The 139,409-nt window shown below is 49.4% G+C and overlaps 8 protein-coding genes across 10 annotated transcripts in view; 4 read left to right on the forward strand and 4 right to left on the reverse strand.

Annotated features, from left to right (window-relative positions):
- Positions 1-4,004: 4,004 nt before the first annotated feature.
- On the reverse strand, positions 4,005-11,855 carry Phf5a (PHD finger protein 5A). Its single transcript, XM_036207743.1, has 4 exons — positions 11,742-11,855; positions 11,119-11,142; positions 10,407-10,573; positions 4,005-4,596 (listed from the first exon to the last, which is right to left on the reverse strand). Exons 1-4 carry the CDS (start codon positions 11,791-11,793, stop codon positions 4,507-4,509), a joined length of 333 nt encoding a protein of 110 aa, XP_036063636.1. The 5' UTR covers positions 11,794-11,855; the 3' UTR covers positions 4,005-4,506.
- A 262-nt stretch (positions 11,856-12,117) lies between these two features.
- On the forward strand, positions 12,118-49,199 carry Aco2 (aconitase 2). Its single transcript, XM_036207742.1, has 19 exons — positions 12,118-12,130; positions 12,425-12,631; positions 23,600-23,736; positions 29,326-29,584; positions 32,199-32,291; positions 36,838-36,996; positions 37,198-37,348; positions 38,370-38,474; positions 39,393-39,484; positions 40,565-40,670; positions 42,987-43,144; positions 43,338-43,411; positions 43,939-44,050; positions 45,505-45,627; positions 45,811-45,966; positions 46,623-46,814; positions 47,775-47,907; positions 48,280-48,401; positions 48,690-49,199. The coding sequence occupies exons 2-19, from the start codon at positions 12,596-12,598 to the stop codon at positions 48,822-48,824; spliced, it is 2,343 nt and encodes a 780-aa protein (XP_036063635.1). The 5' UTR covers positions 12,118-12,130; positions 12,425-12,595; the 3' UTR covers positions 48,825-49,199.
- A 447-nt stretch (positions 49,200-49,646) lies between these two features.
- On the reverse strand, positions 49,647-60,184 carry Polr3h (RNA polymerase III subunit H). Its single transcript, XM_036207512.1, has 6 exons — positions 59,749-60,184; positions 57,264-57,360; positions 53,213-53,299; positions 52,715-52,778; positions 51,268-51,469; positions 49,647-50,786 (listed from the first exon to the last, which is right to left on the reverse strand). The coding sequence occupies exons 1-6, from the start codon at positions 59,857-59,859 to the stop codon at positions 50,733-50,735; spliced, it is 615 nt and encodes a 204-aa protein (XP_036063405.1). The 5' UTR covers positions 59,860-60,184; the 3' UTR covers positions 49,647-50,732.
- A 6,678-nt stretch (positions 60,185-66,862) lies between these two features.
- Csdc2 (cold shock domain containing C2) lies at positions 66,863-85,923 on the forward strand. The gene is made up of 5 exons (XM_036207598.1): positions 66,863-66,917; positions 72,361-72,545; positions 81,586-81,872; positions 83,534-83,656; positions 84,027-85,923. The coding sequence occupies exons 1-5, from the start codon at positions 66,863-66,865 to the stop codon at positions 84,187-84,189; spliced, it is 813 nt and encodes a 270-aa protein (XP_036063491.1). The 3' UTR covers positions 84,190-85,923.
- A 180-nt stretch (positions 85,924-86,103) lies between these two features.
- Pmm1 (phosphomannomutase 1) lies at positions 86,104-95,124 on the reverse strand. Its single transcript, XM_036208180.1, has 8 exons — positions 94,904-95,124; positions 91,657-91,774; positions 90,903-90,979; positions 90,709-90,800; positions 90,311-90,410; positions 87,747-87,822; positions 86,895-87,010; positions 86,104-86,599 (listed from the first exon to the last, which is right to left on the reverse strand). The coding sequence occupies exons 1-8, from the start codon at positions 94,988-94,990 to the stop codon at positions 86,477-86,479; spliced, it is 789 nt and encodes a 262-aa protein (XP_036064073.1). The 5' UTR covers positions 94,991-95,124; the 3' UTR covers positions 86,104-86,476.
- Positions 95,125-108,439: 13,315 nt separating this feature from the next.
- On the forward strand, positions 108,440-112,648 carry LOC118597246 (cytochrome P450 2D3-like). Of its 3 annotated transcripts, none has more exons than XM_036208642.1 (9): positions 108,440-108,701; positions 109,428-109,599; positions 109,848-110,000; positions 110,079-110,239; positions 110,900-111,076; positions 111,238-111,379; positions 111,599-111,786; positions 112,151-112,301; positions 112,407-112,648. In XM_036208642.1, the coding sequence occupies exons 1-9, from the start codon at positions 108,513-108,515 to the stop codon at positions 112,574-112,576; spliced, it is 1,503 nt and encodes a 500-aa protein (XP_036064535.1). In that variant the 5' UTR covers positions 108,440-108,512; the 3' UTR covers positions 112,577-112,648. The 3 variants fall into 3 exon arrangements, with proteins under 3 accessions (XP_036064535.1, XP_036064534.1, XP_036064536.1); XM_036208641.1 differs by having other exon boundaries at positions 108,513-108,701; positions 112,151-112,292; positions 112,398-112,576; XM_036208643.1 differs by lacking the exon at positions 109,848-110,000 and having other exon boundaries at positions 108,513-108,701; positions 109,428-109,604; positions 110,084-110,239; positions 112,151-112,292; positions 112,398-112,576.
- A 5,339-nt stretch (positions 112,649-117,987) lies between these two features.
- On the forward strand, positions 117,988-118,440 carry LOC118596845 (NADH dehydrogenase [ubiquinone] 1 beta subcomplex subunit 11, mitochondrial-like). Its single transcript, XM_036207767.1, has one exon. It carries the CDS (start codon positions 117,988-117,990, stop codon positions 118,438-118,440), a length of 453 nt encoding a protein of 150 aa, XP_036063660.1.
- A 10,068-nt stretch (positions 118,441-128,508) lies between these two features.
- Positions 128,509-139,409, reverse strand: part of Desi1 (desumoylating isopeptidase 1) — a 19,336-nt gene continuing 8,435 nt past the window's right edge. Inside the window, exons 2-6 of the mRNA XM_036208442.1 lie at positions 138,709-138,730; positions 137,346-137,415; positions 133,575-133,684; positions 132,031-132,153; positions 128,509-128,818 (exon numbers count right to left, since the gene is read on the reverse strand). Coding sequence (XP_036064335.1) covers positions 128,725-128,818; positions 132,031-132,153; positions 133,575-133,684; positions 137,346-137,415; positions 138,709-138,730 — 419 coding nt within the window. The 3' untranslated portion in view covers positions 128,509-128,724. The remainder of the gene's footprint in view (positions 128,819-132,030; positions 132,154-133,574; positions 133,685-137,345; positions 137,416-138,708; positions 138,731-139,409) is intronic.

The following is a 139,409-nucleotide window of genomic DNA, read 5'->3' on the forward strand; positions in this document are numbered from 1 at the left end:
AAAACAAACAAAAAGACACCAAAAGGCGGGATTCAAAGGAACAAACATTTTTAGTTTTGGTGGACACTTAGGGACGGCATTAATAAGGAATCAAGTATCCAGCAATAGATGAAAATAATTTGAGGTTTTTTTGTTTTTTTGTTTTTTTTTTTTTGTTTTTTTTGAGGGTCGCAGGAAAATTACTGGAGGCAAAGAATTCTAAAGCTGTTAAAAAGCTATACATCGCCAGGCAGTGGTGGCACACGCCTTTAATCCTAGCACTCGGGAGGCAGAGGCAGGTGGATCTCTGCAAGTTTGAGGCCAGCCTGGTCTCTACAGACCCAGGAAAGGCGCAAAGCTACACAGAGAAACCCTGTCTTGAAAAACAAAACAAAACAACAACAACAACAAAAAAACAAACAAAAAACAAAAACAAAAAAGCTATACATAAAAACAGTAACACAGTCTGTCTGAAATTTAGCCAATTCAGTTTGATTCCTGGGGAATTTCCTTACTTTACAAGTTGCTAAGTGGGGTGTGGCAGCCTATTTCTGTCATCACAGTGCTCACAATGTAAAGGCAGGATTGCCCCAAGATGTAGGTCAGCCCGGTCTGGTAGTGAGTTCCAGAACCTTTAGGGCTCATGACAAGACTCTGTATCCCACAAAAGCTGCAATATGCTCAAAATATAGTCTATAGGTGTGTGTGAAATTCCCAAAGAATTAAAGTTGCTAATTAGAAGGCCAAGGTCAACATCTGGTGGATGTATTTTCTGATATATAGACATATTGTACTATAGCTGCATGTTGATATTTAACAATAAAAAAGTCTTCCTGTGTCTGAATATACATACATAGGGGTATATTTATACATTATATTACAAATATTTTTGTGTGCACATCTGTCTTTACTTGTCACGGTCCACATGTAGTGATAAGAGAGTAACTTACTGGAGCCTGTCACCTGCCCTGGTCTATTGTTTAATGTGTATGTGTTTTTAAAGATTTACTTATTTTTATGTGTCTTCTTTTGTTCGAACATATGTCCAGGTGTGCCACATGGGTGCAGTGCCCATGGAGGCCAGAAGATATCAGATCCTCTGGGAACTGGATTTACAGGTGGTTGTGAGCCACTATGTGGGTGCCAGGAATAGACCCGATCTGGAGCAGCAGCCAGCAGGTGCCCATGGAGACCAGAAGAGGGAGTGAGTTACTCTGGAACCGGAGTTACAGGAGTTGTGATACAGGTGACAGGAAATGAACTCAGATCTCCAGTAGAGCAAGTACTCCTCGCTTCTCACCCCAAACATGGTTTCTCTTTATAGCCCTGGCTGTCCTCAAACACGCTCTGTAGACCAGGCTGGCCTAGAACTCACAGATAGATCTACCTGCCTCTGTCTCCCAAGTGCTGGGATTCAAGGTGTGTGTCACAACAAAGCTCGGCCTAAAGTGAATTATTCTAATGCCCAAGATGGATAAACCAATTTGGTTTTTCGAGGCAGGGTTTCTCTGTGTAGTTTTGGTGCCTATCCTGGATCTTGCCCTGTAGCCCAGGCTGGCCTTGAACTCACAGAGATCTGCCTGGCTCTGTCTCCCGAGTGCTGGGATTAAAGGCGTGCGCCACCACTGTCCAGCAAAAAAAAAAAAAAGTTTTATCCAGTTGCTAGTTACTTGCTGTACTGGGGGTTGAACCCAGTCACCCTAACTCATTCTCATTTTCTCTCAGTCAGTGATCAACCAGAAGGAAAAAAAGAAAAACAAAACAAAAAACCAACAGTAGGATTAGAATTAGAATATTAGGTGAAAGAGACAGATTCCACAGCTGAGCTGAACTTGCTCACTAACCGATCGTGAAGGGAGCATGCCCTCTGAGAGCCTTCTCAACATGGACGGACGCTCCCCTAAGGCTCTTTTAGCGGCCTTCTACTGAGGCAGAATAGTGCAGCTTAGGGGATATTTCCTTCCAACTAAAGAGAGGCTTCCCAAACACTGGTAGATGTAAGATATAACCACGTGGTCAACAAAGGCTGGGGATATGCTGCAGTGGTAAGAGCACACGTGCACAAGCCCCCAAGTTTGATCCCCAACACCACCAGAAAGAAAAAATAAGCAATGGAACTTCGCTCCCCCGCATTTGTTACATGGCTAAACTAAAGATTTTTGAAGTTACTAAAGAATGAACTACAGGGCTGGAGAGATGGCTCAGAAGTTAAGAGCACTATCTGCTCTTCCAGAGGTCCCGAGTTCAATTCCCAGCAACCACATGGTGGCTCACAACCATCTGTAATGAGATCTGGTGCCCTCTTCTGGCCTGCAGTCATGAATGCTGTATACATAATTTAAAAAAAAAGAGAGAGATACAAGCTGGGCATGGCAGCACATGCCTAATCTCAGTACTTGGGGAAGATGGGGTGAAAGAATTTCCAAGGCCTGGAGGACACAGCCCAGCTTCTATAGCAAGAGTCAGTATCTGAAACAGGCAAACAGCAACAACAACAAAAATCAGTTACAAATCCTAATCTGTAAATGATGCTGTTTTCTGTTTCTCCTGGTACTTTATCACTGCTCCAGACTCCCTGAACACAACCCTAGGTTCCAGACTACCTTTCTGCAGTTTCCCAGCACACACTTGTCCTGCACACACTACCCTCATCTGCCTGCTTCCTTCAAGGCTGTTTGAATTCAACACTGAACATGTCATTTACTGGGAAGAACATGGCTTACAAGGTGATGGGTAATAACCACCAAATGCTTCAGGAACACACAGAAAATGCTACATGGGAGTACAAGGGGAAATTTGATTGCAGGTTGGGAGACATCTGAGGATGTATTTGGTGCAGGTCTGAAGGATGAGTAGGAAGAGTTAGTTAAGCAGGACACTACAGAGGCTCAACAGGTTAAAAAGTAAGTCACAGAGACAGAGATAAAAGCAGAAGCCAAGGCTCTGAGGAAGGGCCCAGTGGCCACAGCACAAGGGTAGAAGGGCCAGGTGACATGGGAACAAAGTACCTGGTAGCCTTCAGGAATAGATTTATCCCTGTGGTCCAGACCCGTCCTGCTTTTGGGAAGTGCTTGCCAAGCTGGCCCAAGGATCCTTCCTTTACGCTTCCTGTGGCTTGTAATAATGTTTTCTCCTTTATGCCATTCTCTCAAGACATAGACTGTCTTAATTGTACTCATTACATCACCTATGACTAAGAGGTTTCTTTCTTTTTTTTCTGTTGACCCAAACCAAAACCCTCAATAAAAAAAGTTATTTCAGGGCTAGAGCTCGGTGGTTAAGAGCACTGGCTGCTCTTCAGAGGACCGGGGTTCAGTTCCCAGTACCATGTGGTAGCTTAACACTGTAACTCCAGTTAGAGGACATACATGCAGTTCCAGAGGACATACATGCAGGCCAAACACCAACGCGCATTAAACAAGTACATAAACAGTTATTTCTTGCCAGTTTTGCTGCTCAGATGCGGCATAAATAAGGCCAAGTACATAGAGTCCTCAGGACCTAAATCTATGGCACTAAAGACCTATTTAAATTCTCACTTCAGGAGGCAGAAATGAATTGATCCAAGTAGATGAATATGGCCGAATTTTCTAGTTTTGAGAAAAGTTTCTAGTTGTCCCTTAAAATATATATGTACAGTTTTTCTAATTTATCAATTTAATTTAATCATGTTTTCTTCACCATTATTGTAGGATATCTCTTTGAAATCAGTATTAGGAAACCCAAGCATGGTTACTCACATATGAAATGCCAGCACTCTGAAGGCTGAGGCAGGAGGATTGCAACAATTTCCAGGCTCGCTTGAGCTAATGAGTGAGACCAACGAAGTTGGATAGGAAGAAAAATAAAGCTAACATGGACTCCTTCCCCCACAGTAAAAGGCACAGATGGCCTCTACGTTTTTTCCGGGGGCAGTAAGGACAAGGCACTTCATCAACCCCACAACAACTCTGTAATAGTTTCATTCACCCAAACCTGGACGTCTACAGAGTAGAATCTCAAAGGTAATGGGGAAGGCAACCAACTACCAGAAAATACACACCGACTTTATTAGAACAACAGAAACTTGCAATTTCTAAGAAGGAAAAAAACATGAAGCCAGCGCCACCCGGGAAGTGTCACATCACATTACTGTTCTGATGGCTCCTGGCCACACTGAGGGTCACAGAAGACCACACAGAGACTGCTGTCACCATAAGCAGTTGTCAAGGCCGCAGACAGAAGACTTGTTTTGAAGCTTTGGGTGCGGAGAGAATCTATCAGAGTAGAGAGCAGGGCCTTGCTTCTCCAACTAGAACAAAACGAACTACGAACTACCTAGCAATGTTTCTTCAGTCTGCTAGAGCGCTGTCAAGACTCCTCTTCCATCCCCACCGGCATGGTGAGGAAAGACGGGTCGGGGTCAGGACACTGGCTCTAGTAGGCTGTTCTGGTGACGCGCTGGCTCCAGTCTCTCTGCTGGTGGTAGTGGGTGTCTTTTCTGGCAGCTGCAACAGCTCGAAGTGGGAGGAAGGAGCCGCCCACCCCTCACCTCTTCTTGAAGCCGTATTTTTTTCGTTCATAGAACAGGTCTGTTTTAGAGCTCCCCAAATTGACAATCTTTGGGCAACCGTCTCTCTGAAAAACAGAACAGCATTGTTAAGTCCCCAGAACTGACTCAAGAGATTGCAAATCAAATTAGGCCAGGAGTAGGAAAAGCCTCACTCTTCATCTCAGCACGCTGAGCTAGCAGACCACTGCCTGTGTCTGATCCCCAACAACTCCCAAAGGAAAAAAGGATTTAAAAAGACCCAAGCACGGGGCAGCAGCATACACCTCCAATCCCAGCAGGAGGCAGAGGTGGGTGGATCTCTGTGAGTCTGAGGCCTGGTCTACAAAGCGATTTCCAGGCCAGCCAGGACTACACAGAGAAACCCTGTATCAAAAACCAAAACCACACAAAAAATGTTTTTGCCCCATAAATGTATCCAAACACCTCCATTTATTAACTCGGGGAGCCTCCCCCAGATCAGTCAGTACTGTCTCTTCTCTAGCTTTATGAGTTTTCAAAGACCATTTCTTAATTAAAAAAAGAATTCATTCGTTCATTCATTTATTTAGTATGTGTATACATATGCATGCCATGGTGTGAACACAGAGCTCAGAGGACAACGGGATTTGGGGATTGGAGTCTGGTTCTCAGGTTTAGCAGTGAAGGCCTGTATTCACCGGGCAAACTTGTCAGCCCTCTAAAAAGACCACTTGATAGCTTTTGGGCTAATGGTCTATTCATCTTTCTGGTCATACTAAACAAAATAAACTAGGTGAGGATGTAGAAAGAGCAAGACAGGAAAGAGATGTTCCTCCACCTGAGAAACACAGTGAAGTGATTGGAGAAAGTGCATGGGCTAGACCAAGCATCTGCGTCAGGACAATTCCAGCTCCAACATTACAATCATCTGCAACTTAAAGTCCACTCCTACCCAACATTTAATTCCTCATTAGAAAAACGAGGTGCTGGGGCTGGAGAGATGGCTCAGCAGTTAAGAGCACTGACTGCTCTCCAAGAAGACCTGGGTTCAATTCCCAGCATCTACATGGCAGCTCACAACTGACTATAACTCTAGTTCCAGGGTACCCAACACCCTCACATAGACATACATGGAGGCAAAACACTAATGCACATAAGATAAAAATATATAAATTATTGAAAAAGAAAAATATGGGTGAAGAGATGGCTCAGTGGACTGGCTGCTATTATAGAGAACCAGTATTGCAAAACTAAATATACATTTTTTGTTGTTGTTGTTGTTGTTATGTTTTTTGTTTTTCAAGACAAGGTTTCCCTTGTAGCTTTGCGCCTTTCCTGGAACTCACTTGGTAGCCCAGGCTGGCCTCGAACTCACAGAGATCCACCTGGCTCTGCCTCCCGAGTGCTGGATTAAAGGTGTGCGCCACCACTGCAGTTTACATTTTAAACTCCACAAATATTACTTATTTTTCATATTCTCTGGCTGGGATCAGGGTCAAGGGGATTTGTTTGCTGTCATATCATGAGAATGTTCAAATTAGTTCTCCAGTACCAAGGTTTCAAGATAGAGGTAAGTCCTGGTAGTCTTTCTGTATTATAAGACAGGGTATCTCAGAATGGTTTTATTTTTGTTTTTGTTTTTTTGAGATAGGGCTTCTTTGTGAACCCCTGGCCATCCGGGAACTCTCTCTATAGACCAGGCTGGACTCAAACTCAAGAGATTCACCTGCTTCTGCCTCCTGAGTGCTGGGGTTAAAGGTGTGTGCACCACTGCCTGGCCCCAGACTGGTTTTAAACTGGCAATTTTCCCGCCTCATCACACCAAATGCTAGGATTACAGGCATGCATCGCCACGCCTAGCTCCTGATTCTGTTATTTTTGAGGTTTTGAAAAACTGCAAATGAGGATACCCAGCTCAGCTTACTGACCTAATTAAATTACCTTATAAATTATAAAAGCTGCAGGAAGATTTCTGCACAGGAAAAAGCCTGGGCCCTGCATCTACGTGATCATCTGTCTGTAAGGGAGAGAGGCTGGATCATGTCACGGGACTGCTTTGTGTTCCTTGGAAACTAGTGCCGAGTAATGGTGAGCTTGAGCTCAAGTGTCCTCAGAACGTTCCTGTATAATGTGAAGTAGGTGAGGTGATGTCTAAAATAATTCTCAGGGGCAGAATGAGGAACAGGGATCCAAAGGTATCAGATCACAGGGCACATGCATTCTCTGGTCCCAAGCTTAAGTCTCTAGCTGAACTGAAATTTCAAGAGTGTTGTATCTACATGGACCCTTTAGCTTAAGAACTGTGTGAACCTCCTCTTTCCATTACATTAAGTACTTCCTAATTCCTAAGTAACAAATGTCTGGAGTGTGAGTGTGTGTCTGTGTGTGTCTGTGTGTGTCTGTGTGTGTCTGTGTGTGTGTGTGTGTGTCCCTTTCTCTCTCCCAGGAATACTTTATAGGTGCAGTACCAAAATTAGAGAATCACCCTAGTATTACAGATTAGGCACTGTTACCAAGACTTGAGAAAAGGAAAGATGGACGACCCAATCCACAGCTGTAGAAGACAGAATGTGATCAATTGAGTTCTAGTTGTCTAAGGAACTGGAAAGAGCATTTAGGGCAGGAGAGTGTTCAAACCACCAACTGAAATTAGGATTTCAGACTTAATCAACAACTTTCTCCTTTTCCCAAACAAAAGTGGATTCAACAGAGTAAACAATATTGTTTGTGGTTGCTCTAAAACTCCATCCTGGTCCAGGTCACCCGTCTGGTTCAGGGACAGGGAAAAACAGCAGGCAGATAAAGATATTACTAAAGCCAGGTGGCAGTGGCGCACGCCTTTAATCCCAGCACTCGGGAGGCAGAGCCAGTCGGATCTCTGTGAGTTCGAGGCCAGCCTGGGCTACAGAGCAAGATCTAGGACAGGCACCAAAACTACACAGAAAAACCCTGCCTCCAAAAAAACCAAAACCAAAACAAACAAAAAAGATATTACTGCAGCAGCTTTGGGCTGTCCTCTTAACCACACACAGACCAACAGACGCAACAAAGATATTAACCAAACCAAACCGAGCACCACAGCCTTGAGAACAGTGAGAAGGCTGTTTCCAACAAAAATCGTTTGTTTATCCTATGGTATAAAAATGCACACAGGGAATAAGAGAAGCCCGAAGCTAAGCCATGGAGAAAGAGCTCTCAATTGGGAACTCTAGCTAAATGCCTAAAAGTGGTTTCCCCAATCAACTTCTGCAGGATGTGGTAAGAGACTCGATTTGATGATGTTTTGCTATCTACCTGCTATATGACAGTTATTCTTACCTTTGCATATTATTTACTTAATAAAGGCATTCAAAACTGAAAGCGCAGCAACCATAGATCATTTTTGGTACCATATGAACAACTTGCCCTCTCTTCAAAGTCCTATCTGGCTTCTGTACCTAGTGGTGGGTGGCATCCAACTGTGGAGTGCTGAGACGGCCAGCCGGGCTGGTTCTCCTCATCATGAGCACACACCAAGGACTTAGAAAAGCACAACATGGTGTGATGTGGACACAAGGTTTAGTCAGCCTGGGACAGAGTATAAAAACGAGGGTGACAATAACCTCAACTTACATGGTCACATGTTGTGAGGAATACTGGAGAGATTACATCTACAAACCACCTACACTTTGCTCATGGGAATATGAAATTACATATTTTGTCTTATTCCAGACTGGTACTCCAGCACCCATTAGTCCAGTGAGACTCTAACCGACTTCCTCTCCTTTTGTTACAAGAGAAACAATGCCTTGTTGCGAGTACCTAATACTAGTCGAAGAATAAGGTTAAACTTGTCTGTAGCCTGACCTATAAGCCACCTCACTGAGCCTTGCTAAGAGAATTGAAGGCTACATTTCTTTGCCACACTAGATACCTTCAAGAAACAAAAATATAAGGAAGACCAGCAATTAATTCGTTACACAACACCATTCTTTTAAAAGCTGGTACCAACTACAACTACCCTTAGTTCAATTTTGCCGTCATAGCCACACAAACTGTCCTTTCTCACAGCAGATCCGAGAGAACTGAGCTGGACATGAAATCCTAGTTTCTAGGAGGCTGAGGCCGAAGGACTGCTGTGAGGTTGAGGCTACATGAGTATCAGACCAGCCTAGGCCACAGAGCAAGACTTCAGCACTCCCCCACCCCTGTCCCCCAAGAGAACTACTAATCTGGGTGTGTTCAAATCTGTAACCTCTGCAGTCAGGAAGCAGAGGCAGCTGAATCTTCAGTTCCAGTCCAGTTTGGGATACACACTTGGCGCCTCTGTCTAGCATGAGAAAGAGGAAGACAGAACTGTTAAGTATCTATTAAACACCACCCATGTGCTTTTCATAATTCACGAACAAGGATGTTATATGCGGATAAGAATAATGATGAGCCGGGCGGTGGTGGTGCACACCTTTAATCCCAGCACTCGGGAGGCAGAGGCAGGTGGATCTCTGTGAGTTCCAGGACAGCCTGGTCTACAGTGAGTTCCAGGACAGCCAGGGCTACACAGAGAAAACCTATCCCAAAAAACAAAACCAAACAAACAAACAAAAAAAATCACCCATGAAAAAGAATAATGAGGGCTGGAGAGATGGCTCAGTGGTTAAGATCACTGACTGCTCTTCCAGAGGTCCTGAGTTCAATTCCCAGCAACCACATGGCGGCTCACAACCATCTGTAATGAGATCTGGTGCCCTCTTCTGGCCTGCAAGCATGCATGCTGTATACATAATAAATAAATATATCTTTAAAAAAAAAGAATAATAAAGCCGGGCGGTGGTGGCGCACACCTTTAATCCCAGCACTCAGGAGGCAGAGGCAGGCAGATCTCTGTGAGTTCGAGGCCAGCCTGGACTACAGAAGGAGTTCCAGGAAAGGTGCACAAGAGAAGCCCTGTCTTGAAAAACAACAACAAAAAAGAATAATGATAAAGCCAGGCAATGGTGGTCCGTGAATTTCATCCTAGCACTTGAGAGGCATAGGCAGGCAGGTTAACCTGAGCTCCAGGCCAGCCTGGTCTACAGAGTGAGTTCCAGGACGGCCAGAGCTACACAGAGAAGCCCTGTCTCAAAAAACAAAAACAAACAAAAATAATAATGAGCTGACAAGACGGCCCAGCAGGGATGCTGGCTGATTTTATGTCAACCTGACTCAGACTAGATTCATTGTGAAAGAGGGAACCTCAACTGAGGAAATCCACTAGATTGACCAGGGGTGCATTTTTCTTGACTGATGATCAATGTGGGAGAGCCTACTGTGGGTAGTGCTACGCATGGGCTGGTGATCTGGGATGCTGTAAGGAAGCAGGCTGAGCGATCCATAAGGGAGCAAGCCAGTAAGCAGTGATCGTCCCTGGTTTCTGCATCAGTTCCTGCCTCCAGGTGCTTGCTTTGAATTCCCTCAACGATGCACTGTTACCTGGAGGGGTAGGAGAAATGAACCCCTTCCTCCTCAGTCTGCTTTTGATCGTGGTGTTTCATCATAGCAATAGAAGCTGGGGCGGCAGGTAAATGCACCTGGCCAGCCCAACATCTGAGCTCAACTCCCGGTCAGAGTGTAAAGGGAGGATTGATTTCCACAGTTGTCCTTTGATCCCTACACACACACATGGCCATTCACCCATGCACAGGAGACATCAAAGAACTGAGAACAGCTTCTCCAGACTGCTGACACTGATAAAGACTTGCTTCTCTTGCATTTTGCCTTTGATACAGAATAACCGCTCTTTATTAGACCACACCCAGTTTGGCTCACAGGCTGGAAGAAATTACCTACTTGACTAGCTGAACATTGCAATCTCCATAGACCAGAAGAGACGGCCATGGATGGCAAAACGGTCCAAAGAAAGAGGAAGAAAGGTCAGGTGGGAAGCGCAGTTTACACTCACATCCTTCTCCTGAATGGTGCACTCTTTACAATAGTAGGCATCTGAGACTCCGGGACCTCCACAGATCACACACCGGCCCTGGTAAGACCCATAGTTACACTCATCACATATACGAACCAGGGTGCATGGTCGCACATAGGAATCACAAATCACACATTTGCCATCACCTGCAAAGAAAGGGAGAATGGAGTTATATTCGCTAGGATTCCTACCTAAAGCTCTTTCTCTGTTCAATGGGGGAAATGCATAGTCTCCTTTTGACAGTGACTTCCTTTGATAGTGACTCTCCTCTATCTTGACAGCATAAGCCTTATCCTGTGTCTACCTCAGTTTCCTTCAACATATACAAATGTCAATTCATATATGGAAAGAGTCTGGAATATTATCTGAGAGGTTGTTAAGTCTATGTAGTTATTGTCAGCAAATTGCATGCCTTCTTGCTCACACTGTGGCCTGGGAAGGTTCACACTACTCTGACAGTGCTTACTGTCCAAAAGTAGACATTTTTTTTTTTTTTAACCTAAGCACGAAATATTAAAAATGTGCTAAAGGGAGGATAGTGGGGGAGTCTTCAGGTGCAGCCGGACATTCGGGGTTCGTTGCAGCCTGGCATATCTAGGCAATGCTTCTTGGCTGTTCCTCTGGAATTAACGGCTTGTTGGCTCTTCAGAGGGCAAAGAAGGCAAGGTGCGAGAGGGCATGTTCCGCTTACATTTTTCACACAGTCTTCCGATAGCTGCAAGATCAAAGATGGTAAAAAATAGAGTTAAAATTAAAATTGCGATTTGGCAGGGAAGTTGTTCCTCAAGCTGGGGGTGAGACGGGCAGGAAGCTGTGCAGGATAGCTGTCTTGGTCTCCTTTTCCTCCCTCTCCACCGCCCCCCGCCCCCACTTTGGGACAGATTCCCGTTGTGGAGCTTGGAACTTCTTATGTACTTCAGGCCAGCCTCGAACGCGCAGCAACCCTCCTGCCTTCAGCCTCCCTGGTGATGGGATTACAGTCGTGACCTAGCACGCCCGGCCTATGCCCCTAAATTTTGCTTTGCACCAAAGCCCTGTCCCGACAGCCGTCCTGAACCCTCCCAAGTCCCGAGCAATCTGGGACGGCTTCTCCAGACCCGGCACCGACGCTCCCGCCGGCTTCAGGCGCAGATGCGCGCTCCTGTCCTCTCATCAGAAGCCACAAACCGGTGCGCGCTCCCAGAATACCCGGGGACGCGAAGGCGCGAAACGTGGAGCCCCCGATCCAAGGCCTTAAAGAGGAGGTGAGCCCCGCAGCCCCCCAGTTTCTAATACCAGCCCACTCAGACGGAAGGGATCGGGGAACCAGCTCACCCACACCAGCCTGCTTGCGGCAGAAAATCAAATCTGGATGATGTTTAGCCATTACTCTTTCCCAAGCCGGCGGCCGGAAGCCTAGAGAACTTCCGCACGACCTCTAACCTGCACCGTCCCTACACCCACTTCTCCATGATTGGCCGTCAAGGTGCCCATCAGCGTTTGCCCTCCCGTGCACCAAATCCCGCTAGTTCTCGCGAGAGTTTCCTCAGCGTGCGCTCGCCCGGCCCTAGCAGGTGCATCAAAAACTTTTTTTTTTTTTTTTCCTTCCCGATTTGAACTCATAACCCGAAATTTGTTCTTGGATAAAGTTTCTACATTTGGCCAGGCGGTGGTGGCGCACGCCTTTAATCCCAGCACTCAGGAGGCAGAGGCAGGCGATCTCTGTGAGTTCGAGGCCAGCCTGGGCTACAGAGCGAGTTCCAGGACAGCCAGCGCTGTCTCGAAAATCAAACAAACAAACAAACAAAAATTATTTTCTACATTTGCTACTTTTTGTGCTCGGGGTTGAGGTTGGGCCTCATGCATGCTTCCGCAAAGTTTGTGGGTTTGGGGCTTTACGCGGAGGATGACCTTGAACTCCTGGCTCCCCTCCAGCTCCCATTCCCAAGTGCAAAAATGACAGGTCTGCTCCGAAAGCCAAGTTGGCAGTCTCTCTACGGCTTTTCCTTTCACGCCAGGGTCCCGTCACGGAAGTCCCGCCCACTGCGCGCTCCGGACTTGGGCTCGGGGGGCGAAGAACCGACCGTCAGCGTGACGCGCCCCTCTGGAGGCCACGCCCCTCCCAAGCCCTTCAAATACGCCGCGTGGGACGTCACTTTCACGCGACCTCATCTTTGTCAGTGCACAAAATGGCGCCCTACAGCCTGCTGGTGACCCGGCTGCAGGTGAGCGAGCTCAGATGTGTGGGTTCACGGGGGCGGGGAGCCTCCCGCTCTGCCTGCGGCGGTAGGCGAGGCCAGGCGAGGCCAGGCGAGGCGGGCTCGACCTGGGACTGACTGTTCGCGTACCTGACCCGGCTGCGGGCCGATCGCCCTTGTCCGCTCCGGCGTTGTCCTAGGTCAAGGCGTCCCTGGCGCCGGCAGTTGAGAGTCCCCGTCCCCGCCCGGCGGGAAGCTTGAGTCTAAGCATCCGCAGCCTGATAAAGGGTGGGGGGCACCCCTTATTTTCTGAGGGCCGAGTTGCCCGCTCCCCTAGGGTGGTTTTTCTGTTCCTCAAGGTGATGACAAGGTGACTGAGGGGCGCGGTGGTTGTGGGTTCATCTAAACCGGGGTGTGCTTGGAGCCCATCATCAGCAGAGACTTGTCAGCTGTCTTGTATGTGTCTGTGGTTGCCGGGCCTGGATTCTGCAGAAGCTGTACCCAATACTACTTTTTGAAAACACTCCGCCGGGTCATAGATGTAAGAAGGGTACAGTGTTCTGGGCCCCAATATAGTAAATAGTCGTGATAACGGTGGTTTCTCACCCTTGCACCAGCTGTCAAGACTGCTGATTAATATAACTTGATTTATATATTCATCAGGCGACTAGATGTCAGATGAATTTTTTCTGACTTGATAGATAATAAAACTGCAAAAAAGTAGCTGAAAGTTCTGGCTTTCACGGTGTCGCTCAAGTGCTGTAGCCTGAGCGGTGACCCTGCACACCTCCTCTGTGCTTCTTGCTCATGACAGCCTAAAGTCACAGAACTCTGAGCCAGGGTGTGGTCGTTTGTATTTGTCAAAGTACAAAGTCAAGTATTTCGAATTCACAGTTAGTTGCTTTTCAGATGCTAGGTGGAAAGATGAGAAGAAGACTCAACCATTTGACCTTGACTCTTACGTTATGAGACATCTAGAAAGTTGACCATGACTGGCAGATGGCTTTTCACTCTTAACTTGATAATCCTAGGAAGGTATAATATTAACTTTACTGTAAAGTATGTATTTTGTCAATACAAATAAAGCAATAAAAATACCTTTAAACATTTTCTGGTAACCTGTTTATGACTACTTTTGTGAATCTGCTTTGTACCAAGTGGCACAACTTTTACCATAGAATTAATTTTTAAAAAGTTATGTGTTGTACTCTCAGGAAGTATTATCATTTGAAGGTTTCCTTTTTATCCCATTGCTTAAAATCAGACTGTAAAATAAAACTCTTCATTTCATTTATCTGAACAAATCATTTGAGTTTTGGCCAAGGCTGGGAATTTGCAGCTAGATTATCTCTTAAGTTAATTTGATTCTGTAGATAGTGTGAGGTGTTTTGTCCTAATCCTGTTGTTTTTGATTAAGCGGAGTAAGGCAAAGATTATTTAGTGGAAAACATTACTTTTGAGTTTGGAAGAAAAGCATAATGTCACATTTGGATCTTGGAAAGCATGAGTGTTAGAAGGGTGTAGAAAGAAATCTGGGCTGCAGTTCATGTCCTCCTCTGATCCCATGACCTTGTAAATGTAACTTTTTATGTTCTTTGGCTGTTGGTTGGGGGTGGTCTTCATTAAATGTTTATCGAGCACTTTGTTATGGGGACCTAGCATGTGTTTACAATGATGTAGTTCAACCTCTCTTACATGTGGCGAACCTAAGACCTTGAGAGCCTAGATGGCCGCTGGAGGCAGGGTTAAAGACCAAAGTCCACATATATGTTCATTTAGCTGAGGTGAATGAGAAGTGTCAGGCCCTTTGCAATATAGCACTGCATATACCACTGCATCCACATAGTGAGGCTGTCTCAAGTATTGCCGCATGACTGTACTCTGAGAACATCTTTCATTTATCTCCTTTATACTTGCATGCATTTGAGAAGTGATGGTTAATACCTTCGTAGCCATGTCTGGTCAATCTCTAGTATGCACTGATTACTTCATAAACATCACTGGCTTTTTCTTTTCCTCTACCTTGTTTTGGTCTTGTTTTTGAGACTGGTTCTTATTGTGTTCCTTGTGCTGGCCTTGGATTTTCAATTCTCCTGCCTTAGCCTCCTGGGTGCTTGGAATACAGGCACATGCCACCATGGCTAGTAGAAAAACTGGTAAGAGAAAACCTCTGTCTTTTTTGTTTTTTTTTTTTCCCCAGTGTATTTAAAGTTATATTATTTTGTGTTATGTGTATGGGTGTTTTGCCTACATGTATGTATATGTACCATGTGCAATGTTTACAGAAGCCAGAAGAGAGAATCAGATCCCTGGGAACTGGAGTTAGAGATGGTTGTGAGCCACCATATGGGTACTGGAAGTCAAACCTGCATCCTCTGGAAGAGCAGCCAATGATCTTAACCACTGATTCATCTTGTTAGTCTCCAGCTCCTGTTCAAACATAGGAATATTTACTATATTCTAATGTACCCATGGAGATATTTCTCAACCTGAATATTTCTTCACCTTCTTGAGCTGGACCAAAAGTGAAGGAAGGTGACAGAAAGGTTGGTGTCAGTCCTGCTGCTAACACGAACATTTACCTTACTGTGTCAGTAATTGCCACTCGGGGAATAAGGCAGATCTATGAGCAGCAGTGTTTCAGGTGAAGAGACAGGGAAGAAATACAGCAGAAAGTTTAATAGCATGAATTCATGCATCAGAATGTCTGCATTTAAATCATGGTGGTAGATGCCTTTAATCCCAGCACTGTCTGTGGTGGGGCAGAGGGAAGTTGATCTCTGAGTTGGAGCCCTCCTGGTCTACATAGTGAATTCCAGGACAGCCAGAGCTATATAATAGAGAGACCTTGTCTTAAGAACAAACAAAAGAGGTTGATTGTTATGAAGAGAAACAGAATAAAGATAAGGTGAAGAAGAATGAGGGGTAACAGAATAGAGAAGTAAGGAGTAGGGGGCGGGAATGTGTCTGAATTTCAACTCTGGGTGCTTTGGGTGACTGCAGAGGAGATGACCTTTGAACTGAAGTTTAGGTGATCATAAGATAGTGATTGAGTGTTTTGGGAGAAGACATGTCAGGTAGTAGCAGTAACAATGTACAGAGTACCAGATAGAGGTTTGAGCTGGTGTGTCGAGGGTAAGACAAAGCAGTGGACTGATGTCATGGGAAGGGAGAGCTGAGAAGGAAATTGGTGGAGGCCATGAAGACTTGTTAAGGAACTTCAGGTTTATGCCCATTGGAGCACCCAAAGGAAAATCCACTGGATGGTTTCCCTCCCTTCCCTTTAACCTCCCTTCCTTCCCTTCCCTTCCTTTCCCCCTTCTCCTTCCCCTTCCCCTCCCCCTCCTTTCAACCCTCCCTCCCCCCTCCCTCCCTCCCTCCCTCCCTCCCTCCCTCCCTCTCTTTTCTTTATGTTTATGTGTAGTTTGTATGTCTGTGCACCACATGCATGCAGTGCCCATGGAGGCCAAAAGAGGGCAACAAACCCCGTGGGACTGGACTTGCCGACAATTGTGAGGTGCTGGGAATTGAACCTGGGTCCTCTGGAAAAGTAGCCAGTGCTCTTAACCACTGAGCCATCTTTTCAACCTTGGCTCTGTACCATTTTAAATCAGGGAATAACATGACTGATACTTGAGGAAAAGAATCTATGAGTTGCTGTGTAAGGTGCTGGACCATCAGAGGTCAAAGAGGAGGCAGGGAGACCTGGGATCATGCTGTGTGTTTGTTCATACATGTGTTTTGCTGTGGATATATATGTGTGCAGGTTTGAGATTAGCTGGGATACATAAGACCCTGACAATGAGGAGTGAAAAGATTTCTGAAGTTTTTTTTTTTTTTTTTTTTTTTTTTTCTTTTGCACACTTACTTTGTGTTGAGGGAGATTTGTGTACATGCCACAATGCATGTGCACAGCAGAGGACAACTTGTGTGAGTCAGTTCTCTATTATCATATGGCTTCTGGAGATTAAACTCAGGTCATCAGGGTTGGCAGCAAGTACCTTTCTTTATCTTCTGAGCCATCTTGTCGACCCCAGTTTCTTGTTTTATGAGTAAGCCCTTCCCAACACTGAAAATAGGCGCAGAATCCTATAGAGGTGTCCCACAGTATACCTATAAAAGCTACCTTGGCGTTCTGGAAGGCATGGGGATTAGCTTTCTTGAGTTCATTTTACAAGGCTTAGTCTGAGCAAGAGGTCACCAGTTTTGGAACAAGGTGTAAAATGATCTAAGCAGTAGTTAAGATCCTCAGATTCCTCGTCTGTAAAATGGGCATATTACTTTCTCCCAAGGTCGTCATGGCATTGTGTGTATCAGATACTTGAGGCAAATAGGTGTGGGATATGGCATCTAGGTATGTTAGTTTCTGGCTCTAACTCCCACCCCCATATACCTCCTTCCCTAGCCAGTTTACAGCAGTTATCGTTAGGTCCTTCATTTAAAAGATAGTGTCTGGGGCTGGTGAGATGGTTTAATGGTATGAGCTAGTCACCAACATGTTAGAAAGAGAAAAAAGATTCCTATAAGTTTTCCCCTGACCTTCACATGTACACACATACATGCAAACATACAATAAATAAATAGGATTACAGGTGTTTACCACCACCTAGACTTTTTTGGGAGCAATTTATTTGTTTTGTTTGATTTAGAGTTGGTTTTGTGTGTATGTGTCTGTCTGTCTGTCTGTGTCTGTCTGTCTGTGTGTGTGTCTATGTGCGTGCGCGCACGTGCGTGTTTTCAAACCCTGGTTTCCCTGTGTAGCCTTGGCTATTCTGGAACTTGCCCTGTAGACCAGGCTGGCCTCAAACTTACAGAGATCCACCTGCCCTTGCTTCCCGAGTCCCAGGATTAAAGGTGTGCACCACCAACCCAGCCACCTCTGTGGCTGCCGCAACCTCCACCACAGATGCCCAGTGTATTTATTTTATTATACGTGTGAATGCTTTGCCTGTAGGTATGTATATACACCAGGTGCGTGCCTGGTGCCCAAGGAGGCTAGAAGAGGGGTTAGATCCCCTAAGACTGGAGTTACATATGGCTGTGAGCCACCATGTAGGTGCTGGGAATCAAATCTGGGTCCTCTGCAAGAGTAACAAGTGCTCTTAACCACTGCTGAACCAACTCCATCCCATAGCTTTGTTGTTGCGTTTTCCTCCAAGACAGGGAGGGTTTCTCTTATAGCCCTGGCTGTACTGGAACTTACTCTGTAGACCCAAGCTGGCCTTGAGCTCAGAGATCTTCCTGTTGGTATAATGATCCTTTGGAACATCACTAAATTCGCCAACTGAGCTGTAAAGGCTGTCTTCAAATAAGGGCCAGAGAATGACCACTCTTGCTACAAGGGAACAGTCATTTAAATACAGTAGTTCAGGGCTGAAGCAAGCTGCAGAAGCATTTGCCTGGGCCTCAAAAGAGACTCAGCCCTCTGGTTGGCACTCAGATTTGGTAATGAATGTTTAGTCTAGCCACAGCTGTTGTTGATGTTGGAGCCACCAGTTCAAGCCTGGGGACCAGGAACCCTGTCAGCTGCCGTATCCTGAGTTCAGGTCTCCCCACCCGTCACAGGCCTAGGTCTTCTTTTTTGTTTGTTTGTTTGTTTTTTTGTTTTTGTTTTTTGAGACAAGATTTCTTTTTGTAGCCTGGCTGTCCTGGAACTAGCTCTGTAGACCAGGCTGGCCTTGAACTGAGAGATCCATCCTAGATTTTCTTTTACCAGGGTTTACCTACTTGTCCTTCACAGCAACCCTAAAATGTCAACATTCCCAGCCTGTTTTTGTGATGATGAAATTGAGGCCCACAAAGGTTAAATAATTCATCTGAGGTCACAGATAGCACACTACAGAGCCAGATGTTTAGAACTTTAGAACTTGGTCTTTTGACCACTTAGCCAACCTTTTCCCCAGAGCCCACCCCTGGGGGTAGGGAATAAATGCCAGCTCTCTGGAGAGTGGGCTGGATATGGGGTACACAGTTCATTTGGCCCCCGCTGGTTTCAGTGTATGTCTCTTGGGGCTGTGATTGCCTCCTGCCCCAGATACCAGTGAGGCGGGGGTGTGGGTCTCACAGGACAGCTTTGTCCTTGGCTGAGCTCACATGCTGCCTGAGGAGCTTTGGAGGATGCCCTCCTCAGAGTGCTGCTGTAGGGCTGCTGCCTAATCTGCAGGCCAGAGCAGGGCTTGGGATTTGTACGCAGCACACCATGCCCACAGTCTCAGCAGCAGATGGAATTAGACGGGTGAGCGAATAAACTGGCCTGTTGCTTAAAAGAACCCCTGCTGCGTTTGGTAGACACTTAGAGGCTGCACTTAGGGAGGCATGGCTCTTCCCCGCACTTTTCCATGTCTCTGGAGAGGACTGCACCACTTTTGTTCCTGCTGGTTGCATAGCAACCGAGCTAGCTGATTGCCTGTTGGCAAGAGGGAAGTGTGTAGCTTTGGATTCTTAGGAAAGATGCCAAGCGTTGCCTATCACCAGGGGGTGGGAATGTTGTTAGAAGCTACAGTGGAGGTGTGGGAAGATGCTTCTACTCCACAAAGTGTTGACTGACAGGCATTCCTGGGTTGCCCACCTAGAAGGAGCTCCCCCTGAGGCTTTCTTATCTCAGGACTGAGCAGGTAGTTGCTGAGAGCAGTGAACCTTGGAACTGTGGAGGCTGTGGTCAGGAATAACCAGGGGTCTGACTCCATCTGTATTTCTGAAGGCATCTTTCATATTTCCTCCTAACAAAGTATGATAGCCCAGGAGTTTTCCACCTCTCTTCCCAGCCCCCACTGACAGTTTGTGGTATCATTCTGGGCCTTTTTCTACATTTTAAAACTGCATTCTTTCCAATCCTGATAATCTTTGCTGTTTTACCTTTATGTTACAGAAGAGGAAATCAAGGCCCAAGAGAGGTCAGGAATCCCAAGGTCCCACAGTTCAGGAGGCTAAAATTCTAAGGGAGAGGATCCAGATCTAGAAGGATGCCATCTCTGTACCTGGTTTTTCTTGGGGGCATCCCACAATGGCATACTGATAGGTACCTGGTGACTTAATCTCTCATTGAAGCAAGACAGGAGACTCCCTAGTGACCAAGGAGTCCAGTCTTTGAGGAGCTCAGCCACCTCCAGGTCCTTGGCTTGCTGAGGGCCCACTGACATGCTGGTAGTTCTGCTATAACCTAAGCTTGGCAGGATGGGGGAGTTTGCCATTGTACCAGCCATGTGGTGGGTTCTGTTCCTCTTGAAAAACCACAATTTAGGTTTAGGGATAGAGAGCCATGTCCTTCACTTTGTCTGGTTGTGTTTTGTTTTGAGACAGACCCTTACGTTAGAGTACCAGTCTGAACTCTCAGTTCTCCTGCCTCAGCCTTCCTGAGTTCTGGGACGAAACTCCACCAGGTTTGGTTCTTGTCTTTCATACGTGCACAGCATACTCTCTTTGTGAGTCCACCCAGGCATTCCAAGCAAAGGTCCTTATTTATTGTTGAGTTGCCCACCCAGAAGGAGTCCTTTACGACCTTTGCAAAGGTTGCTATGGGCTTTGCTGATCTTGACCCAGCAACAGTATGTCATTGTAGGCAGGTCTTTCTTGGCATCTGTTAGGTGTCTTGGCACATAATAGGTGCTCAAGTGTTAAATATAAATGAGTTACATAACTAGGAAAGGTTATGTGAGAAGCTACCAGAAGCCTCGTCAAGCACTTCCTGTGTCTTTGAGTGCATTGTATGCACAGCCACAGTAATTTTTAAAAATTGAACTCTGAGCTGGACGGTGGTGCACACACCTTTGATCCTATCATTTGAGAGGCAACAGCAGGTGGATCTCTTTGGTTCGAGGCCAGCCTGGTCCACAAAGTGAGTTCCAGGACAGCCAGGACTGTTACACAGAGAAACCCTGTCTAGAAAAACCACAAAAAACAAACAAACAAAATCAACTCTGATCTCATGATCTTGTTTAAAGCGTCTGTGGCTCTCTCATTGCTAAAAACCAAATTAAACCTTTAATATTCTGGGTGGTAGTGACACATGCCTTTAGTCCCAATGTTTAGGGGGAAGAGGCAGGTAGATCTCTGAGTTCAAGATCAGCCTGGTCTACAGAAAAAATTCCAGGACAGACAAAGCTACACAGAGAAACCCTGTCTCAAACCAACCAACCAACCAACCAACCAACCATTTAACATGTCTTAGGTAGGGTTCCTGTTGATGTGAAGAGACACCATCACCACAGCAACTCTTATAAAGGAAAACATTTATTTAAGGTGGCAGCTTACAGTTCAGAGGTTCGGTCCATTGTCATCTCATTGTGGTGGGGAGCATGGCAGCCTGCAGGCAACAGGAAGTGGACTATGTGTTACACCAAGCTAAGCTTGAGCAAGAGATATCAAAGCCCGCCACCACAGTGACATATACTTCCTCCAACAAGGCCACACCTACTCCCAACAAAGCCACACCTTCTAATAATCCCCATTGGGGGCCAAACTACCAAAGTCCTACTGTCAAGCTCACACTAGGCAGGTCCACAGACTGTCTGGTGCAGTTACAGCAGTGATTACCTCGTGTTCCGCTTGTTACTCAAAGGGTGAAAACCAGAATCCGCTTCAGGTGCTGTCCCTCTTGAGTCTTTTCCTGCACACTGTAAGGGGCAGGTGACAGCTAAGCAAAAGGGACTGAGGACTGCAGCAGAGGGTGGGTGTGGACCAGCTTGTGAGTCAGATCCAGAAGCTGGGCACGGAGGTCAGCTTTGCTCTGGGTCTGGCGCTGCACTAGAAGTGCACACCACAGTGAACTGTGGTCGAGCAGGAAGTCCTCGCAGCCTCTGGGAGACTGGAGGAAAGTAGGGGAGGCTTCCCTTCCTCTCCTGTTCTGGGGGCAGGGGTCAAAAACATTTACCGGGACTTACATAAGATGTGGTTCACAGTCACTAGGGTGCCATGCTGCGTCTGGGAAGCCCGGCCCTTTCAGTGTGTGCTACAGGGTAAGGCTATCCAAACGTGACCTATCCAGACTGGCAGATGTTGGGTTCGGCCAGTGCTAATCTCTTGGTTAACACTCTTGGGCACTCATGTTCCACCAATGTAACAGCCACCAAACTCACCTGCCACTCTCTCCTGACTTTTGTGCTTATTGTTAAGGACAACCTGACTGATCTGTCAAACGTCCTGAAGAAATCAAATTCACTATTCTCACTAACCTACCTAACTAACTGCGACCAAAGTTGCCTCACGAGTGAGACTTTGGCATTCACAGAGCCCTGCACCTGCTTGCTGCTTAAAGGCAGTATGTGGGAAGTTTCAAACGCATGAATGAAAGTTGGCGGTGGTGGCACATGCCTTTAATTCCAGCACCTGGGAGGCAGAGACGGGGGAATCTCTGAGTTCGAGGTCAGCATGAACTGCAGAGCAAGTTCCAGGACAGCCAGGACTAAACTAAACTAAGCCTTTCTCAAAAAACAAAACAAAGAAAGAAAGCATGAATGCACAGGTGTCATGGTAAACTCCAGCACTTGGGAGGGTGAGGCAGGATTGTGAGTTTGAGGGCAGCTTAGACTACATAGTAAGACCCAGTTCCTATAAGGTCATGAAATGTTCTATTAGTCAGGGTTCTCTAGAGTCATGTAACTTATGGAATGAACCTCTCTACGTAGATATCTATATTTTATATATAGTGGGGATGTATATAATGTATATATGGGATTTATTGGAATGATTTACAGGCTGCAGTCCAGCTAATCCAACAATGTGAATGCAAAGTCCAAGAATCTAGCAGTTGCCCAGTCCCACAAGGCTGGGGTCTCAGCTGGTCTTCTGTATATGCTGGAGTCCCAAAGAAGTGGGCTCCAGTGCCAGTGAAGGGATGACTGTGCTAGCAATGTGAGGGCAAAGCAGGTAAAGAGCAAGAGCTTCTGTCTATCTGATGGATATAGGCTTCCATCAGAAGGTGGCCCAGATTACAGGTGTGTCTTTCCCACTTCAAGATCTGGATCAAAAATGTGTCTTCCTGCCCCAAAACTCTGGACTATAAGTGGATTCACCCACTTCAAACCAAGCAGAAACTCTCACAGATGTGCCCTCCACATCTGGATTGTAGTTCATTCCAGATAGAGTCAACTTGACAACCAAGACTAGCCATCGCAAATGTCATGTAAAATGCAGAGCTAAGACATATTAACATGCTTGAGCTTTAGATTGACAATAATGTAGAGACTGACCAGGACACCGGGATTCCTGTAGACCACAGGACTGGAAATAGACAGAGACTGGCCCTTTAATGGCCTACATTAAAAGTTACTTAGCGCCGGGTGGTGGTGGCACACGCCTTTAGTCCCAGTGCTTGGGAGGCAGAGCCAGGCGGATCTTTGTGAGTTTAAGGCCAGCCTGGGCTACCAAGTGAGTTCCAAGAAAGGTACAAAGCTACACAGAGAAACCCTGTCTCGAAAAACCAAAAAATAAGTTACTTAGCATCACTTACCCTTGCGTAGAAATCAAGAAGTGTACCATATGTGAAAAGGCAGGAGAGTTGTGCAACACCTTTTGAAGGGATGAGGTAATGACCAAAGCTTAGGAGAGCCCTTGCTCACTCATTCTTCTAGCTAGGAAACACATATTGGACACATCTGTGAGGGAGCCTTTCTCCACCCTCAGGGAGCTTCCGGTGTGGACAGTTCTAGCTGTATTGTAGGCATTGCTTCAGAGCTGCTTGGACTTTCACACATGGTACTCCTGAATGGTCCCCAGGACTGTTGCTGGCTCCTCTAGACTAGCCAATGGGGTCTTTTCTTCAGCTATGGTAACTTACGTGGTGGAATTGACTTTGAGCCGGTGATTCTGCTATGACTCTCCCCATTTTCTCCTTTTGGGATAGTTTCTGTGGCTGCTAAGTCACCCATGCTACAGTTAAGGGAACCCAGGCTACAGAGCAGCTCATGACACTTGATTCCTTTTTCACCATGTGGACTTGTCTTTCAGATGTAGACCCTTGAGAAACCCATTGACAGTACTGTTTTCTCTGTTTTGCAGAAGGCCCTGGGTGTTCGACAGTACCATGTAGCCTCTGTCCTGTGCCAACGGGCCAAGGTGGCCATGAGCCACTTTGAGCCCAACGAGTACATCCGCTATGACCTGCTAGAGAAGAACATTAACATTGTCCGCAAACGGTAAGGCTGTGGGGAGTTGGACGTGCCAGCCGAGAGCTGCTTCCCTTTCGGGAGGCATCAGGAGTGCTGGTGGCAGGATCCAGTGTTCAGGAGACGAAGGCCCCACAGAGGAAGGTCTCTGCAGTGGAACTTCTGGCCTTTTCCAAGGAATAATAGGAAGAGGCCTAGAAGGCCAGGAACGATGGTGCATGCCTGCAGCCCCAGCACTTGGGAGGTGGAGGCAGAAGCATCAGGAGTGACAGACTAGAAAACAAACTCCCTTCGAAGGTTCCATGTCTGATGAATGGTAGAGCCTGCACTCAGTCTGACTCCAAGGGTCCCAGCTTTGGTTCTAGTAGTTTTGGTTTGTTTGTTTTGTTTTCGAGACAGGGTTTCTCTGGGTAGTTTTGGTGCCTGTCTTAGATCTTGCTCTGTAGACCAGGCTGGCCTCGAATTCATGGAGATCCACCTGGCTCTGTCTCCCGAGTGCTGGGATTAAAGGCATGAGCCACCACCACCCAGCGCTTCTAGTATTATTTTTAAAGTTACATTTTATTTATTGTGTATATGCCTGTGTGCATATGCTGGGCATGGTGGTCCACGTCTTTAGTCCTAGTATTTGGGAGGCAGCCAAGGCAACACAGAGAAACCTTGTCTCTGGAAACCAAAACAAAAAACAAAACAAACAAAAAACCAGGATCCTCTAGGGACTGATGACATCAAAATGTGGGCAGCACTGGCCAGACTCCCAGTGATTTCTAAAGGGCAACCAGAGTGGAGAACCACTGTCCCCACCAATACAGGACCTTGTCCGGATACTCTTCTCTAGGAGTCAGTTTATTTTTGAGACCCTGACCACTGCCCAGTGGGAAGATAATGGATTTTCCTCTCATCGTCGAGATATGTACTCTGTTCTTCATCATGCTTGGGAGGAGAGCTGGCACAGAAGTGAGCTTCGTGACAACTTGACCAGAAAGTATTACTTGCCATTTAGAGTTTGTTTGTATTTTTGGTTGTTTTTTTTTTTTTAAGGATAAGGTTTCTCTGTGTAGCCCTAGCTGTCCTAGAACTTGCTCTGTAGACCAGGCTGGCCTCAAACTCACAGATCCACTTGTCTCTGCCTCCCAAGTGCTGGGATTAAAAGTGTGTACTACCAGCTGGGCAGTGGTGGTGCACACCTTTAATCCCAGCACTTGGAAGGCAGAGCCAGACAGATATCTGTGAGTTTGAGGCCAGCCTGGTCTACAGAGCAAGATCCAGGGCAGGCACCAAAGCTACACAGAGAAACCCTTATTTCGAAAAACCAAAAAAAAAAAAAAAAAAAAAAAAACAAAAAAAACCCACCAACTTTTTTTTTTCCTTCCTGGCTTTGAACTCTCTCTTTTTTAAAAATTTTTAATAAATTTATTTATTTATTTTACATCCCGGCTGAAGTCCCCCCCCCCCCCGCGCGCGCTCCAAGTCCCTCCCACTACTCCTCTCTCTGTTCCCACACCCCAATCTACTCATCTACTCCTCCATTTCTGTTTCGAAAAGGGCAGGTCTCTCATGAGTATCAACAAAATATGGCATATCGATTTGCAGTAAGACTAAGCACCTCCCCATATATTAAGGCTGGGCAAGGAGACCCAGTTTGAGGAGTAGGGTCCAAAAAGCCAGTAAGAGTCAGAGACAGCCCTGTTCCCAGTGTTAGGAGTCCTACAAGAGGACCAAGCTTTTAAGGCAATGGAAATACTTGAATTTTAACTTTATCAATAAATTAACAAAACAAAAACTTCCACTGATTTTTTTTTTCAACCCTGCATTAACCAGAGAAGTTCAGTGACTATCTGCATGTTCCTGGTAATCAGACATGGGTTGTTCAGTTCTCATTGTAGCCATAAACTAGTGATTCTTACACAGTTGATTTGCCCCCAGGAGAACCCAGCAATGTGCAGAGACATTTTTGATTATCTTTACCTGAGACAGTGAAGGGTTGTTATGTAGTGAGTAGGGACTGATAATACCACTAACCATCCCACAGTGCAGAGAACAACCCCATAGCAGAGTCACCTGGCACCAAGTGTACAGAGTGCCAGGGGTGGAAAACTGTGACAAAGAGGAAAAGTGGAGATGGGCCTATTCCAAAAACAGTTCTATTCTAAAGAATTGTTTTATTTCATTGAGAATTTCAAACATGCATATTATGTTTTGATCAAACATGAATGGCCAGTGGCTGTGACTGCATCCACAAAACCTGAACAAGATCAAGCTAGTCTAAAGAACTTTAAAGAGACAGGCAGTAGTGGTGCATGCCTTTAATCCCAGCACTCGGGAGGCAGAGCCAGGCGGATCTCCGTGAGTTCGAGGCCAACCTGGGCTACCACGTGAGCTCCAGAAAAGGTGCAAAGCTAACACAAAGAAACCCTGTCTTGAAAAACCAAAAAAAAAAAAAAAAAAGAACTTTTAAAAAGGCTAGAACATTGCCAGGGGACTCTTCCTCCACCCTGTGCCTTTGACAGGAACTAGGTCTCTGCCACCCGAAACAACAAAGGGACAGATAAACATAGATAGAGGACCTAGTTCGCCCTCAATCACATGGCTGTAATGATGAATGTTCCCTCATTTGTCAGGCTTTGGGTCTTTTTATCACACTGTATTTAGTGTGTATGTAGTCATTGTGGGTCACACTGAGGTCATCAGGCTTCCAGGCAAGAGCCATAACTTGCTGAGCCATAACCCACCAGCCCAGTGTCGTGTTGTTTTTTGTCTGGTTTGTGTTTTGTTTTTGAAACTAGCATTTCAGACATTTACTTTCAAGGTCTTGGTGCTATTTTTCAGCTCTCTTGCGCCCAGAAAGAGAAGCTCTGTTCCACACAGTGAGTCATTGCCACCCACCAGCCTGGGACATGCTGCTGCAAACTGATGGCCAGCCCCCGGACCTCAGGCTCCTGCTGTTTTTACTGGAGGCTCTCATGACACAGACCTGGAGGTCCTTAGAACTGCTGGCTGAGCCACTGCACTGCACAGCTAGGGTCTTAGAGAAGAGGTCTTAGTTCAAGGGCTTAGAGGACTGAGGTTAGAGCTGGGCGCAGGCAGGCAGGAGAAATGAAAGGGTCTGCACTTGGCGCACGGTCATCCTGGCGATGCCAGTGTTGACCACACAGAGTCAGAATGAAGGCACAGGCGCAGCGCACCTGCTGGCTCCTTGATTCTAGTTTTATACTGTAGCCTGGGGGACTCACTTTTCCTCCCAGTGCCTCAGTTTCCTTATCTGCACTGAGTAGAAAATGAGCTAGACACACAAAGTTCCTAAGAAATCCTAAAGTAGAGGCTAGAGAGATGGCTCATTGCTCTTTTCCAGAGGCCCCAGGTTCAGTTCCTGTCACCTAGGTAGGTTGGGCAGCTTACAACCAACTGCCTACGACTCCAGCTCTAGGGACTCCAGTGCGGTCATCTGGCTTCTGCAGTTACTTGTTTATACATGTCCACACACACATACAAACAATACATCTTTTAAAACATCCCAGAATTAAGTGTCCTAAAGACACTCACCTTCAGTGACAGAGTGCAGATCCATGGTGGACTGGAAATGGCATGGTGTGTGTGTGTGTGTGTGTGTGTGTGTGTGTGTGTGTGTGTGTGTATTGTGTGTGAGTGTGTGTGTGTGTGAATGTGTGTGTGTGTGTGAGTGTGTGTGTGAAGTGTGTGTGTGTATTGTGTGTGAGTGAGTGTGTGTGTGAGTGTATGTGTGTATTGTGTGTGTGTGTGTGTGTGTATTGTGAGTGAGTGTGTGTGAATGTGTGTGTGTGTGCTAAGTGTGTGTGTGTGTGTGTGTGTGTGTGTGCGCGCGCGCGCGCGCGTGTGTGTGGTGGTGGTGGTAAGGACTGAGTACAGGGCCTAGCATCTTCTGCTCTACATCTGAGCTACTTACCCTGTGTGCACTTTGTCAGTGTGATTATACCTCTGTAAAGCTGTTTCTCAGGGATGTCTTTGTTGGTTTGTTTGAGGAGGATAGGGTCTTGCTCTGTAGCCCTGACCAGCTTGGCATTGGCTGTGGAGTTCAGCGTCATCTTATACTGCTGATGGATGGCTGTCATGAGTTTGAGGCCAAGCCTCAAAACAAAGGAAATGCTGTAAGTGTAAGCTTTTGTCTCCAGTCTGGTCCTGTACTTCAAGGTAGGGAGATGAGGGGACTCCATGGGGAAGCCAGTTTGTTCCTTTGGTCCCTTAATAGGTTTAGTAACAGGGTCAGCTATAACCCAGAACTTCTGACTCTGGGTGTCATGTCACACACACCCACGGCCTTTGGGCTCTGGGTGACTCTGATTCTTCCTAGGCGTCATCAGAAGTTTCTAGAATGGTGGGAGGCAGAGTTGGGGTATATATGGCTGCTGTGTTGTATGGCTAGGATGGTAGGTAGAGAATTGACTTTGGTCTGTGGGTGGGATGCTCATGAGGGGGAAGTACTTGAGTCCTGGTAGAGTCTGTGCCTGTTTGAGGGATTGGCTCGATTGCCATGTTCATCTTTGTGTGGAAAGGAGCCATGAACCTCCAAGGGAGTTGGGATCTAGGAAGGAAGCCTAAGTAAGAGGTGGGGCCGAAAGCCACACGTCTCAGGTGCAAGTGAGTCAGACGGGCAGGGAACCTTTGGAATAGAGAAGCAGGCATTGCACATGTGAGGTGGACGTTCATGCACGGTGCTGTCGCAAGTCGAGTGAAGGTAATGTTGATGGTGTTCCCTGTGTCTTAGTGTGGCTAAGGATACAGGAGAAAGGATCCCCAAAAGTAGGGGATCCAAGACAAGACTTAGGCTTTAGCCTCTGAGTTTGAGCTGTTGACATCTCCCGCTGAACCTGCGTCTGTTCGAATGGTTATTAAATAACAAGAATGTAATTAAGAGCTGGAGACATGGCTCAGGGGTTAAGATCAGTGACTGCTCTTCCAGAGGACCTGAGTTTAATTCCCAGCTACCACATGGTGGCTCACAACCATCTACAGTGGGATCTGATATCTGATTCTGGCATAAAGTTATCCATGCAGATAGAGCACTCGTACATATAAAATACAAATATATCTTTAAAAACGAATGTAATTAACATCAGATGAGGATGTGTATGTTGATAACTGCTGGATAATAAAGTAGTGTAGTAGAAAAGCAAATATTCTGTGAAAAAACTAGACCTGTTATCTTCTATGATGTTTATTTTGATTTTTTTTTTTTTTTTTTTTTTGGAAGCAGGACTTCATGTAACCATGGCCTTTAGCATGGCCTTTAGCTTGGTACATAGCCAAGGATGATATTGATGTGACTCCTGAGCCCCATCTCCCAAGTGCTAGGTTGCAACCACACCTGGCCTATCCTGTGATGCTGACATTCACTTGTTCTCCAAGTAAATTTCAAATCACCACAGTAAATGCCAGGCACTTCCCTATGTCCTAGAGATGCCACAGGGAACAGCACTGATTGGATCCTGCCCAAGTGGATCTTGGAATTGGGCACACAGATTCTCCTATGCCTGTTCACTGCCATAAGCATGGAGAGGGAGAGGCTGTGGCAGTTGAGCCGCAAAGCTGCCACCAGGCTACCTTCCTTCTGCTGCCACCAGGCTACCTTCCTTCTGCCCACAGATTGAACCGGCCTCTGACACTCTCAGAGAAGATTGTATACGGACACCTGGATGACCCAGCCAACCAGGAGATCGAGCGAGGGAAGACATACCTGCGTCTACGGCCTGACCGGGTGGCCATGCAGGATGCCACAGCCCAGATGGCTATGCTACAGTTCATTAGCAGTGGGCTGCCCAAGGTGGCTGTGCCATCAACCATCCACTGTGACCATCTGATTGAGGCTCAGGTTGGGGGTGAGAAAGACCTGCGCCGGGCCAAGGTGAGCCCCAGGTGGTGACAGGGACTGGTGGCAGGGTGTGGCGTGGGGGAGGGAGGTAGAGCCATGCTGCAGTCTGCTGGGGCACTGCTGAGTTCCCAAGAGCTGCTTGACTCGGCCTGTCTTCATGGCACTGAGGACCCGAGGGTGGACCCAGAGCCTCTGGTGTGACAGCAAATGCCCCACCAGCCCCAAGGTTTTTCATTTTCGTTCGTCTGTTTTTGTTTTTCCAGACAGGGTTTCTCTGTGTAGCCCTGGCTGTCCTGGAACTGACTCTGTAGACCAGGCTAGCCTTGAACTCACAGAGATCTGCCTGGCTCTGCCCCCCCCCCCCCCCGCCCCAGCTGGGTTTAGCATATTTTTCAGGCTTGCTCTTAATTCTTCCTAATACTAGAAATGAAATCTGGTGTTGTGGAGATGTTAGGAAATAACAGCTGTCTTTGGTCTGGGCACAGAAAACATCTGCTGTTAGAAAGTGCTGCTGCTGGCCTGGGGAGATGCCCAGGCTTAAGAAAGCACACACTGTTCATCAGGGACCCACATCTAGCAGCTCACTATCACCTGCAACTCCAGCTCCGGGGCATCTGATACCTCTGGCCTCTGTTGGCACCTACATTAAAGTACACACACACACACACTTTTATAATAGTAAATACATAAGCAGGGCAGTGGTGGCACACACCTTTAATCCCAGCACGGTGGATCTTTTGAGTTCCAGAACAGCCTGGTTTACAGAGTGAGTTCCAGGACTGCTAGGGAGGGAGGGAGGGAGAGGGAGAGGGAGAGGGAGAGGGAGAGGGAGAGGGAGAGGGAGAGGGAGAGAGAGAGAGAGAGAGAGAGAGAGAGGGAGAGGGAGAGGGAGAGAGATGCTGATACTGGTGCCTGGAGTCAGGGTCCTTTCTGCCCCAGCAGCCCATCTTCCCATGTCTGTATCCATGTGCCTTCTCTCCTGCTCTCTTCTGGCCTCTGAGGATCAGCCAGGGAAAGGATGGTGGTCCCTGTGTGTAGCAGCACCATGAACTGAATCTCAGGGCTGATCTCATGGCTGCAGGAGTGGTGGACTGATCTGGTCCTCACTCTAGAACTGTCATGCTGACAGCCTTCTCCCAGGCCATTTCTTTTGTGAGTTTTTCTCAAAACTCACAATGGCTGTGTACCACTGAAACTGCCCCTCAGAGCTCAGTTTCCCATCTTGTTGTGAAACCTAACCCATGCTCCTTATCCCAAGCCTCCAAACTTATGGTACCTTCCTGAGTGCTATTCCGAGATCTGGCCCTGTCCCTCCCAGCCCTAGGCCCCTGCTCCTGCCGCTGGCAGTGGGAGTGAGTACTCTTTGGGAGGACACTGGCAACAGTTGAAGGCTGGCAGGCCCAAGGCCCAGCTGGCACAGAGCAGACTGTTTTAGCATCACTTTTGAGACATCCACCCTCCCACAAACACACATTTGTACCCCCCTCCTGCCCTGGGTCCCAATTTTGCAATGACTGGTTTGTAAAACAAGGCCAGTGTCTTAATTATTAATTAGCAGGGTTGCTCTGATAACACAACTTGTCTGTGATTCTTTACTTGGAAAGCAAGTGGACTCTCAGGACACACTGGCTGGCAGGAGTTAAATGAAGTTTTTTTCAGGGCGTTTATGAAGTGTGGGACCTGTCCCTCCTCTTCAGCACCTAGAATCTACTATGGCGCTATCCCTTTTGTTACCGGTCAGTCTCACATGTCCGTGACCATGCCTTATCAGATAAAGTTTGCCCTCAGAGCTGTGCTGTAAGGCTTCCCTGCCTCCAGGAAACTGCCTTCAAATGACAGGCTAAATGGGAACAGTGGGTCCCATCCTTTCAGATCAATGGCCCAGCCAGTTAGCAGCCTTTTACCTGGGACCTGTCAAATGTATTACCAAGTACTGTGCACTTATGTGCTGGCACTGGCTAGGTGCTCACAGGTGGAGTCTTATGCCCTTTTCAGAGGCAATAGCCTTGGATTCTCTCAGGATTTCCAGGTCTGTGGTTGGATTGGTCTCACCTGAGCCTCTGGTTTTCCATCTCTAAAGTGGATTTGACAGCAGTCTTGCCACTTTCTAAGTGAGTTGTGGGGCTGTATAGCTTGATGTCATTTGCATTCAGTAAGTGGTAGCTGAGATTCCAGATAGGTACCCACAACTCAAGGGAGAAGCAAAACCAGGTTGTCTACTTGGTCCCCTTGCTTCCTTTAGAAAGTCCCCCTCACTCTGTGTCCACCCTAGTAGACAGATACCATACATGGCACCCCCTTTGCTGCTGGCCCTGGCTAGGGAATCGAGTACCAAAGGAGCCTTTGTCAAGTATCCTGCCCTGTTCCTTCTACAAGGAGACTGAGGCACAGGACAGGGATGTGTTTCCCAGACTGTCCCCCTGGCTAGGTGTCATGGAGATGGAGCTGTCTCTGCCCCCCTGTCTCTCTCCCTGGGCCTACCCGCTGAAACTGCAGGCCAGCAGCCAAGCCCTCTGGAATTATTTTTAGAAGCCCTATGAGAGAAGACTTGTATTCACGATGCCATTATGTCAGCACCACAGGGGAGAGAGTATGGAGTGTGAGGTCATCTCAGATCAAACTAATGCTCTGGTTATTGATTTAATAGGACATAAACCAGGAAGTGTATAATTTCCTGGCAACTGCAGGTGCCAAGTATGGCGTGGGCTTCTGGAGGCCTGGATCTGGAATCATTCACCAGGTAATACATGGCTTAGCCTGTCTTTGCAAAGGCCCCAAGGCCGGGTTTCACTCTGGTAACGAGACAGCATGTTCCAGGCCTGCTGGGGACTTGAGGCTTGAGAGAGTTGAACTGGAGTGCTGGGGCCATATCATCCTGAGTACTGGGATTATAGGTTTGTAACTATAGTTTACAGAAATATAAATGCTTGCTTAGCATGCTTAGAGGAAGGGATAGAAGTTAGATATGTTGGTTCATACCTGTAGTTCAAGTACTGTTCTTTCTATGGTGATGGGGAACCCCAGATGTGCTTTTCAGCTACATTCTCTAATATGTTGTTTTGTGTGTATTGTTTTCCTCATAAGTGTTTAGTCCGGTTGTGTAGGTAGCTGATCCAGGGGGTGTGAAGCCCTATCCTGACTTCACAGGTCCCAGGTGTTCACATGGTGCGTAGACATACATGTGAACAAAACATTCATACACATAAGTGAGTACATCTGAAAGAATTTTAAAAAATAATTACAATTATTTGTAGTGCTGGGGTATAGAATCTAAGGCCCTATAAACACAAGGCAAGTACTATACCAATTGAGCTCTTTTCCCAGGATAAATTTAAAAATAATGAAGATACTAACTTATTAATACTTACCACAACCTTGTGAAGTAACGAATTTTACTGTAACATACTTTACAAAGGAGGAAAGTGAGGCAGAGAGAATAATATCCTCACCTAGTGACAGCCTCCTGGCTAATTGTGTAGTAGGAATCTGGCCCTGAGGAGATGCTCTGCTCCGGCATGATGCTCTGCCACCTGTATGAACAGGGAGCCCTGCTTGGTCCCTTCTGCCAGTTGACTCTGCAGGATGGAAATACTGATGTCATAGGCTATGTTGGCAGGTGCTTTTCCAGAGTCTTCTAAGAATGGTGTTGAATTTGGCAGACATTTTTCCATAGTCAATATGGTAGGCACACCTCTAATCCTAGCACTCAGGAGGTGAAGCAAGAGGTTGTTGTGAGTTTGAGGTCAACCGGGGCTACAAAGCTGAACTCTAAAGAGCCTGTGCTACAATGTGAGACCCTTCTTCAGAATGAATAAATGAATGAACGTTGGCCAGGCAGGGAGGCATACACCTTTAATCTCAATATTGGAAGAGGCAGAGGCTGGTAGATCTTTGTGAGTTCTGGACTACATATTGAGGCCTTGTTTCAAAAAACAAAACAAAAATGTGGGGGGGGGGTACTGCTTTCCTTCTATCAAAGGGGGCTGCTGAGGACTAGCCTAGTGTATGTTCATTAACTACCCATCCTCTGCATTTCAAGGTGACTCTTCTCCCTACCTCCATCCCAGGCCTTGCTACCTGCTCCTTGCAGAGGAGCTGAGTCAGCTTGTCATCTCACCCTGCTTGGGCCCCTGGCTCTGCCCAGCTTTGAGACCAGAGCCAAGAATGGGTTACTGCATTGCCCTTGAGGACAGGGTGACAGGGCTACCATGACACACAGCCTGCAAGGACCAGAGTCTTTCTCTGGAATAGGGCATGAAGGCATATGGACCTACTTTCAGTTGGCCTTTTGCTATGGAAGGCACCCCAATCCAGATACCCCCATTCCATTTTAGCTCAAAGGCCTAGGCCTTTTTGGCAGTTCTTAAGCCTAAGTTGGAGCTGTGAGTGGTGGATGCCCTTGGTCCCTACTAAGCATTCAGCATGATTCTCTTTTTTTTTTTTTTTTGTTTTTTTTTTCTTTGTTTTTCTGGAGCTGAGGACTGAACCCAGGGCCTTGCGCTTGCTAGGCAAGTGCTCTACCACTGAGCTAACTCCCCGACCCCCAGCATGATTCTTAAAATATAACATTTCCAGGAACCATGTGTTTTAGTCTCTGATCTGTTGCTGTGAAGAAACAATCATGACCAAGGCAATTATTATAAAAGAAAAGCTTTAACTGTAGATGGAGTTTCTGTCCCGCCTGGTCCCGCCTATGTTCAGTTCCAAATAAACACACAGAGGCTTCTATTAATTATAAACTGTGTGGCCTGTTGCTCAGGCTTATAACTGACTAGCTCTTCCTCTTAAATTAACCCATAATTCTTGTCTATGTTTAGCCCTGTGGCTTGGTACCTTTTCTCAGTCCAGCATCCTCATCTTTCTTCCTGTCTGTCTGTCTGGCAATTCCATCTCTTCCCAGCTTTCTCCTCATCTGGTCACCCTGCCTACACTGCCTGCCTGCTTACTGGCCAATCAATGTTTTATTAAACCAATAGGAGTGACAGATGTATAGTGTCCACGAGCATTGTCGCACAGCATTTGACTAGGGACTTGTTTACAGTCCATTGTTGTCATGATGGAGGAGCATGGCAGCGTGCAGGCAGACGCTGGAGCAGTAGCTGTGAACTACCTCCTGATCCCTAGGCCGGATCAAGAGTCTGGGCTTGGCTTGGGCTTTTAAAATCAGAGCTCACCCCCAGTGACACCCTTCCTCCAAATCCTTCCAATCTTTTCACCCTGGTGGCTAGCGTTTGAATACATGGGCCTGTGGAGGCCATTCATATTCAAACCACCACACTGTTTGTGTACCATGTGGCTTTACTTTTCTGTCCCTCCTTGTCACAGCCCCTTTCATTCAAACGGAACCCCAGCCTTGTCACCATTGAGCTGGCAGACCCTGCTTTAGCTTTCTAACTTACTGTTAACCTGTTTGACCTCCCTGGCCTTCCTGCCCCCTGCATTCAGGCCCCAGGGGAGCCTCTGTGGCCCTTTAAGTTATGTTCCCAGTGGGTGTCCTGTGCTGTCTCCACTGTGTCGTGTGCTCTGTAGACACGGGTGTGGCTCTGAGGATGGGCCAGGTGAGTACAGATTGGGTCCTCACTGTGTGTGTGTGTGTCCATGTATGGTTGAGTTCTAATGTTATGTTCTAGATGTTAGTCTAGCCTAAAATGTGATTGTGATGCCTGTAATGTCAGCACTTGGGAGCTGAGGGAAGAGGATCCCAAGTTCAGGACCCACCTGAGTTATGTAATATAGCAGGACCTGACTCATAACAAACGGGTATACAAAATACACACTTGTGGCCCTCGCTCCATCTCTTTATCAGTGTTCATAGATTGCTGAGGTTACTGTCACAGCTGGACAGATTACTATCTGAGATGAAGAGTCCTGTAGTCCTTAGGTCTGCAGTAACCTCTCTCCTGGATGTTAACTCCATGTGCGGCTATACCACATTACCCCAGGAATTCTGTGTGCCTCACCGTCATAAATCTAACTTTCCCAACCTTGTGGAGCGTTAGGGATTGCTACTCTCAAATCTTAGCATGTGGTGGAGGCAAGGGAAGGGCCGAGAAATGGAGAGCAGTACCAGCCTGCTCCTCTGTATAGGTGCCACACTTTGTGGAAGGCATTGGCCTCTCCAGCCCTTTCCATTTTAAAGGGGTGGAGGCTCTTCATGCCCTGCTGAGTCCATGGGTGGATGCCTCACCTCATGTGGAGACCTGGGTGTCTGTGATGTCCCAGGGGCTCTGCCCACATTCAGTGCCTATAATTCCTAGAGCCCTCACATCTCATCACCTTTGTTCTGCCTAGTGCCTGTGAGTGGGCTGATCTCACCAGGCAGATGAACAGGCCCGGGTGAAGGAGCTTCCTGCAGAATAATCAAATATTGCCTCTCCCAGCTGTATGGCATGATGGCATTCAGTCACCACAGTCATCTAGTGAGATGGGCTGTTTGTGTAGAAGAGGAAGCTGAAGCCTCGGGAGGTCGAGTGTCTCGCCCAAGGCCTCACGGAACCAGGAGGTGGTAGCTAAACACCCAGGCACAGAGTGGGCTGGACCCCTACCTTCCAGTGAGTCCAGCCCCTTGGAGGGTCCTGGACAGTGGGTATGACTGATGTGGGTACTGCCTCTGCTTTCTCAGCTGGTGTTCTAGAGAGCACTCAGCCCCTGGCCTTCTTCATAGCTGGAGGAGCTTTGGATGAAGCAGTCCTGGGTGGGTGATGAGCAAGCTGTTGGTTATCAGAGCGACCTCCAGGGTACAGAGGCTTGGGAGGCGGATTCTCAGACACTGAAGAAATTCGCTACATCTTGGTACTTACTTAAATGCCCTGTGGGAACTGAAGTCTGTTCCTGACGGAACGGTCTACGCTGATGAGAAGCCTGGGCGGCGTACCACCTGCCCTGGACAGTTCACTGCTCGAGGCTGAGAGTCTATTGGGAGTTCTTTCTTCATCACAGCTGTCCCAGGCCCATCAATGGACACTCATGTGCCAGTGTGTGTGGGTCTTAGCACATCCTGAAGTTAAGATGACCTGGGTGTTTTTATTACTGTAAATGAAGAGACAGGCACAGGGAGGCATTTACAGGCCCAAGTCACACAGCTCTTCATGAGCCCAGGCAGCCTGGCCATATAGGAGTAGCTTAAATTAAATGAGGCTGTCCCCTACCCCATACTTCAAGAATACCTGGCATGGCCGGGTGGTCTGGTGTCAGTGAGGATAGCTCTGTAGATCCTTTTTTGTGTCCCATTTACATTCTGGGCTGAAGACTTTTAAGCTTAATATCTTTGATTTTTTTTTTTCTAGATCATTCTAGAAAATTATGCATATCCTGGAGTTCTTCTGATTGGCACTGACTCCCACACCCCCAATGGTGGTGGCCTGGGAGGCATCTGCATTGGAGTAGGGGGTGCTGATGCTGTGGACGTCATGGCTGGGATCCCCTGGGAGCTGAAGTGTCCCAAGGTGAGGGCTAAGGAAGGACTTGCTCTGGCCTGGCTAGAAGGGAGGCTGGTGGGGGTGCATGGGGGACTGTGGGTCCCAAATGCTGAGCCAGGCTAGATTCTCTCTTGTGAGGAGTGGGAACACAAGCTCTGTTCCTTGATTCCTAACTGGAACATACTATGTGGTGCATAGGGCCTGTAACTGTCATGTCCACTGTTGCAGGTGATCGGTGTGAAGCTGACAGGCTCCCTCTCTGGTTGGTCCTCACCCAAAGATGTGATCCTGAAAGTGGCAGGCATCCTGACGGTGAAAGGTGGCACAGGTGCTATTGTGGAATACCATGGGCCTGGTGTCGACTCCATCTCCTGCACTGGTGAGGACGACAGCCCCACACACTGTCCCTAACTCTGGGCTGAGTCATGTGCCTGAAACAGAAGTTGTAGTGGCCTTCCCTTGAGGCTGTCCTGGCAGTGTGTGGACTGAGGACATGTAGCAGTGGAGGTCAGGCTAGGGGCCTCCTGCTGCTCCGACAGAACAGCTGAAAACCTCTGTAAAGAGACAGGAACTTCCTTGTGGCTGCTCTGATTGGGAAGCTTTAGCTTCTGCTGCTGGGGCCTGGCCAAGAACAGTACAGGACTGTCTTGCATGATCCGTTAAAATCCCAGAGACCCTGTAGTAGCCTGCAAAATTGTTCTACCCCTTAGTTAACAAGAGCTCACTCTAACCACTGTGACATAACCCAGCTGTGAAGAAGCTGTGAACAGGCCCTGACAGAAGCCAGGATATCTCTGAGCCACACCAGTGCTTCAAGATGCTCTCTGGTCCAAACAGTGGTCCATTCCATTCTTTGTTGCTCTAGCTGGCCTTCAACTCCCTGAGCTCAAGCAGCTTTATGTCTGTGCCCCCCAAGTAGCTAGGACTACAGGTATATGCTCTGTACCTGATTTATTCCATTCTTATTGCTCAAACTTAGAAAAATGTTTATGTAGCATCATGGTGTAGCTGAAAGAAGGCAGAACAGCAGGCAAACAGACCTAGACCTAAGTCCAGTACTGGTATTTATTTGTTTATGATGATCTTGAACCATTCTGAGCAAGATAGACACAGTAACTTCTAGGCAGTGGCTGGCCATGTCTAGCCTCAGTACACAATGGCTATGTGCTCTGCTGAGCAGAAGCCAGACTCTCAGCTAGAATTCTGCTTGTGAAGGCTGAAGTCTGTTCATTGGCCATGGGCTCTGAGGGGTGAATACCTATTGCCACTAGGTGGCCTTATAGACCAGGAAGGAAGTGATGCAGCTCACTATATGAAGAGCTTTGTGCCCACCTTGCAGGTACTGGAGCTCACACCTAGCTGCCCAGCATCCTCACGCCTTGGGCTGTGTTTCTCCACAGGCATGGCAACAATCTGCAACATGGGTGCAGAAATTGGGGCCACCACATCAGTGTTCCCATACAACCACAGGATGAAGAAGTACCTGAGCAAGACAGGCCGAGCAGGTGAGCTCATAGGGGTGGAGCGGTGTGAGCATACAGCCATGTTGTACTCTTGTCCCGAGGGCACGAGTCCTTAGCCCTGGTGTCCCCAGGCTGGCTGCAAGTAGAGGCACAAAAGTCCCTGCAAGCCGGGCGCTGGTGGCACATGCCTGTAATCCCAGCACTCGGGAGGCAGAGGCAGGTAGATCTCTGTGAGTTCAAGGCCAGCCTGGTCTCCAAAGTGAGTTCCAGGAAAGGCGCAAAGCTACACAGAGAAACCCTGTCTCAAAAAACAAAACAAACAAACAAACAAAAAATTTCTGTTCCTTGGGGCTGGAAAGAGCTCAGTGCTCTTCCAGAGTACCTGGGTTCAATTCCCAGCACCCACATGGCAGCTTACTCCATTTCAGGGGACCCAAAACCTCCCATGGCAAAACACTAATACACATAGATTTAAAAACAAAATAATAATAATAAAAAAAAAGAAAGAAAAAATTTAAAAATTTTGCTCCTCATGGGTGGGTGATGGTGCACGCCTTTAATCCCAGATCAGGAGGCAGAGGCAGGTGTATCTCTGAGTTTGAGGTCAGCCGGGTCTACAGAGTGAGTTCCAGGACAGCCAGGGCTACACAGAGGAACCCTCTCAGAGGGAAAATGAAATCTGTTCCTCACACACTGTGAGGTAGAGTGTGCTTGTTAACTCCAGTACCTCATTTTCCATAGCCTGCGTGTCTCATGAGGTCTCCTCGTCTTGGCTCACTGACAACCTGTGCAGGAGGCTGAGGTCCTGATGGGCAGGGACAGCATCTGTGCTGTTGGATTTTCCCCTCTATTGACTTAGTTACTGCCTGAACCTGCTGCGGCAGGTGTCTGGCCCAGGTGTACAAATAAACAAGTCTCAAAACCAATTTCTGTTTCATTTTCCTCCCCTGGTGATTCCAGATATTGCCAGTCTAGCTGAAGAATTCAAGGATCACTTAGTGCCTGACCCCGGCTGCCAGTATGACCAACTGATTGAAATTAACCTCAATGAGGTGAGGGAGGGAATTGGGTGTGGGGGATTGCTGAGGGTGGGACTTTTCATTTTGGGCACTGGGCATGAGGGGGATGGGTCCTACCAGTACCCCCACAGGGCAGTTGGCCCTTGATTTCTAGGGCCTAAGTCAGGCAGGAATGGGGAGTAGACAGGAGGAGACAGCCATGGGGAAAGCAAGTCTGATCTTAGTGTCCATTTGCCGCCCCCAACGTTAGAGGAAGCCAGGAACTGGCCTGGGGCTCACTTTGCTTGGCGATCATAGGGCACATTGCAGTGAGCTGGCATCCTGAGGCTTGCAGAGCAGGTGTGCAGAGAGCCAGCAAAGGCCTGTAGAGCAACAGAAGCCAGGCGTGTGAAGTCCAGTGCCCGCCTTGGTTCTGTCGACCTGTGCAAGCTGATCTGCCTCTGTAGGTCTCAGTTCACCAAGTGTGAACCCAAGGTGTAACAGTCTGGTGTACTGATGGGTTGTGCCAGTCACTCTGCTGTGCACATTGCATTTGTTAGCCCTGCCACAGGGCCTGTCTGTCAGAAGATTCCAGTAGGAACGTTTTTGATCCATCCGGACCTAGTACAGTTGAACCCAGAGCTCTCAAATCCTAGACAGGCTCAGTCCACAGGTCCGTGTTCCCAGCTCTCTTCTTTCTGTTGTAAGACAAGGTCTCACTAAGTTACTCAAGCTCTCCTTGAACTAACTTTGGAACCCAGCTAGACTTTAAACTTACGGTCCTCCTGCCTCAGCCTCTCAAGGAGCTGAGTACAGGCCTCACCACCAGGCCCAGCTCCTCCAAACACAGTGTAATTTGGGAGGTTAGGGCTTGTGAGGCAGACGGCCCTGTTTCTGTACCTCTACCATCTACTTGTGACCTGAAGTGAGGCACATCACTCTTAACCTTCAGTTCGTGTGTGTGTGTGTGTGTGTGTGTGTGTGTTTGTGTGTGTGTGTGTGTGTGTAAATAAGTGTAATTCCAGGTGTTCTTTGCGACTTGTCTCCTATGACACAGTTGAGCCTTTCCTTCTATGGAAATATGGGCAATATGTGAAACGGGTCCATCCTCACTGCTCTGTGCCATCTTTGCAGCTAAAGCCGCACATCAATGGACCCTTTACCCCTGACTTGGCTCACCCCGTAGCAGAAGTGGGCACTGTGGCAGAGAAGGAAGGCTGGCCTCTGGACATCAGAGTGGGTGAGTGTCTTCCACCGTCTCAGGTTCATAGGTTCTGGGCTAGCAGCTCTGCCCAGAGCTGTGGACAGCCACCTTATGGTGCTTCTTGAGGCAGGCCCTTTCTGAGGTAGGTATGAATATTCAAATATTCAGCTCTGCTTGGTATAGAAAGAATACTATTTATTGTAGCGTAGTGAATATGCACAGAAGAGTCTTAAAATACCTCCAACCCTTAACCGGAAAAATGTTCTTTGGGAATGTTCCTGTGTGTTGTGTATACGAACACACACATCTTTATATAAATATACTTCTGTACGAACACAAGTCATAGCGGTCATGCGCTGTTGACACGCTTCCCATGTGCAGATGCACTGGCATGCTGTGTCCAGAGCCGGGGTCCTGCACTCACAAGGCCTTGGTTTGAATCCTGGCTCTGCTGCTTAATAGCTTGTGCTCTCAGCAAGCTGCTTCCAAACACAAACCAAAGAGGAAACTCAGCTCACTGTTCATCAGAGGACGCCTCGGAAGTAGTCACTGTGGAGAAGAGGGAGTGCTTGGAGTCTCCAGAGCCAGCACAGCTCACTGTTAGACTTGGCCTCCAGATAACACTAAGTCATTTCCAGTAACGTATGCCTATGCTACCTGCTAATCCACATCTTCACTTAAGAAGAGAAACCTGAGAAAGCAAGCCTGGCTCCCGTGAGTCTGCCCCGCTACAGCGTCTAGCATTAAATAATATTACAGAGAATGCTCACCCTTACTAGCTTGAAGTAAATTATATTTAAAAAGACGGTTGAATAATTAAAAAATAAACTGCTAACTAGGCATGGTAGTAACTGCTTTTAGTTCCAGCACCAAGAGGCTGGGCAAGTGAATGTCTGTGAGTTCAAGACCAGCCAAGGCTACATAATGAGACCCTGTTTTCCAAAAAAAGAAAAAAAAATGTCTGTATTGATAGGAGAAACTTGATATGATATCAATAGATAGTATCCTGTCATTCATACTACTGATTTTGTTTGGTTTTGTTTTCAAGATAGGGTTTCTTTGAGTAGCCTCTGCTGCCCTGGAACTCAATCTGTAAGCCCTCTACTGAACTTTTTCATAATTCACTTTTTATTTATTTTATTATTTGTTTGTTTATTTTGAGCTGAGGATCGAACCCAGGGCCTTATGCTTGCTAGGCAAGCTCTCTACCACTGAGCTAAATCCCCAACCCCCTTTTTATCTTTTTGAGACAGGGGCTCCCTATGTAGCCCTGGCTATCCTAGAACTATCTATATAGACCATAGCGGCTTTAAACTTACAGAGATCCTCCTGCCTCTGCCTTCTGAGTGCTGAGATTAAAGGAGTGCCCTGCTATGACCAATTTAACAAAAACTTTAAGATCTTTTGTTGCCGAGATTACAGAACAAGCAGACAGCAGAACAGGCCATGGGGCACACCTTTAATCCCAGCACTTGGGAGGCAGAGGGAGGTGGAGCTCAGTTCGAGGCCAGACTGGTCTACAGAGTGAGTTCCAGGACAGCCAGGACTACACAGAGAAACCCTGTCTCAAAAAAAAAAAAAAAGAAAGAAAAAGAAAAGAAAGAAAGAAAGAAAGGAAGAAAATAAACAAAACAAAAATCAAAGCAAGCAGAAACAGAAAATCCTAGATAGTGTGTAAGAAAAATTAGCCTGTCAGCTTCCATTAGCAATAATCATTGTGAATGTGTTAGTATGAACCCTAATGTGGGGCATAGTGTGCATGCTTATGACCCTAGCACTCAGGAGGGTGTGGCAAGAGGATCAACCCGTGCTACATGAAACCCTGCCTCAAAAAAAAAAAAAAAAAACTTTGGGTTTTGGTTTGGTTTAGTTTTTGTTGTTTGGAGTTAGGGTTTCTCTGTGTAGCCCTGGCTGGCCTGGAACTCAGAGATTGCCCTGCATCTGTCTCCCTAGTGCTGGGATTAAAGGTGTGTGCTACCACCGCCACCACCTGGCGCCCTTTTGGGTTTTATGTGTACTTACACTGTGTATAAAATTGGTGTGAGGGATTGGGGATTTAGCTCAGTGGTAGAGCACTTGCCTAGCAAGCGCAAGGTCCTGGGTTCGGTCCTCAGCCCTGGGGGAAAAAAAAAAAATGGGTGTGAAAGTGGATTTGCCATGACCTATGTTCAACGTCCTGGTGAGTGAATGTTAGTGACTGGGTCATGAGTAGCTTTCTTTATTATTGATACTCAGGTTCTTCCAGCATGTCTGTAGAAATAATCTCTGTGCCAGATCAGTGGGTGAACTCTGTCCAGATGGAGACCTGGTCATACTCTCCTGACTTTTGACTTTACCACCCACATATACCAGGTTTGATTGGCAGCTGCACCAACTCAAGCTATGAGGACATGGGACGGTCAGCAGCTGTGGCCAAGCAGGCACTGGCCCATGGACTCAAGTGCAAGTCCCAGTTCACCATCACACCCGGCTCTGAGCAGATCCGAGCCACCATTGAGCGGGATGGTTATGTGAGTTTCCGCCTGTGCCTGCCCTTTGCTTCCCACCATGCCTGCTGATGCATGCTCAGGACAGGACACGCCACGACCTCTTGGGCTAAGGCAATGCAGGCACAGCTTTTCATCCCCCAGGCTGCTGCCTTACCCATTGCCATCCGCATTGGGCCTGGACCTGACAGGTCCTTGTCCTCTTTGTCCTCTGCAGGCACAGATCCTGAGGGATGTGGGCGGCGTTGTTTTGGCCAATGCCTGTGGCCCTTGCATCGGCCAGTGGGACAGGTAAGTAGAGCATCCCTGAGAGGTCCACCTCTGCCTCCTTGGATTTAGAGTGCTGACTGGAAGAAACAGTAGAAAGAAGATTCCAGCCTAAGGCCTCTGGTTCCAGGGACTGCTACATGTTAGAAGTCCTTGTCAGACATGGCTGGGCACCCAGATTAGAAAGAGCCCTGCTGAAGCCCTGAGCGGCCAGAGGCTGCTCAAGGTGCATTCCAGCCCTGGCTGGCAGAGGCTGACAAGATGCATCCTAGCAAGCAAGCAGGTGGTTCTGATAGAGCTGCCCAGGCGAGGAGACTCAGGCCTCGGGCTGGACTGTGCATCTGAGACTGTGTCCTCAGTCTCAGATGCGACCTGTTGATCTTGAGTTTGCCCCTGCTCCATGTGCCTGAGTCCCTCAGAGGAGGCAACGTTTTTAGGGCCTTCCCATTCCCTCCTGTCATGAGCTAGGTATGCACCCAGACCACCTGGCTTCTGGACAGCCCATGTGACAAGGCTGGATATCTCCAGTCCTGTCCCCTCTGCTCTTGCAGGAAAGACATCAAGAAGGGAGAGAAGAATACAATCGTCACCTCCTACAACAGGAACTTCACAGGTCGCAATGATGCCAATCCTGAGACCCATGCCTTTGTCACATCCCCAGAGGTGAGACTACATTGGCCAGGCATACCTGAAACTACCTTTGGGGTCCTTTTCCTGGTGGGTCAAAGGAAAGGTAGGGAGATGGGCTGCTTAGGGTTGGCATTATAGAAAGTCCCAGAAAATAGAAAAGGGCAAAATAATCTCTCCTATCAGTCCCTACCCAGCAGCAATCACTGCTAATGTGAGTTATCCAAGGGGAAGCCACGAGGCATGGCCTTGTCATTCATCAAACAGAATGCTGTCTTGGTGATTCCCACCTGGGTCTCCCTCAGCTCTTGAGGGTCTCAACCATTCAGCACGGTTAGTAGAGAATGGACTGTGGCATTTCACTATCCTTGCTCTTCCAACTCCATGAGCTTGGTCCCCTTACCTACCTTGTAGGGTCATGTGAGAGGTATGTGAATGCTTGCTTGTGGTTCTCTCTCCCCCTCCTGCCCCCTTCCTCTTCCCTTCCTTGTGAGTGGCTGAGGCCACAAGTGTGTCTCCAGCTCAGTTTCTACATTCAGTAGAAATGTGCCTTTGCTGATATTATGAGCACTGAATCAGCTGATGTGTCTTAGGCGCTGAGTGGATGTCCCACCTTATAGGCTAATCCCTTGACTTGACTGAATGATCCGGAAGCTCTTCTTGCTAAGTGAGGAAATGGTTCTTGGCTCTTCTTTCCTGCCAGCAAGAGTCTTTTCAGCACTAAAGCATTTGTGCACTGGGCCTCCTCCTTCCCATCGGTCCAGGACACACACTGCAAGAGACGGGAAAGTGCCATAGTAGTGCTGGCCCAGCCCAGGGACGCTACGTTCAGGCCCTGGCAGCCATTGTAGAGGCCAAATTGCCCTTGGGTTCTTGAGTACTCTGTAGGCCTGGTGGCTCCTGGTCCTAAAGACAGCCCTGCCGCTCTGGCTTCAGAAGAGGGCCCTGGGGAGAGGGAGATGGTTCAGTCGGTGAAGATCTTGCTACACACGTGTGAGGATCTGAGTTTGACTTCTCAGCACCCACATTAAAAAAAATCCCTGGGGCTTGTTGGCCGGCCAGCCTAGCCAAACGGGAAAGCTCCAGGTTCATCATGAGACCTTGAGGGTCAGCAGATAAAAGTGCTTGCTACACGTGACCCTAGAGACCTGAGTTCAATGTCCAGAATCCCCACACACACACACACACACATAAAGGTGGAAGGAGAAGATCATACAAAGTTTTTTTCTGACCCCAACATCTATTCTTTGGCACTTATTTGCACACACACATACCACATGCACATTCACACACAAAATAAAAATAATTTTAAAGAAGAAAGAAGATGGGTTGGGGATTTAGCTCAGTGGTAGAGTGCTTGCCTAGCAAGCGCAAGGCCCTGGGTTCGATCCTCAGCTTAAAAAAAAAAAAAAAAGAAGAAAGAAGATGGGCCTGGATAGGTAGGTGTGGGTGGCTAGTGCTAACCAGCAAACTGGCCTCCTCCATTTCAGATTGTCACAGCCCTGGCCATTGCAGGAACCCTTAAGTTCAACCCAGAAACCGACTTCTTGACAGGCAAGGATGGCAAGAAGTTCAAGCTGGAGGCTCCAGATGCAGATGAGCTTCCCCGATCGGTGAGCAGATGCTCCATTTTGTGTGGTTAGCCAAAGGTGTGCCTTGGCCTAGCTGCCTGGGCCCATTCGAGGTGGGCTAACACTGAAGACAAGTGAGGTTTGGGGCATAGGGAAGCTTGTGATCTATGAGGCGTCCATGTAGGGAGTAAGGGTTCAGGCCATGTGTCTCCACTCCTTCTGTAGGACTTTGACCCAGGGCAGGACACCTACCAGCACCCCCCCAAGGACAGCAGTGGGCAGCGGGTGGACGTGAGCCCTACCAGCCAGCGCCTGCAGCTCTTGGAGCCTTTTGACAAGTGGGACGGCAAAGACCTGGAGGACCTGCAAATCCTCATCAAGGTTGGCACAAGCATAAGCATTGGGCATGGCTGGGGACCTCCTGGGGACAGGGAGGCTGGCTGCAAAGAGGAAGAGATCACAGCAGTCTCTAGTTCCCCTTCTCCATGGCTCTGGGCTGGGCAGAGCCTGACCTAGCCAGCTGGTGTGGTGAACGCATCACATGTGACTCAGCTCAGCTCTGGATTGACAACAGGCTTCCACAGCATTCCTACGGGTCATTACTGGATACTGACTGTTTGGAAGCTCGGCCTTTCTAGTGTGGTCAAGGGCCTCAGACTCATGTCTGACAATAATTTATGGGCTTACTAGGGGTGTCCAGGCATGCCTGTGACACAGCCAGTATTTAGCTCATGTGAGCCAGGACCCAGACATGACTCCCAGCTTCTGTGTCTGGCATGGAGTTGCTGATCTTCCATCCTTGGCAGCTTAGCTGAGTAAGCAGACAGCTGCCTCTGTCCTCCATGTGTAGCTGTCCTGTAAGAGAGTATCCTGTCATGGAGACTACCTTTGGGGGCTTTTGATGGGGTGGGCCTTGCCTGAACCAGGTGGGCATGGGAACACCAGGACTCACATAGACTACAGGTCCAAGGCCAGACCTCATCTCCTGCTTGTTCTGGTCACTGCCTAACCTTGCCTGGCTTGTTTCCCCACCCAAGGTCAAAGGGAAGTGTACCACTGACCACATTTCTGCTGCTGGCCCCTGGCTCAAGTTCCGTGGACACCTGGACAACATCTCTAATAACCTGCTCATCGGTGCCATCAACATTGAAAATGGCAAGGCCAACTCTGTGCGCAATGCTGTCACCCAGGAGTTCGGCCCTGTCCCTGACACTGCTCGATACTACAAGGTGGGCCAGCGTTGCTTGGTAGAAACAGTGTTGGCAGCTGCTCTCCTGAGGGCCTGGGGTGAGGGGGCATACCTAGAGAAAATTGTTATCCCAGTACCTAGGAGACCCTGCCCTGGAGTCAGAGATGAATCATAGCAAGTGTTTGGCCCCAGAGCAAAGAAGGCTGAAGGAAACCATATGGAAGTACTGCTTTTGAACTCAGTTGGGAGTGAAGCTCAGAAAAGAGCTGCAGGTCTCCACAGACCAAGCAGTGAGGTCTACGCCAGGCCTGAGCCAGGGTTCCTCCTGGGTGTTCCTCTTTGAAACTCTAGCTGGCCTGGAACTAGCTCTGTAGACCAGGTCTGCCTCTCAAGTGCTGGGATCAAAGGTGTGCACCAGCACTGCCCCACTAGAAGAGGGCATCATATCCCCTTAGAATTGGAGTTACATACTGCTGGGAGCTGCCGTGTGGGTCCTCTTTACTGTGGAGCCGTTTCTCCAGCCCTGGCCCACTTGTTGAGAGGCTCCAGGACTGACCTAGGGTACTGGTAAGGGTCATCTGGCACCTCTTTGTGGCTGACTGCGACAGTGCAGATAGAACTAAGAACTGTAGTCTCCTTGGGCCCATATCATGGACTGTACAACTAGATGGCCTCTCAGCGTCACGGAGGGCCCAGTCAATCTCCCGCTCCCACTGTGCAGCCTCGGCTTTCCTCCCACACTCCACCCACCTGGGTCTGCACTGCTCCATGAAGGCTAGCTGCTTCCCTGTCTGCTGCAGATAGGCAGGCAGAGCCACCATCCAGCCTGCCTACTCCGTTGGGTCTATCTGGCCCAATTCATCCCAAATTCAGCTGCTCCTGAGCAACCGGAAAGGAGTTGCCTCCCCCACGTTGACTCTGAACCTCAACTTGCCCAAGGTTAGGCAGGTACAGGCAGCACCCTCCTCTGCCTCACCACCTTGTCCCTGTCACCTGACAGAAACATGGCATCAGGTGGGTAGTGATTGGAGACGAAAACTATGGCGAAGGCTCAAGCCGGGAGCATGCGGCACTGGAGCCTCGGCACCTCGGGGGCCGGGCCATCATCACCAAGAGCTTCGCCAGGATCCATGGTGAGCTAGGACCTAAGTGCTGCTCCTCCTCCTCCTCCCTACTGTCAGTGGTCGACCCGGGCCCGGAGTCCATGCTCCCATATTCCACACGGCCTGTCCCCACCTGCCCCAAGCCGCCTGCCAACACTGGTGTCAGTTCTAAGCTTGTCAGCTGAAATCCAAGGCCTGGGGCATGTACATGTGCGGTAATGCAAACCTGCTTCAAGTGCTACTGGGACCCAGCAGAGTTGGGTGTTAGTCACTGTCTGGTCATCCCCAATAGGACTGGGTGGGTAGGGGTCTGTCTTCCAACTGCTTTAGAGGATACTTCTGGTGCTAATAAGGGTCCCTGGGCAGAGGACCCACACTTTTGATTTCACGTATGTCTTCCAGAGACCAATCTGAAGAAGCAGGGCTTGCTGCCCCTTACCTTCGCCGACCCCTCTGACTACAACAAGATCCATCCAGTGGACAAGCTGACCATTCAAGGCCTGAAGGACTTTGCTCCTGGCAAGGTCAGGGGCTAGGAAAGAGGGCAAACAGACCAGGGATCTCTTGGGTGGGTGCGGTTGGGCGGCGCTTGCTTACAACCAGCCATACTGACCGCTCTTGTGAATCCATATTCCTGAAAGAGCCTAGTCCTTCTGAGCTGAGGGAGACCTAACCCAGGCATTAGCCCTGGCCCCACACTCAGTGCCCAACAGCTTGCCTGGTGCAGTGCACGGGGCCTTCAGAATCCCCAGTGAGGACTGAGTTCCCAGGAGCACTCTCCACTTCCCACCCACACCAACTTTCCTTTGCAGCCTCTGAAATGCATCATCAAGCACCCTAATGGGACCCAGGAAACCATCCTCCTGAACCACACCTTCAACGAGACTCAGATCGAGTGGTTCCGTGCAGGCAGTGCCCTGAACAGGATGAAGGAGCTGCAGCAGTAGGAAGAGCCAGGCCGGCTGTTGTGTCCCACTCTGGACCCTGCTGGGTATCAAAAGTACAGGTCCCTGTGCATCATCAGTCAGAGCTGTCTGTCCAGCGTGGCCTCCTGCTCTAAGATGGTGACCAGGCCTGCCTCCTGCTCTCCCCATCCTCAGCCCAGAGTGAGCCACCGTGGAGGGCACTGAAGTTTATGTCCCAACCCTGCCTTCCTTTCAGTTGGTTTGCCTTCAACAACAGCCCATGACCTGTATTTATTTCAGTGACAGCACTCCCTCTAAAGAACTTTGACCCTGCCTCAACATTTCACTGGTGGCTGAAGGGTTTTAGAGAACCTTTTGTTCTGAAAAGAAAAAAAGATCCAAATCCTTTGACTGTTCTGTGTGAGAGTGGTTGGCGTCTATTCGTTGTCTATGAGCTTGTGTGCAGGAAGGATCTTTTAGGCCAAGGTCAGCAGAAGCCTCACCAGGCCTGGGTCACTGCAGCAGAGATGGGAGCACTAGCAGAAAACACTTCCACCCTCCTGCCCTGCCCATGTTCCTGCAGCAGGCTAGAGTGTCAGGGACCACGAGCTGTCTCCTGTTCCCTTGGGACTGATGCACTAGGCCTGTCTTTACCCTGAGAGGAGGCGCAGCACCTATCCTAAAGTGGGTGGTGGTGGCACATTTTTAATCCCAGTACCCAGAACTTGGGAGACAGAGGCAGGTGGATCTCTGAGTTCAAGACCAGCCTGGACTACAGAGGAAGATAAAGCACCCTGAGAAGGTATCTGCCCCCGAGTCACACCTGATAATAGATGCTGTCTCCACAGCAGAAGGTTGTGGTAAAGTAGGTTCCTCTTCATTAGGCAGCATAAGGTGACACTACCTGGTCCCCACCACATGGAAAGACCCAGGCAGGCCATTGAGGTTTGTTACAAAACAGCACTTACCACACAGACATCTTAGTGCCAGTGGGAGAAAGGACAACAGTGCTGCTTGGCAGAGTTGTCTGCTGAGACCTGGGCATCACTAACCCCACATGACATTTGTGGTCACATTGAGACAGTGGCGACCCAGGCTTCTTATACGGTAGACCTTAGGACAGCAACCCCACAGCCTCCATTTCCTAGACAAGGGGTTGGTTCAGCTCATTGGGGAGGGGAGGAGTGCTCCTTCCAAATGACAGGGAAAGACGTCTGCAGCTTGGTGCTGCAGCTGGCAGCACTGACCTTAAAGCACCTGCCTAAGTGGCCTCCGCATGTACTACAGGACCACCAAGCTCAGCTAGAGTCAGTCTGGTCTCATAAGTGCCCAAGCTCTACATCTGTGGGGCTGGGAATGCTGTCCCAGGTTGGTGGTGACCTTAGATTGTGATGTCAGCCACTGAAAGGGGGAGGGTTCCTGCTGCTGTCATTATTTATTAGATGCTTCTTCTGTCACTGAAAACCAGAAGTTCACAGGAAGAGGCAGGATGGGCCTGGCTCAGTAGTACAATACCTGCCTATAAAAGAGGCCCTGGGCTCCATCCTCAGCACTGAAGGAAGCAGCCAGTCCTTGTGCTGGGGGAGTTGGCAGAGTGCTTGCCTGGGGTGCACAGTCCCGGCTCCACCCTCACTACCACATCAAGTCAATGTGGGCTCCACACCTGTAATCGCAGCACTCAAGAGGTAGAGGCTGGAGGATCAGAAACTCAGTTATTCTATGCTGCACAGCAAGTGAGAAGCCAGCCTGGATACATGAGACCAAAAGCAACCCAGTGCAGAGGACTTCAGGGCTGGTTCCAGAAGGCCGAGGAGCAGAGCTGGGGAGGGATGGCACTCTGGCCCAACCCAGCCCTGCTCTGGTCAGCACTCCTCAGAATCTGCCAACTGCTCCACTTTTGAGGGCCTGGGCAGGGTCTTCCAGCTGGGCAGTCACTGTTAAGGTCCAGGGCTAGTTGCTGGTCCACCAGGAGAGAAGGCCCAGGCCTGGCTCACTGATAGATCCCTGTCAAAGAAAAACAGGTACACTTGTCACCACTCAGCTGGGCTGCCTGGGACAGGAGGGCCTAATGGCACAGGCAAATGGCAGGCCAGGAGGATTGACTGGGACCATGATGTTCCTGCCTCAGCTCTCCAGGTTCAATTGGGACCAGGCAATCCCTCCTCACCCCCAGACTGTCTTCCTGAGCCCCCAAAGTCACACACAGGGAGAACCCCGCTTTTCCCTGGAACCCTGCTCTAGTCCCAACCTTCACCTCTAGCCCCTCCTTGGCTTCCTTCCCTTCAAAGATCCTCCTGAGGTAATCCGACCTCAACTGTCCCTCTGGGAGGCAGGACAGACTCCCCCATCCTGCCCAACATCTCACCCCATAACCCAGTCCACAGAAGCAGGCTGAGAAGTGACAGATGACAGTCCCGAGACACCTGGCCTGCCAAGGAGGGTTCTAGAAATAAAGCTTCAAGAAAGCAGCCTCCCACCAGCTCACCACAAGCGTGTACGGCGCTTCCTTCTTTGGCAAGTCCTCGCTGGCAGAGGCAGCCCCGGCTGAGCTGGGTCCTGTGGGGGATGTGTCCACAAAGCTCTCATCTACCACCCTGAAGCGGATCTCCTCGCCGGTGTCCATGTACAGGTCGTGTGCACCCTCCTCTGTCTCATACTCCCACACCCAGACCTGTTCTGTGTCATCACTGGAGACCAGGGTCAAGGCCACAATCACGCTACGGGAGTTCATGAGGCTAAGAGTCCTCTGAAGTACCCAAGTTCAAACCAACTCCCAGGTTGAGGCTATTTCGGCTGGAGAGTCCCGATAAAAGCTGCTTCTGCTCCTTGGAGAGGAGCTAGTTGGGCCAGGACCCAAAGTGAGAACTACATTCCCAAGTCTGGAAATGAGAATGGCCAGGTGCACCACACTTCTCATCAGGCCTCAATTAATTTGACAGGCAGGTAGATCATGAGCTTGCCCTGGTCTTCAGCAGATGAGGTAGGCGTAAATGTCACCTGCCTAAGGAAAACAATAAGGCTAGGCCAGATCTGCTGACAATTCACGCAGTTTCACACAGTGAGCAGAGCGGACACTGCTCCTCCACCATCATCTACAGAGCCATGCTGCCCTCTAGTGGCACTCTGCATTCTTCATGTCATGACACTGCTGGGAGCTATGAGAACAGTGGTGACTGGCCACCTGAGCCTCTCTCCCAAGACCACTGGGACTCCATTAAAACAGCCCAGGCAGGCAGTGGTGGCGCACACCTTTAATCCCAGCACCTTGAAGGCAGAGGCAGGCGGATCTCTGTGAGTTCAAGGCCAGCCTGGTCTCCAAAGTGAGTTCCAGGACAGTCAAGGTAAAACAAAAAGACCCTGTCTCAAAAAAAACCAAAACAATTAGGGGATGGGGAGACAGCTCAGTAGTTATGAGCAGTCACTGCTGTTCCAAAGGTCCTGAGTTCAATTGCCAGCACCCACATGGCAACTCACAACTGCCTGATGCCCTCTTGGTGTGCAGATGTACATGCTGACAAAGTACCCACATTAAAAAAAAAAAAAAAAAATTAAACAAATAAATAAATAAGACAACCCCAGGTTTAGGAAGAGAAGAGGGGCTTTGCACTCCAGCCCAGGCTCCAAACACCAGTCCCACACCCTGGGAAACAGAGGCAACCCTGCCAAAGTGAAGCTCCTGGGGGAAGGATCTCTGAAATGACTCCTGCAGGGACAACTGAGTCAAGTGACGAGGGACTGACGCCCCGAAGGTGTGCAGTGCTCTGTTATATCGCCAGCCTGACAGACACCAGCATGGGGCACCATGGGCAGAGTGGGAAGCAGAGGCGACCTGGTGCTTCACACCAGCACTGCCATTGGTGACAGATCAGAGCCCGCAGGTCACCACAGGAGCGGGGATGTCCACTTGCCCCACATTAACCTTGAAAGGATACAACTTGGCAGGCTGCTGCAGTGACTCAGGAGGGATGAGAATGTCATCGAAGAACCCTAAAGAGACTGGAAGACATGAAGAACGTGATGGCATGGGATGGGACTTCAAGGGACAGCGCAGAAGAGACGGCTGGACATCGCAGGCAAGCCCCCTTTCCTAGTGTGGCCCAGGCGTCCCAGGGCAATCTGTCTCCTCCTGCCTCAAAGCCCTACATCTCTAACTACACTACCAACATGGGCTGAGCAGCCCTGGGCAAAGCTCCAAGTACCTAGTCTTCAGCCCAGAGTGGTCGCTGCACACCCAGGGACCCACAGGCACTACAAGCCTGTCACCTCCGCCAGCTCGAGAGCACAAGGGGATGGGGCACCCGTCGCTTGGTGCTGTAGCTGGACAGTTTCTCTGATGCCACAGGGAAGATTCAGCTGGATCCCTGGACTACAGGGTCAGCATAGAACACCCACCCCACTGTGTTCCAATCTCACCCAGAAGTCACCCTTACCGTGCACACCCTCTGGGCTGCAGCCTTTGATCTTCCCGATGAGAATCTCATCCAGGAATGGGTGGAACACCACGTACCGGAAATGGACTGGGAAAGAAGGGAATATTGTTGTCAGTTACACTGGACCCTCCATGATGGTCATGGGGCCTGGGGCTGCTCATGTTCGCCCATGTCCACCTCACTGCCAGCACACTTACCCAGTGGTCCATGCCAAGTTCTCCTTTGGGTCTAGACCTGTCTGCTAAGCCAGAGGACCGACCTCCTACACACACACACACACACACACACACACACACACACACACACACACACAGAGTTCTGCAAGGTCACGGCCGGTCTCCAAAGGGACCAGCAGCAGCTGCTGTCTTGGACTACGGCTGGTTTCCAAATCCACCTCAGTCACACTTAACCCTTGGTTCTGGGCCGTTAGTGACTCCAAAGTCAAGCTGTCCTTTACATCCCAAAAGGACAGCAGCAATTGGCCAGACTTGGAAGAAGTTCCCGTTTCCTGATGTCTGGGGCAAGCTCACCCTCAGCACAGAGACCCGGGGACAGGATACTACAACTGCCAAGGCTGCCTGTGGTGACAGACACATAGGAAAGCCTTCCTGGGTTCTCAGATGGGTTGTCCTATGTGCTCCCCACTCACCTGAATCCAAGGGAAAGGCTGGCTACAGCTCTACCCACATCACAATGATGCCTGGCCTTGGCAGAAGCCATACCTGTCACTGAGCCTCTCAAACAGGAAGATGCTCTCTGCCATTGGCCAACTGCCTGTCCGAACTGCCTGGGTCAGATGTCATGTTTTCCCCAGACAGAGGAAGAGTGACCTACTCCAACCACACAGCTCCCCTGCCCATTCTGCCATGGGGAGCCTCTAAGCCAGTGCTTCTCAACCTTCCTAATGCTGCAACCCCTTAACCCAGTTCCTCATGTTGTGGTGACCCCAACCATAAAATTATTTTGGGGCCTGGAGAGATGGCTCAGTGGTTAAGAACACTGGCTGCTCTTCCAGAGGACCCAGGTTCAATTCCCAGCACCCACATGGCTGCTCACAACTGTCTGCAACTCCAGTTCCAGGGGACCTGACATCTTCACACCAATGCACATAAAATATTTTTTAAAAAAGCCAAGTTTAAAAAAATAAAATAAGGGGGCTGGAGAGATGGCTCAGAGGTTAAGAGCACCGACTGTTCTTTCAGAGGTCCTGAGTTCAATTCCCAGCACCCACATGGTGGCTCACAACCATCTGTAATGAGATCTTGTGCCCTCTTCTGTATACATAATAAATAAATAAATCTTTAAAAAAATAAAAATAAATTAAAAAATAAAATAAAAGTATTTTTGTTGCTACTTCATAACTGTAATTTTGCTACTTATGAACTGTAATGTAAATATCTTGATATACAGGATATCTGATGTGCAACCCAAAGGGGTCACAACCCACGGGTTGGTAACCATCCTCTAAGTCTTTCCACGGACAAGGCCACCAGGCTGAGTGTATCTTCCTCAGACAGACTCCCTCCTAGTACAGGCTTCTCCAGGACTCCTTCGGGGGCCCACCTTGCCCAGCTCTGTCACCTGCCTTCCTGCACAGGTAACAAACATCCTGAAGATGCAGGGCCTTCTGCGAACTTTCCAGAATGCAGCCAGGAGCAGACATGGAATGGAAGAACACTGCCCTCCTCCTAACCTAGCATTCAGCTCAAAGCTTCTGCCAGGCTTTGTTTGGCACAGGCCCACCAGGACAGGACAGCATGTAAACCAGTGCCCAGGGCCTGAACACCATATCTGGAAGCAAGCGGTGAGCAGCCCATGCCCACTGACTAATGAATGAACAAAAGCTCAGTGGATACACACAGTACATTAAGTACATTAACCAGCCTTGAAAAGAGAGGCTGGGCCCAAACAAACAAACAAAAGAGAGGCTGGAGTCTTTGTGAAGATCTCTGTGAGTTTGAGGCCAGCCTGGTCTACAAGGTGAGTTCCAGGACAGCCAGGGCTGCACAAGAGACCTTGTCTTAAAAATCCACCACCAAGGGCTGGAAGGTGTGGCACAGTGGTGGGACACCGAACGGCATGAGGCTGAGTTTCCACCCCCAGGACCGTACCCCATTCCCCACCGCAGCCCCCCTGGGGGTGGTATTCATTTGTTCCTAGCAAGCAGGCATAAGCAGATGTATTCCAGGATATGTACTCCACAACCCTTGGAAAGGAACAAATTCCCGATTCCACTCACATGAGGCCCTGAAGTGGTCAGGTTCTCCAAGTCAGAAAGCAGCCAGCAAAATGGCTCAGTGGATAAAGGGGCTTGCTACCAAGTCTGACCACCGGAGTCTGATCGCCAAGACACATGGTGAAAGGCAAGAACAGACTCTAAAAAGCTGTCCTTCTGACCTCCACCTGCACACAGCACAGGAAGGAGTGTGGCATGGTCCTAACGCGATGACAGTGCTCATGGCCTCAAAGGACTTCCCACTGTATGACAGGTAAACCTAGCTGCCCAGGCCCCCCAGCCCAGGGCCCAGAGCCGGAACTCAAACACAGGTCTGTGGGATATACTTAACCCAGTGCTCAGTACTTACACATGAAACAAGAGACCCAGGGTGAGCAGGGTGTGGGGGACAATACAAACCATTGCTGAGACCAACTCCAAATATCGCCAATGTCAAGGCAGCGTTTGCTGGAAGGTGATTTGTTTCTGGTATTCCTCAAGTTTTCAGCATTTGCTTCCTAGAACAGGCTCTTGTCCAAGAACAGAGCCCGGCAGGGCTCAGCTGCACTCTCTGAGAACAGAGCACCTCATAGTGGGTTCCACACTCGGGGCTTGCTCATGAAAACACCTAGTGCACACAAACAGCCTGCTTCCGGGGGCCCTCTGCAGAGCTCAACACCATGTCAACTAATTAGTCTCGGGATGCCAGCACAGACCCCAGGCTGTCTCCGCACACTCCAGAATGCTGGAGCACCCGTCCCTGGGCTGAGGCTGACCAACATGGACAAAGACGTTCCCCCACTGTGGCTTGTGTGTCTGTCACAGGGCTCTTGTTAAAACACTCTCTGTCTCTGCCCATTCCCTGGCTGATACTGCAAGCCCTGGGCAAGCTGAGGATGCACATTTCTACCCAGGGCCTTGAGACAGGATGCGGAGTTCCTCCTGGACATCCTTCTGATGGCCCAATGCAAGCCAGATGGAGGATGCCCTACACCCTCCAGGGAAGACAAGAAGCCCAATACTGACTCCGCAACCCTTTCACTCCCACAAGCCCATCCCTTCCAGTTTACACTTTCCCTCACCAACGGGTAGTCTGTTTCTCCATCCCACAGTCTTTGTCACGTGACAACCTTTGGCATCTAGGCAAGGCTGAAGACCTACTTAGGCACTTCAGATCTTCGAAACCACCAAGCAAGACATTCCAGTCCCGGCCAAGACTGCCCAGAAGAGCACCACCCAAGTAACCCACATAACCAACAGAAACAAGCAATCCCCATGCCCCCTCAGTGCCAAGGCCCCATCTTGAGCATGACTATAATAGTTCCTTGGTCCTCCTGCTCTGGATTTGTACAGCAAGCACCTTTACCCCTGAGCCGCTTGCTTGCCCCAGAGGGCAGTTCTGATTGCTGTGTCCTACCTGCCCCTCCAGGTCTCTTGACCCAGCTAGCTTGCCCTTCCCTCACCTTCTCTCCACCAGTAACAGCCACCACTTAGGGCCCCCCTTGCCTAGCAGCCTGCTCACCACACACCATGAAGCAATGAGAAGCTTAGGGGCTGGGCAAGCATCAGGGGCTCTAGATGGAACCCAAGAGACCCACATGTGAAACCACAATCTCAGTCTCAAAACTGTAGCAGCCTTGAGAATCTCCCCGCCTACACTGCTGTTTTACAGGTAGGGAAACTGAGGCCCAGAGGACAAGAGTACCCATGGTCACTAGAGTAAGCTCCTAGCAGAATTAGGACTTGGGCCCAGTCCCCTGCCACTCCAAGAGGCATGGCAGCTTGATCTTTCGCTACAGAAAAATGAGCCGCACCCTAGGAAGTGAAGGCACCCACCTTTGGTGTGTGATGCTCCGTCCCCTGGGAATACATAGGCATCTTCCAGCTTGGTGATATCAAACAGACAGATGCAGAGTCCCACGTTGTACACGACCTGTGCACACATGCGCATACACACACAGTGACCCCGGGGCCTAGTCCTCCAAAAACGCTCATGATCATAAGCAAGCTCTGAGCACCCCTTATTCTAGATGGACATAAGCTAAGACTCTGCAGGAGGTGACTGTAGCAGGGACCTCAGGACGCAGAACTCTAGAAAGAGCAGGGCCTGAGTGTCAAGCCAGCTTCCAATGCCAGCTCCACCACCTCACTGTGGGACCACCAAGGACATTAGTTTGCCTCTCTGAGCCTCAGTTTTCCCATGTTCAAAATTGACACCAAACTGGGCATGGTGCACACGCCTTTAATCCCAGCACTCAGGAGGGGGAGGTGGGCAGATCTCTGTGAGTTCAAGGTCAGCCTGGTCTACAGAGTGAGTTCAGAGAGAAACTCTGTCTCAACCCCCCCTCCCACCCCAACCCCCCAAAAAGAGACACCAGCTGAAGTGTTGTTACGTGAGTGGATGGGCATGAAGTATCCTGGTGGCAGGTTCAGAGACTACAAATGACCAAAGTTTACTATCACCCTGGAGAGGACTGGCCGTGGGAATCCCGGATTAACCCTCTATTTCCCAATATCCCGGAGTCTGTGCTCCAGATCAGACAGTCAGTGTGAGAACCCCGCCACACTCACACCACCTCGCACACACACAGACAGGGCTCACACAGGATACATGGCCAAAGTATATATATATATAATTTATTTTTTTATTTTTATTTTTTGCTTTTTCTTATAAGAGTTGCCTTGGTCATGGTGTTTCTTCTTGGCAGTAGAACTGTGATTAAGACAGTGATGAACACGTTTAATACTAGCGCCTGAGCATCGGAGGCAGACAGACCTCTGTGCCGGCAAGGCCAAACAAATAAAAGTCAGTGAATTGGTTCCTCCACCTGACAAACCCCAGCTCTGTGTGTATACCTACCTCCTCCCCTGACCGCAGGCTCCCCTAAAGGGACTACCTGTCTCCTATCTAAAGCCTAGCTATCTCTTTCTGCCCTACTGGCAGAATACCACCTCCTACTGGCCTCTAAAGAACAATACCTGAACTCCAAAGTCCCCCAGGGCCCTGTGGCCTGCTTCTATCTACATCCCTAGACCTCCCTCACAGTTCCACCCTCCTCTGTGCCCAATCAGAGGCCACAACCCCTCCCTCCTCAGGACCTATGCACATGCTGGCTCAGCTCCTTACACCCAACCTGCTCCGACCCTCAAACCAGAGCCTCTGCTTGGCTTCTCCTCACCACCAGATCTCAGGTCAAGTGACATGTCCTCGAAAAAACCACCAATCTCTTTTATCCCGGGCGATGCTCGCTCCTTTGTTGCCTAGGTGTGTGCACACGCCTGCCCTTCATGCCGTTTACCCCAAGTCACCATAATATACTCAACTGTGAGACCGTTTTAGTCAAGTCTCTTTTTCCCCCCTCACTACACTCCAGGAGCAGAGCCTCTGTCTCCCCCGCCACCCTCTGGCTAAGTGTTGGGGATTGTAAAAGGAGTAAGTCAGAGAGAAGACCCCTGTACCTATCCATGGAAAGGGAAACACAGTAACCTGGAAAAGCAACCTACCTCTAACCCTGACAGCTGAGTTTGATTCCAGAGACCCACACGGGGGAAGGGCCCACAGACTGTCCTCTGACCTCTCATGCCCTGTGGCACACACAGGTATACACAAACATGGAAAAAATGTAAAATCTTTAAAAAAAAAATACGCTCAAATAAACAAGAAAGTAACTGGTTATGAGAGCCATGAAACTGAGCACTCACCACAGGAGAGTGGCAAGGCCTCTCCAGCCGGCCCTGGGGCACACTGGCATGGCCCACAGCAGGTGTGCAAAAAACTGTTTTGAGAATGAATAGACAAACCTGCCCACAGCCCCAGACTACTAGAACTACCCATTCGCAGAATGCAGTTGACAGAAAAACAATTATCCCCGTTTTGCAAATGAAAGTAAGGCCCAGAGCGGGTGACTTGGCCAAGACTGCACAGCAACTGAATGTGGAAACTGGCATTTTTCCAGTTTCTCTTTTACAAACCCATTCTGTGCACGCGCTCTCTGGTTTATTTATTTATCGAACCAACGGTCCCGCAAATGCCAAGCGAATTTAAGTACTGTTCAACACCCCGACGCTTATGTTGCCCACGCTGGCCTCGAACTCACGATCGTCACAAGCCTCAACGACCCAAGGAGCTGGGATTACAGGTGTGCACTACCTCGCTCGGCCATTAACTCCTTTGGGTACGACTGACATCCAAATCTAGTTCAGAAGTTAGAAAAGGAAAGGAGACCCTGACATGACCCTACCTGTGTGCAAGGCCAAGGCTGAAGCAAGGCGACAGCGGGGGCGGGGGCGGACCCTGCCTGCCAGCCCGAGGGCCCAATACCTTGTTGGCCAGTTTCTTGTTCAGCTCCTCGGCAATGGAGTCGTTGAGCTTCCGCTCAAACTGCCACGGCGGTATGCGCACGGTGTCCACCATCTCCACCAGGACGAACATCCTGCGCCGGGACTCTGGGACCCGGAGTCAAGCACGGGGGCCTGCGAGCGGCGGGGGTCCCCAAGCCTCCTCGGTCCCCTCGCAGCCTGCCAAGCCAGGCCAGCAGCTGGGCCGCGCGCGAGAGCCCGGGGTGCCGCTGGCGGAGGCCACGTTTCTGCCCCGGAGGAAACTGAGGCCCGCTCGCTCCAGGCACACACCCACCCGCCCCCAAATCCGGGCCGCCGGGTCCCGCTCCGCACGCACCCCGCGCAGCAGCCAGGCACCATTCACGCGCAGCCAGCGGCTCCCGAGTCGCAGCGCTGGGCTCGCGAATCCGAATCCCCCAGCTTCCGGAGAACCGACCAATAAGAAGCCTCTGCCCGCCCACGAGGGTGACGGAGCTACACGAGGCTCCGGCGAGGGGCGGGGCCGGGAGGTGGGCGGGGTCGCCGGCTGTCCGCGGCTCGGGAGGGGAGAGGGGCGGGGCAGAGCGTTGAGGGGGCGGGACCTCCTTCTTAAAGCAGACTAACCCCAGGCCCCTCGGCCGGTTCTGGTTGCTAGGCGACAAGTCTGCGCTTCAGGCCCCGGTTCTCTTTGCGCCGCTGCCTGAGAGATGCTTTGAAAATAAAAATATAACACGCTTAAGAATCAGCCCATATAGTTGCGCGTGGTGGCGCACGCCCTCAATCCGAGCGCTCCGGAGGCGGAGGCAGGTGACTCTCCGTGACTTCGAGGCCAGCCTGGTCTACACAATGAGTTCCAGGACAGCCAACACGGTTTCACTGTTTCACAGAGATACCCTGTCTCGAAAAACGAAAACAAAACAAAACAAAAAACAACAAACAAACAACAAGAAAAAGAAGTGTCCTTAACACATGTAAGACACGAGTGTCGTCGTCCCTCTCCCGCCCCGGACACACACACTGCTTAGAACCAAAGTGTTTCAGGTGACTGGCATGAGAGGTAAGAATTTGTTAGCTATGCTCTTTATGATATCAATAGGCAGCTTGTTTTAAACTTGTATGTGTGTGAGGTGTTTTGCCTGCGTATGTGTATGTGCACCAGAAGAGGACCTCCAAACCCCTGGAACTAGAGTCACAGCAAATTGTGACCCATCGTGTTGGGTGCTGGGACCTGAACCCTGGTCCTCTGCTAGAGCAGTCAGCCCTCTTCACTGCTGAACTATCTCCAGCCCCAACAGAAAACTTTGATTGGGCTCTTAGTATATGTTAAACCTTGCAGGTTCAGATGTGCCTAGCCCAGTGGTTCCTAATGCTGCAATCCTTTAGTCCAATTCCTCATGTTGTAAGGACCCCCAACCATAAAACTATTTTGTTGCTACTTTGTAACTGTAATGTTGCTACTGTTATGAAGCATAATGTAAACATTGGATATGCAGGATATCAAATGTGGTGGTTTGAAAAAAAAAAAATGGCCCCCAAAGGGAGTGGCACTATTAGGAAGTGTGGCCTTGTTGGAAAAGTATGTCACTATGGGGTTGGGTTTTGAGGTCTCCTATGCTCAAGCTACTCCCAGTGAGTTAGACCACTTCCTCTTTCCTATGCAAAATATAGAACTCTCAGCTCCCTCTCCAGCACCATATCTGCCTGCAAGCAGCCATGTCCCACCATGATGCTAATGGACTCAATCTCTGAAAATGTGAGCCACCCAATTAATTTTTTTTCCTTTATAAGAGTTGCCATGGCTATGGTGTCTCTTCACAGCAATAGAAACCCTACTTAAGACCCCCAAAGAAGTCAAGACCCACAGATCCAGAACCACTATCCTAGAGTGTGATTGGGGTTATACCCTGCTAAACTCATCACAAACGTAGACATTCAAACCACCTAATACTGCAGATTAGTTAGTCCAGACTTTCTTACATGTGCTCAGAAAACACTCAGCCACAGCTGGGAAATAATCGAACAGAAAGCCTGTTTAACTTAGCTTCTTATTTTAATGCTTTAGACTTGCATATGAAGTAATGGATTTCATCATGACATGTTTATATCTTAGTCGAGGTTTCTATTGCTGAAACGACTCATGACCAAAAGCAACTTGGGGGAAGAAAGGCTTTCTTTTGCTTGCATATTTTGGGTCACAGTCCACTGAGGGAAACCAAGGCAGGAACTCAAACATGGCAGGAACCTGGGGGCAGGAGTTGGTACAGAGACCGTGGTGGGGTGCTGCTTCCTGACTTGTTCTCCGTGGCTTGCTCAGCCTGCTTTCTTATAGAACCCAGGACCACCAGCCCCGGAGGGGCCTCACCCACAATGAGCTAGGCCTCTTGTATCAATGACTAATCAAGAAGATGTCTTGCGGGCTTGCATACAGCCGAATCTTACAGAGGCATTTTCTCAATCTCGTTGACTCTACCTTGTATCAAGTCGACATCAAACCAGCCAGCGAAGTTACCTCCATGTCCTTATTCTATGTTCACATTAATTCCCCTCTGTACTGTCCCTCCAGCGTCCCCTCGCCCTTTCCAGCTGACGCCCTTTCTCCTGCAGTTAGTTCCGTGCTCTGCTTCCCAGTTGTGTGCACTCAGCTGTCCTCTCCATCCCCACTTCCCTTACCATCTCTTCTCAGCTGGGCCTGGTGGCGCACACCTTTAACCCATCACTTAGGAGGCAGAGACAGGTGGATCTCCCTCCGTGTGTTCGAAAACAGCCTGATCTACTACATATTGAGTTCCAGAAAGAGCCAGAAGTAGTGAGTCTCAATAAATAATAATAATAATAGTTTGTTTCTAATGCAAGGATCCAACCCAAGGCCTCGAGCATCCCAGGAAGTGCTCTACCATCTAAGATATATCCTCAGCATTATTTATAGGAGGTCTTGCAATATTGACCATGCCAGTCTCCTACTTCGGATTCAAACCATCCTCCAACTCAGCCTTCTAAGTAGTTGGGATCACACACACATAACAACAAGCTTAGCCCCGAGTTGGTGGCACATGCCTTTAATCCCAGCACTTGAGAGGCAGAGGTAGGCAGATCTCTGTGAGTTCGAGGCCAGTCTGGTCTCCAAAGTGAGTTCCAGGAAAGGTGTAAAGCTACACAGAGAAACCCTGTCTCGGGGAAAAACAAAAACAAAAACAAAAAACAAGTTCAACTACTTTTGTACTATCTTTTCCTTTAATTTTCTTTTTCTTCGTTTGTTTGTGGGTTTTTTTTTTCTTTTATGATTTATTTATTTATTACAAATACAGTGTTCTGTCTACATGCCAGAAGAGGGCACCAGATCTCATTATAGGTGGTTGTGAGCCACCATGTGGTTGCTGGGAATTGAACTCAGGACCTCTAGAAGAACAGCCAGTGCTCTTAACCGCTGAGCCATCTCTCCAGCCCTGTTTGTGTTTTCAAGACAAGATTTCTCTGTGTAGCTTTGGAGCCTGGAACTCGCTCTGTAGACCAGACTGGCCTTGAACTTACAGAAATCCACCCACCTCTGCCTCCCTGGTGCTGGGATTAAAGACCTGTGCCGCCATTGCCCTGCTTAATCTTAAAATTACATTTGTGTGTGAGCACACACATGCTATGGTGTAGATGTGGAGGTCAAAAGAGAATTTGCAGCCAGGTGGTGGTGGCGGCGGCACACCCCTTTAATCCCAGCACTTGGGAGGCAGAGACAGGAGGATCTCTGTGAGTTCAAGGCCAGCATGGTCTACAGAGTGAGTTCCAGGACAGGCTCCAAAGCTACAGAGAGAAACCCTGTCTCAAAAAAACCAAAAAAAAAAACAAAAACAAAAACAAAACAAACAAACAAAGATAACTTGCAGGGTAGGCTGTCTCCTTCTATCACGTGGGTCTTGGGGATTGAACTCAAGCTCTCAGGCTTGGTGACAAACACTTTTACCCTCTAAACCATCAAGCTGACCCTGTCTAATTTTTAAAACATTTTAAAAATTACACTTGTATTTGTGTGCGCACATATGCCTTTGGTTGAACTGGGTAAACGACACAGTTACACATCAGCTGGATGGACAATGGGTATGAAGGACTCAAGAGGGCAGGGAGACTAGATTAGGTTGTGGCCTTGGGTAGAGAAGGAGGAGCAGAGATGGTAGGAGAGAGCAGAGTTGGTCAGAGTGAGGAGGTCTTAGGTACTAGGAGATAGACGACAGCTAACCAACGCCTGAGGGCTTCAGCTATTAGCTGCATGGAAAGCTAAAACAGGGGTGAGTGAGTAGTGGGGAAGGGGAACAGGGGACAGGATGATGAGCTTCAGAGCCCAGGGTTTCAGAACCCAATCCTCTTTTGTCTATTCAGCTCAATAATTTGTTGGCACAAAGTTTTGGTCTACACTTTGTTTAAAAAAAAAAAAAGATCTGGCCTCTTCACTAACTCTCGGCCTTGCTCCATGGATGATTGAAATGGTTTACTGAATACCAATGACCCAGTCTACAAGCTCCCCGGCAGCAGAGGACCATTGTATGGCTTCTCTCCACAACATCCGGGCCTAGATCAGTGCCTGGCATATGGCCAGGACTTGAAAACATGGCTCATTTGAATGAACAAAAGGGCAACAGAATTGTGGTCTCCAAGAGGGAAAGAGTGAAGGAGGTAAAAAGCTGGGAACAAGTCTGTGTGTGGAAAGAGTCTAGTGGGGAGGCGCAGGGCATGGCGCTCCCACGACACAGCACAGGAACTCGGCGCTGGTGGCCAGGACGGTGAAACCCCGGGTGTCCCACACTGCTCTGCAGAACAGCACTAATGACAGATATGGTTTCAAAGGCGTCTGTAGCTGAACAAGCTGGAGCACACTTATAATCCTGGCACTGGAGAGAATGAAGCAGGGGGATCAAAAGTTCAAGGCCAACCTGGGCTACGTGAGACCCTATTTTTAAAAAGAAAGACAGGGGATTTAGCTCAGTGGCAGAGCGCTTGCCTAGCAATTGCAAGACCCTGGGATCAGTCCTCAGCTCTGGAAAAAAAAAAAAAAAAAGGAAGACAGACTGTCCTTTGGCAAAAACAATATTGGGGAAAAGAAAAGACATGCATCTTTTAACAGAAAACTGTAACACCACAGAAAAGAACGATGGTTATTGCTGTGGAATGGCATTCGAGATCGATTGTGAAATCTAAAAAACGCAGGCATCGTAATGGAACATGCCTGTAGCCTCTGCACTCTGGGGCCTGATTCAGGAGGATCACTGTGACTAGGAGTTCAAGGCCAGCTGAGGTAATATAGCCAGGCATGACTGTACCAAAAGAAAAGAAAAATTGGGGCATGGTGGTACATGCCTTTAATCCCAGCACTTGGCAGGCAGAGACAGGTGGATCTCTGTGAGTGTGGGACCAGCTTGGTCTACAGAATGAGTTCTAGGAGAAGTGGGATTATATAGAGAAATCCTGTCTTGTAAAATAAAAAAGCCAACTATTCAGTGATGTTGCCCATTTATTTATTTATTTATGTTTTTTCCCCACAGAGCTGAAGACTGAACCCAGGGCCTTGTGCCTGCTAGGCAAGCACTCTACCACTGAGCTAAATCCCCAACTTTTTTTTTTTTTTTTTTTTTTTTAAGATTTATTTATTTACTATGTATACAATGAGTGTTCAGCCTGCAGGCCAGAAGAGGGCACCAGATCTCATTACAATGGTTGGGAGCCACCATGTGGTTGCTGGGTATTGAACTCAGGACCTTTGGAAGAGCAGTCAGTGCTCTTTACCTCTGAGCCATCTCTCCAGCCCCACAGATGTTGCCCATTTATAATATCAGCAGTTAAAACACAGAAGCAAGCTGGGCGGTGGCGCACACCTTTAATCCCAGCACTCGGGAGGCAGAGCCAGGCGGATCTCTGTGAGTTCGAGGCCAGCCTGGTCTACAGAGTGAGATCCAGGAAAGGCACCAAAACTACACAGAGAAATCCTGTCTCAGGGGAAAAAAAACGAAAACAAAAACAAAAAACACAGAATCTTGAGGAGCAGGGAGTCAAAGTCATCCCTTGCACAGTTAGTTAGCTTGAGGATAGCACACTCAACATGACACCCCATATCAAAAGAACAAAACAAAAAACAAAAAGAGCAGTTAAGTTTGTTTTCTTCCCACACCTTAGAAAATCCCCTCAGCCTCTTCCTTTTCAGCAAGTGCTCTATTTTGTGGCTCCTCCACCAGCAGCAGAACTGCTTGAATGGGTCCACAGCCGTGCTGTTTCCAGGTCTTCTTCTGATGGTTTTTTTTATAGGCTTTATTAAAGCCTATTAAAGGACCAAGCTGGCCCGGAAAGTGAAGCTGTGAAGCTGAGGCTGGCCTTGAACTCCTCATCCTTCTTTGTCCTCTTCTCAGGAGCTGGGATTAGAGGCATGCACTATTATGCCCATGTTAAGATTCTCACTCTGGAGCCAAATGTGGTTTTACATTCTTATGATCTCATCTCTCAGGAGGTGGAGGTTGGAGGGAGTGTGAGACCAACTTGAGCTACAATTGTGAGACTCTCAAAATGTTTTTTTCCATTCTTGCTGGAATGAGGCTCTTGGTTGGGCCCATGCTGGGCATGTTTGAGGCCCTGGATCCTATCTCAGTGTTAATCTCAAAATGCAAGGAGAAAGGCCAACCCAAATCATCATGGCCAATTTAATTAAAGCAAGCAATAAGTTAAAGTAAGCTCAGCCAGGCGGTGGTGGCGCATGCCTTTAATCCCAGCACCTGGGAGGCAGAGGCAGGTGGATCTCTGTGAGTTCGAGGGCAGCCTGATCTACAAAGTGAGTTCCAGGACAGCCAAGGCTGCACAAAAATAAATCCTGTCTTGAGAAAAAACAAAAACAAAAAACAAAACAAACAAACAAATTTAAAGTAAGCATTTTTTTTTCATGTACATTGGCTACCTCTCCCTAAAGTGAAGGTCGAAGAGCATTGGACATGAGGAAGAGAAGGTTTTTTATAGCCCAGAGATAGGGGATTTCCACATGGGGGATTTAGCAGGCAAATAGTTGGTCAGGGCTAAAGAAACAGGGTAAAACATGGTGGTCATAGCAGGGTATTTATAACAACAGGTGATCGTAACAACCTTTTAAAAGAGACATGATTGCCGTTCCTGGAACAAGCAGTACGGAACCATCTGTAGTTAAGGTTACAGGTGAGGCATAGCCCAGTCCTTCAGAAACAGACGTTTAGTCATAAACAGGAATGAGCCTAGTTTATCTTTACCTTAAGATGGCATTCAAGCCTACAACTGTCAGGCTGGTTCCTCACCAGCGCAAGTAATAAAATAAACTCTGTCTTCCTGTTTGGACCCCATAGTGCTTTGTCACTCTTGGAGAGGAGCCAGGCCAGAGCTTACCTGACCTCATATTTTAGATCACAAGCCAGCCAGCACCAGCTCCACTCCCTAGCCCACTTCCTGCTTACTAGTTCTCTGGGACATTTACTGCCTTCTAACATGGCGGCACATGGTTATTAGGTTGTTTTATTGCCTTCCCCCTACTGGACTGTCAGCTGTATGAAGATAGAGTTCCTGCTTTGTTGGCTAGATTCCCCAGTGCCTGGAAAAGAGCCAGGCGAGGACAGTTTGCCACCATCCTGAGGACCTAAGTTTGATCCCAAGACCCACATGCTGAAAGGAGAGAACCAACTCTTCAAAACTGTCCTCTGACCTCCTCGAATGGGCCACAGGTGAGCATGGGTGCACTTACACATATAAATACATACAATGCTTTTTCTTGTCTGGCAGAATAGTACTTAGATTAGTGGGGATGGGGATTAGCTGGGGAACCGGGGGAGCCTAAAAAAGGGACGTGCTAATTTACAGGGCAAAAATGTTAGCATCGCAGACTGGAGATGAGTCCCATGGCCGAGGGGATGGGTGCCCAGGGAATAAGAAGCCACTTCAAGGCTGGGTGGGTGGTGGCGCACGCCTTTAGTCCCAGCACTCGGGAGGCAGAGCCAGGCGGATCTCTGTGAGTTCGAGGCCAGCCTGGGCTACCAAGTGAGTTCCAGGAAAGGCACAAAGTTACACAGAGAAACCAAACCCTGTCTCGAAAAAAAGAAGTCACTTCAAATAGACTGTGGCAGAGCAGAAAGAGCAAGAATGTAATGGAGCCAGAATCTGTGTGGTTTCCCCCCTCCAAGATAAAGTACGACTAGGTAGTTCAGGCTGCGTTCAAACTCCAGATTCTCCTCTTTCCCAAGTGCTAGGATGATAAGCATACAGCATCATGCCTTTTTGAACCCCACATTTAAAAAAAAATATTTGTTTATTTTGTGTTATAAGGGTGTTTTGTTTTCATGTACATCTGCACACCAGAAGAGGGCACTGGATCTTTCTGTTTGTTTGTTTGTTTGTTTTGTTTTGAGACAGGATTTCTTTGTTCCATCTTGGTTGTCCTGGAACTAGTTCTGTAGACCAGGCTGGCCCCAAACTCAGAGATCTGCCTGCGTCTACCTCCCCAGGGCTGGGATTAAAGGCGTGCATCACCACTACCCAGCTGGCATTGGGTATTATAGAACTACAGTTATAGGCAGTTGTGAGCCACTGTGTGGGTGCCAGGAATTGAACTGAGGACTTCTAGAAGAGCAGCCACTGCTCTTCACTACACTGAGTCATCTCTCCAGCCCCCTGAACCCTGCAGTTTAATACCAGCTCCAGGATGGGCAAGGTTCTTGTTTTGTTTTCGTTTGAGGCAGAGAGAGTCTCACTATGTAGTCCAGGCAGACCTGGAACTCACTGTGTAGACCCTTCCGACCTCAAACTGTAGGCAATTTTCCTGCCTCACCCTCCTCTGAGTGCTGGGATTACAGGTATGAGCCACTCTACCTTGGGTGGACAAGCTTTTTAACCTCTGCTTGCCTGAACTTCCTATCTTCTATCTATCGGGTGTACAGACACCACAGGGGTCTGTGTGCATTGAAGGGTTAAATCAATGGTGGATGCCGTGCTGGTCCAGGGCTGGCCCATCATTTAGTTGTAGCAGAAAATTAGAGTGAGGCATAATGGAGAGAACTGCGATGCTGTTTGGCTCCGCCCACCTCTCCCTGGGCTTCTCCACCGTGAGGAAGGCTTTCCAAGAGAAGAGCTTTTAAATGCTCAGCTGTTCACAAAAATAGCCTTCCCGTAGAGCCCCTGGATGCAAGTAGACGATTTCTTTGTTACTCAGCGGCTGGTGGGTGGGTGGGTGTGTCTCTGCTGCTCACTTCCTGAATGAACAGCTGTGCCCTCTCCGTGCGTGGGGGGATAATCACCACAATACTTCAAACCAGGGCCAGCCTCCTTCATTCACTGTGCCCTGCTGCTGGCAGCCCCAGCTTGTGTTTACCAGTGTCAGGGACAGAAAGGAAACTGGACGCAAAGGGAGGGATCAAGACCTTGGCTGTGGCCTTAGCCTGGTCTTCAAAGGACCACATCCTAGCCTCCATTGAACTGGCCTTTGAGGCATGGCTCCCTCCTCATGTCTCAGCTCCTAACACTGACTTCCTTCACTTTTCCTGCTGTATCGACCCCTTCCCATTGCTCTGCTGAAGGATCCTTTGGCCCACCTGAGCAGAGGGCCTCTCCCCACAACTGCTTTCTAGGCTCAGGCAAGCCTGGTTCATTCCTGGCACTGAGCTCAGAGAAATCCTCTCGGGCCACTCCTTTCCACTGAATCCATCACTCGGTTCAAAGCCACTGGAAGGACAGTTGGCCTGGGCACCAATATCCCAGCCAGGTCTGGTCACTGGTTCTGTTGGGCCAGACTGGGCTAAGGGTTTTGGGACTGAGAGAGGAGAATCTATGGTGGTCATTCTACCATGTGACACCAAGCAGGTCCCAGCGGGTGGGAAAGTCAGGAAGGCAAAAGAAAGTTAGAGGTTTCCATCCTGGCTTCACCTTCCTCTGGGAGGGCAAGTTAATGTGTTTGGAAGACTCAAGGCCTGCCCAGGGCCTGTTCTGAGGCCAGCCTGGTCTACAGCTCGAGATCCAGGACAGGCACCAAAGCTACACAGAGAAACCCTGTCTCGGAAAAAAAAAAAAATAAATGAATGAGTGAATAAAAAAGTGGGGGAGAGAAGAGGAAAGGTGGAGGAAGGCAGGAATGGTAGCACGTGTTTGTGACCCCAGCATCTGGGATATAGAGGCAGCAGGCTCAGGAGTGCACAGTCACGCTGATTGCAAGTTCAAACCTAGCCTGGGCTACTCGAGATCCTGTCTCAAACACAAACAAGTAAGACAGGGGCTGAGCAGCACCTACATGTCTGTAACCCCAGCACTCAGGAGGCTGAAGCAGGGTGATCACAAGCCTGAGGCCCAGCCCGGATACACAGCCAGACCGTGTCTCAAAAGAAGCAGAAATTAGTTTCTTCAAGATTTATTTATTATGTACTTTATGTATATGTGAGTGCTCTGTTTGTATGTATGCCTGCATAACAGAAAAGAGCATCAGACAGAAGAAGTCATCAGATCCCACTTTAAATGGTTGTAAATCACCATGTGGTTGCTGGGAATTGAACTCAGGACCTCTGGAAGAGCAGACAGTGCTCTTAGCCACTAAGCCATCTCTCCAACCCCTTGGAAAAAAGACAAAGAAGGAGGTGGGGAACCAAAAGGGAGAGGAAGGCCCCTCAGTGTGGGGCTGTCCAGTCTCTCCTGGATTGTCATGACTGAGCCAGGCGGTGGTGGCACACGCCTTTAATCCCAGCACTTGGGAGGCAGAGGCAGGTGGATCTCTGTAAATTCGAGGTCAGTCTGTAATACAAAGGGAATTTCAGGCCAGCCAGGGCTCTCTAGTATGACCCTGCCTAAAACCAAACCAAACCAACCAACCAACCAAACAAAAAAGAACCAACCATATGGGGCTGCAGAGATGGCTCAGAGGTTAAGAGCACCGACTGTTCTTCCAGAGGTCCTGAGTTCAATTCCCAGCAACCACATGGTGGCTCACGCTTTCTGGCACGGAAGAACCCTCAGTGCACCTTGGCTACTCTTACGAGTCTTCCTTTTGTTTTCTTTTTCTTATCTTTCCATCTTTCTTCCTTTCTTTCTTCTTTTTTTGTTTGTTTGTTTTGGTTTTTTGAGGGTTTCTCTGGGTAGCTTTGTGTCTTTCCTGGAACTCACTTGGTAGACCAAGCTGGCCTTGAACTCACAGATCCACCTGCCTCTGCCTCCCGAGTGCTGGGATTAAAGGCGTGCGCCACCACCGCCCAGCTCCTTTTGTCTTTATTCCAGTGTTTGTTTCTCTGCTTGAGCTTTTTGAAGATCATTTTTATCTACGTGTGTGTGCCTGTGTGCGGATGAGTTGGATCCCCCTGGAGCCCGAGTGGCGGGCAGCTGTAACTGCTACTACGTGGGTGCTGGGAACCACACAGGTCCCCTGGAAAAGCAACCTAATGACTGAGCCCTGGCTTGTTTGGTTTTGCTTTGTTTTTATAACACGGGTTCTTATCATAGAGTCTAGACTGACCTCAAACTCACCGCAGTCCTCAGCCTCCTTCCTGCTGGGATCACAGGTACGTTCCAGTATGTCTGTTGCTACGTTTGTTTGTTTGTTTGAGACAGGGTCTCTCTAGGTAGCCCAGGGTAGACTCAAACTTGTGATCTTTCAGCCTCACCCTCCTAAGGGCTGGGACTTATAGGTCTGTTCGCAGGGCCCCTCCTTGTGACTCAGTGGTACTAAACTGACACCAGAGAAGACTTCTTTCTAAGCTGAAGCTGAGGAGAAGGGACAGGAAGGATGCCGAGAAGCTTCTTTATGGATGCCTCTTGCAGCCGGGCCCTGAGCTCATAGACTGTTGAGCCTTAGCTCAACTAATCCTCTTGGGGAGGACTAGAGTTCTAAAGGAGTTACCTAGGGTCTGAGAGTCAATTCCAGCACTGACTGAAGAGAGACCCCAGAACTAAGCTGCTTGGACTGAATCTGCTGAGTCTGGCCTCTCTTCTAGGAGCCTCCCCGACGTGTGTGTGTGTGTGTGTGTGTGTGTGTGTGTGTGTGTGTGTGTGAAACAGAGAGACACTCATTACTCCTTTAGACCTCTCTTCCACTGGATTCAGTAGCCCCTCCCAAGAACCTTTGTAGGCCAAAGAGATGGGACCACATTCTTCGCTTGTTGAGCCCAGATCCTCTGAGGGAGTCAGTCTGAGACTGGGCGGGGGTGGGGGTTGGGAGGAGATGGAATGTCTTGGAGTCCCTAGGAACCTGGCTTATTCCTCGAGGGTCTCCTCTCTCCTCCGGCCCCCTCCCTTCTCCAGGACACATCCTCCAAGCCTGCAGGAGCTCCCTGTATGAACACACGCACATAAGCATCCCTCTGCAGCTCACTTGTTCCTGCTGTCTCCAGCTGTTCCTCCTCTGCATTCATTTCCCAGCAGCTACCCTGACCTGCTGGTGGGGCAAATTATACCTTGGTCCAGCAATAAAAGCCACTTTCCCAAACAGGAAGCAGCATTAACGCAGCTTAGCCACTCACTCGCCTGGCTCAGGAGGTGATGTCTGGGCCAGAGAGGAGAGAGCCTAGTGTCCCTTTAAGCTGGGAGTACAAATTCCCATCGGCTCCCAGTCCCTCCCCCTCCAGAACATCCTGACGTCAGCAGGAAGGCGTGTGTGAGTGAGTGAGGGGCCGAGGTGCCTCCTGCACATCACACACACACACACACACACACACACACACACACACACACACACACACACCACGGAGTGCATCATCCAGACGTGACCCTTGCCAGCCAGCTCCACGGTCCAGAGATAGGTGCTGCCCACTACAGGAGGCAGTGGCTGGCCCCAGCTGCCAGGGCGAGGTAAGGGGCAGCCTGGGGGACCTGAAGGAAGCTTGTGATGGATGGAAACTGTGGCTGCGGCAGGGGTGAGGGCGGTTGGTACCGAGAAAGGGTGTGTGGAGTGAGGCTGGAAAGGTCGGAGCTGGACCAGCCCCAGCTCTGCTCAGAGGATACTTGGGATGCCGAGGAGCCCACCGCCCTTCCCTTCTCTCCCCTTGACCCTTGAGAAAAGCCTCGCGTCTGAATGCATGTGAATGCCTGTGAATGCCTGTGTCTGGGACTCGTGTCTGGGTTCAGAGGCAGATAACTGCAGCTTCCTGCCAAGCCGCAGCCTCCAGTCTGGGGACTGAGTGAGGGAAAGCCATGGCTCCTTCCGGACCCTAAAAGGCCAGTCCGGAGCACTGCTGGATCTTGCCCCTGGAATCTGCATTGAGGCCAGGGCGGAGGAGAGGGACCGCCTGAGGCAGGCAAGGGTCCCAGAGCAGCTGTCTCCTCTCTGTTTTTCCCCCTGAGTGTGGCCGAGATAATTGTGTCAACTGGCTGGAGGGATGGCCCCATGTTATTTTTGCCTTTATGCCACCCCACTGAGTCCTTGCTCCCCCCTGCCTGCTTGCTGGGCTAGCTCTGACCTCCCCCTTTGCCTGGGGACAGCCCACTGTAGGGCAGGGGTGACAGACCAGCCGGGCCACCCTTGCTGTGGGATGCAAGGACCCAGGTTGGCCTTGGCTGGCATCGAGCCCCTGAGTGGTCTGACCCTGACACAAGGAGACTGAGTGGAGATAAGGGGCCATACTGGCACCCACAAGGAGACAGCAGGTTCCTGCCAGGCTGCCAGGCTGCAGGCTGCAGGCTCTTCCCAAGGGGCAGGAGGACAGGAGTGTGAACAATAATAAATCCAGAGTGTGAACTGCTGCATCCGCTGGGGCTGGGGGAGGGGAGAAGGACGTGTGCCTGGTGGGGGGTGGATACCCTCTCTGACAGCCTGGCACTGGTTGCCTGGATGCCATCCAGTCAGGGCCTTTCCCTGGGAAGGAAGATTTCCAGGCCTTGTGGGGCAGGGTGGGGGGTAGGGGGGGGGGGGTTGGGGAGGCTTTTTCCCAGACCTGACTCCATCCCAGAGGTCTCTGGACGAGTGTTTGGATTCTAAGTGTCTCCTCCCATTCCTGCCCCACATTGCCTTGAAGTCTTCCCCCAAAACACCTTTTCCATCCTGGTCTGACTGGCCCCACCTTCAAAAAACACTAACAGTGCAAACAGAAGCCAGCGGCAAAGGGTCCCAGGAGAGCACACCAGTTTGTCCCAGGCCTGGGGACAGACAGCTGAACCAGGTTTGAAGATGCTTATTGGCTAGGGAGGGGGCTCCCTAGTGGCCCTCAAGGATCCAGAGGGATGGAGCAGGGTTATTTGCCACCCAGCCAAAGACAGAGTGCCCCCCCTCACCCTAAGTGCGCCCACCCTTTACAGGTGATACCCAGCAGAGGGTGCTCTGGACTGAACAGCTGGTCACCATCACTAGTCAACAGCTGGTCACCATCACTAGCTTGGTGTCCAGGACCCAGAGCCCTGTGGGCAGGCAGCTTGGGGGACACCCACAGCCAGGCGAGGGAGGAAAATCAGGGGTGGGGTCTGCACACATCCCTCCCCAGGAAATGATAGTGACTGGGCAGGGGGTGACTTAACACTGACCACACTGAGCATTTCTTTCCACTCTGCCACTATATGTGACTTTGGCCACTATGATCCTCTCTCAGGGGACCCAGAATGGGAAGGTGACTTGCTTAGGCTCACACAGTCAGGTAGAGGTGGTACTTGTCTATGAACTTGGTTCTAGGTGATATTCTGGCTTCCCTTCCCCAACTAATGCCAGAGAAGCCCAAATGCCAGGAACAACAGCCCCAGAGCTGCCTGGACATGTGACCAGGAGGCGAGTATAGGGTCACTTAAGTAATTAGTCTTTAGTATTGGCTGGGACAGCACCTTACACACACACACACACACACACACACACATCATGGAGGGAAAGGAATCAGGTTTAACTAGGTCACCTCCAGCTGCAAGGGCAGCTTTTGGCCCTGATGTGTTTTAAGGAGTGTCTGAAGGAGGAGCTGGGGGAGGGAGGAGCCAGACAGGTGGTCTCAAGGTTATTGTCACCTTCCCAAGACCCAGCATGGACAAGCCTAAGACATCCAACCAGCTCTTCCACCACCTACCTTGTGTTCCCTGCCTTTCTATTTTTAAACAGATGTACCCATTCCTCCCTAGTGGCTCCCCATAATGGGGACTTGGGGCGGGAACGCTTTTATTGGGGGAGTTGTTTTTAAGCCTCACAGAGTTGGTGAGTGATTCACCCAAGGTCATGGTCTGAGTCAGCACAACACCGGAAATAGAACCCCAAATCCTGGCCTCCCAGTTCTTCTTTGGCCCTGTACATCATTCTCTGGGGGAGGCTGGAGGTGGGGAGGTTCTGTCCAGGGATTTGAGGGTTTTCTCGCCTTGCCTTGGCTGAACACCCCTCTTCCACACCTCTCCAGGGCTCACGAGGGCTACTGGGCCAGCTGGGTGACTTCAGTGAGTCTCTTCACCCTTCTGGGCCTCGGTTTACTCTTCTGAGGAATGGGTACGTTGGTGGTAATTACTATTTAGGTTTCTTATGAGGCACAAATGGGACTGGAGCCTGACAGGTGGCAGAGACTTGAGGCATGAAGTCTAGGCAGGGAGTCTCCAATTCTACACTAGATGGGGACCCTCTATGGCCAAGGCTGCCTCCCTGTGTATGCTGCCCCAGTGTTTCTCAATCAGTTTGAGAAAGAGAGAAGAGAGAGAGAGAGAGAGAGAGAGAGAGAGAGAGCGCTTGTGTGCGTGTGTGGGTAGATTTTGTAGGACATGGTATGGGAACCGCCTCTTTGTGTATGCCCACGTTTTAACCTCAGAGGAGAGTTGGACTGGCCTTCATTGGTCGTCTGGATAAGCAATGATTCATGTGTCTAGGGAGAAAGGTGGAGCCCAGAGAGTGAGTGACAGCTGCTTGTCCCAGGTCACACAGTGTGGATGGTGGAGCCACTTGCTTTCACTGAGGCACCCACACTGAAGGGGGATTCTCACTGTCAAGATATCCACGTGTACCCCAGTTTTTAGGAGGGAGGGTCTGAAAATTAGAGCCAAGTTCCAGCTGGCTCTAGTCACCTCTTGCCAGGGCTGACTCACTGTCCTCCTGAGTGCCAACGTCCCGTGATACTGCATCACACCTTTGTTAGCTCCAGTCCTGATGGTTTTTTGGCTTTGCCTCTCTGGTCCCACCACTGCAGAAGTAGTCTGTTAGTTTGGTTTTCATGCAGAGCCATGTGGTGGGCCAGACCCACCGTGCATGGCCAAGGACATGCCTGTTCCTGGTGGGTCATGTTCTGGATCTCACGTTGCCCGGCTTGGATGAGGTCCTGGGTTTTATCCCTAGTCCCACATAGACCAGGTGTGATGACAATACCTATAATAACCCAGAAGATTAGGAGTTCGAGGCTAGACTTGACTACTTAAGACCTGTTTCAGTCTCCAGTACCCCAAGAAATAAACAAATGTAAAACAGAAAACCAAACCAAAACAACCCAAAAGGCCCTTTGCATAGTGTCCAAACAACAAACATCTTGATGCTACTTGTCCCTTCCTGCATCAATATTCTGGAGACAGAGTCCGAGCTGGAGACTGGCTCTGCATTTTCTTCTCATCTCCCTGGGCTCTCTGGGTGTCATAGAGCTTTTCCAGCTCAGGTCCCTTTCTGGTCCCAGAGAGGGTAGAGCCCCTACGAGCATCACTGCTCAAGCCTGCAATCCCAGTATTCAGAGGTGGAGGCAGAGGGTCCAAAGTTCATCCTTGACCATAGGACTGCATGTTGAGGAGCTGGAGCAATGGCTCATCCACTAAAAGCACTTGCTGCTCTTGTAGGGGACTAGAGTCTGGCGCCCAGCACACACAATCACCTGTAGCTCTAGCTCCAAGGGAATCTGATGCCCCCTTCTGGCCTTCATCAATACTGCACACATGTATGCATATTAACATGTACCTACAAAATAAATATTTGTTTGTTTATTTATGGCTTTTCAAGACAGGGTTTCTCTGTGGCCCCTGCTTGTCCTGGAATAAGCTCTGTAGACCAGGCTGACCTCAAACTCACCACTACTGCCCAGCTCAAAAAACAAAACAAAACAAAACAAAACAAAACTTAAATAAAAAGAAGAAGAAAAAGACCACAAATTTAGTTCAAGGCCAGCATGGACTACACAAAACCTCATCTCAAAAGAAAGGGGTGGGGCACTGGAGAGAAGGCTCACTAGTTAAGAGAGGTTCTGCTCTTCCAGAGGACCTGAGTTCCTAGCATCCACTTTGTAAGCTCACACTGCCTGTAACTCCATCTCTAGAGGATCCAGTGTCCTCTTCTGTAGACATCTGCACTTATACACGACACATACACAAATACACACATATATACATGTAATTGAAAATAATAAAATAATTTTTGGGGTTGTTTTGACTGTCCTGGAACTCACTCTGTAGACCAGGCTGTTCTTGAACCCAGAGATCTGCCTGCCTCTGCCTCCAGGGGATCAAAGGTGTGTGCCAACACCAACCAGCCAATAAAATAAAACTTTAAAAAAAATTTTTTTTGGGGGGGGACGGACAGGGTTTCTCTGTGTAATAGTCTTAGCTGACCTGGAACTTGCTTTGTAGACCGGGCTGGCCTCGAACTCACAGAGATCCCCCCAGCCTCTACCTCCCAAGTGCTGGGATTAAAGGCATGCACCACTACCACCCAGCAAAATAAATCTTAAAAAGAAAAAGTAATAGTAGCCAGGCATTGTGGAGCAGGCCTACAATCCCAGGACATGAGAGGCTGAGGCAGAAGGATTGTAAATTCTAGTCCAGTTTGGGTTATGTTGGAAGTTCCAGGACAACTGATATAGTGAGACCCTAACCCTCCCCAACTCCAAATAAAAAAAGCAAAAAGGGGGTCTGGGGATAGCTCAGTGAGCAAAGGAACTGACATGCAAACAGGGTGACCTAGTTTGATTCCCAGCACCCCCGTAAAAAGCCAAGCCCATCAGAATACCTCTGTAACCCAGCACTGGAGGGTAGAGACACGGGGATTCCTGAAGTTCACTGGCCAGCAGGTTACCCTATATGTGAGCTCTGGGCTGAGAGAGCAACATTGTTTTTGAAAAACAAAGTGAAGAGCAATAGAGGAAGACATTCAACGTGAACCTGTGGCCTTCACACCCGTGCACACACATCATGTCACACACACACACACACACACATCTGTCAATAGCAATGCAGGATTTGATACCAAGACTCCTGACTTACCACTTCGAAGCTCCATATTCAGTCTGTCCTCTCAGACACTGTGCCCTTGATTGATTTAACCTGAGCCTCAGTTTTCTTGTCTGTAAAGTGGGGTACTAACACTAGCCCTTAAGGGACGCTGCAGGAATTAAACCAAGAAAAGGGAGCTGTGGGGCAAGGAAGCCAGCCAGGAGCAGAGGAGCAGTCCTTAAGGGAGGGAGAGGAATCGAGGAGACTGGTCTAGCACCCTCAGTCAGGAACCAGCCCTATCTGTAAAGAACGGGTTTCCCAGTGCAGCGCCTGCATGGCACCCCCACATTTACCTCAGAAGAGCCCCTGAGGAGGGAGGGCCTGTTCTCATTCAGCTCCTTACCTGGGTTGGTGAGGCCAGGCTTGGGAGAAGCTTCCTGATGTAGAAACTGCCTCTAGCCAGCTCGAACCCTCTCAGCCTAGGTGAAGAGCCCGGGGAAGGCTGGCCCTTTCTGTTGCTTCTGAGGTCTGCCCCTGCCCCCTGCTGCTGACTCTTCCAGAGCTCACCTAGGTAGCAGTGTATGTGACCATCCCTTCTCACTGGCAGCTCAGTGTGCAGCCCGCGCCCCCCAGCGACAATCACCTGCCTGGTGGAGCAGTCCCCCTCAGCCCCTGCATCTCCTTGGTAACCACAGTGGCTCCTCCCAGCTTATCCCCTAATCACCTCCGGTGGCCGGCTGCCACTGCCCAGCTCACCACGGGGTCTTGGGAAACTGTAGTGGGAAGGTCCAGTGACCCTAGTTCCCACCCAGGAAGCAAGGATGTCTTTTCTACTGTTTCCCTCTTGGTGAGGGCTAACCCAGGGCTTAGGACCAGGGCTTTTCCGGCTGGGTGATCCCGGGGACTTTGGTGCCTGCCTTATCTTTGGCAACAGCTTTATTGAGATTCAATTCACATATTGTGCAGTTTATTTACTTGGAATCGGGGTGGAGCTCAGTGGTAGAGAGCTTGCCTAGTTGGCAACCATGCCCAGCATTAGGAAAAAAAAAAAAAAATCACAAAGCTCAGTGGATTCACTGATTGTCACCACAGTGCTTACCGAACAAACATTTTTTTAGTAGTCAGCACCCTAAAAGAAATGACCTGTCATTAGTCACCACCACCAACCTCACCCGACACCCCATGACAGCAAATCCACCCGATGTGTGCTATTGTAACTACTTCTTCTGAGGTGTTCTCAAGGTTTGTGTGGTGACCGGAAGCAGTATTTCATCCCTGTTAGGAGCCAACATTCTGCTCTGCCTGGTAGAGTGCAGACTGTTAGCTTACCCTTTCTTTATCTGCTCCTGGGGCGTTGTGACTGTTGTGAACACTCGCTCACGTGCGAGTTTCGTTTTTGGTGGATGAGTGCACCCACCGAGTGCATGAAGTGCCTTTTAAAACCAGAGGAGGGCATCAGATCCCTGGGACTGGAGTTACAGATAGTTTTGAGCCCCTGTGTGGGTGCTGGAAACACAATCTGGGGGCCTCTGCAAGAGCACTACGTGTTCTTTACTTAAAGTGGCTGACCTCTGAGCCAATCTTCTCCACGCCTTTAATCCCAGCACTCGGGAGGCAGAGGCAGACAGATCTCTGAGTTCGAGGCCAGCCTGGGTTACAGAGTGAGTTCCAGGACAGTCAGGGCTACACAGAGAAACCCTGTCTTGGAAAACCAAACAAAGCAAACCAAACCAAACAAGTGGCCAAGAGCTAGAGATACAGCTCAGAGGCAGTTTAATCCCTAGCAGAAAAGCAGACTTTTTTTTTTTCCTTAAATGAGGATACAGTGAAGGAATAAAGGGTTGGGGCAGTGGGGACTCTGCCCTGCTCCCATCTTTGTGACTATAGCTAAAGAAGAGCCTTCCTGAGCTTGCCTAGCAAGGCCCTGGGTTCGATCCTCAGCTAAAAAAAAAAAAAAAGAAGAAGAAGAAGAAGAAGAAGAAGAAGGGCCTTCCTTTTACAGGCTCAGCCAAGTTTCAGGATGACCAGTGAGAGGGGCCGGGTCCCTCAGTCCCATTTCACAGATGAGGAAACTGAGGCCCAAGGTCAGCAGCTAGTAGTAGCAGCTCTGAGGTCTCCTGGTCCTGAGGTCCTGCCAAGTCCTGCAAGGCCACCTGCGTCTCCCCATGTCACTACAGTGGCATCTCTTAGGCTCCATGACTCTGAAGCTCTTGAGGAAGAGTGGGTGGGACATGTAAAGAGTTACAGTCTTTTCCTCAGTAGAGGTACATTTCCCCAAGGTCTTCAAGGTAACGGGCTCTAAGATGTCACAATGGAAGACAATGAAATAACTTACAGAAGACATTTTATTTTTTAATAGTAGCACTGGTGGAGCAATGAGATCAGTATCTACTGATGCTCTTAGGCACCAACTGTCAGTGAACCCTCAGCAGATACCACCTCTCTAGGGAATTACCAGTCTCCTGTCGGGATCTGGGCTGTTCCCTTATCCCCACCCCATCCCACTTGGTGGGAATAGACCCCAGGGCTCTGAGGGTGCTGAGAAAGTGCTTCCCCACTGAGCCGCAGCCCTTCAACCTCATTTTGAGAGGCAGAAACTGGGTTAATGAAAAGTAGACCATGTTCCCAAGAGTTCACCATGTGCTCGCTGCTCCTGGTTTTTTTGGGCCTATTGAATGGTGTTTGGGCCTCAGGGTAACCTCCCTAGAAAATAGGAACCAGCGTCACCGACAGTAGAGAGCAGGACATGACATCAAAGGTCAAGAGTATTGACTGAGGCCAGTCAGTTAAGAGAGCCCACGTTTCTTGTCAGGTGGACACCACTGGGAGGTCACCAAATCATAGGTTAAAAAAATCTGAACCCAGAGCTGTGTGTGAATTTGAAACCACTAACACTTATGCCAAATCTTGGCCAACACGCATCCCACCTCCAGACCCCTGAGTTATAGAACTGCAAACTGCAAGGACCTAGGGATTCTTTGTTTGTTTTGTTTTCTGAAACAGGGTTTCTGTGTAGCCCTAGCTGTCCTGGAACTCACTCTGTAGCCCAGGCTGGCCTCGAACTCACAGAGATCCACCTGCCTCTGCCTCCCGAGTGCTGGGATTAAAGGTGTGCGCTACTGTGCCCAGCTACATTTAGGGATTCTAAAGCAGGTTCTATTTTGTGTTATGACAGAGTCCCATATAAATGGGGCTGGCTTCAAGCTTACTATGGACTCCAGAACAATCTGGAACCAGGATTATTAAACAGATGCGTCATCATGCCTGCCGTGAGTGTGTGTGTGTGTGTGTGTGTGTGTGTGTGTGTGTGTGTGTGTGTGTGTGTGTGTGTGTGTTTTCTTTTTTTGGTTTTTTGAGACAGGGTCTCTTTTCATAGCCCCGTCTTGGAACTCACTACATCGACCAGGCTGGCCTGGAACTCACAGAGATCCGCCTGCCTCTGCCTCCAAAGTGCTGGGATTAAAGGCGTGCGCCACCATGCCAGGCCCGTGCCTGGTTTTATGTGGTATCGGCTGGGCAAGCAGGCTACCAGTTGAGCTACTTCCCCAGACCCTTCTTTTGTTTTGGTGGTGTGGCTTAAAGCCAAAGCCTCATAGGTGCTGAGCTATGTAATTATTTTGTCTTCCTGGTGAGGGTACTGAGGCAGGGTGGGGCTGTGGGTGCCTTTGGGAGTGGCTGGCCTCAACAATCCTCTCAATTTGTGTCCAGTGTCCAAAGCTGTTCCCTGGCTGCGTTTCACTGTTTCTCTCTTCTCTTGTAGACGGAGTCCATAGCTGGTGAGGCCACTGAGCAGGGCAAGGCCGGGCCCTGCCGGAAAGGACGCCAGAGTCCTTCACCGAGCCCACCAGGCTCTCCTGCTGGCACCACCATGACATCCGAGCCTACATCACCCCCAGTGGTCCCACCCCTCCATTCCCCCAAGTCTCCCGTCTGGCCCACGTTCCCCTTCCACAGGGAGGGCAGCAGGATCTGGGAACGTGGTGGTGGGATCGCTCCTCGGGACCTGCCCAGCCCTCTGCCTACCAAAAGGACCAGGACATACTCGGCGTGAGTACCTTCCCCCTCCCCTAGGTTCTGTGAACTTTCTCCAGGCAGGGGCCAAGTCTCCCTGTCCTCCCAGGAAGCTGTGCTACCTTCCAGTGACTTCAGAGTCCCTTCACCCACTCCTTCATTCCAGTTACTGAGCTGTGACCGGAGCTTAAAGGATGAATGAGTGAGTCATGTCTTCAGTTCAGAGGGAGGACTGAGCCTGGGGTGCAAAGAATGAGGACATCCTAGCTGAGTTCGAAGATTCATCAGGTGAAGAAGAAAGGGACTTGAGACGCAGAGCCTAGAGATACGCAGTGAGACCGTCTCGAGAATAAAATAAATAGCCGGGCGGTGGTGGTGCATGCCTTTAATCTCAGCACTCGAGAGGCAGAGGCAGGCGGATCTCTGTGAGTTCGAGGCCAGCCTGGTGTCCAAAGCGAGTTCCAGGAAAGGCGCAAAGCTACACAGAGAAACCCTGTCTCGAAAAACCAAAAAAACAAAAATAAAATAAAATAAATAAATAAATACAATAAAATGGACATGAGTGTTGCAGGTGTAGTGGCATACAGTTAACCTTTAGGGGAGGATAGTAGATTGCCAAGGACTAGTCTCAGGCCTCTGGGGAGGTGACTGAGGCCAGATGGGGAGGGTTTGTGGGAGCCAAAGGACATTTATTATTGTTGGTGGTGTGCGTGTGTGTGTGTGTGTGTGTGTGTGTGTGTACCTACCACAGCCTGTGTGTGTGGAGGTCAGAGGACAACGCGTCAGGCATGGGTTCTCTCCTTCCACCATATGGGTTCGAGGGTTCAAACTCAGGTCGTCAGTCTTGGCACCAAGTACATTTTTACCCACTGAACCTCATCTCTTTTTTGTTTGTTTGTTTGTTTGTTTTTGTTTTGAGACAGGGCTTTGAACCACTCTGACTGTCTTATTCCAGATTTCTGAATGCTGGGGATTGTAGGCATGCACTCCTGTGCCTGGCTGCAAGGTTTTTTGTTTTGTTTTTGTTTTTTTTTTTATTACCATTACTACTCTGGATAGCAAGTGTACACTGTCCTGGGTCTGACCCAAGGTCAGAGCAGATACTTAATAAACAGCACGTGAGAACTAGTGACCGGCGCTGCTCAGCTGCCATGAGATGGTGTGGTGCCTCTTGGTTTAGTTTTTTCTTTTTTCTTTTTTTTGGTTTTTCGAGACAGGGTTTCTCCACGTAGTTTTGGTGCCTGTCCTGGAACTCACTTGGTAGCCCAGGCTGGCCTCGAACTCACAGAGATCCACCTGGCTCTGCCTCCCGAGTGCTGGGATTAAAGGCGTGCGCCAACACTGCCCAGCTTAGTTTTTTTTTTCTTTAATTAATTAATTAATTAATTGGTTCTGAGGATGGAGCCTGAGCCTTACACATGGCAAGTAAACTATCCACCACTGAACTACACCCCTAGCTTCACTCAGAAATCTTCCAAGCGGAAGCCATGTAACTCTAAACATCTGGATGGAGGATGCTGTTAGAGGGACACTGACAAGGGACCGGATGTTCTTGTACTACACCAAGAGACACTGGGCAGGCCGTCACTCCGCCCTGGGCCCCAGTCTTTGTTATCTGCCCTATGGCAGTATTGTTGGTGGGGATTCGAAGAACAGGCTCTCCAGGCCACAGCTCCAATCCTCTGCCCTCTCCCCAGGACAGCTCGAGCCTCAGCTGGCCCCGTGTTCAAGGGCGTCTGTAAGCAGTTCTCACGCTCCCAAGGCCATGGCTTCATCACCCCTGAGAACGGCTCGGAGGACATCTTCGTGCATGTTTCTGAGTGAGTCCCTCTACTTTCCTGTTTCTGGTCGGACCCTCCCCTAGCTTCTGAGGTGGGCGTTCCTGCTGGCTATCCTGCTCTGAGGGGCACTAAGACCAGGGTGGGCTGGGGTCAGTTAGGGATCAGCTGGCAGTCTCCAAAACCCTGGTAGTTACTGCTGAGGCCCTGGGTTCCTATGTGAAGATAAAGGGAGTCCTGAGAGTCAGACCTGCTTCCCTCAGTCCCCAGAGGGATTTCCAGATTGTTCTTTCACAGCTTAGAAAACCGGGGCTCTGTGAAGTTGGAGGGTCCCTGGTCTAGGGAGGCTAAGGGCCACAGTGCTCTCTGGGGACTGGTCTGCTGATACAATCCTTCCTCTCCTGCCCACCAGCATCGAGGGGGAGTATGTCCCTGTGGAAGGCGATGAGGTGACCTACAAGATGTGTCCCATCCCACCCAAGAACCAGAAGTTTCAGGCCGTAGAGGTGGTGCTCACCCAGTTGGCCCCCCACACGCCCCATGAGACATGGTCTGGCCAGGTTGTGGGATCCTAGGCAGGTGGTGGGGGGTATTCCCATGCGGAGGCAGGCAGCAGCCAGCTCTGTGCTCCCAGTGTGCTGCTGACCAGCCCTTGGGTGTGCTCGTTTGTCTGTCTGTCCGTGCTTGTGGCCGTAAATGTGTGCTTCTACCCACTTGTGACCCACGACTTGTGTGATCCAGCCTAGGGCCTGGACGGAGTGCAGCCACCAGCCCTGCCTTGGCCTGTTTCTCCTTCCTCCAACCCTGTCACGGAAACACAGGACCTTCTCGCCCTCTTGCCCACTTATCTATACACTGAGTCTCTGTGGGTCTGTGTTGTGTTCTTGAGAACCCAGGGAGACCCCTCTCCTATGAGCCTGTCCCTCACTGCTGTCCTCAGACCTACTCAGTCCGATACCTCGCCCTGTCTGCTCGTGCTCCCGTCTCCTGTGCTGGACCTGGGTGTCAGCTATGCCCTGGACCCTTCCTTTGAGGAGCCAGGTCTCTGAGTGCTTTGTAGGGGTCTCCAACTTTAGGAAGAGGGCAAAACATGGAGGTTCACGGCCAGCCCCTGCCATACATAACCTAGCTCATCTTCCAGACTCCATCCTTTTGGTGCCCTGGGGAGAACAGAGCTGAAAGCAGGAGGGAACGTAGATGCTCCTGTTGTAGATCAGTCCTCTCTCCTCAGCCAGCAGAGGCTTTTTGGAATCCCATGGACCTAGGTTCCTTGCCGAGCTGGGGGAGCCAAGCTCATCCCTCCCTAAGGTGAGCTGGGGACATCGTTTCCTCCAGCTTGGGCAGAACCATCTCTTCCATTGCGATGCATGAACTCTGTGGATGCCCTGCCCAGTGCTGGCCATGACAGTGGCTGAGGATGCAGCGACGGACTGACATGTCACCTCAGGCAAGGCCAGGTCCAGGCACCCACAAGAATGGTCCTCAGCCAGGGAGACCACTGGCCTTGCCCCCCACCCCTGCTGCCCCCAATTAGATCCTCTTCCCAAAGCTATATGATGGCTCCTATAGATCCCTGACAGGTCAGTAGCTGAGCTGGCTCTTATCTCATCCATTCCTCAAGTGTGACTGTCCCTCTTACCTGGAGTCCCTTTGGGGTTAAGATGTACCCCTTCTAGAGAGCCCATTACCTAACATGAAGATAGGTGGGATCAGTCTCAAGAAGGGCCTGCTACAACAGCAACCCTTATGAGACCCAGTCTGCAAGTAAAATGTGGGCTTACATGTCCAGGATGAAGGGGTCAGTGATTGTCTAGGTGGCCTTGTAGTTCCGGGACCACAGGGTAGTCATTTGGGGTGTCTGTACCCCTACCTTGTCCTAGAACCCTTTGCACAGAGGCCAGCAGCCTAGAACCTCACACTGGAAAAGATCTACCTACCTGACACCCCACTGTGAACTAGGCTTCTCCAGCAAGGCCTGTCCCCGGAGAACTGTCCTCTGCAAGCATGAGGACCTGAGTTCAAATCCCCAACATGCCTGTAACCCAGCACTGGGTGACAGAGACAGGGAGATCCTTGACAGGGAACTTGTTGGTACAGGTGGGCCCCAGAGCCACCTAGGCCTTCCTCCTGTGAGCAGGTCCTCTCCAGGCATCAGTCTGAGGCTGCCTGAGTGGCAAGGGGGCACCAGACCTCCTCTCTACTCTTGGACCCTGCAGAGTCAGAAGCCTCTCCACCCAGACCCCAGCCACGGACTACCCATTCCTCCTACCACTGGCAATAAACTGAACTGTGACCCACCCTGCCCCCGAGCTGCCTGTGTGTGAGAGTTCTTGGGGAAGGGGCTGAGGAAGGAAATGACCTGTGAGCCATGTTTGGGGCTCCAGTGGATCAAAGACTTCCTGGGGCAAGCCCCCGTCCCTCTGTTTCCTAATCTGCAAAGTGGGGCCCTAAGAGCATGTGACAGGAACTACCACATCTTCAGACACATCTAACACACCTTGTCTTGGAACTTTAATATCTGTGACAGTCCTTGAGTACTGCCCCTTCCCTGCCCACTCTGCCCCTTGGCAGTCTGTGGCCAGCAGACTCCATAGCATAAGTCACATGCTTCCCTCTGGGGTGAAACCTTTTCTGTCCCAAGACCAGCAGCATCAGAGTCTAGGGCCACCAGTGGAGTGCAGGAATAAGTCTTATCAGGAGCCACCTGGCTGGGGACAGACCCTGGTTCTGTGTGGGTGGGCCTGTGGTGTCCCACATGACGCTACATGCTGGCCCAGAAGAAGAGGAACCCCGGCACCCCATGGTTCTCTTCAGGTCTGGCCAGAGCTCTTTGAAGGTCCCAATGCTCAGCTGTGGTCACTGTCACGCCTCATGGGCTGTCTCTGGGAAGAAAAGTTCTCGGCATCGTTGTACAGTATCCTGAGGGGAGACCACACTATGGCCGACAGTCCGGGGGTCCGCATAGATCTCAAAATCATTCCCACCCTGCATTCAGAGGAAGAACAGAGAAGACATGATCTCAGGTGGTGCATGCAGGACAGGAGGTGCCCAGGATTGAGACCCAAGAGCCACCACCCTTCCTGTAATGGCTCCTGCAGACCTGCCCTGACTTGCTGTATAACATGGAACAAGTGTCTAGCCCTCTTAGTCTTCTGAACTGTAGAGTGGGAACACTGAGTGTCTTCTGGGAGGCTCCTGAGAGGTTTGTTCTATTACCCCAGGTCCTGGCCTTGGCCTCATGTGCTTTGGGTTGAGGGGAACTGGGCAGGGCCACACTCACAGGACTGGTCTCATTCCCAAAGAAGTGGATGATGTCAAAGCTGTCCTCATCCAAGCTGTTGAGACAGTAGCGCTTATCCCAGCCCTCGGGGAAGACATCGAAGCTTATCATGCCTCCTGTGGATGATGTGGGGGGTTATGACAAAATCCTGGGCGGGACAGACAAGGCTGGCAACTTCTCAGGGAAGCTCACAAGGCTAACTTGGGCAAAACATGCTTTGCTTTGGGGACAGAGTCTCGTGTACCCGGTTTGGCTTTGTACTACATAGCCAAGGATGGCCTCAAATTCCCCATCTTCCCGCTTCTACCTCTCGAACGCTCAGTTTACACATGGGGTACCACGCCTGGCTCTAAGGCACTTCCTTCATCCAACAACCCCGAGAGCCACCAAGGGCAGACATGAGATCTGTGGGGTCTCATCCAGGCCGGCAACAGGCAGGACTGAAGGCGGGCTCACTCAGCTGGCATCCAGGGAGACCCAAGGCGGCAGTAAGCTGGGACACAAGCCACAGTGGGGGCACCTAGAGGACACTGAGCAGCAGGGTGATGCAAATGTTATTTCTAAGTGACCATGGCATCTGTTCTCCCCTCTGGCTACTGGGGAGCAAGCCGAGATGGCAGCGGGGATACCAGATGTCCCAGGAGCCTCAGGGGAGCAGCTGGTGGCAGGGGTTGAGAAGCGTCAGCTTCGGAAAGATCTGCAGAGCCCTCAACTTCCTAGCCAGTTGGACTGAGCCCGGGAATGGTGGGGACCACTCAACATCAGACAGTCATTGAACAAGGTGGGCAAAACTGGCACAGGTAAATAGCGCCCCCTGCTGTGCTTGAGCCCACCGCCGCAGCAAAGCCATACCTCGGGAGAACCTCAGCCCCTTGCCAGCAAACTCTGTCTTCAAGGCTTCCACAAACTTCTCCCGGATCTTCTCCTTCTGTACAGGGAAGAGTGCATATTGGCTCAGGGGGCCTTCTGCATATCAGGCCTGTAACCCCCACCAGCTCCCTGGTTTTCTGGGTGAATATGGCCACCACTTTACAGATGGGGAAACAGAAGCCCGGCCTCGACGTCAGTGCTGGGGCCTAGATCCAGAAATCAGTGACCCCCATCAACAGGGGTATGGAGGCATAAGAAGAAAGGTGGAGGGCATGGGGGTAGCGTATCAAGTCAGGTCAGGCAGGACCCACCCTGAGATCTACAGGCTCACTGGGTTCTAGGCCTGGTGGCTACACTGCTTAGCTTTGTGGCTCCAGGCAAGTCACCTGATCTCTCTCTGAGCCCATTTCCAGAACTAAATGATAGAGAAGAAATTAGTGGCCACTGTCTGTTTTTTCCTACAGGAAAAACAGAGTTGAGAGATGTGAGCCCCCTGCTGGCCTTGATTTTCCCTAGCTGGTGGTGTGTCCCGGGGATAGCATTGTGGGTGCCCACACTCTGAGGAAATGTAGCTCAGAACCCAGGGTTGGGGGCTACACTTCTCTCCTTTAGAGGGTCGGCTGATGGTTGGACAGCCTCATGTACCAAGTCAAGTCCTAAAATGTCTAGCTTCATGACCCTAAGCTGCTTTATCTAAGGAAGGCATCTTGCCACCCCTCCCTGGAGTCTGAAGGAGATGTAAGCACGCACGTGCCATGTGGACTGTGTACAGGCACACAGTTCTCAGAAACAGCCACATATCCTAATCTCAGGAGAGATGAGAAAGGACCAGAGATGGAGGAAGGGATAGAGATGGCAGCCACACCCCAGCTTCCCCTGCTGCTCCAGGCCAGGGTCATTACCTGCTCTCCATCCCCACCCAGTCAGTAAAGCTAGGACCAGAACCCTGAGGAACATGGGAAGGGGCCATCTGGCTGGGATGTTGTCAATGATCAATCTTAACCATTCCAACAGGAAAAGCCCCTTACTCCTGTGTCCACTGCCTACTATAGACCTCTATGCACTGTGGGAGCTGCACTGTCCAGCCCAATCTCGGGGAAACATCTGGGACCAGTCAGCCATATCAGAGCTATACTCTGCAATCAACTAAGTGACCTGGTATGAGAGTCACTTCTCTGAGCCTTGGTTTCCACATCGATACGATGGGAATAATTCACCTGTTCATTCATTCCAAAGTATTTCACAGCAGGGAGGCATAGTGGGACACACCTATAATACCAGCCAACAGGAAGTCACAAGTTGAAGACCAGCATGGTGACAGAGTGAGCCTGAGGCCAGTCTGGGCTGCACACTAGGACGGCACTGTTTCAAAAAGAAAATGTTTCTTGGGGCGGGGGGTGTTGTGGGTCAGTGATAGGGCACGTGCCTAGCGTATGAGGCCCTGGGACCCACCCCCAGGACCACAGGTCTCTGCACAGGACATAAGATGGGGGTGGGGCTGAGTGTGACAGGAGTAGTGAGGGCGGAGAGGACAGGCCTGGTCTTGGGTAGTGGGCTCCTGGAGGAAGGCCCAGGGCTGACGCAGGAAGCGGCCATCTCTAGAATGAGCAGAGGCCATGACCACAATGGGGAGCAAGGGAAGAGCGGCCAGCTGAGCTGGAGTGAGAGCATGGATGAGGACATGGATGGATGAACTCACGCCACCCCTGAATGCCTGGTAATATTTAAGGAGGCAGTGTACATGCTCAATGAGGTGGCACACCCTAGTAACCCCAGCATTTGAGAAGCTAAGGGGGATCACAAGTTCAAAGTCAACCTGGGCGAATACTAACAAAAAGAAATAAAACTTGGCCGGGTGGCGGCGCCAGCGCCACACGCTTTTAATCCCAGCACTTGGGAAGCAGAACCAGGCAGATCTGTGAGTTCAAGGCCAGCCTGGGCTACAGAGTGAGATCCAGGACAGGCACCAAAACTTCATGGAGAAACCAGAAAAGATACAAAAGCTGGCATTCAAGAGAACTTGGTGTGTTCTGGATGCGAGTGAAAACAAGACAATAGAGGCATATAGATGCCTCAGGCTGTGAGAGGTGCCTGAGATGCTGCCCAGCCAGCACTGGGGAGCCACAGAAGGCTTGTCACTGGGGAGATAGAGGCAGATGTGTTTTAAAGGTTCTCAAAGGCATGCTGGAAGGCAGTGGGGACAGAGGACAAAGGAAGGGACTTGGGTAACCCGGAGGAGACAAGTTAGCCTGTGAGGACAAGAAGATGGGAGCCCAGAGTTGTTGGCTCCGGTGTGGGTAGGAATGTGGCAACGGTTACCGAGGCCACAGCGTGGGTCACTAGGGGCTGGTGGCCACAGGTCATGAGGAAAGAGACGAGCAGGGTCAGAAAGAGGCTGGTGTGCCTGCAGAATGACACACAGATGGTGCAGTGCCCAAGTCTGAACTCGAAACTCCTCCTCAAAACCCATCTTACTGATGAGAAAGCAAAGCTCAGAGTGTTGAGTGACAGGACCTATGGGCCTATAGCTGCTCAGCAAATGGCACCTTGTCCAGCTCAGAGAATTCGATCCTCTCCTCCAGGGTGCAGCTGCGGCCGATGGGTGAGATGTTCAGCATGCCATTCCGGAACTCAATGAAGGTTCCACTGGAGGTGATGAAGAAAAGGGTGAGAGAGCAAGAAGCCATGGGGAGGAGGGGGAACAGCTCTGAGTTCAAATCCTGTCCTATCTAGAACCGGTCTCCTTGGACTTCACAGGGTATAAGAATCTAACCCAGGCATAAGTTAGGATCCTGGACCTGGGGGTGTAGTTCATTGTTAGAACACCTGCCTGGCATGGGCAAGGTTCCTGGGTTCTAACCCCAGTTGCAAAAAAAAAAAATCCAGGGGTTCCATGTGAGGGACTCCCACTCTCTCCCCAAGCCAGCTCAGTGGGGGGCCTCACCGCTTCTTGGGCAGTCTGAGCAGAGCCATGTAGCTGAGACAGAAGTTGATCAGATCCTGCAGTAGCTCCTCCCCGAGATGGTTCTGGATCGTCTGTGTAAGCAACACAAGGCTCGCTTGCACTGTGGCATGCACCAGACAGAAGGGACCAGCTTGGAAAAGCGGGGTGCCCCGGCTAAGGCCTGTGCCACTGACCTGCTTGGAGAGCAGCCGTCCATGTTTATACTGTACTGTCCCATTCTCGGCAAACACATAATCAAACTTCTCAATGACTTGGGACCCATGGAGGAGTCGGAGAGAAAGAAAGCACATGAGACAAAGGACCCACTGTCACCCCAGAGCAAGTCCTGGGGACGAAGCCCATGCTGTTTGGTTTGGCAGGCTTCACCCACTTTTCTACCCTAAACTGGCTTTTCTGGCATCCTTTCCTTCTGAACCTTCGTTTTCTTCGCCAGCCAGTCACTCCTCTAGGCCACTGCTCAGGTAGGACCTACGGCCTGGATCCTAATGTCTCCTCTACGCATCCTCCAAGATCCAGCTCCCTCTTCTGGAAGACTTACCAGGAATGCCCATTTCCACCCTGCTCCGTCGGCCCTCCCCCATGAAGACTTCATTCTCTTTCCTAAAGTCTCCCTCTCTGTTGCCCACGGGGAATGCACAGCAGTTTCCAGTTCTGAGTGCTAAAGAAGCAGTTGGGTGTCTGGAAGCCTGCGCACCACCTAAGGGTAGGATGCTGCCCGCTCTGCTTCCAGCTGTTTCTCCAGAAGTAGCTACTAACAGGTACTCACTAAATGTCTATTGAGGGTGGAGCCCTCTGGCTGCTCCTTCCCCACCTCTTCTGTCCCACAGAAGCAGGGACAGGTACCCACGCATCTCCCGGCTCCATGCTCCTTCCACCCCCCCCCCCCCCCCCCCCCCCCCAACTGGAAAAGAGGTCGCCCAGGCCTACCTTCATCCCCATCACCCAGCTGCTCAGCGATCTTTGAGTAGTCAGAACCACCCACCACGCCAATCTGCACCCTACTTCGGAGCTTCTGCAGGAAGGCTGATACTTCAGGGTCAATTTTCTGTGGGGGACAGGAAGGGCAAAAGGACTCTGGTTATCAAAAAGTCCGGGACCTCAAACCGGGTGGTGGAGCATGCCTTTAATCCCAGCACTCAGGAGGCAGAGGCAGGGGATCTCTGAGTTTCAGGCCAGTCTGGTCTACATATCGAGTTCCAAGCCAGTCGGAGTAACACAGAGAGACCCTGTCTCAAAACAACAAAAATGTCTGGGACCTCTACTTGGCTCTTAGGGCTCAGAATCAGGGAGCCCACCTTCCATGTGAATCTGAGCACCCTTAATTAGAAAGCCAGGATTGTAAAATGCGGAACTGCTTCAGCATTAACATAATGCCTAAAGCGGAGAACTCCACAGGTGACCTCAAGGGAAGTGTTGCAACCAAAACAGAAATACACTACAAATACTGCACAGAGTGCTCAGGAGGTAGAGGCAGGCGGATCTCTGTGTGAGTTCGAGGCCAGCCTGGTCTACAGAGTGGAGTTCCAGGACAGGCACCATAGCTAAGAAACCCTGTCTCGAAAAACAACAACAAAAAGACAAATAATATTGCGTAGAACAGGGCTGGGATGTATCCTTATGGTAGAGCATTTATTTGTCTAAAATGCATGTGGTCTTGGGTTTGAAAAGAAAGGTACATAAACAAAACAAAACACATATAAGGTCCAATGAGTGGGCTTGGTGAGTGGAGGAACCTGCCTTGAGGCCTAACAACCTGAGTTCGATCCCAGAGCTCCACACCCTCAAGGAGGCACATGTGTGCTCTGTTACACACATGCACACAAAAGATACAAACAAACACAATGCTACAAAAAGCTGTCCTCAGCGTATGACATGGTAAAGCCAGATGTGATGATGGCACCTGCTTGTAATTCCAACACAGAAGATTAGTTCAAAGAGTCTTTGCTTTGTCTTTGACAGTGAAGCTGTCTCTAGGCCATTTATCAGTGTTATATATAAACACAAATGAGCAGGGCGGCGGTGGTGCACGCCTAAAAAAAAAAAGAAAAAGAAAAAGAAAAAAACCACAAATGAACTTGTGTTTACAAGTGGGTCCTACTGCCATGATAACTCATGTATATGCTCAGAATCTGAAAAATGTCCAAAACCACAAACATTTCTGGTTGCAAACCTTTGAAACAAAAGATTCTTCACCTGCACAAGGCAGAGACCCCAAAAGTTCCACCTGCTAAGCTCTGGCTCAGGTAACAGCAAAGGACTTTGTCTTTCTTTGCCTCATTTCCCTTCTATAACATGTCTGCCACAGCAGGAGCCCCTTTAAGGGGATCACAGTTACCACTGGGTGAAAGAATCGTTCAAAGTGTATACAGATTCTCCACTAAGGAAATCTGAGTCAGAATTCAAACTTCCATATATTCAGATTATCAAAGACCATCACTGGAGACAATGGAAGGGGTATCAGGAACTTCCAAGTGCCGTCATCCATGAAAGTACAAGTTAGTACAATTGTTTTGGAGGGCCATTAAGCAGGACCCACCGAAACTTAAAATGTCCATACCCTGTCAAACAGCAATTTCGACTTCTCTTGCCGAAGGCACATACAGCAGTTCCTTGGGGTTTAATAGTGAAAAGTGCAAACAACTTACATGCTTATCAGCCAGACAATGACACACGTTTCCTCGGAAATATTACCAGGCAAGGGTACAGATAAGGCCAGATCTGTGCTTCCAGCAAGCAAGGTCCTAAAACATGCTGTTAACTGTCTGAAGCAAGTTGTAGGCAGCCACAAGCAGGTAATGCCGAGTCAGTAACAGCCTCACAAAATAACATCTAATGTTTCCTATGGGCAGAAAGATCTAGATAAAAATACCAAAGGAAGCCATACTACATAGACAATATTACCTTGGGGGCGGGGCTGACCCTAGGATACTGGTGAGGTCCAAGTGGTCTTTTTAATGTTTGAATTCTTGACAAAAACAATGCATGTGTGAACAGGTATAATTAAAAGTTAACGTCCTAACAGTAAACAAATTGGCAGGCAGGGTCAAGGAGACCCTGCCTTGTCCAGGGTCTTGCCAAGTCAGGGCAGCATCGGGGTCAGGAGAGGCATGCCTAGGGCAGGCCCACCCTCTGTCCAATCCTAGCATCTTCATTCCTGATCCATCCCTGCTGGAAAGAAAGGTGGCTGATTCCTCCTGCAGATGGGAAGGGCCATTGGGAGGTTAAGACATGGGTTCCCACCAGCTTCTGCTCTGGAAGAATTTTCAGGTCATCCCCGTTGTCCCCGTAAGAGAAAGTGGACTACTTGAAGGATGGGCAGGAACGACGCACGGTGAGACAAAGGGGGAAAAACTTAGGATGAGCAAAGATCAGCAGGGTAAACCTTTATAAAGCGCAGATAGAAAATACACTCCCACTCTTACTGTGACTCAGTGACCCTCTTGTAACCAGAGTAGCCCTGGGGCCTCTCACTCCACATGGGTGGGCCAAAACGACACCACCAACAAAAGACAACACTCAAAAAAACCCAACTCGGGTTGGGGATTTAGCTCAGTGGTAGCAAGTGCAAAGTGCAAAGCCCTGGGTTCGATCCTCAGCTCAAAAAAAAAAAAAAAAAGTCAAAACTCATCAGAAAAGCAGCTCTCCCTCCGACCTGAGGCGGAAGGTAAAACCCTTAAGAGGCTTAAACTAAACCCAGGCTTCGGCCTGTGGACGCCAGGGTGGAACGGTTCGAAGACCTTTCTGGCCCTCACTAGAGGGAGACCGTGGGCTTGAGAAGCGCACGGAGCTCCGCCTGCACACCGCGTTCTCACGCTAGCTGGAGGACTGACTAGTTGTGCATCCTAGGGCTGAAATAGGGTGGGAGCATCCCAGAGCCCAGCCTGGGCCTGTAGAAGCCTTGGGCCCGGGACATAGCCGCCCCTCCCAGGACTGGATGCGGCCCCTGCGCTCCCGGGAAGAACCGGGGGAGGCGCCCACCCGCGGAGCGCTGAGACCCGGAAGGCCCGGAGGGCCTGGGTCCCATCTCCTCGGTGACAGGGGCCGGTACCACCGCGTTCCACATTGCACACCGGGCGGCGTGGGTGTCCGGGATCACGTGGCTGCCCCCTGCACGCCGGATCACGGATGTCCGCGTGACACCCCGCGGGAGCTGCCAAACCTCGGCGCCCCTTACCTGGCGAGCTGGCGTGAGGGTCCCGTCCACGTCAAACAGGCAGAGGATGCGCTCTTTCCTGCGGGCGCCCTCGACGGCCACAGCCATGGCTGCAAGTCGGCGCGCCAAGCGCTGTCGCCGCAGCGGCAGCCGGGGTCGCGCGCGGCAGAGGTCGGGCGGGGCCGGGGCGGGGCCGGGGCGGGGCCAGCGGTGCGGCACGGGGCGGAGCAGCGGGCATCGGCCCGCCCTCGGGGGCGGGGCCTGCGCCGCCCAGAGCGGGCTCTACTGGCACCTAGGGTGGAGGGGCGTGGCAATGGGCGGAGCCAGAGCTCGCTGCGCCGACCGAGACAGGAACCAGCGGGAAAAGGGGTGGAACCGGAAGGCGGTGTCGGGCCAGGATTGGACTTTAGCTGCTTGCCGCTGGTTGCAAGGGCACTCCCTTCGGGGGTGGGGAGGCGAGGGCCGGGCTCCCAGCCCAGCGGCTCGTGGTTCCCAAGGTTTATAGGGCAAAGGGATTGGCCTGTAAATCCCGAGCTTGGGTGGAACCCTGGCTCACCTGTAATCCAGCACTTGGGAGGCGAAGACCGCGTGCATTTTTGTTTACTTTATGTATGTACTGTGTGTGGGCACATGAGTGAAACAGCACATGTGTGGAGGTCAGAGGGCAATTTAGAAGACCCACTTCTCTTCCTCCACCATGAGGATCCCGTAAATTGAACACAGAGCTTTAGCTTTACCATTGAGCCATCTCAGTGGATAAGGCCTACTAAATGCATTTGATAAGGCTTGAGCATGAGGGTTAAGAAAAAGAGAGGAGCCGGGCGGTGATGGTGCACGACTTTAATCCCAGCACTTGGGAGGCAGAGGCAGGAGGATCTCTGGTGAGTGTGAGTTCGAGGCCAGCCTGGTCTACAGAGCAAGTTCCAGGACAGCCAGGGCTACACAGAAAAACCCCGTTTCAAAAACAACAACAACAACAAACTCAAAATAAACAAAAGAAGAAAAAGAAGAGAGGAGCTCTGGAGACGGTAACACACACACCCAAGAGGTCTCAAGAAAGAGCCACAGACAGCAAGACATAACGCAGTGTCACAAGGGAGAGTTACAGTTGCTTGTCTTAGCGTTAGCCATATCTGCACGATCTTGATGACTCTCAGATTGGTCTCAAAAGGCGGTTAAACGCTCTTTCTCTTCTCTCTCTTTTGATGAGAGAGAGAGGTAAGGAACTGGAGAGAAGGCTCAGCGGCTAAGAGCACTTGCTGCTCTTTTAGAGGACCCGGGTTCAGTCCGCAGACTGTAGTTCACAACCCTCTGTAATTCCAGTCAATCTACCACCCTCTTCTGGCCTCCTCAGACCAGATACTCACAGACATGCGTCTGTGCAGGCAAAGCACAGATACACATAAAAATAAATAAAAATAAAGTTCTAAAGGAGAGATGACTCCAGAGGTGCCTCAAGTGGACTTAACAATATAAGGTAAAACCAAGAGCCACAAAAATCGCACACGGAGTTTAGTGTGTGTCCTTTCCTGGTAAATGGGGTCTCTGGTGACATTCCTAGAAAACTGCGATACAGTGGGGGAGGGGGAGATGCCTTAAAAGAAGTTGTGGAGGGACGGCTCAGAGGTTAAAAGCACTGGCTGCTCTTCCAGAGGACCAGAGTTCAATTCCCAGCAACCACATGGCAGCTAACAACTGTCTGTAGCAAGTTCCAGTGGATCTAACTCCCTCACACAGACCTATATGCAGGCCAAACATCAATACACATAAAAATTTTTAAAAAGTGGTTGATTTATTACATTAGGAAGTTGTTAACTGCGTGGAAATTCTTCCCTTTTTACTGGCAATTGGCTCCAACTGGATCCCTAGTGAAGGGCTCCTTTCCTGTTACATATCCCCAGGACTTCCTAAGACTCCCTATTCTACATATTCCCTCCCCTCTAGACTTTGCTCCCGACTTTTTCTTTTCTTTTCTTTTTTTTCTTTTTTTTGAGATAGGGTCTCTCTATGTAGCCCTAGCTGTCCTGGGACTCATTATGTACACCAAACTAGCCTCAAACTCATAGAGATCCACCTGCCTTAGCCTTCTAGTGCCTGGATTAAAGGTGTGTACTACCACCCTGGCTCTCCTCTTTTTTTTTTTTTAAGATTTATTTATTTATTATGTATATGGTATTTTGCCTGCATGTATGCCTACATGCCAGAAGAGGGCACCAGATCTCATTACAGATGGTTGAGAGCCACCATGTGGTTGCTGGGAACTGAACTCAGGACCTCTGGAAGAGCAGCCAGTGCTCTTAACCCCTGAGCCATCTTTCCAGCCCCTGGCTCTCCTCCATTTTTTGTGGAGACCATTATACACCAGTTCACTGTGTTGATATCATTTCCAAACCTCCTTCTTCCCCTCTAACTCTTCTCTTGTCCCATCCTCCCTCTTGGATTCATGGCCCTTCTCTTATTCATCTGTAAGTATAATGTAAATTATTATAAGATCTACTGAGTCCATTTAGTGTTGCCCCTACATGTGTTTAGGGTTTGCTGCTTGGGACCCAGTAACCTACCAGGATCTTATCCTTGGAGAAAATGGAGGACAGGGTCTCACTAAGAGCCTTCAGTGGCATGGAACCCACAGAGATCTATGTGCCTCTGCCCTCTGGCCTCTGGATTATCACCTCTGCCTCTGCTTGGTAAGATTAAAGGTGTGCACCATTATGCCTGGCTTCATTCTGGCCAGAGCCAAGGCCTCCACTTTGTTTCACCTATGATCCACAGAGCACACCTGGGTGAGCATTTTTACCACTTGGATTGTCCTTGTCTGGGCACCTAGGACCTACTTTGGCAATATGAAACAAAATTTATAGGAGGCCATTGTTTTGGCCCACGTTCCTTCATAGGCCCCTAACAAGCCATACTGAAATTTGAAGTGGAAAACTGGTAATAAACTCAGGTTTTGAAAACCTGAGTTCTGGAAAGAAAAAAGAAATGGAGAGAAAATTATAATAGAATCGTCTACATTGGAGTTTCATGTCAGCAAGCTGAAATCAAGCTTTGTCTGGTCTCCAGGAAATGAGTAAGAGAGGTAATAGCTCAGTATCCCAAGTAGGCCAGTTTTAATTGGCATGAATCCTCTATTTTAGTCCTTACACAGAAAAACAGCCTGAATTAACCTGACCTAACCAATCTACTCTTACTGTTCTCTCTGTCTCTGCCTTACAAGAAAAGTGTGATAGTTTGACTATGAACGGCCTCAAGTAGGCTAGTACATTTGAATGCCTAGACACCAGGGAGTGAACTGTTTGAGCATTTGAAGGATGGGGGGCGTGGCCTTATTGGAGGAAGAGTGTCACTTGGGGTGGGCTTTGCGGTTTCAAAAACTCATGCCAGGCTCAGAGTCTGTCTGTCTCTGCTTATGGACCTCTGAAACTGTAAGCAAGCCCAAATTAAGTGTTTTCTTTGATATGAGTGGCTGTGGTCATGGCGTCTCTTCACAGCAGTAGAACATTGACCAGGACACCTATTGTCATCTATTGTCATGATGTTCCACACCGCATTGCTTCGAACCAAGGCGTTCACTTCACAGCCCGAGAAGTGCAAGAGTGAGCCCAGGATCGTGGAGATTTATTGAACTTTTTTTTTTTTTTTTAGTTTTCAGAGCTTTATTAGGAGGAAAGTGGGGGGGGGGGGGGAGCCAGGCCTGGAGAGAGAGAGAAAGATGGTGGGAGCAGAGCAGGGCAGAGAAAGAGCAGAGAGAGAGAGAGAGAGAGAGAGAGAGAGAAGAGAGTCATTGGACTTTTTCGAGACAGGGTTTCTCTGTGTAGTTTTGGTGCCTGTCCTGGATCTCACTCTGTAGACCAGGCTGGCCTCGAACTCACAGAGATCCACCTGCCTCTGCCTCCCAAGTGCTGGGATTAAAGGCGTGTGCCACCACCGCCCGGACGGAATGGCCTTTTGAAGACAGTTACTGCATCAATTAGGAGACAGCATATACTTTGAATCAGTGTCTAGCATACGGTACTGTTTCTCCCATAGCCAGGATCCATGGGTCTGGCAATCAAGGGGTGGAAAAGCACCCCTAGTGACCCAATAGGAAATTTTTGCTCCCTGTTCCTGTGACCTTAAGTTCTGCTGGCCTAGAAGTTTTGGTTCCAGAGTGGGTAGTGCTCCTGCCAGGAGCCACAACAATCATTCCATTGATTTGGAAACTCAGACTCCCCCCTGGCCACTTTGGGCTTCTAATGTCCTTATTTCTCCAGGCTAAGAAAGAAATAACAGTGTTAGGAAGGGCGATTGATCCAAATGACCATGGGAAAATCAAATTGCTTCTCCAGAATGGAGGTAAGAAAGATTATGTCTGGAGTGTTGGAGATCCTTTAAGGCATCTCTTGGTGCTGTTATGTGCTGGGATTAAAGTCAGTGAGGAACTACAACCCAATCCAGGCAGAATGACAAGGGGTACAGACCCATCAGGAATGAAAGTATGGGTCAGTCCTCCAGAAAAAGAGCCGAGACCTGCTGAAGTGCTTGCTGAGGGTGGAGGAAATGAATACTGGGTAATAGAGGAAGGTAGTTATACCAGCCAAGGCCATGCAACTGTTGCAGAAAATATGATGCTGTGGATCCAAGACTCTGAATCAACCTGAGCGGACACAAGAGATTACACAAAGCAAGACTTACTTTGGGGTAGCGCAACAGAAACTGACCAGCCAGGGACAACAGAACAGACTCAGGAGCTGACTGCATCCCTGAACATTCCTTTCAGCAAGTATTTAAGTACAAAACCCACAAACATCTGTGCCAAGTTACAGTTACACTTCCCACCCGTCAGGATTCAGGGATGAGGGACTTTCCTAGGAACATCGTTCTGTGGCACACTTATCTTGTCCTCATTGCTTGGTTTACTTTAGTGTAGTCGGGCGGCTTGCCCACCATTCATGTTTCCACTTGCCAACCAGGATGTCGGTGACATCAGTTACCCGAGAGGTCAGGGGAGGTCTTGGGACTTCAACTTTATCTGACCCCTATTCAAGATGCAGGTTTTATTCAAAATGGCTTCGGTCTAGTTCCTTCTTATATTCCTTCCTTGTCTTTGTACATTATTCAAATCCTTGATTATCTATTTCTGTGTAAAAGGGATTGCACTGGGTCCTTAGGACCATGGGCTTAACTGAATTAACTTTAGAGTGAACAAGTTTAACTAAAGCATTCAGAATGGAAGGCCTTATGAGGAGCAGGAGGAGAAGAAAGACCAGTTGTCCTGCTAAGGTGTGAGCAAGGTGGTTTTCCAAGGGGACCAATCAAAGGGATTCAGGAACCGGTTGCCAGCGTGGCTCCTCTGTTCCTTCTATCTAATAGGTTTTGTTTTAGTTTTGCTAAGGATTATTTCAGAATGATTGGCATAAAAACAGCAGGTTTCCACCGAAGAGCATTTGCCTTTGACTTAGCATTTTCAGCCTGTTAAGGAAGCAGGGATGATGTATTACCACTTCCAGCAGAAATTGGGGCATCAGTTGTGAGAGCCTTGGAAGGCTGAAAGGCTAGTCAAGGGCTGGGCAATGGGGCACCTCTCAGAAGCGTCTGATTAGCTGATCCAGGTGAAGGGACAGTGTAGACTACTGTTTACAGCTCTAAAGGCAGTGGGGCCTGGGAGAATGGAACTGCTAAATGAGGTGGACTGAAGTCTCAAGCTATAGCAACTTAATCTAAAGCATCAGTCAACTTATACTCTGAGAGTTAAGAAGAATCCTATGAATAATAAGGTGTCCAATCACAAAGACAGGCCACACAAGGGAAAAACATGTATTTTTCATAGAGGCATACGATTAACCACAGCTGAAGTAAACTCACTTCTTTCAGCTACACCTGGGAGGAGCGTGAAACCATATTCCAAGAATGTCTTAGTAAGGGTTGCTATTGTTATAACAAAATACCATGACCAAAAAGTAAGTTGAGGAGGAAAGGGTTTATTCAGGACAGGAACTCAAATACAGTCTCAGCTAGGCATGGTGGCATATATCTTTATTCCCAGTATTCAGGAGGCAGAGGCAGGCAGATATCTGTGAGTTCAAGGCCAGCCTGGTCTACAGAGCAAATTCAAGAACAGCCAGGGCTGTTACACAGAGAACCCCTGTCTTGAAAAACCAAAAATAAAAACAAAAAAACACATTCTCATGTCACCCAGGTTCTTTCTATGTAGCTGAGATGGTGTGAACTCCTGATGTGCCTGTCTCTACCTCCCAAGAGCTAGGATTAAACATGTGTGCTACTGTACCAGTCAATATAAGCAAAATTTTAATAAAATTAAATAGGGGGCGTATATTACTTACTAGTGATGTACTCGAAGAATTTTACTTCTTTTTTTTTTTTTTTTAAGATTTATTTATTTATTATGTATACAGCATGTATGACTGCAGGCTAGAAGAGGACACCAGATCTCATTACAGATGGTTGCGAGCCACCATGTGGTTGCTGGAATTGAACTCAGAACCTCTGGAAGAGCAGCCAGTGCTCTTAACCTCTGAGCCATCTCTCCAGCCCCCTGATTTTACTTCTTAAAAAATTTCAAGGAAATGAAACTTACATTATAGAAATAAATTCATTAAACAGTGAATAAGTTAATTCAACAGCAAGGCTTGGTAGTCAGCATCTATAATCCTTGCATTCATGAGGCAAAGACAGAAGGACTTGGGGGGGGGGCGTTGTTTGTTTTGTTTTTTAGTTTTTCGAGACAGGGTTTCTCTGTGTAGCCCTGGCTCTCCTGAAACTCACTCTGTAGACCAGGCTGGCTTTGAACTCACAAAGATTGGCCTGCCTCTGCCTCCCAAGTGCTGGGATTAAAAGCATTCACCACCACTGCCTGGCAAGACAGAAGGATTTCAAAAAGATGGAGGCCAGTCTGGTCTACATAGTGAGTTTCAGGCCGGCCCAGACTACAATGTAAGGCTCTGTCTAGACACAATAAAAGCAAATTAATGCAAAAAAAAAAAAAAAAAAGGAAATGGATGGAGGATGAAGAGAAGCAAGCAGTGCTAGCAGGCAGATGTTCACCAGAGTACCAGGTCATCTCTCCAGAGCTGGTGATAGACCAGGGACCTTACAACACACACTGTGTGACATCCCTCACCTGCTCGGTGCACTTACCTCAGAGGGCTCACTAAGCCTGAAACAGGAAAATCAGGCCCGAGTCGGCCCATCCCACACTGGGGCCAGCACCCAGTCAGCACCATTGTTTCCCTTTCACGATGTCATACCTGACACACAGAAGAGAGGAGGAGAGCTGAGAAGCAGGGAACATGCCGGTATTAACACCCAGGGCTAGTCATGAGGCATTTCAAGCTGTGTTGGGACTACCCCACAACAGCCTAGAAGGAAACTACTTGCCTGAACCTCTCAGAAGTCACAGCATAATTGTCACCTCTCTCCCCCACCCCTCACCCATGCTGCCTGATACCCTAACTCCTGTGAGGATTTTCCTTTCAAACCAAGACAGAGCTAGAGAAAGACCCTTGTTTGTGGTCCAACCCAGGGTTCCAACCTACCATTATTGGGTTAGACATGGACAGGAGCAGAAAATGAATAGCGGGGCCTGTAGGCCAGGAACAAGCATGGAGTCCTCCACAGGCCCCCGTGACATAGATGTGAGCAGAGAAGGGGGTGGCAGGGCAGCAGAGAGGAGGGGACCCCGGGTCTGGTCCCTGCTGAGGTGCTGCATGGTGTGGGACTCCATCTCCTCTCACTCAGCTCCTGCCTCCCTTCTGCCACACTGGAGAGCACAGCAGAGAGCTCTCACCTGGATTCCACTGGGGACTTCTGAGCCTTTGGTCTTCAGAGGTCAGGATCTCTAGCAAGGACAGCGACTGCACCCTTCACTGACCCCAGGGAGTGATGAGTTGGCATGTGCCGTGTCCCCAGCAGTGCCCAGGACATAGGTGCCATGTGTTGGAAGGCTCAGGAGTCATCTTTACATTTTCCTCATGGCTGCCCATCCTAAACACAGCCTCTAGCATGAGGAAGACACTTTCTCCTTATCTCCATGTGGAGGATGTTGGGGGAAGAATGACCCACCAAGAAAGAAAGTGTGACTAAAGGAAAGCAACCACCATGTGAAAAGTTGCTCGAAAATGTAGTGGCCTCCCCAGGATTGTCAGATCATTTCTCAGCTCTCTCCAATTGGTCTGGGAAATCTCCTAGTTGTGTGTCTTGCTTTCCTGATCAAGTGTGTGACCTCAGGCCTACACTGGGGTCCAACTACCTTCCCCACTGTCCCCCACTCAGCCAAGGGGATCCAGATAACTCCTCCACTGCCCACACTCACTTGGAGGGCCTTTTCCTGCCTTCCTGTACTGACCCCCAATAATCCACTGGGGCTCTTACTACCTTTCCTGTATGATCCCCACTACCACACAGGGACTTCTGCTGCCTTCCCCCACTGCCCCTCGCTCACCCACAGGGTCTGCAGCCTCCTTCCCCTAACTGCAGGAGACACCCTCCCATTGCTCACACACGCACAGAAGCCATTGGCTGGCACTGACAATCATGCCGTCCTCTCTGGCCAACACGACGTTCCACGAAGCTTTGGTGAGGTCTTATTGCTTCTCCAGGCAGTGTCCTCAAGCCCCCAAAGCTGCACGCGGGTGGCAGACCTGGTCATTTTTCTACAGGTAATGATTACACACCTTAAAGCAGGTTTTCCCATTGAACATCTGCCCATCATGCTCAGCCCAGCAAAACCACTATGTTCAGCTCTTGGGAGGTCTCTGGCCCCTTACTGCACTTGGCCAAACAAAACACAGAAACTTACGGCAAAGGACAAAGGGCAACATTGGCAGTCCATTATAAGGTGGCTGGTTCCAATCTGTGGGACTTCCTGATCCCAGGTGTCTGTTGTGAGTGTTGGACATTGTTTTCCCAGAAGCCTGGGCAGCAGTGGGGCAGCCATGGAGCTGCTGACTGGGTATGGCCTGGGGTCTGTGGCCATATTCACAATCCTCTTCATATTACTGGTGGATCTGATGCACCAGCGTCAGCGCTGGACTTCTTGCTACCCACCAGGCCCTGTGCCCTTGCCTGTACTGGGCCACCTGCTGCAGGTGGACTTCAAAAACATGCCATACAGCTTGTACAAGGTGAGACAGTCCATGGTGGATGGTTACCCAGGTCACAGTGTCTTTGGCACCACATCATGGGTATGTAGCCACAAGTTAGACAGGGAGCTGGGCCCCCAGCATTGGACAGGCTTAACAGCTCCCTGCTTGCAGGCACTGCCAGGTCTGAAGGCACTCCAATTTCTAGGCCAAACGTTTTTTTGGGAGAGTGAGGCAAAATCCAGGAGGTGATGGGGTTGTGACAGCAGGGTGCAGAACAAGTTGGACAGGGCAGCAGTCAAGAAGGCCCCATGTCCTTGTGATTCTGTCACAGATGAGGGCTTGGTGAAATGCATGATCTCAGGTCTACTTCAGTGTGTCTGTCTGTCAGCAAACCGAGTGGAGAGAGAGGGGCTGGGGATGCTGGAATCTTCTTGCTGCTGTGTGGTCTCTGGCCTTACTCCCGATCTCAAGGAACCAGGTTATTTATGTGTTATGAGATGCTGAGGAGCCGCAGGACAGTGTCCAGGCGCTGGCAAGATCACAGCAGGTGGTCACATCTACCATGAGGCCTTTGCTGAACTTAAAGGATGAGAAGCCACAGCCACAGGGTGCCAGGTCTCAGGCAGGTCACAGAGCACAGTGGAAGAGCATTGGCCTAGCAAATGTGAGGACTAAGGATCAAAAACAAACACCACACACACACACACACACACACACACTCATTGTGCACTCACACACTGACACAGACACACATACACATACACGTGGACACTCTGCCAATACTTATCCATTAAGCTGGTTCCAGGATTGTGGGCACATCCCTTCCTATGTGCTCTGTCCCTCTGCTTCAGCTTCAACAACACTATGGTGACGTATATGTTCAGCCTGCAGATGGCCCGGAAGCCTGTGGTTGTGATCCATGGACTGAAGGCAGTTTGGGAAGCGATCGGGAAGCACTGGTGACATATGGGGAGGACACCGCTGACGGACCCCCAATTCTCATCTTTGAACACCTGAGCACTTGTCCCAAAGCTAAAGGCCAAAGGCTGTGTGGGGGCAGAGAGGGGTTCAGAGCCAGACCCGGGGGACAGTGAGCAGAGGAAAGACAGGGTAGAATACAGGTGATAAGGTAGTTAAGCTGTTCAATAAGGCCCCTGAAATCGGGGCTGAGGAGCCAGTAAGCAGCACTTCTCCATGGTTCCTGCTTTAGTTTCTGCCTCCTGGTTCCTACCCTGACCTCCTCACCTTCCAGTCAGACGTCAACATCAACAACACCTATGGTCTCAGTCTGCCAAACTCTATTTCTCTTGTATCTTTACAACAGTACCTACCAACATTTTCTTTTCTGTGAAACGGGCAGCAGGTTCTACAGAACCCCTGCAGAAGCAGCTCTCACTGGTTCTACTGATGTGTCTTCCAGCCCTGTATGGTCCAGCACACCCCTACATTTCTGTCAGACTCGTGTGGTCCAGCACATCCCTGAATTTCTCTTCAACACAACAGGAAGTCACAATATCCAAACCCCTGGGATGTTTGGCTTGGGGGTCTCTCGGTACTTCTCCCTAGGTGTACCCAAAGTCTCAGAAAGTTCTCCTCAACTCTCAGGAGCAGTTATAAAGCTCTGATCAGCGATGCACAGCTGCCTCAGTTGCTGTGGATGTTGGGATCAGGGCATTCCATTCTTAGACCTAATCTTGTCTCTCTCAAGTCAGGTTCCCACCGGGACCTGACTGATATTCTCCTCTTGTACTTTGATTCACTTTCCATTCAGTTTTGTCTTTTGACTGTTTTCTTGTTTCAACTTACCATTTTAAAAAATTATAAATTCTATATTTTTTTCTGTTTTCTTTTCTTCTTTTCATTTGTTTGTTTGCTTGTTTGGGGGTTTTGTTTTGTTTTTCAAAACAGGATTTTCTTTTTTTTTTTTTTTTTTTTTTTGTAATAGTCCGGGTTTCCTGGAACTTGTTTCATAAACCAGGCTGGCCTTGAACTCTCAGATACACGTGCCTCTGCCTCTCAAATGCTGGGACTAAAGGCCTGTGCCACCACGCTGGGCTGCATTTCTTCACATGCCAAGTGTGAACCATCTCAAGGATTAGTTCTGTGGCTTGGGATTCCATAGGTAACATAATTGGCAACACTCCCACTGTGGCCCCAGACCATGAGCTTCACCAACCATAAAGAATCCCTGAGGCATCATCCTCAGAGACACAGTCACCACAGGGGGTCACCTCACTCTTCCCAAGCCAACTGACTTTGCACTTCCCACCAAGCCTAGGGAAAGAAAGCAGGGACCCAGGAATGGCTCTTAGAAACTGTTGGTCTGCACTTCAATGAATCAAGACCGTTGAGGGCAGCAAAGGGAAATGATACATAGTACAGAGTCCAGGAGACACATGTCCAGGTTCTTTCCATTTGTCCTCCTCCAACTGAGTCCAAAGGACAGTGACTAGAGATCTGTTGACATGTGTGCAGAGAATTGTGAACTGGAGCACCCCTGAATCCTGATGACCAGGGACTGAGTTTGAGCTTGCTCCTGTGGACATGGCACACCTGTGCAGCTGACATGAATATCAAGACCCCAGTCCCCCTGGAGGTCACACTGATCCTCGCAGCACACATTTGTTCACATGGCTGTGGAGGATGAAAGTGGAAAATCAGTGGTAACAGGCAGATGTTCACCAGAGCACCAGGTCATCTCCCAAAAGCAGGTGACAGACCAGAGAATTTACAACACACGGTGTGGGACCTCTCTCACCTCCTTGTTGTACTTACATCACGGGGACTCACTTAGCCTGAAGCGGGAAAATCAGGCCTGAGTCGGCACATGCCACACTGCACATCTGGACCCAGTCAGCACCATTGCCACTGTCTCATGACGTCATACATGACACACAGAAGAGAGGAGGGGACTTGAAGAGAGGCAGAATGTGGGACAACTAACATCCAGGTTTAACCATCGGGCCTCAGAAGTTACCCTGGGAGGGTCCTGGGGCAAACCAGGAGGAAGCCACCAGCCTGAGCCAATCAGTGACCAGAGCACAGCTGTCTCTGTCCCCCACTCCTGACCATGACACATGCTGCTGTCCTGACTCCCATTCAGGGCTCCATTTAAGCCAAGTTTGTGCTAGAAAAAGACCTTGTCTGTGCCCCAACCTAGGGTGCCATATTATCCTAACTAGGTTTGGCAAGGCCAAGAGATATACACAGGGACAGTTAGCAGATTTGGGGGTTTCAGGCCAGCAACAAGCATGGAATCCCCTCAGGCCCCAGTAACATAGACTTGGGCAGAAATGGGGGTGGCAGGGGCAAGAGAGTGGAGGGTCTGGTCCCTGCTGAGGTGCGGCATGGTGTGGACTCCATTTCCTCTAACTCAGCTCCTTCTTCCTTTCTTCCACCCTGGAGGGGGCAACAGAGGACCCCCACCTTAATTCCACTGGGACTTCTGAGCCTTTGGTCTTCAGAGGTCTGGATCCCCGGCAAGGACAAGACTGCACCTTCACTGACCCTAGTGTTCAATGAGCTGTCATGCGCAGTGTGCCCAGCAGAGCCCAGGACACAGGTGCCATGTGTTGGAAGACTCAGAGGTCATCTTTCCATTCTCCTCATGGCTGCTCTTTCCAACCACAGCCTCTGGCATGAGGAGGACACTGCCTCCATATCTCCACGTGGAAGATGTTGGGGGATATGTTGACCCACCAAGAAAGAAAGGATGAAAAAAGACAGAGGCCAGCATATGACAAGTTCCTGGCCCAACTTAGTGGCCTACCCAGAATTCTCAGTCCATTTCTCAGCTCTCTCAGCTTGGATCTGAGAAATCTCCAAGTGTGTCTTGCACTCCTGATCAACTGAGTGACCGTAGACATGAAGTGAAATTCACTACATAGGCTCCAACTACCTTCCCCACCGACCCCCACTCACACACAGGGCTCCAACTACCTTTCCCCACCGACCCCCACTCACACACAGGGCTCCAACTACCTTCCCCACTGACCCCCACTCACACACAGGGCTCCAGCTGCTTCCCCCAACTGCCCTTTATTCACCCACAGGGGCTACAGCTGCCTCCCCACAACTGCAGGAGACACCCATGCACTGCTCACACACCCATGGGAGCCATTGACTGGTAGTGACAGTCGGCCCCTCATGTCTTGACAGCAAAGTATTCCGTGAAGCTTCTCTGAGGTCTTACTCCTCTCTGAGGCAATGTCCTCAAGCTCTCAAAGCTTTGCCTGTGGGGCAGACCAAATGTTCCACTCCATGTCATCAATGGTGCAACTTGAAGCAGGGTCCACTGGACATGTGCCCACCATGCTCAGCCCAGCAGAACTGCTGTGGTCAGCTCTTGGGAGGGGCTAAACATCTCTGGTCCCTCCTTACACTTGGCTAGACCAATCACAGAGACTTGTGACAAAGGTCAAAAGGGCTCCATTGGCAGTCCCTTATAGGGTAGCAGGTTCTAAGCTGTTGGGACTTTCTGATTCCAGGTGTCTGTTGTGAGTGTTGGACATTGTTTTCCCAGAAGCCTGGGCAGCAGTGGGGCAGCCATGGAGCTGCTGACTGGGTATGGCCTGGGGTCTGTGGCCATATTCACAATCCTCTTCATATTACTGGTGGATGTGATGCACCGACGCCAGCGCTGGACTTCTTGCTACCCACCAGGCCCTGTGCCCTTGCCTGTACTTGGTAACCTGCTGCAGGTGGACTTCAACAACATGCCATACAGCTTGTATAAGGTGAGGAAGTCTGTGGTGGATAACCACAGTGTCTGTGGCACTACATACTGGGGGTAGAACCACAGGTCAGACAGGGAGCTGGGCCCCCAGCATGGGACAGGATTAACAGCTTCTAGGTGGAGGTCACTGCCAGATTTCAGGACACTCGGAACTGTCTGGGGCAAAAGTTTTTGGGGACAGAGTCCAGGAGGTGAGGCAGGGTGTGATAGCAGGTTTCAGATGATCCTGTCACAGATGAGGTCTTAGTGTGGTGCAAGATTGCAGGTCTAGTTCAGCATTTCTGTCATGAGACTGAGTGGCTGTGGCTGTTTGAATCTCTTGCTCCTGTGTGGGCTCTGGCCTCACTCTCCATCTCAAGGAACCAGTTACTTCATGAGTTATGAGATGCTGAGGGGCCCCAGGACAGTTTTCTGTCTCTGGCAAGGTCACAGCTGGGTGATCAAATCTACTGAATTTTTTGCTGAGCCTAAAAGGTGAGATGCCCCAGCCACAGAGCAATAGATCTCAGGCTGTGGATGGAGCTCAGTAGAAGAACATTTGCCCAATATATATAAAGACCGAGGTTCAATAACAAGAAACAAACACACACACACACACACATACACACACACACAGAGAGAGAGAGAGAGAGAGAGAGAGAGACTACACCAATGTTTAGGCAGTGAGCCTGGTTCTAGGACCTTCTGGGGACCTCTACCTCCTGAGTGCTCTGTCCCTCTCCTTCAGCTTCGACTACGCTATGGTGACGTGTTCAGCCTGCAGATGGCCTGGAAGCCTATGGTCGTCATCAATGGACTGAAAGCGGTTCGGGAAGTGCTGGTCAACTGTGGGGAGGACACCGCTGACTGCCCGCCAATGCCCATCTTTCAACACACGGGTTATGGGCCCAAAGCTAAAGGCAAAGTCTATGTGGGAACAGAGCCAGACCTAGGAGACTGTGAGCAGAGGAAGGACATGATACAGGGGTAATACAGTTAAGCAGTTCAACAAAGACCTCTGAAATCTATCACAGAGCAAACCTAGCATGCTAGAGTGGGCTGGGCATGGTTTGGGGGTGAAGGTGCAAGGTTATGGGTGATACTGATCCCAGAGGAGCAGAGGACAGCACAGCCAGGCATCCTTGGTTACACAAACATATGTCTACAGGTGTGGTCCTTGCACCTTATGGGCCTGAGTGGCGAGAGCAGCGAAGATTCTCTGTGTCCACCCTGCGCAACTTCGGCCTGGGCAAGAAATCCCTTGAGCAGTGGGTGACAGATGAGGCTGGCTACCTCTGTGACGCCCTCGCCGACCAGGCTGGTGGGTGAGGGGTGAGGGGTGCAGATGGGCACAGAAGACAAGAGCAGTCCAGTGACTCACTTGCTTCTCCACTCCCAGGACAGCCCCTCAATCCCAGCCACCTCCTGAACAAAGCTGTGTGCAATGTGATCACGTCTCTCATTTATGCCCAGCGCTTTGAGTATGGAGATGTAGAGCTCACCAAGATGGTAAAAATGTTGGAAGAGAACATGGGAGAGAACACTGGCTTGTTTCCTGAGGTAGGAGGCTCAGGGTGGCCCGCAGAGCCACCTCTGTGCTGTCCGTCCTCCCTGAGGAAGCTGTGTGCCAAGGCCACGGGAAAGGCCTTCTGGGAGTCCACTGCAGGAGGAAAGGTCTGGGCCTCGACAAACCTCTAATGATGGGGGTGGGGAGAGTGGCCAAGGTCAGAGTTTCTAGAAAGGGAGAGAACCTATATCCTCTGTCTACATGGAAGGCACACAAGCCTGTGGTTTCCAGGGTAGGGTATTCCTTCGGTTCACCCTGGGCTGTAAAAGCCTAAAGGCTGGATCAGAGGAGGAGGCAGGTGATGGGTAGGGACCAACAGGCCCTGTGTCCATTAGGGAAGAGGCTGGAATCTGAGACTGGTTGAGATCAACATTGATCTGAAGTGTCCAGGTCAAGAGATGGTCAGTGGGTGAAGGAGCTCACCAAGCAAGCGTGGTGCTTGAGTTCGAATCCTGGAGACCACAGAGTAAGGAGAGAACTGACTGGAGGTGTTCCCCTGACCTCAACATCATTGTCATGGCAACAGTACTCCTCACATCATGCATAGACAACCAGACATTGAAATAACGATGATAACTATATTATTAGACATCCTAGGTATCAACACATTAAAAAGCAGCAGGAACACCAAGCACTTTCCTGAGCTGTCACAGGTTCTGAACACGTTCCCAATTCTCTTGCGCATCCCAGGGCTGGCTGACAAAGCCTTCCCTGGGCCAAAGACCTTCACAGACATGGTGGATAACTTGGTGACTGAGCACAGGAGGACCCGGGACCCTGACCAGCCACCCCGAGACCTGACTGATGCCTTCCTGGCAGAGGTGGAGAAGGTGAGTGGCTATGGGATGTGGTGTCCAGGGCACAGTGAGGTCCAAGAGGGTGAACCTGTGAATAACCCAGTGACCCCAAGTGTGGCCTCCTGGAGACAATGGGAGGATACTGTGGGGCTTTTCCCTCTCTACTCTGAGTCCACCATCTCTGTCTCCCCCAGGCCAAGGGGAACCCCGAGAGCAGCTTCAATGACGCAAATATACGTTTGGTTGTCTCTGACCTGTTTGCTGCTGGGATGGTGACCTCTTCAATCACACTGGCCTGGGCCCTGCTGCTCATTATCCTGCATCCGGATGTGCAGCGTGAGTCTGGCTGGGGCTGGGAAAAAGGAAGCAGGAGGAGAGAGGCACACTCCTTAAGCCTTCTTGGGACACTTGGGGTTCCCAGCACTGACTTGACTCAGACTCCACCAAGGGTGTTGGCCATCTTTCTCCCATGGACCCAGCGTTTAACACAGAGAGAGTAGAGGGATAAGGGGCATCTGCTGGAGCTCCTTAACTGAGGGGATGTTGTTTCTCCAGGCCGTGTCCACCAGGAGATTGATGAGGTCATAGGGCAGGCACGGCGTCCAGAGATGGCAGACCAGGCCTCCATGCCCTACACCAATGCTGTCATTCATGAGGTGCAGCAATTTGCAGACATTGTCCCAACAAATTTGCCACACATGACCTCTCGTGATGTTGAAGTACAGGGCTTCCTCATCCCCAAGGTATGCATGGCCCTCCTACCATAGCATGGCTACTAGCCAACATGGGAAGGAAAGACCAAGACCACCACATCCTGGATTTCCACATGGTGCTGGGACCAACCTGGGTGTGAGCACATGACAGCCATTGAGCAGGATTCTCCAGGAAAGTGGGATGTCCAATTGAATAAGCCACAGGGGATTTTAGGAAGCATTGCACACAGGGACAGGTCTTGGTTTGGGACACATTCATTCAGTAGTGAAGGTGCTAAGATGCTCTGAGAAACGGGTCCAGTATGTGCAGGAAGAGCTTGTGCATATGAACTTGGTGGCCAGGATCATGTTAGCCATGTCCCAGTCCATGTTCAAACCATGTGTCTTCTGCCAGGGGACGACCCTCATCCCCAACCTGTCCTCCGTGCTGAAGGATGAGACTGTCTGGGAGAAGCCCCTCCGGTTCCATCCTGAACACTTCCTGGATGCCCAGGGCCGCTTTGTGAAGCATGAGGCCTTCATGCCATTCTCTGCAGGTCCTGGGGGTGGGGGTGCCTGGCTCCCTGTCTCTTCCCAGGGGACCTTGGAGGGTGGAACATCCATCAGGCTCCAGACTGACTGAGCCCCTCTCCCACCCACAGGCTGCAGAGCATGCCTGGGGGAGCCTCTGGCCCGCATGGAGCTCTTCCTCTTCTTCACCTGCCTCCTGCAGCGCTTCAGCTTCTTGGTGCCTGAAGGACAGCCCCGGCCCAGCGACCAGGGCATCTTTATGTTGCTGGTATTCCCCTCCCCCTATGAGCTCTGTGCAGTCACTCGCTAGCAGGACACCCTTTCTAGTCCTGCCCCCAGCTCACTCTGATCTTCCCACAATAAACCAGTTTTGTGGCTGCCACTTGTTTTTTCATTAAACTCTCACCCTGTCTGCATCTGGTCCTCAGAGGACTGTCCACCATCACCCCACACCCTGCTCCTGAGCCTTCCTAATGGACACCTTGAATGCTATGGGAAAGGGTTGAGCTCATCCTAGTGCAAAGGCACAGCCTGCAGATTCAGCACTCGTGAACCTGACACAGAGAATGGCAAGTATGAGGCTAGCCTGGGCTATAAAGCAAGGTTCAGGACTGCCAGAGTCCATACTGAGGATCACGGTCTCACGAACACAGAACCAGGGAGAGAGAAAATGGAAGAACTGAATGGGAAGTAGGGGAAGCAGGAGAGCAGGCTGGGAGCAAAGAGAGGAACAAGGAGAGTGCTGGTGCAGAGTGTGGGCTGACCCTTCCTCACCAGAAAGACACAGCAGCTGTGACTGAGGTGGTGACAAACTGCAGGCAGGGGGCAGGACTCCATGGGTCCCGGGACAGGTGTCATGAGCCTGACAGGACCCACACTGCTCCTGTCTGGTGACAGAGATGCAGGAGGTCCAGAGACCCTGAGGTGTGTGAGCACCTGGAAAAGCTCCCAGAGCTGGGAAGGCTGCTGTCCCCACAGAGGTGACTGCAGGGAGAGGACAGGGAAGAGAAGCAGCAGCAGGGAAAGGGACAGCAGAGCTCAGGGGGTCGGACACACCCCAGCTGTCTGTCACATGTGTCAGGGGGTTCTTGGCTATGCATATATGTGGGTTCTTGGGATAATTTGTTTTTCACCTGCAATACGTGAAAAGTTTAATCGTGTAAAGGATATGGAAAACATGCTGTTTTTTTTAATTGTTTGTTTTGTATTCATTGTAATTATTCACTTGCAAAGCAGTATGTAACCATGCTGTGGGACATCCTGTATGCTGTGAATATATGTTACTATGATTGATTGATAAATAAAATGCTGATTGGCCAGTAGCCAGGCAGGAAGTATTGTGTAGGCGGGATAAGGGGAGAGGAGAAGCCTGGGTGGAAAAAGGCTGAGGAGAAGATTCTGCCAGCGGCCACAAGAAGCATGATGTAAGATACCAGTAAGCCATGAGCCACATGGCAACGTATAGATTAATAGAAATGGGTTCATTTAAGATATAACAACAGAAAGCAAGAAGCCTGCCACGGCCATACAGTCTCTGTGTGTTTAATTGGGCCTGAGCAGCTATGGGAGCCAGGTGGACACAGGAATACTCCAGTTACATAACCACACTGTCATTTTTATATCACCTGAAAGATTTTCCTGCGGTATATAAGTTGTTTTGTTTCTCTCTCTCTCTCTCTCTTGGTTTTTTGAGACAGGGTTTTCTCTGTGTAGTTTTTGGTACCTGTCCTGGAACTCACTTTGTAGACCAGGCTGGCCTTGAACTCACAGAGATCCACCTGCTTCTGCCTCCCGAATGCTGGGATTAAAGGCATGTGCCACCTCCGCCCAATGGGGTATATTCGCTGTAAGGGAAAAACTAGAGATAGAGTTAAAATGGGCCAGAAGGACAACATGAAGAATGAGAGAGTTAGAAGGAACTACAAGGGAAACATCAAGAATAAAGACAGAGTTAGAAGGAAAACATCAAGAACGAGAGAAGGAAATCACCAGGAAAATAAAGAATAGAGAATGCAAAAGAATAAAGAAAAGGTCTGAAGGAAGCCAACAAGAGCGTGTGTGACTGTCTTTTCCCTAACCCCTGAGATAGAAAAATCTTAGTACATGCCAACACTGAGCCCTGGGCTGTCTGGAGGCTGGTCCCCTAGGCAGCAATACCAGCCTCATTATTCTATTTCTCGTGGTGTTGGGAACTGACCCCGAGGCCTTATGCATGCTCACCCAGCATGCTCACCCAGCATGCCACACCACAGTTCATCCTCTCCATCTGCGGAGTACAGCTCAGGGGTATCACGTCATCCCCACCACCACAATCCCTTCCCAGATCGCTTTATCTGCTAAAACTGAAGCTCTGCACCCCAGGACAGTAGCACCCCATTCTCTCCTCTGCCCAGCCCCAGCACCCATCATCCTGCCTTCTGTTTCTATGATATGACAAATGCAATCATGCACTGTCTGTGACTAACTTAAGTCTTCAAGGCTTCATGCTCAGCAGGCATCACACTAGCTCCTTTAAGCTGAACAATCGTCCACTGTACTAATTAGCACTGTACGAGTGCTCACCCAGGAACTCACTGGTCTTCCTCTGGTGTCAATTACAGTAGATAACCACGGTCCAAAAACATGACCTGGAAAGTCCCAGAAATGAGCAATTCTCAGATTTGGAACTGTGTGCCGTTCGGAGGAGTCTCATTAAATCTATTGTATTCTTTCCTTGTCTCACTCATATTGGACACATAAGGGGGTCTTTGCCCATGTATTGATGTTATTAGGGATGTCACAGGGGTCTGTGTTATCAGATCTGTGTCTGCAATGTTGCAGCCTTTATGCTTAAGTAGGAAGGTGATGATGTCCTAACACTATGCAGTATCCCAGCCCTTGTGTTTAAGGAGGAAGGTGATGGTGTCCTAACGCTGTGTCACAACATCCCTGTTCTTCCCCTCAGTCCAGCTCATCCTTAGGCCTTGCATCATGCTGTGGCCTTGCATGTAGTATTGTGTGCAGTACAGTGAGATGTGAGAGAAGGATTCCACATTCAAAGAACTTTTACTGTAGTATTTTGTTATATTACTAACTTCTTGTTGGGCTCGACTTTTGTAAAATATACATCATATGTATGTATGCATGGAAAAAAGACTCTATCTTATGACTGGATTCTATGGGCTAGTGTAGGCATCCACTGTAGGTCTTAGAATGCAGTCTTTTTTTTTTTTTTTTTTTTTTTTTTTTTTTTTAGTTTTTCAAGACAAGATTGCTTTGTGTAGCTTTGAAGCCTGTCTTGGAACTTGCTCTGTGGACAAGGGTAGCCTGAAGTTCACAGAGATCTGCCTGTCTCTGCCTCCTGAGTGCTGGGATTAAAGGCATATGCCACCACCGCCCAACATGTAGTCCATTTTTTTTTTTAATTCTAGTCATCAGTCAATGGACACTTGTGATACTTTCTTCTGCCATTGAGAATGGTGCTGCCATTATCGTGGGCTTATAATTACCTCCTTGAGCCTCGTTACAATTCTGTGGGTGTTTTATGCATGTGTATGCACACATACAAACCAGAGGTCGATAGCATCTCCCTATAGCCTCCTCCACCTTATTTTACTTAAATTTAATATTTGTTTTATTTTAAGTATGTGAGTATTTTGCCTGCATGTATGTCTGTGCACCATGTGTGAGCTTGGTGCAACAGAAGAGGGCATTGAATCCCCTGGATCAGATGGTTGTGAGTTAAAATGTGGGTACTGGGAATTGAACCCAGGTCCTCTGCAGGAGCAGCAAGTTCTCTTAACCACCAAGCCAACTCTACATCCCCTTTACCTTAGTTTTTTGAGGTGGCATCCCTTCTTGATGAATCTGGAATTCTTCATTTCAACTAGACTGGCGGGTTCCAGAGCTCCTAGGATACACATGTCCCTGCCCACTAGCCCTGGGGTTACAGCTGCATGACTAGCTCTTCCATAGGTCCTGGGATACTGTAAGATCGTATACGTGGTCCATTTACACTTAAAATTGTCTCCAGTGGATTTAAATTTACCAGATCACAAGCAAGCAAGAGTCACCAGTCTCCTGCTGCAGTGGGTGCCTGCTTGCCTAGGCACTTTGAATTTATCTTGGGGTGGGGAATTATAGACATTCTGCTTTGCGACTGAGCCCATGAGTAGGTGTAACTGTCTTGTTAAATAAGAAACACAGAGCCAATTGCAGAGTTAAAAAGTCAAGAGGTCAGAGCAAGAGCTGAGAGCTGAAAACCTTACCCTTCACTGCTGCTCTGTCTTTCCTCTCTGCAAGAGCCTACTTCCTGTGTCCTGTCTTTTTAGTGTCTTTCTGTTCTGCCTTCTCATTGGTTGTAAACCCAGCCACATGACCTCCTCGTCACTGCCTGTCTGTGCAGACCTCCAGGTCTTCTATGGTTGGTGTTGAGATTAAAGGCGTGTGTCGCCATGCTGGCTGTGTCCTTGAAGCTCTTGAGCTCCAGGATGTGTATTACAGAAGGGTCTGCGTCCTTGAAATTCAGAACCAAAACTAAGCGTAAACTTACCAAATAAAATGTGGGAACTTGGGGTGGGCATTTTACCAGACAATGTGGAAGACTGTACCACCCCAGGTACCCAGCTAATAGGGGCGAGAGAAGGATTGGTGATTAGGACTATAAAAATAATTGTTTGGAGCCTAATTGGCATGCTCGCCATTTTGTCTGAGCTGGTGCCTGACCTTGCAAGATTGTTGAATAAATCTTGTTGCTTTCAGAATTCTGAGTCTCTAGTGTTCATTGTTAAGAAGTGTGTATGTGTTTGTTCCATTCTCCATGTTACCTTTTCTTTTTTTTTCTTTCTCTTCTCTCCTCTCCTCCCCTCCCCCTCCTTTCTTTCTTTGTCCCCAAACTGAGTCTTTTCCTCTCTGGGAACTGTGGAACCAGTAAGACCAGACCTCAGCTGGGCAGGGAAGGAAACTCTCGCTTGGTGTTTTGCTTGCACATATGTTTGTAGGAGCATCCCCTGGACCAGGAGTTACAGTTGTGAGCTGCCATGTGGGTGCTGGGAACTGAACCTGGGTTCTCAGGAAGAGCAGCCTGTGCTCTTAACCACTGGGCCATCTCTCCAGCCCTGGAAACTCAATCTTGACCAAGAATGAGAGAAGTCAGAGGTAAACTCCAAAAGTTAGGAGAGTCTAGACGTGCAGACAAGAGGTGGAAGGGCGGGGTGATAAACCGTGGCAGTGTCGATGGCTTCCCTGAGAGTGGAGGTTTGCTGGGAATTTGGGTCCTGCCTCTCAGGTGACGGAGGCTGTTCCCAGGGAGGGAGGGCCTCGCAGATGTCAGCCACGCTCTCTAGCCGTCGTTCACAGTTCTGTTCAGTTACTGCCGTGAAGATGGTTGACTGTCAGGGCATTAGGTGCGCCATTTAATGTGCAGTTAGAACTGCTACCGTAGTCTTGGAGGATGTCAGTGCTCTGCTGATACCAATTTGGGAAAGCTATTCTCCATCACATCCGTTTCCCCCCAAAACCCATCCATCATCTCCCCCCCCCCCCTCCCCAGGAATGGATTCTGCTTCCGGCCATAGAAACAGGGCATCCATCAGTCATTTCCTCCTTGCCCCCCCCCCCCCCCCCGTCATTTCCTCCTTGGGCCCCGCCCATCCACCCGTCATTTCCTCCTTGGGCCCCGCCCACCCACCCGTCATTTCCTCCTTGGGCCCCGCCCCCGCCCCGCCCACCTCTGCAGCCGTCATGGCGGCCTGGCGGTTAAGTTGGTGCGTTCGCAGCCTTTCGGCGATTCGAGGGCTCCAGGCTACCCACCGTTGCTGGAAATCGAGCTCTTCTGGGGCTGTGATCGCTCGTCCTGCTGTGGCGGAAAAGAAGAAGAGAGAACCGACCGTGCACTGGATGGAGGATCCAGACCCCGAGGACGAAAACCTCTACGAGAAGAACCCATACTACCATGGTTACGACGACGACCCCGTGGTGGACGACTGGAATATGCAAGCCGTCTTCTTCTTTGGTTTTTCCATCGCCCTGGTTCTCGGCACCACCTTTGTGTCTTATGTGCCCGACTACAATATGGCCGAGTGGACCCACCGGGAAGCCGAGATGCTCGTGAAACACCGAGAAGCCAACGGCCTCCCCATCATGGAATCCAACCGTTTTGACTCCAGCAAGATCCAGCTGCCGAAAGGTGACTGATGAATTACTGAGCCGAGACGTAAGAAGCACCCCCGGCCTGATGTTCTGCTCACTTCCCTGCAGCACCTATCAAAGGGATTGAAAGGAAATCATCTGGCCAAGGGACCACACCTCAGGAAGCCTGACCCACCCCAAAACTATGCTAAAGAGATGGGAGGAATGATTTATCCCCTTAATGAGACAATGAACTTTCCTTCCCAGAAACCCTTTCCTGGATCTCGGCACCTGTGGGCCTTCACTTTGTGGTCTGCCCACTTTCCTGAGCCCGAGCTTACAAAAGCATAGCCGTTTCTTTCCTCCTCTTCTTTGGAATACTTGCCAGTGCCTGGGCATTTCCCCTTGATGTCCTGGGCCCTCTTGTTCTTCCTTCGTATCTCCTCTCCCTGCTTCAGTCACTGGGCGTCAACCTCTATTACTAACCCTCATGCCTAAATCAAAAGGCATGGCTTTCTCTTCTCCGTCTTTCTTCTGGCATCTGCCAGGATTTTTCAGGTTGCTTGCCCTGCTATTTTTCTTTTAAACTCTAATAAAACTGTTCTTAAGGTTCCCTCGGAGTCCATTATTAGCTTAATATTATATATATATAATATATATAATAACAATACAGAAAATGTGCTGGACTGAAGAGCCCAGAATGGAGTCTGGCAAAAGGAAGACTCAGTTTTATTTCCAAGCTCCGAGGGAGTTCTTTATTAAACATGTGTCAGTTACTATTACAGATACTGGGAGCAATACAGGGCACAAAACAGTGGTCCCATCCTGTAACTACCTACCACAGGGCCTCAATGCACATGCTCAGCTAATGAAGTACATCTCCAACCCCATCGGCAACCAGCATGTGTTCAGAATCCTCTCTATGGAAGGCATGTTCTAACTCTACTGTTCTAACCCACTTCCTGCTGGGTCCAGACAGATCTCTTAGATTTGGTACCAAGAGCTCAAGGCTTTTCAAGGACCCATTTGCTTTAGTGCCTGTGGGGAAAGGGGCTTGGGGAATGTGAGGGCTAAAGTTATGTTTTAAGTTTTTGGTTTTTTGTTTGTTTGTTTTTCTGAGACAGGGTTCTCTGTATAGCCCTGGCTGTCCTGGAACTCACTCTATAGACCAGGCTGGCCTCAAACTGAGAGATCCACTGGCCTCTGCCTCCCTCAGTGCTGGGATTAAAGGTGTGTGTTAGGTTGGAGATTTCGGGACAAAAAGATCCCCTCCCACGCCGACTTCAGCCAGAAGCCAGGGTTTACAGAAAGTCCTCAAATGGGACAAAGAGAGTCCCGCCATAAACCCTCACTTTCAAAAACCCACACAGTGTTTTGGTTTTTCTAGACAAGGTAACAAGCATTCTACAACTTTCGACACCCTTTTTTTTTTTTTTTTTTTTTTTTGGTTTTTCGAGACAGGGTTTCTTTGTGTAGTTTTAGGGCCTGTCCTGGATTTTGCTCTATAGCCCAGGCTGGCCTTGAACTCACAGAGATCCGCTTGACTCTGCCTCTGAAATGCTGGGATTAACGGCTTGCACACGCCCCCACCCCCCTCCAGCCTCTTTTAAAATTTAGCATTTTAGGCATCTGTACTGGCCTGCCCTTAGGGTCCTGAGAGGATATACCTCAGCTGCAGCCACTACGAGCACCCACTGTGTGCATTCACTACTTTTCCTTATAAAAGGTGGGTCTTGCTCACCTCTGGTCACCTTTCTCTTTCTCTTCCTCATCCCCTGGAATGGCCCCTTCTCCCTCCCCTCCCCCTCCATAAACCTCCTAGTGGCCCTGTTGTATGGTGTGACTCCTTCCAGCCATTTTTAAAACACAACGCCCACCTGGTAAAACTTTGGTTCTCCTGATCGTCCTCCAGCCCCACTTTGGCCTCCCCCAGCATTTACAGTGCTTAATGGCCTAGATACAGACCCCTTGGCCCTTCCTTCCTTTACACTGATCATTTTAAAACTAGCCAATCAAGACTGTGAGGTCATTACCACAGCCAATGGGGAAAAGACAGTCACCACTTCTTGGACAACAAAAATCAAGTGAACCTGTGGCCCGGTGTACTTGCTGGGTAAGGTTGGTTCTGAAGCGCCCTTTAAACAAAAGGAAATTGTCTTGCCAACCTGCTTCCACTTTATTCGTGATTGTGTGTGTGTGTGTGTGTGTGTGTGTTTCAGAGACGGTCTCTCCATGTAGCCTTGGCTGTCCTGGAACTCCCTCTGTGGACCAGGCTGGCCTCAAACTCCCAGAGATCCACCTGCCTCTGCCTCCGAAATGCTGTGATTAAAGGCATGCGCCATCACTGCCCGGCCCTTGTTTTTGTTTGTAAGCAGGATCTTGCTACAAAATCTTTGCTGGCCTACACTCTTTCAGCTTTTGCCTCTGGCTGGGGCAATGGGATTATTGGTGTGTACCACCATGGCCAACAATAAGGTCGTTTTATAAATGTTTTTTCCTATGGCAGCCCCACCATAGTCCTTCAAGGATAAAGCCACTGAAACCCAGAGGTGGAATGATGTGCCTCGAGGCACAGATACTGTTGGGGCAGTCCCTGTGGCTCCCAGTGTGTCCCTTTAAGAGGAAGGTTTGTCCCTGGCAACAAGTGCTCAGATAGGGCCCTGGGGGAGCCCTTGGGAAGCTAGGAACAAGACTGGGGGAGGGGAAGACTGGCCAGTGGATGACTTTGAGAACCAGGGTAAGGCAGGACTGTGGGCAGAGGACTTGTAACTTCAGCCTGGCAAGATGATGGGCTCTTCTGGGTCAAGATAAAGGCTGATCGTCACTGGTAAGTGCCTTCCCTGTTTGGTTTGTGTGCTGTGCCTCCTACCTGGGGCGTTTCCCACTCACTTCTGCTCTTCTACATCCCCAGCTTTCTCCTGGCTGCCAGCTGTTATGAGGAGGCAGCACATTAACACATCCAAAGCATTCAGAAGCTGGGCACAGTGGCATAGTCCATAGGTTACAGCACTCAGGAGGTAGGGGCAGGTAAATCTCTATGAATGCAAGGCCAGCCTGGTCCACATAGTAAGTTCCAGGACAGCTGGGGGTTACATAGTGAGACCCTGTCTCAAAAAACCCCAAAAGATAAAAATACTTTTTTTATGTGTATAAATGCTTTGCTTGATTGGAGGTATGTGGATCATGTACGTGCCTAGTGCCTATGGAAGTCAGAAGAGGGTTTGGATCCCCTGAAACTGGAGGTGGCTGTGAGCCACCATGCTTAATGCTGGGTCCTCTGCAAAAGCAACAAGGCTCCTAACCACTGAGCCATCTCTAGCCCCCCAAATATATATTTTTTAGTATTAAATAATTTATGGGCCCACCAGTTTCCTTTTTCTCTATGTGGAGTGTGACCTTTGAAGGGTGGACTTTTTGGCCTCGAAGGGGTTGTTGAGACTTGACAGTTCATGAGGTTATTCTTCCTCTCTGGTGACCTTGGACAGGTGGCCCTTTTGAGTCAGCTCCTCTTTTTAGAAGCTGTTAACAGTGCTAGCCTAGGAAGACGGGGGAGCAGGGAAGCCATGGGCTTGCAGAGGTTCTTGGCAAGACCATCTGGGGATCAGTGGAGTGGGGCTATGGATTGTTTTTCCGTTCACAATGCATGGTGTTTACACTGTCTCCCAGTGGGTCAGTCCACTGAATTGAAACAAAGGCCAAGGACGCATGCTCAGATGGTGTTTGCTGGAGTGGAGGCTGTTGCTGTGCTGTCTCTGATCCCTTCGGGACTTCTTCAGCCAGTGGGGACAAAACAGGGTTCTCTATGGGCCAAAGAGTAGCCTTGGAGTACTGGACAGAGCATGCGAATAAGCCGCTCTCCTCACAGCCAAAGGCCGGGGCCGGAGAGTTGTTAGAGTGGATGGATCTTAGAGACACCTGACTCACTTGGCTTCCACAGGTGAACTCAAGAGAGGGGAAGACTGTGATCAAGGTCTCTCTCAGAGGCTCAGTCGAAATCCACAGGAATTCCAGCCCAGAGGGGTTTTGTTTTTGCATCCAAGTATGCACATATTTATTACCATTGTTGTCTATAAGGGGTGTGTGTATCAGGGCCCATGTGTGGAGGTCAGAGGACAGCTTTGTGGAATTAGAAACATCATTCCTCCTTTACGGTAGGTTCTGGGGATGAACTCTGCTCTCGGTTATCAGCAAGAGCTTTGTAGCATTGATGAGCATCTCAGTGGCCCCAGAGGATGCTTGTCCGTTTAAATGACCTGCCTAATCCAACCCTCGTCCTTGTTATTATTCAGTTGATTATCATGGCTTGGTGGAAGTGTAGGGGAAATGCACCCTCAGTAGGGGGTGTCAGATTAGGTGGGGAGAGATGAGGAAAGCTTTGGAGAGGCCTTATTGATGCTGGCCTTAAGTGCTGAGTGAGGAGTAAGGAAGGGGATCCAGCTTGGAGCAGATAGAAACTGTGTAAGGAACGGAGGTTGCAAAACCACCGAGTGACAGACAGGGACCGGTGTATTCATCAAGGTGTGGGGGTTGGTGTCCTGGGATAGGTTTCAGTTGGGCTTTGCTAAAATGGGGACAAAGAGCTTGGCTGTTATCCACCGGGCTCTTGCAACTCAGGACAGCCTGACTCACAGGAGCCTGGCACGCCTTGGCGTTTGGCTGAGGCCTGGGGTACCTTGCAGGTCTATAGCGCCGCCTGGTGTTCACACTTCTGCAGTATAAACATTCACTGGAAGAGGGCAACATTGCCCGCCTGGACAAGTCCCCAGGTTCAGCAGAGGGTTCCATTCATCGTTTGTGACAGGTCCCTGCTGGGTTCTTCTAGGCTAAAGCCAGAGTGTGAGGAGGCTTGGGTCTCATGTTCTCCTTCCTAACCAGTATGGCAGGCGCCTTCTACATCATCACCCACTCTGGCCACACTCCTCTCAATCCTAGATGTACAGCTATCCTGTGTGCCTATCTTCCAACATGCACAAAGTTGTTCAGAGAATGGTTAGCAGCGATTCCTTAGGATGAGGGAATTTCTGGTGACTTCCACCTTTGTCTTTGTGCTGTTATTGCTTACTGTCTTAGGGTTACAATTGCTGTGACGAAACACCATGACCAAAAAGCAAGTTGGGGAGGGAAGGGTTTATTCGGCTTACACTTCACATCATAGTCTGTCATGGAAGGAAGTCAGGGCAGGAACTCAAGCAGGGCAGGAACCCAGAGGCAGGAGCTGATGCAGAGGCCATGGAGGGGAGCTGCTTACTGGCTTGCTCAGCCTGCTTTCTTACATAACCCAGGGCCACCAGCCCTGGGATGGCACCACCCACAATGGGCTGGGCACTTCCCCATCAATCACTAATTTAGAAAATGCCCTACAGGCTTGCCTACAGCCTGATCTCATGGAGACATTTTCTTATTTGAGGTCCCCTCCTCTACGATGACTTTAGCTTGGTCAAGTTGACATAAAACTACTCAGCATGCTTACCTTTTTCAGAGCATTTTTTTTTTTTTTGAGCTGAGGATCGAACCCAGGGTCTTGTTCAGAGCATTATTGCTATTATATCCTATGACAATTTTCCTTTTTTTGAGATAGGGCCTTGTTTCTGTAGCCCAGGCTGGTCTGCAATTCACTATATAATAGTCCAGGTTAGTCCCAAATTAGTGGCAATTTTCCTGTGTTGGCCATTCAAAAGTGTCGGGATTGTGGGTAAGGCATGTGCTATCACACATCTGGCACAAATTTTGTTTTGGAAAAAAATAACTTGAGAATTAAAGCATCACCCCCCCACCCCTTTTGATTTTTTTTTTTTTAAATCATCTGCCTGCCTCTGCTTCCCGAGTGCTGGGATTAAAGGTGTGCGCCACCACCGCCTGGCCTTAAAGCATGCCTCTTAAACCAAAGTTAGCCTTAGTGAAGCTCATGAAGGCAGGATGAATGGCCCCGTGGCCCCATAGCTGGTCTTTGAATATTTCATAGGGGCTCTCTTATGTACCCCTGTACTCTGTACTCAGCTAGTGCTTCTCTAGAGATCTGGGCACAGCTTTCCTCACCCAGATTCCTCCTTCACCTCCCACCAGTCTATGTACAACTCCTGAGCTTCTCCTCCGGATTGCCATGACTCAAAAGGCCCTGACCCCACACTGCGGCTCACCCCTGTTCGGCCACAGTGGCCTCCCTCTGTTCAGCTTCTCCAGGATTCTCATTTGCTGGTTCAGCTGCCTGGAGTGAACGCCTCACTCCACCCCTGTATCATCTGGATCTCAGGTAGATACCGCATCCTTAGAGCAGCCTCCTCTGACCTCCTAACCTCCGTCCTCACATACTGATGTCACCTGCATCACCACCTGGGTTCTCCCGTGTTTGCCTCTTTTCTTCAGAGTATGATTCCTGACTGCACAAGGTCCTACCTTCCCTGCTGGCTGCTGTCCCCAAGCACAAAGCTCAGTAATGCTTTCCAGTGGCTCCCGGGGAAATGGCTAGGGGGTGAAGGATCTCAGGTCTGGAGTCCGAGGGGGACACTAAAGTTGAATGAATTTACCCCAGACTGACTGGCCTCAAGTCTTAAAGTCTGAGGGTGGGGGGGTATACATCTGTTTTCTGTCATTTTTTCCCTCTAGAAACAAGTCAGGTGGCTATATATACACTTCAGCAGAGGACTGGCCTGTGCATGCCACTCACTGATTTAAGGAAATCCACAGCCAATGCTGTGGAAGCATCTTAGTAACCTGGAATTTCCTGACCATGTAACCTATGCCAAGCATCAGGTAGAGTGATCTTTACTTACTGCTTGGTACTACCCTTCCAAGGTGGGTAGTCCGGGCTGTTATCTGAGTAGGGATCTCTAAGGTTCCCACCTAGCGTGTTCTTACAAAGCCGGTGTATCAGGCAAAGTCATCTCTACTCTGCCTTGTAGAAACCAGCACACTGGAAAGACTCCATACCTCAGTGATGACATGTGAGAAAATGGCCTGGATTCAAAGATGGCCTTGCCAACCTGCCACCTGGATGTCTCTCTGCTGTTTCCTCCTGTATAATGGGACCAACCCCCACCCCTGATCTGCTGTTGCAAAAGCATTACCACAGGCCTGGCCTACTGGATTTTGCATACAGCCAGCCAGGCTGCACACCTGGGAGTACAAGGGGAACTTCTAGAAACAACCACAGCACTTGTTCAGGACCATAGATGAAACTAGAACACTTGCTAATTCAGGAAACCAAATGCTCCTTGTTAGGTAGCACTATTCTCGGAGCCAACCTTGACTGCTCACATTCCCTCATAGGAGGGGCCACTGGACCCTCAGTAGAAGTCACCCTTCCCAGCTAGTTGGATGCAATTCTGCCCTAATTGCACATGGCTCTGGGGTCTCTAGGAGGTGTCAGAGTATGTAGGCTGGAAGGACTCCATCTATGCAGTGATGGAGAAGCCATCGTGCATGCTGGCTACAGAACTTTCAGTGTGGCTGCCTAGGGTTACTCACACTTCTTTCTATAACTCCCCACCTATGGCTCTGCGAGCACTCTAATACACTCATTCAATTTCCAGAGAAACTTCTGGTAGGATGGAACTTTGGTTTGTCACTGGGACCTTATGAGGAGGGGGCTAGACATTGGTCTCCCTTAGGGAGAACATTCTTACATCTCCTAATGGGCAGGTCCTGGAGGAACACTCAGAATCTGAAGCTACTCTATTACCAACTGCACGCCAATCTGGGGCAACACACACACACACACAATTTTTGGGGAGACAAGGGTCTCGCTATGTAGCTAAGCTGGGTTAAAGTAGCCTCATGCCCATCACATTCCCTGGGGCCCTTTCCCCATCTTCCAGTGGTGAAGACCACACACCTTTCTTTACTTCCCTCACTCATCAACGAGCCTTCCAGCTAGGCAAAGGCAGCACTCCCGGACTCTGCAAGGTTAACCTCCCAGGGAATCAGATGGGGAATCCTGGGGTTGCTTCATGCTGGGATTCAACACCACATCACAGCAGCATAAATGAGTTTATTGCATTAGAAAAAACACCAATGAAAACCAGCAAACACCTCCGTATTAGACATATTAGTTAGACTCCAAGGAAACTCAAAGGAACACGCTTCATTTTGTCTAGGAGAGGACAATGGTCTCATGCCTCCACTTCCCTTGACCAATGGACCTCCACAGGGGTGTCTGTCATGTGGCATGAACATGACTCAGTTCCCTTCCAGCTCACTTGTACATGCCCAGGTGGAGCCAGCTGGTCATTAAGAGTGTGCTCCTGAGATACTGGGACAGAGATATGTGAAGGTGGGATGTGGGGTTCCTGGCCTGGGATTCTGGTGATAAGAGGATTTGCATAGGGGAGGAAGAGCTTCCCTTTGTGCAGAGGTCTGAGAAACTGTCTAGTCCTTGCATCTCCCCGCGAGCCAGGGGCACAGGCACTGGCATGGATGGCTGCTGGACAGGACAGGAGGCTGTTCAAGCAATCAAAGGACTAAAATTCTCAGAATATCATGGTATCTGAGTCACTGCTGCCAGGAGGAAAACCAGACGAATCTGGTCATATGGGAAAATCAATCCAGCACCTGTCAGGGGAGAGACGCGGGCTCTAGGTAGAGATGCTAGCAGCTGGGGCCAGGCGAATGAAAAGGTGATGGCTTCTGGCAACCTCTACCTACCCAGAAGCCAAGCTTTGAACATTCATCCTTCTGGGGCCCATTCTGTCAACAGACCAAAACAGTAAACAATTCCTGTTGGTGTCCACTCTAATCTGTCATTGTCTGGCACACTTGCAAACCGTTGAGACTTGAGACCCATTTGATTCCAGTCTTCAAGTTCCAAACCTAACATCCCAGCTGGACTTGGCCCTGGTCGGGCAACAGGTCAGCACTGAGGCTGATGATGCCAACTGATTTGGCTACTGGCAAAGACAGCAGGAGACCCTGTGGCAGCTTTTCAGGGAGGAAAGGCCTGCCTCAGAAGGAGCAATTGAGCTCAAGTTTCAGAAGTGGTAGGAAGCCATGGCAGGGACTCCCACAGATGTGGAGCTGAGTCTCAGGTGCCTGCTCTGAGTCCTGTTCTCCATATCCAGTCCCCAAATCAGCTAGTAGGAGGCTGACACCAAGAAAGGGGACCTTACGTTCCTTCTAAATCCAGAGTCTAGATCACAGACTTCCAGATGATTCCTGCTGATGAAGCATAGTGGCACATCACTAGGAAAATGCCCACTCACCCCAACCATACCTCTTAAGGTCAGAATGACGATGGAGATGTCTGTTCAAGACACTTTAGGATAATGTGAAAATCCCTATTGCAGACAACTCTTAAATTTTCTTGCCACCTTGAATCTCCATCATTATGGTATTCTCTCTACATCCTAGAGGGAACCACAATGTCCCCTCAGTACTTAGCTGACAAATGCATACTGGTTTGGGTGGGTGGCTGGCTGGCTCTACTACTATAAACAAACTGATGTCATTATCTACAGAGAAGGTCCAGGTCCCTGCCACTGCAGCCTAGACCTCCATTAATGGTGACAGGTCGTTATTGCTGAGGAAGAGCAGCTTGGGGGCAGGAAGGGAGGACTGGCATTGAGTCTAGTGGAGGAATGGCTTTATCCTGTCTTCTCTGCCCTGATCCCCACTGCCACGGTCCTTTGATCCTGAGGCTCTGGCTGCTCCAGCTCCAGCCTTGTTCGGAGATGAGGGGGTAAACTCGTGGCTAAAGAGTTCACTTAGGTTGAGTCAGTCAGTCTACAGCTGGCCCTATGTTCACCAAATCCTTTGGTTCACTTCCTGCTAGAGGGTGACTGCTCCAGGGTTATGGACAGTATAAAACTCAGTGGTGCACGCCTTTAGTCCCAGCACTTGGGAGGCAGAAGCAGGCTGATCTCTGTGAGTTCAAGTCCAGCCTGGTCTCCAAAGTGAGTTCCAGGACAGTCTGGGCTACACAGAGAAACTCTGTCTTGAAAACCAAACAAAACCAAACAAAACAACCTCAGCGGGGGCCCCAGGTGTGGCCTCCTGGGCGGAATGTGGGTATCCTCTGCAAAGAGGGTCCAGGACGGGATTCTCTCAGATTGTGACTCTTACTGTTTAAACAAGCGCCCCCTTTCTCCAGTGTAGAGGACGCTTAGGCAACAGCGTCAAAAGTGAACTCACAGACAAGACAGCCTTAATAAATTAGTATAATACCATTAGAAGGGACGGTGTTTGTTCTGTTTCTCAGGAGCACTGTCCTACGTGCAGCTCGACAAGCTCCTTCCCTGGGAAGTTTAAAAAGCCGTCCCCATTAGCTCTGATGTAAAATTATAAAATAGAAATCTGGTAGGGTTTGTTTTGTTTAAAAAGGAAAATTCCTGGAGGGGCAGGCAGTCCTGTGTAGTCCTGTTAGCTCTGGCCATTGGGTCTGCCCACAGAGTTCCCTCCAGGAGGCTGGATCTGGATGGAGTCCAGGAAGGGTCGAAGTGCTTGTCCAAAGGGCCTGTGGAGAAACAAGCATGAGCTGGGAGAGCTTTGCAGTGCAGCCTAACCACAGACAGAATGGTGCTCCCGATGGTGGGTATGGCAGCACCACTACACACTGCCTTCCTTTTCTCTCTTTTGAGACATGTCTCTCTGCAACATACAGTGATTTTCTTTTCTTTTTTTTTTGGTTTTTCAAGACAGGGTTTCTCTGTGTAGTTTTGGTGCCTGTCCTGGATCTCACTCTGTAGACCAAGATGGCCTCGAACTCACAGAGATCCACCTGCCTCTGCCTCCTGAGTGCTGGGATTACAGGCGTGCGCCGCCACCACCACCCAGCTGCCAGCCTTTTAAGCATATGTATTTTTTCAGTTTGTTGAGTATTTTGTTTAGTGTGTTTTGATCCTATTAACCCTCCCTCCCAAACTCTTCCCAGATCCTCCCTACCTCCTTACCCACCCACCTTTGTGTGCCTGCTCTTTTCCCCCATCAAGGCCATTCTATTGGATATATATGGCTTTTCACTGGAGTCTGGAGACATATTAGGTGTTACACTCTTGGAGAAAACTGACCCTCTCTCTCTCAGAAGCTAAACTTGCCAACAGCTCCTTGGGCAGGGGAGGGTTTCATGTCCAACTTCTCTCTCCATGCTGGGCTTTGGTCTGGCTCGTGTATGCTGTCACAAGCCCTGGGAGGGCCTATGTTCAGTCAGTTGCCTTGCAGTACCCAGAAGACACTGCTTCCTTGTAGGCCTCTGTGGCCTCTGGCTCTTACACTCCCTTTGCCTGCTTCTTCTGCAATGGCTCCTGAGCCTCGGGAGGAGAGGGTGCAGTATACACATTCCATTTAGGGCTGAGGATTCTCCAGTCTCCTACTTGGCCAGTTGTGGGTCTTGTTACTCAGCATTTCCTGCCACACTGGTCTTCGCAAGGGGGTGCTGGGTAAGTGTTCCCCAAGGTCCATGGGTTAGACTTGGTTCTCTGCCTGTGAAGCATTTGAGGGTGGGGCCTATTGGGAGCTCTTCTGGTCACTGGGGACATGCCCTTGAAGGACAAAGTGGAGCTGTAGTCCCCTCTCCTCCTCTTTGCTTCTTTATCACAGGCTCAGAGGTAACGGTATCAGGTGACTATGGATCAAAACCTCTCGAAGTGCGTGTCTCTTTATAAACTGATTATCTCAGGTATCTGCTCCAGGAGCAGAAAGCTGACCAATAATCTTCTAAATAATTTGTTTTATGTTTTATGTTTGTTTGTTGTTTTGGGTTTTTCAAGATGGAGTTTCTCTGTGTAGTCCTGGCTGGCCTTGAACTCACAGAGATCCACCTGCCTCCCAAATGCTGGGATTTGTTCTACTATTTGCTCTTCTGGGTTTTACTCTCAGCTCTCCTTCTCTGTGTGGATGCTGCTATCTTATTATTGACACCTGCCAGGCCTGCTGAGCTGTGGGTGAACACTACCCACAGAGAACTAGAGATTCTGTAGTTAATGTATCCTTTGTTGAAAGGGTAGGGTTTAAGACAGGCCTCCGACATCTTGTACAGCTGAGGATGGCCTTGAACTCCTGATCCTCCTGCTTCCATCTCCCAAGTGCTGGGATGCAGGGTGTACCAAAACAACCAGCTTACTTGTATCTTCAATTCTTTTGCAGAAGATAAAAATAAGGCAGAAGCTGAGGAAAAAAGAGGGAAACTGAGGTAAAAGAAAAAGGAAGTCAGGATTTCAATGTCGGGAGTGAGGATGTTCCAAAATGAGGGTTCTTCTAGAAATGAACTTTTCTATTGAACACAAGGAATATTCAGGATAACTAGTCATGAGAGGATGCCAGGTGTCGCTGTCACTTTCTAAAGGGCACCTGGACTGTTCCTAGAATAACTTAGCTGGAAAACCACTGTAAAAATGGGGTCTGGAGACTTTTCAGGATCTCTGTACCTGGAAATAAAGTACTCAGGGGGCAGAGCATATGGGTCTCTGTGCATCTGAAGCTAGCAGTCTATGCAGTCAGTTCTAGGTAGTCGGGACTACACAGTGAGGCCCTGTCTCATGACACACTCTAGACACAAGCTTCGTCCTCAGAGGCTGTGGTCCCCTCCCTCCCCTTCCCTGACTGAATGTGTAACTCAGCCTGGCCTCAAACTCACTATGTAGTTCACATTGGTCTCAAATTCACTGTGATCCTCTTGCCTCAGGCTCACAAATGCCTAGCTGATACTGCCACATTTGAAAACCATCCCTAAGATCAAGGGAATAAAGTACTTGTAAATTGATCAAAGTGTTAGATATCAACCCCAATCCAGACAAGCTCCAGGACCCTACCCACTAAATAGTAACAGCAAGAACATTTGGCTGCTCAGGAGTCTCAGGGTCTCATGACCCAGATCTCTCTCTTGGCAGGGATGCTGGGTTCCACACATCCATCAGAAGGCAGTCCCAGCCCTGGGAGACTGGGTTCCTTGGCAGCCTTGTTTTCTAGGCTTTGTTCGTTTGTTTTGTTTTTGGAACTGAGTTTATCTGCTGGGATCCCTGTTGGTCAGGACCCCAATTCAAGAGAAACTGAGAGGCAACAAACGGGTACAATCAGAAGAGGGAGTGTTTATGATATGGCTTTGGGCAGTTTGTGCCCTTTTAGGAGGTGACAGCTGGGTGACGGCCGACAGGCCCTTCTCAAGGCTGGGACCCCATCAGGGACACAGGAATCCTCTACTGAGGGCTGTCTGTGCACTGTACGTTCAAACACAAACAGAACTTGGTCTTTGGAGGGTGTCAAAGAGCTCAGGGTGTGGATGACAAAGACAAACAACAGTTATGAACTGGGTCATCCTGTTATTCCAGATTCTGCCATCTACTTAGATAAGCATTTCTGGGAAATGACTTTGTGTACCAGACACTAGGATTTTCTGTAAACATCTAAGCTAGTGTCAAGTGGGTTTCTAAGTTCTGTGGTGGCACTTAAGCCCAGCTCCAAGGAGGTCTAGTGCATACTGGTGGGTGGAACAATGGTGGCCTTTTAGGTGGAACCTGCCATCAAACAGGTCTACTGGCTAGAAGGATTCTGCTGCCATAGGGGAGGGCCACTAAGTTTTCCTGTTCCTTTTCTTCCTGAGACATGGTCTCACATAGCTCAGGCTCATCTTAGGAAGCTCACTATGTAGCTGAGGCTGGAATGATCCCCTTGACTGCCTCAAATGGGGATTTTCAAGGCTGGCAGGGGCAGGAACAGAGTGGTCACACTTACGTGGAGAGAACTTCAGAGGGCAGGTCAGTGATGTAAGAAGGGATCTTCCGCCCAGTCAAGAACTGCGCCACTTCATTGCTGAAGGTGTTACAGTTGTGCTCAAAGAGGTTGTAGGCTTCTCCTCTGTACGTGCAAGAAAGGTTGGGAGAGTAGATGAGAGGCCAGCACCTGTGTGGAGTGAGTCACTATGGAGTGGGGAGGTGGGCAAAGCCTTATGTGAAGACTACAGCCAGTCCTCTCAAACACTCCAGAAGGACCGCTGTCTGCAGCTCTGAACCTCTGAGAAGTGATGGACAAGGGAAGATGAACCAAGAATGTAGGCTTTCTAGATAGTTCCAGAATCTTCACAGTATTCACAACAGGATGAGGGTCAGAGGTGAATAGCGAAACTGAGTAAAGATTAAAAAAAAAAAAAGATTTACTTATTTTATGTGTATGAGTGTTTGTATGGATGTATGTGTACCGGTGTGCCTACTTCCTGTGAAGGCCAGAAGAGGGGGTCAGAGACCCCTCTACTGGGGTTACAGTTCATTGTGTGCCTCCATGTGGGGAACTGAACTCAGGCCTTATCCTCTAAGATATTCTCAACAAGTGTTCTTATCCTCCAGGCCAGTGGTTCTCAACCTTCCTAGGGCTGTGACCCTTTAATACAGCCCTCATTTCACGATAACCCGCAACCATCAAATTATTTCACTGCCACTTTATAACTGTAATTCGCTCTTGTTATAAATCTTAATGTAAATATCTGATATGAGACCCTCCAAAGGGATCACAACCCACAGGTTGAGAGCCACGGCTCCAACCCCTCCTCTGCATTTTTTTTTACATTATTTTCTGTGTATGTGTGTAGGAACATGAGTAAAGTCAGAGGACAATGTGTGAGGTTTTCTCCTCCTACAGTGTGGGCTTCAGGGATCGAACTCGGGCTGTCGGGCTCTGTGGCAAATGCCTACCTGATGAGTTCTCTTACCAGGCTTTGACTCAATGCTTTTTATTCCCTCTGAAATAGGGATTCTCTGTGTAGCCCTGGCTGTCCTGGAGCTCACTCTGTAGACCAGGCTGGCCTTGAAGTCAGAGAGAAGGTGTGCACCACCACAGCCTGGCTAAGTTTTGCTTTTTCTTTCGAGACAATCTCCCGCTCAGGTGGCCTTTTGCTCCATATGCAGCTAAGGAGACCTCAAACTTCTGAGGTTCCTGCACTACTTCCTGAGTGCAGGAATTACAAGCACATGCCAACATACCAGTTTAGGCTTCTGTGGTGCAGGGGATCGAACCCAAGGCTTTGTGAGTGATGGGGAAAACACTCTACCAACTGAGCTATATGGTCAGCCTGACTACAGCCTCTTCAGAAAGCACGCTGGGATGGACGTTTGCTGTGGAAGGGACGGGGGCTCTTTCTGTAGCACAGTGACTGCTTCCCTGCACGAGGACAGTGAAGAGCGGTGAAGCCAGAGCTCAGGGTCAGGGATGGCTGCCCTGGCCCTGCCTCCCAAGTGCGAGTGTCTAGTAGTGTGCACAAGTGCCACCACCCTGTCCTTACTCACCGGAACAGAGATTCCCCCAGGGAGGACAGGTATTCCAGAAAGATTTCTTCTGTGACTTCTGTGTTCCCCACATCAACCACAGTGTCTGGAGGCCCAAGCAATGTCCCTCCCTGAAAGAGTCAACCCAAGAAAGTCACTAAGTCGCCATCTCTATCACTTTTGATTTCTTTTGGCTGTTCTGGGGATCAAACCCAGGACCTTATGCATGCTAGGCGAGTGCACTATCACTGAGACCCTCAACATCCTCCGTTAACTTTTAAGAAGGGATCTTAGGAACTCCAGGCTATCTTCTCCATCTATTAAATTATTATGTAACATGGTTAGCCTCCAACTCACTTACCTCTGCCTCCTAAGTGCTGGGATTAAAGGTGTGTACTACTGTGCCAGGCTTGAGGGTTCTGTTTAAGATTTATCTATTTATTTATTAATTATGTATACAGTGTTCTGTCTACATGTTTGCCTGCAAGCCAGAAGAGGACATTGGACCTCATTACAGATGGTTATGAGCCTCTATATGGTTGCTGGGAATTGAACTCAGGACCTCTGGAAGAGCAGTCAATGCTCTTAACCGCCAGCCACTCTCCCACCCCCACCCCACCTCACCTTTTTAAAATTGTGACTTTCCACATAAAACTACAAAACTTCATCCCAACAGCTTCGTTTTTAACTGCTAGAACACTCTTGTCATAGGAAGAGGCTATTTTCTTTCTTCCCCCGCACCCCGTCCCCCAGGGCTGAGGACCGAACCCAGGGCTTTGAGCTAAATCCCCAACCCCGAGGTCTATTTTCTGTTTGTTAAAGTTATAGAATTTAGAGTTCGGCTTCTGGATGCTTGCAGGGCCTGGAAGTTGATTCCTGGGCAGTCTCTACACTGTCTATTCATTCTGTTGTTAAAAAGACAGAAACCCGAGTCTGATGGTGCACACTTTTAATCCCAGCACTCTGATGGCAGAGGCAGGAAGAGCTCTGTGAACATGACAGCTGGGCTGCCACAGGAGACTAAAGAAGTGGAAAGAGTAGGCAAAGGGTAAGCAACAGGACATCACGGAGGGTAGACTCGGGGAAGAACATTCCAGAACAGAGCTTGCCTATAAAAGCTGCTGACTGACAGCCCCAGCACTTCCTTTCAGGCTGACATTGTTTGAGGCCCTGGGGAAGGCATGGTGAGCAGGATTAGTAATTATAGTAGCCAGAGCAAACTTACCTAATGTTCCAGAGGATAAGAGGTCACTATTGCAACTCCTATTGTTCATCCATAGGACAAATACGTACTGAGAACTTATATGCTACTTCTAATGTTAGACACTGGGAATACAATGTATACAAAACATGATATTTCTGTCCTCACGGAACTTAAAGGTTATTGGGGAAGGCAGGTAAAAAATTCTGTACACCAGTGGATGAAAAAGTGCAGAGCGCCATTCCTGAATACCTGTGGCAGGGGAGCCAGGCTGGGATTTGCCAGAGGGAATCAACACCCAGCTCAGACCTGAAGAATGGAGAGGCACATCCAGGTGAAGGCTTAGGGAGCTAGACTGGAATTGGAGTACAGGTTTAAATGCCCAAGCTGGAAGAGGGCGGAGGTGGGCAAGACAGAACCTGAAAAGAGGATGGCCAGGAGGGATCCAGAGACAAGATCAGCGGGAGACCCTGCTGCCTTTGGCTAAAGCAGGGAGATACTTTGAAAAATGAAATTCTTTTAAAAACACGCCCCCGCCCCCACCAAACCAAAAAAACCACCCAGCATCTCAAAACTCAGTATGTAGGGCATAATAGTACACGCCTTTAGCCCCATCAGGCAGGAAGCAGAGGCAGGAGGATCTTTTTGAGTTCAAGGCCAGCCTGTTCTACCTAGAGTTCCAGGATAGTCAGGACTATGCAATCCCAGCACCAGGGTGACAAGGAGGGAAGGTCAGCAGCTCAAGGACACTCTTGGCTACACGGTGAGTTTGACACAAGCGTGGACGTGCATATCTTTAACTGGGAGGCAGAGGCAAGAAGATCTCAGGGATTCAGTCTGTCTCCTACATGGAGGACAGAGGAGAGCAGGCTAGCTCATAGGTCCAGTCTAGACAGGGAGTGGCCAGGACTACAGTGAAAGCTCTAAATAGGAAGAGATGAAGAGAGACAGACTGACGTAAGACACACTGACAAGGTAGAATTGACCAGGCTTTCTGGGTGCAAACATGCCTGTGATCCCAGAACTTGGGAGGTAAAGATGAGCATCGGAGGGCTCAAGCTGAAATAATCAGCTGCACAGTGATCTTGAGGCCAGCCTCAGGCACAAGAGACCTTTTTATCTCAAAAAGCAAACACAAAAAGAAGTGACCAGGCTTAATGAAATACTTGTTATAGGTAGGGTGGTCAGTGAAAAATCAAGAATGACTTATGATATCAAACTGGATGGCTGGTCTTTGCTTGAGTCCATCCCAGGACAATCCTGAGGTGGCTCTGAGAGAAAAGTTCTGAAAAGGACATGGGTATCAGAATCAGAAAGATCATGTGACAAAGGGACCCATAGGAGCAGGCTGACTGGAGAAGGTTAGCTGACTGGGTTAACTGGAAGGGTGTTACTGAATGAGGAGTCTTCTGCCTCTCTCCTCCCTTCTCCCCCACCCCCATGCTGAAAGTGCAATATGGGGCGTTGATACTAGGCAAGTGTTCACCGAGACACACCTCCAACTACTGAAAGCATCTTAAGGCTTTCACTCTTTTTTTTTTTTTTTTAAATTTAAAACATTCATCTATTTGTGTGTATATATGTGTGCATTCAAGCAAAGTGGTCAGAGCACAACATGGGTCACAGGGATCAAATTCAGGTCATCAGAGTTGGTAGGTAGCAAGTAACTTTCACCTGTTAACCATCTCATCAGCCATATATATATTTGTTTGTTTGTTTTTGTTTTTGAGCTGAGGACTGAACCCAGGGCCTTGTGCTTGCCAGGCAAGCGCTCTACCACTGAGCTAAATCCCCAACCCGAATATATATTTTTAATTTAAAACTTAATTTTATGTGTATGGGTGTTTTGCTTGCATGTATGTCTGTGCACTACCTGCATGTGGTACCTGAAGAGGGCATTGGGTCCTCTGGAACTAGAGTTACAGTCAGTTGTTAGCTGCCACATGTGGGTGCTGGAAATCAAGCCCAGGTCTTCTGGCAGAGCAGCCAGACTGTTAACAACCTCTCCCTTAAAGCCCTGTTTTGTTATTTATCACAGCGTGTGCACACATGAGCTCCAATCAGAGGACGAGTTAAGGGATGGTTCTCTACTTCTGTGTATGTTCTAGAGATTGAACTCAGTTTGTCAGGTATGGTGACACGCACCTTGACCTGCTGTGTATTTCTGAGCCATCACACTAGTCCTTGTTAGGAGTGCTTTTTTGAGACAAGGTCTCAAATAACTCAGGTTAGCCTTGAACTCAATAGGTAGCCAAGAAAGACTTGAACTCCTGATCCTCCTGCCTCTACCCACAAGTATTAGGATTATAAAACTGCTCAGTTTAAGTCTTTTTTTTTTTTTTTTTTTAAAGAAAGTGTCTCTGTAGCCCTGGCTGTTTTGGAACTCTCTGTAGACAAGGCTGGGCTTGAACTCACAGAGATTCATCTGCTTCTGCTTTCCAAGTGCTGGGATTAAAGGCGTGTGCAGCACACCACCATACTTGGCTTATGTGCTAATAAGAGGAACTTCCACAAGTCAGAGGTACACGGTAGAAGCCAAATTCCTCAGGCCATATGAACCCCCAAAGCTGCAGGGCAGGGGAGACACTCACCGGGGGACAGCTGGAAATACCGCCGCTGCCGAAGAAGAACTCATCCTTGTGTACAACTATAGAGGTGTGCCTGCCACAGAGAGGGACAGTGAGCCAGAAAACTTACGACCTCGCCAAGAAAAAGCAAGCACCACACTGCGGGGGATAATTGCTGCCCACAGATGTCACTGTAACAGCCAACTTTATTATATTAGCCAGACAAGACATGAGTAAGACATATTCAGTGTCCCTCTGAATCTGGGATGATTGATCTGGAACTGTCCCCATCTCCATACCCAAATTCACAGATGCTCAAGTCTCTTGTCTAAAATGGAACAGGATATACATAGAACTTATGCACACCCTTAAGTACACTTTGAATTACTTAAAGATGACACATAGTATTGTACATGATGTAAATGCCATACTGTCATTGCACTCTACTGTTCAGGGGATAATGATAAAAGAGTCTGTATGTTTAGGACAAGCACTTTTATAGTTCAGAACATTTAACATCTTTCTTTCTCTTTCTTTTTTTTCCTTTTGTAAGACAGAGCCTCACTACGTAGCCCTGGCGGGCCTGGAGCTCCCCATGTAGACAAGACTGGCCTCTATTTCAGAGATCTGCTTGCCTCTGCCTCCCCTCCTAGATGCTGGGATTAAAAGTGTACGCCATCATTCCCAGCTGGCATTCAGGATTTTGACACTGCTTTCAGGAGCTAACGTATGCACAGGAGAATGGATGGCACAGTAGCATACTCCTTTTTTTGGAACATTTCCAATCCGCAGTAGGTGGAACTTGTGGACAAAGGCGTCAGACAACACACCACAGATCGGGTGTCCTCCCTCTGGACACTGACACTGGGGTGGACGATGCTATTGCAGGAAGCATTAATGGGAGTGATTACCCCTAGATGACAGTAGCACCCTCCCTTTAGCTCTGACAAGAAGTCTCTAGCTATGGCCAATGTCTTGTGAGCTGGAAGGACAAATCTGCTCCACGGAGAGCTGCTGTTTTAGCATATGGGAAACTGGGGCTGGAGAGATGGCTCAGCGGTTAAGAGCACTGCTTATCCTTCCAGAGGACCCGGGTTCGATACCCAGCACCCACATGGTGGTTCACAACAGTTTGTGACTTGAGTGTGATGGAATCTGACACCCTCTTCTGGCCTCCTGGGGCAACAAGCACATTCATGGTACACAGACATACACACACCCTTACACATAAAAATAAAAACTCTAAAGGTATCTCTAGAAAAAAAAGGATATAGGAGATTAACAACAAGGAGCCAGACTTCGAGCTGGGAGCTGCAGAGACACTGAATCGTGTAGTTAGCTGCTTTGGTTCACAGATCGTCAATATGAGGAGTCCCACCCCACTTACCAGATGCCTTCCAGTTGCTTCCCTGTGGAGAAAAGGAGAGGATTAGCCATTTGGGACAAGACTGAATGCCCCCCTCAGCCTGAGTAAACTTAGAACTCACTCAAACCAGGAGAAAACTGTTAGAGACCTCCTGGAAGTCTTTCTAGAAACTCAGCTCTTCCATGGCAGTTCTCTGGTTGTGACAAGGGTGCACTGTGTTCAGGAAGTTCAGAAGCAACTTTGCATCTTCAGAAAGCAAATAAAAACACTGGCACACGTGCTTATTTCCCGCTGGGGTTAAATCAACTGTGTCATTTACAGCAAACCCACAGTAAAACAACGAAGGATGTTACCTAGTTCTCCATTAAGGTACACGTCTTGAGAAAACAATGGAACCAAAGTAAACGCTGTGTTTTAAAAGGGCAATGCACATTTATCTGGTGCTGGGAAATGAATGAAGGCAGGTGTATGAGCATGCTAAGCACATGCTCTCCCACTGACCTGCACTCGGGGCCTAGTATTCTATTCTTCTACCTACCAGCTACCTTCAGAAGCTCCAAGTCAAGTGGAAAGAGACACATAAATAGTGAACTGAACACAATGCTGATAAGCTCTGAAACACTGGTAAAAACAGGGTGCTATGTTAATAAAGATGAAGAGCTACCTTCAAGAGCTTGATTTCAGCCAATGAAGGAGCAAGCAGGGGCAAAGATGGTTGTATC

The sequence above is a fragment of the Onychomys torridus genome, chromosome 16, assembly GCF_903995425.1.
Source record: "Onychomys torridus chromosome 16, mOncTor1.1, whole genome shotgun sequence".
Lineage (NCBI taxonomy): Eukaryota > Metazoa > Chordata > Mammalia > Rodentia > Cricetidae > Onychomys > Onychomys torridus.

Coding starts and splice junctions, on each gene's coding strand:
- Phf5a (XM_036207743.1), bottom strand. CDS start 11,793: ATGGCTAAACATCATCCAGATTTGATTTTCTGCCGCAAGCAGGCTGGT. Junction 10,574..11,118: donor CGGAAGACTGTGTGAAAAAT/GTAAGCGGAACA, acceptor CTTTCTTTGCAG/GTGATGGCAAATGTGTGATT. Junction 4,597..10,406: donor GCACCATTCAGGAGAAGGAT/GTGAGTGTAAAC, acceptor TCTGTTTTTCAG/AGAGACGGTTGCCCAAAGAT.
- Aco2 (XM_036207742.1), top strand. CDS start 12,596: ATGGCGCCCTACAGCCTGCTGGTGACCCGGCTGCAG. Junction 39,485..40,564: donor TTGAAATTAACCTCAATGAG/GTGAGGGAGGGA, acceptor CCATCTTTGCAG/CTAAAGCCGCACATCAATGG. Junction 43,145..43,337: donor CCATTGAGCGGGATGGTTAT/GTGAGTTTCCGC, acceptor TGTCCTCTGCAG/GCACAGATCCTGAGGGATGT.
- Polr3h (XM_036207512.1), bottom strand. CDS start 59,859: ATGTTCGTCCTGGTGGAGATGGTGGACACCGTGCGCATACCGCCGTGG. Junction 51,470..52,714: donor CTGCAGCAGCCTGCCAAGTT/GTATCCTTTCAA, acceptor CCTGGTCTCCAG/TGATGACACAGAACAGGTCT. Junction 50,787..51,267: donor AAGCGCCGTACACGCTTGTG/GTGAGCTGGTGG, acceptor TTTCTTTGACAG/GGATCTATCAGTGAGCCAGG.
- Csdc2 (XM_036207598.1), top strand. CDS start 66,863: ATGATTGCCGTTCCTGGAACAAGCAGTACGGAACCATCTGTAGTTAAG. Junction 81,873..83,533: donor AGGACCAGGACATACTCGGC/GTGAGTACCTTC, acceptor CCCTCTCCCCAG/GACAGCTCGAGCCTCAGCTG. Junction 83,657..84,026: donor ATCTTCGTGCATGTTTCTGA/GTGAGTCCCTCT, acceptor CCTGCCCACCAG/CATCGAGGGGGAGTATGTCC.
- Pmm1 (XM_036208180.1), bottom strand. CDS start 94,990: ATGGCTGTGGCCGTCGAGGGCGCCCGCAGGAAAGAGCGCATCCTCTGC. Junction 91,775..94,903: donor CCCTCACGCCAGCTCGCCAG/GTAAGGGGCGCC, acceptor TGTCCCCCACAG/AAAATTGACCCTGAAGTATC. Junction 87,823..90,310: donor AATTCTCTGAGCTGGACAAG/GTGCCATTTGCT, acceptor TTCCCTGTACAG/AAGGAGAAGATCCGGGAGAA.
- LOC118597246 (XM_036208642.1), top strand. CDS start 108,513: ATGGAGCTGCTGACTGGGTATGGCCTGGGGTCTGTGGCCATATTCACA. Junction 108,702..109,427: donor TGCCATACAGCTTGTATAAG/GTGAGGAAGTCT, acceptor CCTCTCCTTCAG/CTTCGACTACGCTATGGTGA. Junction 109,600..109,847: donor TTATGGGCCCAAAGCTAAAG/GCAAAGTCTATG, acceptor ATATGTCTACAG/GTGTGGTCCTTGCACCTTAT.
- LOC118596845 (XM_036207767.1), top strand. CDS start 117,988: ATGGCGGCCTGGCGGTTAAGTTGGTGCGTTCGCAGCCTTTCGGCGATT.